The sequence below is a fragment of the Ochlerotatus camptorhynchus genome, unplaced genomic scaffold (assembly GCF_037179485.1).
Source record: "Ochlerotatus camptorhynchus isolate MF236.1 unplaced genomic scaffold, CSIRO-AGI_Acam_v1.1 ptg000333l, whole genome shotgun sequence".
Taxonomy (NCBI): domain Eukaryota; kingdom Metazoa; phylum Arthropoda; class Insecta; order Diptera; family Culicidae; genus Ochlerotatus; species Ochlerotatus camptorhynchus.
This window is the reverse complement of record NW_027040821.1, coordinates 41,192-168,479: the sequence shown is the minus strand read 5'-3', so window position 1 is coordinate 168,479 and position 127,288 is coordinate 41,192. Positions and strand designations below refer to the sequence as shown.

At 39.6% G+C, this 127,288-nt stretch overlaps 9 protein-coding genes across 13 annotated transcripts; 6 read left to right on the top strand and 3 right to left on the bottom strand.

The window, feature by feature from the left end:
* Window positions 1-12,356: 12,356 nt before the first annotated feature.
* Window positions 12,357-26,540, bottom strand: LOC135708717 (uncharacterized). 2 transcript variants are annotated; one of them, XM_065230825.1, is made up of 4 exons: window positions 25,219-26,540; window positions 25,066-25,126; window positions 14,011-14,055; window positions 12,357-13,934 (listed from the first exon to the last, which is right to left on the bottom strand). In XM_065230825.1, exons 1-4 carry the CDS (start codon window positions 26,392-26,394, stop codon window positions 12,817-12,819), a joined length of 2,400 nt encoding a protein of 799 aa, XP_065086897.1. In that variant the 5' UTR covers window positions 26,395-26,540; the 3' UTR covers window positions 12,357-12,816. The 2 variants fall into 2 exon arrangements, with proteins under 2 accessions (XP_065086897.1, XP_065086898.1); XM_065230826.1 differs by having other exon boundaries at window positions 25,066-25,123.
* A 6,844-nt stretch (window positions 26,541-33,384) lies between these two features.
* On the top strand, window positions 33,385-44,557 carry LOC135708713 (HEAT repeat-containing protein 5B). 4 transcript variants are annotated; one of them, XM_065230815.1, is made up of 8 exons: window positions 33,385-33,484; window positions 33,765-35,742; window positions 35,806-36,079; window positions 36,194-36,226; window positions 40,127-43,274; window positions 43,336-43,938; window positions 44,038-44,052; window positions 44,131-44,557. In XM_065230815.1, exons 2-8 carry the CDS (start codon window positions 33,782-33,784, stop codon window positions 44,472-44,474), a joined length of 6,378 nt encoding a protein of 2,125 aa, XP_065086887.1. In that variant the 5' UTR covers window positions 33,385-33,484; window positions 33,765-33,781; the 3' UTR covers window positions 44,475-44,557. The 4 variants fall into 4 exon arrangements, with proteins under 4 accessions (XP_065086887.1, XP_065086889.1, XP_065086888.1 ...); XM_065230817.1 differs by lacking the exon at window positions 36,194-36,226 and having other exon boundaries at window positions 44,131-44,556; XM_065230816.1 differs by lacking the exon at window positions 44,038-44,052 and having other exon boundaries at window positions 44,131-44,556.
* Window positions 44,558-65,439: 20,882 nt separating this feature from the next.
* Window positions 65,440-69,116, bottom strand: LOC135708730 (DNA ligase 1). Its single transcript, XM_065230840.1, has 4 exons — window positions 68,658-69,116; window positions 68,469-68,579; window positions 66,909-66,953; window positions 65,440-66,845 (listed from the first exon to the last, which is right to left on the bottom strand). The coding sequence occupies exons 1-4, from the start codon at window positions 69,013-69,015 to the stop codon at window positions 65,461-65,463; spliced, it is 1,899 nt and encodes a 632-aa protein (XP_065086912.1). The 5' UTR covers window positions 69,016-69,116; the 3' UTR covers window positions 65,440-65,460.
* LOC135708727 (uncharacterized) lies at window positions 66,979-68,437 on the top strand. The gene is made up of 2 exons (XM_065230837.1): window positions 66,979-67,481; window positions 67,558-68,437. Exons 1-2 carry the CDS (start codon window positions 66,979-66,981, stop codon window positions 68,435-68,437), a joined length of 1,383 nt encoding a protein of 460 aa, XP_065086909.1.
* A 13,363-nt stretch (window positions 69,117-82,479) lies between the features above and the next one.
* Ras85D (ras-like protein 1) lies at window positions 82,480-98,157 on the bottom strand. The gene is made up of 4 exons (XM_065230834.1): window positions 96,847-98,157; window positions 84,542-84,682; window positions 84,371-84,486; window positions 82,480-84,307 (listed from the first exon to the last, which is right to left on the bottom strand). Exons 1-4 carry the CDS (start codon window positions 96,983-96,985, stop codon window positions 84,131-84,133), a joined length of 573 nt encoding a protein of 190 aa, XP_065086906.1. The 5' UTR covers window positions 96,986-98,157; the 3' UTR covers window positions 82,480-84,130.
* A 2,477-nt stretch (window positions 98,158-100,634) lies between these two features.
* Window positions 100,635-103,415, top strand: LOC135708729 (uncharacterized protein DDB_G0283357). Its single transcript, XM_065230839.1, has 4 exons — window positions 100,635-100,711; window positions 100,809-102,470; window positions 102,544-102,701; window positions 102,767-103,415. Exons 2-4 carry the CDS (start codon window positions 100,970-100,972, stop codon window positions 102,890-102,892), a joined length of 1,785 nt encoding a protein of 594 aa, XP_065086911.1. The 5' UTR covers window positions 100,635-100,711; window positions 100,809-100,969; the 3' UTR covers window positions 102,893-103,415.
* A 4,161-nt stretch (window positions 103,416-107,576) lies between these two features.
* Window positions 107,577-113,174, top strand: LOC135708710 (uncharacterized). The gene is made up of 2 exons (XM_065230812.1): window positions 107,577-110,689; window positions 112,394-113,174. The coding sequence occupies exons 1-2, from the start codon at window positions 107,577-107,579 to the stop codon at window positions 113,172-113,174; spliced, it is 3,894 nt and encodes a 1,297-aa protein (XP_065086884.1).
* A 1,549-nt stretch (window positions 113,175-114,723) lies between these two features.
* On the top strand, window positions 114,724-115,503 carry LOC135708709 (uncharacterized). Its single transcript, XM_065230811.1, has one exon. It carries the CDS (start codon window positions 114,724-114,726, stop codon window positions 115,501-115,503), a length of 780 nt encoding a protein of 259 aa, XP_065086883.1.
* A 164-nt stretch (window positions 115,504-115,667) lies between these two features.
* On the top strand, window positions 115,668-116,702 carry LOC135708708 (uncharacterized protein K02A2.6-like). The gene is made up of 2 exons (XM_065230810.1): window positions 115,668-115,752; window positions 116,017-116,702. The coding sequence occupies exons 1-2, from the start codon at window positions 115,668-115,670 to the stop codon at window positions 116,700-116,702; spliced, it is 771 nt and encodes a 256-aa protein (XP_065086882.1).
* The last annotated feature ends 10,586 nt before the right edge of the window (window positions 116,703-127,288 follow it).

Genomic DNA, 127,288 nt, shown 5'->3' with positions numbered 1-127,288 from the left:
ACTTAACTAAAAAAAATACTTCCACGGATCAAGAACATATACTTTGAGAAAACACTTATAATTACAATGGCAACTGACAAACTGACAAGTGGGGCCTCATAGCCTAGTCAGTAAAGGCACGGTATTACCAAGACGGAGGCGACGGGTTCGATTCCCGGTCCAGTCGAGGGAATCTTTCGGGTTGGAAACTTTCTCGACTTCCCTGGGCACGCTCCACGGTCTTCAAACGGTTTCAAATCGGGTCCTGATTAGCCTCCAGTTTAAACTCATTTGATAAGAAACTGACTTGGCACAAACCATTTGAACTTTATATGGAAGTTACTATGGGAAAACAAAACCTTTTGTTCATTGTCTTTTAGCCTTTTTACATATTGCACTGTTAACAAATTCTATTTCTATTCTTATGGGAATTTTTATCAGCTAAAACTTTGCAGGAAATCGTTTTTCAGCCAAACGTCAAATTAAATAGTTATTAATTGTTTAAGAGATTGATAATCTTATGGCTAGATTAAGCAACTGTATTGTGGACAACACTGTATTCTGCAGTGTGACATAGTAGCCATGATTTTTGTCCTCTATTCTACGCGCCATAAACACTAATATTGCCTGCTGAACAGTTGATTGAGCATAATCATAAGTCATCAGTGACTTGAATCATTAATAACTTTTGTTCCTTACATTTGATCTAAAAATGGTCTTGAACAAAATTGTAGCTGAGAAAATTTTCAACAAGCTCAGCTATTATTTTCTAAAGTAGAGAAAACTGGTGAATTTTGAGATAGATATGAACCGAAATTATGGTTTCTTCATAGTAATTCCCATATAAACTTCAAATGGTTTGTGCCAAGTAAGTTTCTCACTAAATGAGTTCAAATTTTAGGAGGCTAATCGGGGCCCAATTTGGAACCGTTTGAGCACTGTGGAGCGAAAATTTCATATTATGCATCAGTCTACTGGGCATAGAGTATCATTGTACTTGCCACATAATATACAAATTCATGCAGTGGTATAGGCATCGAAAGCTCTCAATTGATAACTGTGGAAGTGCATTTAGAACACTAAGTTGAGAGCACGCAATAGGCTAATATGCATTAAGCAATAAGCTTGAAATGCGAAGAAGAAGAAGAACTGACAAACGTAGAGACATCGACAAAGACAATGACACTGATATCCGGAGACGAACCAGCCCAGAGCTGAAAGTCTCCTTAATAAAGATATAAAAAAGACACTGATTCTCAACAATTTTCAAGAAGTCAGTGTCATAATTTCAAATGGGCGTAATTGCTTTTGTAAACAATGGCTTTAACCGTCGATTTCTCGCGAATAAAAGCTCACACATGAAAATCAATTACTTCAACAGGTAGAAAAATATATCCTCTACTGGATTGCTGGAATTGTTGATTTGGAGGGGTGAGCTTTAATTTGCGAGAAATCGACGGCTAAAGCCATTGTTTACAAAAGCGATAACGCTTCTTTGAAATGTTGACACTGAAGTTATCATTAAGACCACCCGTACCGGTGCGTTGCTATTCAGTTTGACAACTTTAGCCGTTGCTATTTTAGTTAGAAACCAGGTTTCGCACCGGTCGTTGCTATCACGCAGCGTTGCCAGATATACCGATTTATTGGTATTTGTACCGATTTTTTTTTTAGATTCTATACCGATTTTTTTTTATAATTCAAAAATGTCAGAGAAGACTATTGGTGAGATACTTTTATCTTTTTGATATACAATTTAAAAAAACTTAATTCTCTTTAAAAATGTCCTAGGTATACTAGTATTTCCATTTAATCGCAGTTTTCGGCTACCCATGAATCGAGAAATAGCTGATGGCTCATTCATAGGAATCGGAAAATTCTTTTATCTTTTATGTGACCATAAATGTCCATCCGAATATTCATTTTTTAACCTTCTGAAGTTTGTTTATTCTTCCTTGGAAGTATCTTCCCCAGCAAGTTTTTTTTTTCCACCTTACCCACGTAAGTTATTTTCCGATTCCTCCTGGAAAGTTATTAAGACTTCCCCCGAAAGCTTCTTCTGAATTCGCTCAAAATGTTCTTCCGTATTTTCTCGTTCTACTTCCCCCGGAATATTTTACTACCTTTCCCTAGACGATTCTACCAATTTCCATCGGAATTTTCTTTCGACATCCCCCAGAAATCTCTTGTATCCGTACTCCCAACTTCCAATAGAAGCTTCTTTCGACTGTCCCGAAAACCCTCTGGCTTCCCCAGAAGAAGCTTTTAACTTCTTCTTAACTACCTAAGGATGTTTCTTCCGTCTTCTACAGGAATTTCCTGTAAACTTCTAACCGAAGTATCTATTGAATTCTCCCAGAAGTTTCTTTCGTCTTCGCCTGAAAGTTTCTCCATGAGTTTCCTTGTGAAGTTTTTTGTTACTTCTATTGGAAGGTTTTTCTGAGTTTCTTCTTGCTTCTCCTGGAAATGGCTACCCCTGGAATTTCCTTCTGATTTTCGAAACCTTTTCGGTTTCCTCTGGATGTGTCATCTGATTTTTCTGGAAGTTTTTTTTTTATTTTGAAAGAAGTGATCTTCTTTAAACTTCCTCCAGAAGAGCCTTTTTCTTCTTTTTTCGGCTTCCTTCAGAAGCTAATTAAAACCGAGATTAAAACATCCCTTGAAAATATCTCTTGACTTTCCTGGAAAGGCCGTTCTTAGTCCAAAAGTTTAAATTGAGCGCCTTGAGCAATGCCACGCCAAATGAGACACAATTATGCTATGTTTTTCGGAAAAGGTCGATTCAAAAATGCATGTTTTTATCGCTTTTATGCCTAGAACTGCTCCTTCCACAATTGAAAAAAATTGAAAATTTCTCGACCACTTTTTCAAAGGGGCGTATCAGCTTCTGTAAACAAAGCATTTGATCATCGATTTGGCGCAAATACCTGGCAGCACGCCCACGCATGCTAACAATACCATCAGATAGGGGACATTTTCTCCTATCTGATAGTGGTGTTAGTAGGCGTGAGCGAGCTATCAATTATTCACGCCAAATTGACGATTAATTGCATTGATTACAAAAGCTGATACGTCGTTCCGAAAAAGTAATCGAGATTTATTAAAATAGTAAATACCGATAAATACCGTTTTTTTTAAAGCTTTGATACTGATAAGCATAAATACTATCTGGCAGCGTTGATCACGATTATTATTTTATGTTTTTAACTTTCACATAGGTAGTTGCTAAATCTATCGTCAAACTTCGAGCTAAAACTGATCGCAGAGCTTCGTGATTATAAGATCCAGAACATCCGTAACAGTGGTCAATTCTTAAAGATTATCCTGGACCTGCGCGATTTGTTTAATCACTTGTTGTGGGGCTGTATGGATGAGTTTGGGTTTGAGCCCGGCAGGTGCCCTCTGCTCTGCCGCGAAACCGTCATCCGGAAGATCTGGAATATCCTTAAAAGTGGTCAATTTGTTGAGAATATTATAGAGCTCCACTGTTTTTATGATGCATTCGTTGTGATGCTGCATGGATTAGTTTGGATCTAGAACTAGTATGCGCACTTTACTGGCCTCCGGAATATTAAGAATATCCGTAAAACTGGTAAATTCGTAACAAAAGATGGCAGAGCTCCGCGAATTTTTGGTAATTTTTTATGGTGATGCTACATGAATTAATTTGATTTGATTTGATATTTTTTTTCAATCCCATTTTCCATCTCGATTGTTAAATCAAGATTTAAAGCTAAATAATCATTTCACTGTTTGACACAAAACTAACAAATTGACAACTCGCTCCAATACAAAGCTAAGGCACTAAGACCACCTTTACTGATGTTCAGGAGGACCTCCCGTACATCTTGGTCTCGGATAACGTCGCAATAAGTTGTTTTGGAGAATCGCGGAGCTCTGAATTATTTTTTTGCGAATTGACTACTTTTACCGCTTCGCTGTCCCTGGTTCCAGATTCAAACTCATTCTTATATCATCATTGCAAGTGATTTTTAAATGAAAAACAAAAATGAAATTTCACAAATAGCAACGGTTGGTCGCTATTGAGAAATCCAACTTAAACTCCTGCGCGCCTGGTGGCAGGAATAAGCACTAACCGACGGTGATAAGTCTGTGACAGCCCTTGAAAATTTCATTGATTGTTTGCAAAATTATTTAATTTCAATGTAATTTCATGAAAATTTCTTGTCAGCATGGATGAATCTTGTACAAAATGCATAAAACTATTTTGTCATGCATTGTTCTTAAATAAAAAGCTACTTCAAGACTTATAAATTACTGAAAACATGTTAAGGTTTGAAATCATCTGCCGATTAAACAACAGACAGAGTTGGCCGACTAAATCAATCGACGAAAAACTATTAAATATGCCGATTGCTCGGTGTAGCACCAGACGAAAAACGATTTAATCTGCTGATTAATACACCGACTGAAATTAATTTTTAAGTGGCAATAGATTTAGTCGGTGGACGAATCGGGTGATCTGGATGATGTTTGTTTATTTGGAAGATATTTTCGAAACAAAGCACGATAAAATTCCGAATTATATACCATTATTACGAGTACTACTTTTTTGCTCGGATCATGTTTTGACTCCCACAGAAACTCGCTAGAATAAATACAAAATAATAGTTTTTTGGTTGAAATTTCAAAAATGTATTCAGTTTGACACATTTTTTCGGACTTATCACCGCTGCGATTGCAGCGCCATGGTGGCCGATAGAAACTTGGATTTGTCAATTGCGTTACCAAATTTGATAACACGCTGTTCACCGAGAGGCAGATTGTTATTTCCCGCACTTGAATAGCAAACCCCGGTGCGGTTGCTGCGTTATGGTGGAAGTTGCTGAAGTAGCTTTAGCAACGCATTGGTGCGGGTGGTCTAAGAAGGTATTGCAAAACATGGTATTGATTAGTTCACGAAGATTTGCCGCACTCTTCTCTCACCCGTAAGTTTTGACAGTTTTGGGTGGTTTGTTTTGGCTCCCATTCGTTGCTATCTCTTTTACTCAGAAGCAAAATGATAGGGAGCAAAAAGTGAGGTTAGGGACCGTGCACTGATCTATTCTGTACGTTTAATTTCCAACTTTTACTATTACTACTGTTCCCTCCCCTTGGCTAGTGTTTAACCTGGTCGTTGGTGGGCGGGCCTAATCGTATGCTTCATAATGGAGCGTTGGAGACGGTTGGTTTAGGTCCGGCATCGTTGGTTCATGCCGTAGCAGAATAGCGTCATAGGCATGCGAGGAGGATTACTGAGCTTCCCCTCTCTGATGAACCACTGCATGAGAAAACCAAAGATCTAGTCTAGCAGTGATAGTATCACACTTGTTACTCACTCCTTTGTTTGAGAGCCGCGTTGTTGTATTTTTTTTTCTATGGTCATTCATGTCGGTTTGTCGGTGCATATACCCTATACACTGGAGTCGCTTTTTACGCGGGTGATACGTCCCGCGTAAAAAAAAACCGCGTAAATTCCGGAATCCGCGTAAAAAAAAACCGCGTAAATTCCGAAATCCGCGTAAAAAAAAACCGAGTAAAAAAAGACCGTGTAAGAAAAAAACGCGTAAAAAGCGATATACCGCGTAAATCCAGAAATCCGCGTAAAAAAAAACCAAAATCCGCGTAAAAAAAAACCGCGTAAATTCCGGAATCCGCGTAAAAAAAAACCGCGTAAATTCCGAAATCCGCGTAAAAAAAAACCGTGTAAAAAAAAACCGCGTAAAAAGCGACTCCAGTGTATAATTTAAAAATCAGCTAGGTAACTTTTGAAGTTAGTTTAGTCACTTGAAGGATTTTAGTCACTTGAAGGCGTCACCTGGGATGAACTAATTTATAATAAATATAGGTCAAAGTCAAAAACAACTTGAAACACGTTAAATTTTAGATTACATGCACAGGTTAGGTTAGATTAGAGATTTCAATTATTTATTAAATTAGGCTAATGAGATATCATAATCATCAAACAAACTTAAATAAGGAAATTTAGACAGCCTAATAACATTAAGTAGATTAACAAAAGAGTTTGGATGCGGGGGGTCCGCTTAAGGAGGCAACTAGCCTTTAAAACAACTGGCAACTAGTCTTTTCATATATTGTCTGTTAATTTTGATGGTTGCTTTAAAATATCAATTTGGTATAATATGTGTGAAAGGATGAATCAGTGGAAGATGGATTTTCGGTTTCTTCACATTTTGCAGCACAAATCTAGTACTATGTGTTATTTCCTCAAAACCCCCCAATCAACAATCCCTTCCTTTTCCCATGGCGTTCAAGTGATCCGCATAGACTATTCAGCCATTACCCTTCCTTTATACCTCGGCTTTAGATTGACTTGCGTTCCTATTGCCCCAGCAAACGCTGCAAAATGAAAATGAAAAGCTTTTACTATTACTACTGTTACTCCAACTATCCCCTACTTGAAACACTATTCCTCCCTTTCCGGCTCCTTAAGCAGAATTCTCTTAATCCCTGTGATTATTATTCTGTGGTGCCAAATCTTTATATCTACCCTCGTGCTGTATGGACAGTGATGTTTCACTGGAGACCTGGCCCTATGACTCTCTTCTGTACTTGAAAATGAAAACGTGCGATCAGTCTCAATCGGTTTTGTTCTGCTTACGGCATGATCATTCAATACCTGCTAGAGATGAACTAGCCTAAGGCTAAAAATCTCTTTAATAAAGAATTAAAAAAAAAATTCAATACCAGTTTCACTAGCGTATATTAATTTCAAGATAGTGTACCATTCGGTGTATCGGTGTTCGGGATAATATCATAGAGTCCTTAGAGAGAGTCGTCTCCCTTGGATAATGGAATGTTGAATTTGTTTTAACATGACATGTTAAACCTTTAATGCTTTAATATTTAACTCAAAGTAGGCCAACAGAACCATTAAAACCAAATAAACAAATTGGAAAAGAAATACACTCAGATCTTTTTTTACACGGGGTATACGTACCGTGTAAAAAAAAACCTACGAGGTTTTGATTTTTCACATGTTTAAATGTTTTTAAAAAATCGGATTTTGATGCCATTTGTAATTATAGCATGCTATGGTCCATATAGTTATATTTTAAAAATTTCTGTATTTACACCAAAAATTGAGTGTTTTTTTTAAATTATGCAATTCAATTACCTAAATATAGCTTTAAACGGATAATGTGATTGGAATCAAGTCGGTAGGTTGTATCGTTGTCGAGAAATCGTTAAAAACGTACCGTGTAAATCGCGAAAAACCGTGTAAAAATAACCGTGTAAAAAAAGACTTCAGTGTATTGAACATATCTCGAGTAACATTTGAAATGGGCCTATGTCCAAAACGTAAACAAATCGGGTTTTGATACCATTCTTTAGCACCGCTTAATAGCTACTAATCGTGTAGGAAAGTTCCGCATAATCGAGAAAAATCATTAAAAATAACTCGATTTTCGAAACGGCCGATCAACGACATTTTACAATTCATTACTAGGCCCGCACGCTAAAACGGCCAATCATTCATTTATTTCATTTCATTGATAGGCCTAGTGACGTAGAAGGTCCGATGATTGAAAATGTTCAAACCAAAGCTAGGCCCTACTGCTTGAGGCAGGGCCGATGATTTGTTTTGAATTTATTTAACGTTGCGAAAAGTCTTAGCAAAGGGCGTACCATTTCTGATGACAAGCACAACGGCTTATCAAAAAGGGCCATTGAAAGATTCACAAAAAGGCTTATTAATTTATGAAATTAAATTGTTATCGATTTTCATGGTGGGCGTTGGCCAGATTTGGATTTTTCAGAATAGGACCTAGATTATTTAATACTCTAGTAACCTCAAGTCCGTGCTCTGTCACAATGTTTCATTGTGATTAATCAACACTCAAAGGGGTAAAATATCAAATTTGGGGTGAATTTGAAAGAAAGGGAACTTGGAGTGTAGAGCGCACTGCCCACTGGACGATTCTGAAGCCTGGCCAAGTGAGTGGGGTATGGGTTTATTTGATTGAACGTCATTTCCAATGTATATATTGATACATTCAAACCATTGGCATTTGAGATAAGACAGAGATAGGATGCGGAGGGCCCGCTTAGGGGAAGCGTAACCCATGTTATGGTTTCCATTTATTAAATAGTTCAGATAGGCTGGAAATGACAGATTCATAGTGAGAAAATGTACCATATGGGGCCCGTTCACTGATCAAAATCAGATTCACATCGTCAGACCCTGCCCAAGAATAAGGGGATTGACGATGTCTTGTCAAGTTTTATTTTGAATTTGCGTTTTGCATTTAATACTCTAGTAAATCTCGCGTCCGTGCTTATTCACAACAGTGTGATGTGTCAATACTCGCTGGGTTATATGTCTTAGACCAGTTCCAGATTAGTTTGCTATTAATATCTTCTGCATCGCAGTTCGCGATGGATGACTAAATATGGGTTCTCTTTTCCGACTATAATAGTGTGAGGGAAGGGGGTGAGTTAAACGTTGCGATATGAGAGCGAATAGAGGCAAATAAATAGGGAAGACAACACCATGACCCAAATAAGTAACCAATGCATGCGGCTCACACTTAACTTGTTCTATTTCTTTCTTTCTTCCTATCATGTACTAATATTAACTGCCTGAGGACAAATGGGAACACGACCAGAAGATCAATAGGAGAAAAAGAAAATTCGAACAAGAAAAGAAGAATTAAACTTGCACCGGCAAGAGGAAGCAGACAGAAAGGATCATGCCGGTTGGAGACAGCCAATGTAACTGGACGAAGCTTGTATCTAGGAAAAGTCGTATGTGCAGGAAACCGTAAGTAGGATAAGAATCGTATAAGGTGTGTGCTTGCTTGATAAGATCCTAACTTTACTTTAAATACACGGTAGGAATCGAATATCCATTTATGATTAAGGTTTTGCCCATTTTTCAGTGGGAGTGGCAATACTCATTGATGAGTGATTTATCGTACCCATTTATTAGTAACTGTTAGCAGCTAATGATTAATTGATTTACCTATTTTAGAATTACCTATACTTCACATCAGAACCTCATTTCCTTCAATTACTACTCCGTCGCAGCACACACCTTATATGGATCGCTAACCTTTATTTAGTTTCAGCATTTTCGACATTATAATCAAAAGGTGAGTTTTAAAAGTATAATTACCATGCATATAGATAAGTTAATGTACCAGAACCTGGACGGACACGAGCCTACCCAGGGGAGGACCCGGATACGACCACCCATGTGTGTCTAGAGTATCGCACGAGCTGACGAGTGCAACGGGAAGGACAGTAGGTGTATAGATTAGGGGGTTGGTCCCTAGATAAGCCTTCTTAGCGGAAGGCACAGCCTATGCACTGAACAATTACAATTACAATTACAATTAAATTGTTATCGATTTTCATATATTTTTGAAAGGTTTTCACATATTTTGGATGCTGTAGGTAAATTGGTAAATTCCTAAAATACTTCAATTTTCTTAAATATGAAATATATTGTATAGTGGTGGAAAAATTTAAAATTCATTATCTGGTTTGTTTACGTTTTGGACATAGGCCCATTTCAAAGGTTACTCTAGATATCATTGGAAAATCTAAATAATATAAATACTTACTTCTTGAATCATACCATTGCGTAGGTCATCCCTAAAATTAGTCATACATATGTATTCATGGCCTATAGTTGCAGCTGTTTCCTCAATTCGTCATCATCAGGCAACTCGCAACACTCTGTTGAAATAATTAGGTTCGTTATATAAAAAGACAGAACATCATAAGCGGGGCTCATTCAACTAAGTACTAATTCCATGCTAACGCCTACGGCTAAAAATCCCCTAAAAAACATGCTAAATCTTGTTTTAATAGCATAGATGTTCCACATTTTATTGTAAACCCCATACAATCTATAGCAGGATTGATTTCGCATCTAAAAAAAATAAGTTTAATATAGGTATGTTACATTCTTCTTTCTGGCATTTTTTAGTCCCAGCTGGAATTCAGCTTAATCGTTGCGCCTTAGATGACTTAGGGATATGCTTCATTAAGTTCTACATACATTTTTCGGGTTATTTATTGCTGGATTTCTATAAGAACGTTTATAATATGTCAAATAAATTCGATGAAAACTTAAAAAAAAAACATAAGCTATAGTTCTTTCACTTTCAGTACCGACAAAATAATGTTTAATCTTCTGTTAAAAAATAAGCTTGAAAAAGTTTGACATGCTAACTAACCGACCTTTCAGGTTTACAAGAATAGTCAATTCGCCATGTTTTGAATTTAGATGTTTTCCTCCCTATTTGTGCTGTTCCTTCAGATATCGATACATAAGTTCTTCATTTTCATATCTCGATCTAACTTTTATGTTGATAGCTCCCAAAAAGCTCTTGCGAACCAATTACCCTCCATACCCTAATACACAAATACCATTAACGAACGGTAACCTGAATGGTAGAACCACCCAAAATGGTTTGGATGATACCACGAACACGAATCTACAATTGAAGCAAATGAGTTTTGTTTTGGATGCGGAAAAACTAATCAACTTACTGAAATGCTTCTAAAATGGTACCAGCAGCGTAGTAAAACACTACTCTAAATGTCAGTCCCTTCTATATCGTGATATGGACAGATGACAGTTACAGTTTTATGTACCTATGCCATTTGAGTTGACATTTGCTGAATTTGGTTTTCTGAAAATTAGTATCGCTTGTTTATGAGAAGTTTGTACAAATTGATATAATTATCAGCCAGCATATAACAAACATTTGTATTCATTTTTTGCTTGATTTATTTGACTCCGAAAAGTATTAATGATGATTTTTATTCACTGAAATGGAAATGATATCGACAAACAGTGTGTGCATGCAGTCGCTATTTTTAATATAGCGACTATATGTGCTCATCTGCTTGCTTTCTTTGGGCCCTGATCAAACTGCTGTAAACTTGGTTTTCTTGTTGAGGCTCCACCGTCATGAGCTCCTAGCCAGAGGTGGCAACAGTACATTTTTTGAAAAACCATCGTCCAGAGCGAAACAAAACAGTCAGCACACAGGCGACCGTGTATAACTACATTCCAAGCGAACAGCGGAGATAGAGAATAAATAAAATCTCACAGCCTGATTTTTCCAAACAGTTTATTGTAATGAAATTTTAGCTGCAGGCTTGCGTGTGACAGTAAATTACCAACTCCCTTATTTACGCATAATTTTAACATCAATGCTTATGAGTGGTTAGTCTTCATTCTTATCTTTTAATTCCATGCAATAAACATCAAATAAATGCAGTAATTAGCCAGAAATCAGCAAAATTCTACACGACATAAATTTATGTCACGCGCGCCACCGGTCTTGTCTGCTTCTTTGTGCGAAAATGTTCTGTCGCTGGCAGAAAACAGTTTAGAAATGTCATGACATTTTTGCCGCTTGCCAGTTTGTTTTTGTGTGTCGTTACAATGGTTATCGCAAAACGTATCAAATGTTATGGAAAAAATGTTAAACTCCAGGACTCGTGCCACCACTGCTCCTAGCTCTCCCTCTGCAGCGGTGTCCGTTGTCAGATTCAACGCTTGCTTGTAGATTTCGCCTCCGCCCCTTCGCATTGTATCGTCAACTAAAATTCTTTTACGTTCTCGAATTAGTTTTTATATCTAATCTAGTATGATCTCCAAATATTTATTTGCTCGCAAAGGCAGCCTTGGCCTAGTTGATTCGTTCACCAATGTCGCTGTTGATCCCGTCGTCGAACGCTATCTGGCTGCCGAGATCTAAGAGACTTCCTACTTTCTCCACTGCTTGCTCAGCTACCGTTAAATTAGAAGGGGTGTCCGGTCCGTGCTCACATCCAACAGTTTGGTATTGTTAATAATGATGATAAGAACCGCCTCAGAGAAGCGTTCGGCTAGGTCGTCGGTTTACTCTGCATATCAATATGTCCATCTTTTTAGATGTTAAACCTCTCTTACTTAGGTATACACTCTATAATTAACTATTATACACCATACAAAATGTTCTAATTACAGAAGATCCAGCATTGGAGAAGATGCTGCAAGCACCTGGTATGTACAAAAAAAAATCTTTCTAAAATATAAAAATCAAAGATTTTAAATGCCTTCACGTGAAAATATGTGATTGACCATCATTACAAAAAAAAAAACCAATGCTGAAAATAATATTTAATATTGATAAATGAAGTCCTTATCCTTGTCCTTATCCTGTTGTTACTAACAGGTGTTATGAACTAACAATATTACAATGAGTAATCATTGTTGTTATCCGAACCGACTTACTTTATCCGTAAGCAGGAATTGTATAATCCTATATTAAATATTAACAGCACTGCAGCAATAGAGTTTACACAATTTATTTCTTTTTTGTTTTGTAATCAGCTACCTCAGAAGTGATAGGTAATTTTTTATACAAAAAAAAAACATATTTCGCATCGAAGTTCTTAAGTGACGGAATTACATAAGTATTGTAAATATTCTGTTTTTATTCTGTTTCTTTAATAATGTACCTATTTGTATTCATGGCATTACACATTATTTTTTAGGTACATCGGCATCAGAATTTCCTTGGATGAGGCTTCCAGTTTTTTTTTCCTTCCTGCCGATTCCTTGAAGTCCGTTTAATCATGTTGATTTATCCACAGATTTGTTTTTGAATCTTTACCACAGCATTGCTCGAAGGACTACTGACATGCTAAGAATAAACAATAAAAACCCGAGGAACGCAATTGCACGTAGGTTAAGTTTATTCAATACATTTCCGATTGGAATTCATTACATTTGTTGTAGGGTAATGTACTTAGTTCACCTTATTAGCAAATTACCCAATAGCATAATGACAATGTGACACTTAGTGATTAATTTCTTCTGTTAAAGGGAACTGCATGAGCACCCTTATTAGTTCCGCGTCCACCACCACGTTTATGATGTGGGTTAAACTGGCCTCGACTTGGTCCTCCAAAATTGCATTCAGGGTTCGCAAATGAGCTCTTGTTGCCGATCTTCTTCACGAAACTGTTTCGGTTGTCCATGGTCCGCTGGAAACTAGACGGTTGGCTTTGCAGCAACGGATTAGAGTACACCTCTGTTTCTCCATCTTCCTCGTCCTCGTCCGGGCAGAAAGCTCGATGAAATTCGTCATATTCGTCAACATTTTCATCTTCGATTAAAGTATCTGGTTCATTGTAGTCGTCTGGCTGATCAAACGACTCGCTCTCATCTTTTTTAGTTTTATGAGTCCCATGATTCTGGTGTTCAACCATTGCGTCAAAGTAATGATAGGCCGTCCGAAGATCACCGTTCAGATTGTAAACTTGATCTTCTTTCAGGGAATCACGCATTTCTTGTAGATTGCCACTAGTTACGGTCAACTTTATGTACTTTATCATTTCACTAACCGCACGAACCTGATTCGGTGTAAGTTCAGTTATTGAACCAAATTCCGAAACAGTCTGGACTGGCATCGGATTAGTCTGTGCACCGGAATCGACAGTACGAACAACGGCTGTTTGAGTTTCTTCATTATATCTGACCTTTATTTTGCGTAGCAAGCAATCAGTGCATACAGTTGGATCGGTCTGAGTAGTCTTCTGTAGAGCCGTCTTAAACATCGGTGTATTCTGCAGGCGTCTGGTGCGTTCCTCAGCTTCCAATTTCCCTCGTTCAATGTTTGCGGCTTGTTGCTTAATCTGATGACGGTGGTAAATCTTCTGAGAAATTAGTCCCTCGTCCATACGAAGCACATCAACGACAGCTTTCAGTTTAGGAGGAACGTTTCCAAATGGATCACTGGTTGCTCCAGAACGACTACTAAACGCAAAAAGTGGATTGCTGGCGCTTTGCACAATGGGCGACCGAGTTTCGTTAACATCGTTTCCGTAGAACGTAGGAGCCCGAAACATGAACTTGCCAGTTTTGGTAATCGAACGATCAGCATCGTCCAACAGTTGAAGCGCCTGTTTGATCCGAATTTTAACTAGAAAATAAAATATCAAAACGTTTGCTTTACAAACGAAAGAAAACATTGCTGGTACAGGTTTGTTTTTAATTACCTTCCTGTTTAGTCCAGATTTCTGACGTTCTGGAAGGTTGGGTTCCTAGTAATATAGAAAATATGATTAGCCACACATCATATTTGTAGACTATTTTCTTCTTTGCATAGATTCAATTATTACTCTAAGGGCCGACTTCTTCACCAGCGCTGATTTAAACAGAGGTGAAGAAATCGGTCCCAAGGGTCTTAAGCTCGTAACCACAAGTCTTAGGAATCTGGAACAAGTCCCATTTGCTTCAAAATATTGATAAAAAAAACTATGTATATTACAGGTAATCAATTTGGCTGCTTGTTGTAGGGTAATACATTTTTCTAACAATTGTTTACGATTCTTGCGGGTTCAATCCTAAAATGACACATTACGTTTGATTGCCCGTCGGTCTCGGCATAGTCAAAACTCCCTTGCAATTGAAGTACCTTGGTGTTATCCCTAGGATTCCTTCTAAATGCTCCAAATTCCTCTCGTCACACACAATAGTTGGGTAAAGAAGAATTGCATTATAACACACCATCGACTGGAAATGCTCTCGCAAACGTGGGGCTTTAGGTAGTGATGAAACGTCGATAGAACTATTCCACAGCCGCAGTCAGTAATGAGCAAAAGGAGGACGCACATCTTTTGCCTGTAGACTTGAAGACATACCTCAAGTCTCCGCGTACATCGTACGGGTTAGGCAAAAGATGTGCATTTGACTTTAAAAACTGTCGCATTGTTGGCCCTTCGTTCATTTTCAACTTCTATTCAATTTTCATACTGCCGTACTCTAACGGAACTATCCACCTACCCTATTCTAAAGATCATTCTCTAGCTAATAAATGATCACACTAAAGCTTCACGTTAGCATTTCCAACCAACTCTAGAATTATTCAATTTTATCACAATTTTCCTAACAAATAAAAGGTTATGGCTCTCAAAACATCTCCCCATACAAAAAAAAATAACAACCGATTTAGAGATGTTAGAAGCCAAATTAACATTTGGTGAAGAAAAATCGGATGTACATTGAAGTTGATTAATCCGTCATTTCGGACACAGCGTACATCTACATCAATATTAACCATAATATTAGAAAAATATTCGAAGAATTGTTTGATACGCATACAATGTATGTGTTTTGATGTGCCGCATAACCATTCTTATGATGGCGTGAGGCCATTCGAGACCAGTGACCTAAATCAATGTAACAGAAGAATAATGCCCCGTGCAGACTATGGCTTATATCATGTAATATAGGCTGTCTTGCAATGAGCACTCATACATAGGATTTCCAGTGAAAACAGTCTTAAATCAGAATAATAAGTCTTAAGTTACGAAATACAAGCTAATAAACGAATAACTAAATCATTCAAAGCTTTGTCCCACCCAGGTATTTTTGTGCGTCATGTCCCACCCACTCCTCGCGCATCGATATTCCACAATGTAGATGCATGAAGGTTCCATTTCCTAAAAGATTTACGATATTTTATGACTGACCAACATACCGGTGCTGTTTCCAAACCTGACTTCATTCGACAGCGATTCCTTGTGATTTTTGGGCCATTTTCTTCACCTTAGCTTAAATCTTAAACCAGGTTTACCCATCCTGGTTTCAGGATTAAGCGCAGGTGAATAAATCGGCCCTTAATCTATAATAACAAATACAGTTTGACAAGTATTACGAGTTTATCCGTTTTAATTTGTACTGTTGTACGATTAAACTCAAACATTTTGCGATCTGGACTAAAACCGAATTTTTTTTTGATTCAGTTATAACCTGGATCGGATATAAAGATTGGGTTTCCTGTTTTATGATAACCGTTCTGATCGTTTATTTTTAAAACCTACTTCAGATCAAGGTTCGCACTGACAAAATGGAGAGTAATTAAACACGCTATACATCTGTACTATATTACGATTCTATATGTGCATTGTTATACGACTTCTGGTTGCATTGGTAAACAAAGGTGTGTTTAAAACACGAAATATGAATAAATAAAGACACCCGCGATAATTTCAAAATCTGCGTAAAAAAACGTAAACAATAATAAATACTTACATTAGACAATCTTTAAATCAATTTCATGATATTTTAAATGGGGTTAGAATATTTTCCGATGTTTTTGAACTTTTATCATAAACTTATCTTACTGTAACCACCGAGGTAACCACAGATAATCAGACATAACTCATTGAATATTTTTCACTATAAAACATCGTTAAATGCGTGTTCGATGAACAACTTGCGAGTGTTATGTCTATTTGTCTGTGCTGTAACTGTGATTTATGCAGAGCCATCATCACCGACAAACCGACATGAAACATGAACTTAACTCTTGATCGAGAATCCATAACGGCGGATTCAAATGTGCAGCGACCATAGAAATTTGTTATCTAGATAAAAATAATTTGCCCGGAATAGATTAGACACGAACCAACTCATACATTGTGTATGCGTGTTCGTGGCTAGGATATACATTTTTCGCGAACACGGCGGCAAATGTCAGTTTTGTGCTTTGATCAGAAATTTGATGGCACTAAAGGGTGGCAATTTCATCGTGGACACCCTTTATTCATCGATATAAGCAGTATTTTCCCGAATTTATGCCAAACGACCATTATGCCAAATGGGTGTTATACTTGCTTCTCTGTATCTTCTATCTAGATTTAAATGGTACATGATGAGCACCCTAAGCAAGGTACATTTTTTCTGTAACTATGAAGCGTCTCGTCAGCATGTTCAACCTGTTGATAGAACAGGTATTTTTTTTCTAATCGTTTGTAATGTACAGTTTTTTTTTATTATTTTACTAAAGCGTTACATTTTGTGAAAGATAAGAAATCATCATCTTCAGCCAGCACCAATCAAACAGCTACAACGGTTCGCCTTAACGAATGAATCAACAAGGCGAAACGCTAAATAACCGTTGCATAATTTTCCAATATTTTAATTCGCCTAAAGGTAGCCTATAAGTATGAACCAGATCAAGCGGCACGCACTACTACCGAAGACAACATCTTAAGAAGACTGGCAACTTTGCCAGAATCCAAGCGACAGATACAGTAGCGCTGCACTTGAGCGAAGGTGGAAAGCAAATACACAAACATTTACCCATGAGCGGCAGATGACGCAATTGTACCTGCCTCATAGCGGTCGTACGAGAAAATGGAAGAGTTTCCAGTCTTCTTGATATGATGTCTACGATACTACGCAACCTGCTAACCAAATATTTTAAATCTTGCGATTACAGCATTCTTTACTTTAAATACACTCTTAATTTAATTATACATATACTGTAATTTCTGACAAAATGTGATATTGATTTTAATTATTTTTAATGCATTTAAGTTATTTGTCTTTACATTTAAATTATTTTTTATTACTTCGTTTTATTTTTACTATCGTTAATTATGTGTTGATTACTTTCAATACCGCTAAAAGCTTTTAAATTACATTTATTGCTGTCGTCAAAGTATTTAAATTATAACGAATTATTTTAAATATCACGCATTTCATACCTGGAAGTGCGCGCCCCTCGAACCAGACGGAACTCTTAAATTTCTGATACCGTGGACCCCAGCTAATCTAAACGTCACTTCATTCATATTAACGGGCTCATTTTTAATGTGAATTCTAGTAACCCTATGAGCATAAACAAATCGTCCAAGCAACACATATGTTCTTTTTCCGTTTATATAACCGTTATATGACTGATTTTGGTTGTATAGCAGTTTACGCAACATATATCTATGCATTTGTGTTACTTGGGCGTGTTTCTATTTGTCTTATTGGCTGTTTTGAATCTCCGATGCGTTTCACAATGTTCCATTTTTGCTTTACGCCGTTCCATGAGCTTTGAACCATTTTAGTTTGCACGGCGTGCAAACTAGCGGGGTTCAAATTAAAAGTGTTCAGATTAAAACGGTCAAATTACCGGGGGTCCACGGTATTACAATTCGCTTAAGGTATACTCATTCATCATCGAATTACTCTGCAACCAAAATCTCAACCAAGCAGAAAGCAGAGACCGTTTTCTTATAGCTAATTCGTTTATTATTCAGTTCCAACCTGGATGGGGTATCAAGATTGGGTCTGCTTGTTTTTAAAACCTACCTCAGATTGAGGTTCATAAAAGATCGGTTTCGCAGCGGGCTGTAATAAAGAGACTGAATTTATAAAGAGACGATATGCCAAAAAAAAAAGTTATCCCAATCGAGCAGAAGACCTGTCAAATGGATAAGATGTCGCCTCTTTATCCAATTCAGCCTCTTTAGCCTTTAACTGGTTCCAACCCCGATCAAAAAACACAAACACGCTATTATTTACTTTCGCTTGGTAACAGATGGGCAGCGTTGCCAGAAGTTTCCATTTTCATTCAGCCTTATAAAAAAAAAAAAAACGCTTCTCTCACTCTCTCGATTAGTGCTGTAAATTCCCAAAATCAATTGAATATATTTGATGAGAATAAGAAAAGCAGCTATCCGCTATTAAAGAGACCTCCTTCGAATAGGTTATATCAGTTTGCTAAGTCATTTGACGAAGGCATGGATCATTCCCATTTGAGAAACGCTTGATATCATTCAATTGAGTGTAACCTACACACAAACGGAGCCCGGGTCGAAATTCCGGCGAAAAAGCTAAGCCAACCCGACACCAACCAGACTTCTATCAGACCCCAACGCGATGTGTATCGATCAATAAGATACTTACATTTTAGATAATTTCTTTATCGGTCCCATAATTTATAAAGGTGCCAAACTAAATTTCGTTCAATTTCGATATGTCAAAAGGACTTAAGTTTTCTTTATAAATATTCATCTAAAAATATCAGTATTCAAGATACCGTCGTTACGTTGAACTTTGGCAAAGCAGAATAAAGATTGAGAACGATGCACATTTAAAATCTCCTTGTTATCGATTTACATCACTGAGTAAAGATAGTTCGATACACACCAGATAACAATAGGGGTATTCACAAAGCGCATCGTAAGTGTGTACACCCTCGTAAATCCGTAAACTTCCATTACACTCCAATGCACCCTGGTATTTTTACGATAGTGTATATGTTTACAATGCGCATAGTGAATACCCCTAATGTTTATATTAATTATCGACAAATATGGTACTTGATCGGGAAAAGCATGATCTGCTGGAAAAATGAACGGGAAGACAGAAAGGCCGCTACGAAGCAAATGTTTGCCATTGTAGTTCTTCAAGTTTATGTCCATATGCCGCGATAGCAAGCGTGGTAGGATGCTCGGAATTTGTGTGTTACCTTTACAATTCCGTGGGAGAATTTTGTATAAGCGCCGTCACATAAAATGTATTGTGCATTTAAATTGTATCCTCATCATGCAGCGGCGGAACAATACGATTATTTTGCATGGTGTAATACATTTTTAGTATGTTGCAGTACGCCTAGAAAATATTTAGGAAATCAATTAATTTCATAACTTTACAAATTATTCGGGAAAATTAAATTTCCTTGCTTAGGCCCGAAAAACAAATCTCAAGTTTTTCTCTTTCTCTTTTTAAAGTTGTCAAAGCTTTCCTGAAGTGATCCAACATATCCCGAACCTAAACTTTAAAGAATTGGGTTCGCATTTTCTGGAGTTACGCCACATTAGCTGATTTAAACTCTCTCCTAAATGAATCCAAGGTTTCCTGCATTGATTCAACTTTTTCCGAACTGAATCCAAACTTTGACCAAACGGGTTTGACATTTTCCTAAGTGAGCTCCAAATTTGTGTTAACTGTTGTGGTATTTGGCAAGGACAAAATCTTGTTTAGGTCATCTAGCTTTCCTACAAGTGTAGAAAGTTTTCCGAAGTGAACCGACACTTTTCTGAGCATTAATTTTCCAAACGGAGTTCAACTTTTTTCAGAAGTGGTTCAATAAGGTTAGGGAGTCCAAACTTTTCTGTTGAGCGATTGAATTATATTTAATGTTAGAGCTTTCCTGAAGTGATTTAACTAACTTTTAACAAAGATTCCACTCCCCTAGACCCCTTCCTCGCTCTTGTGAAACTCATATCCTTTGAAAATTAGGCTGAGATTTTTCATGGAAGGACCTTCGTGTGTTCATACCTGATGGTAGATTATTTTTAAGCAAGCACAATTGTTGAGAAAACTGGGTTTACATCCACAAAAGTACGTATTTTTTTTATAGAAATTTGGGTTTCTTGATCAGCCAAGTTGGATTTTGGCTCCGTCCTTTGAGAAACAGGCTTGGATTTTATTGAATAGACCTTTGTGAGTTCATACGTGAAGGTAGATTTTTTGAAGCCAGGTTGGATTTCGGTTCTATCGTTTGAAATTTGTGCTTTGATTTTATAGAATGGAACTTGCTGAATCCGTACGTGAAGGACCAACCTGCTTAATTTTCACAAAAGTAGGTATTTTCATAGAAATTTGATTTTTCTGTTTTGCCGAACTGAAATAGGCTTGTATTTTATAGAATAGAACTTGTTAAATCCATACGTGAGGGATGAATTTCTCAATTTTTGAGAAAACCGAGTTTAAATTTACAAAATTACTTATTTTCATAGAAACTGTAGACTTTGATTTTAAAGAAAGAACCTTGCTGAATCCATACGCCAGGTTTAATTTTTTGATTTTTTGTGAAAACCGAGTTTAAATTTACAAAAATACGTATTTTGATGGAAGTTCGGGTTTCCTATTCAGCCAAGTTGGATTTTAGCTCCGTCCTTTGAAAAATAGGCTTAGATTTTATAGGCTGGACCTTGCTGAATCCACACGTGATGGTACATTTTTTGAAGCATGCACAATTTTTTTTTGAAAACTGGGTTTAAATTCTCAAAACTACTATGAAAATAAACAGAAATTTGTGTTTCCTGTTTAGCCAAGTTCAATTTCGGCGCCTTCCTTTGAAAATAGTCGTGGATTTTATAGAATTGCTGAATGCATACGTATTTTCATAGAAATTTGGTTTTTCGGTTCTGCCAAATTGCATTTCGGCTCATATATTTTATTGAATGGACCTTGCTGAATCCATACGTGAAGGTTGAACCAGGTTTATAATTCGAAAAGTATATTTTTAGAAATTTGGGTTTTCTTTTCTGCTAACTTGGATTTTGATACCGTCCTTTGAAAGTTATGGCCCTTGCAGAATTCATACGTGATGTTTATTTTTTTAAGCACACACAAAGCCGGGTTAAAATTGACAAAAGTACGTATTTTGATTAAAATTTTGTTTTTATGTTCAGCCAAGATGGATTTTGGCTCCTTCCTCTGAATATTAGGCTTAGATTTTGTTGAATAGACCTACCTGAATCCATACGTCTAGTTATATTTTTTGAAGCACGCGCAATTGTTGAGAAAACTGAATTTAAATTCACAAAGTAGGTATTTTCATATCAATTTGGGTTTTTTGTTCTGCCATGTTATATTTGAATAAGGAGGAACTATCGCAATTAGAACGTTTTTATCATAAGAACTATTACGTTTGTGGTATTCCGCTTGATGGTTTACCCGGAATTTATCAAAACCCAAAAATCACACTGTTCGCGCCCGTCGCGGGAAATCTTTCGGACACATGAAAAACTCGCGGTTTACATACAAACACCTTTTATTACGCGAACACAAAAATACATTTATTACAGGACGAAATTACTAAGGAGATGTTTCCTCCGCGACGCTTTATTATAACTCATATTTTGCTATCTACGTACCTATGTGCCACACAGCTGACCCGATCGTTAGCGATCGATCGTCAGCTGTATGTACATAGGGATCAAGAGCGGACCGGCGGGAGAGATTCGCTCTCATACTTAGTTTTCTAGGGATGCACATGTGAAACTGTGTCATCGATACTTATATCTTCTCGCTCTAACACACACTTATGCGCGAAATGTATTGTTGATAACCCGAGTGTTGCACATAATAAAGTCAACATTTGTGGCTTCTGTTATACATTATTGTCGAAAATCACGGTCAAAGGAGTATAAGACTATAAGCAAAGGCTAAGAAACGCTTGAAATAAACGGTTTAGATGTGATGTAAAACAAATTTTGTATGTTTTTTTTTTTGTTTATTTTTTATTCCCCATCCCCCCTCTGGTGGGAGCATCGAGTGAAAAAAGAAAACCTTGTGATTTGTTCTGGCCTTATGTCCTACGATTAAAAAAAATCACCTAATTGACATGATTGCACGCATTTTTTTCAAACATGGAACATGTCGAACAGGTGGAACTTTTAGTCACGAGACGCCTCTGGACTAAAGGGGACAAGAGAGAAGTCTATAAAACGACAGAAGTTTGGCGAGATTGGGCAGGCCTACTCTAAAGTAATAATAAAAAAAATCACACCTTTGTGCAGTTAAGCGGTTTCGAGACATACAAATACAAAATAACATTTAATATTTTACATAAATTACATGTTATTCGTGAATATTTCGCAGAATATTCAGCTTACTGAGTCGCATATTCGGTGTTCGACCAAAGGCAATAATACTATTAGGTGCAGCTTTAATTTAAGTCTCTCGGTGGTCAGTGCGTTCAGCTACCCTAAGCTACATTGCAATTTTATCTAGGTTTTAAAGCGTTCTACAAGTCTAAATCATGGTCTACAAAACTGGCATAAAACGCAAAAAACCATCATTGTTGCTTGGAATGTGTTCTGCCGTACCAAGACGAGAGCTCAAGGCAATGACATTACTTTAGGTTTCTTTATTAAAGATACTTTCAGCCATGCAATTAAATTGAATATCCTTCTTTTGATACAATTCCATGAAGATTATCATGGTTACTACCTATATCACTAGCCTAATTGTCATAAACTCTGAACTATTTAGGTAAAGCAAATATATCATATTAACAATATGATCCATTCATGCCTTTTCCAAATGTTGCAATGGCGACGCGCAAAATATTACTTCACGCACCATCTAGCGTTGAAAAAGGTCAGCAACAATCATTCAATTACAATCGAGGGGTGCGAATATAGCACTTATTACAAAAGTAATAGTCAATTTATTTTCATTAATTACATTGTGGATATTGCTTTAACATTTATCTGATATGTCACTGTTGTCATCAAATAAAATAAAATTCTAAAATACATTCATTTGAAATATTAAACAAATTTTCATTTGGTTTACCCCTCGTGACGATAAACAAATACATTAATAGCCTTTTTGGCAACAGAGGTGCTTTCATCGCTAAAAATTCGGTTCGCCAGCTAAGCGAAAGAGTGGATCATATTGGTAATATAATATATTTGGGTAAAGTCTAATCTTGCAGGTTAGTGCATCAAGTTCCACGGTATTGTTTCTTCAAAATTGAGCGCAAAAGGACTTTATTAATCCCGACGTTAGGTGATAGGTAAGCTGCTGGTGGACGCATATCGCATACCATGTTATAAAACACAATAACTCCAAAAATGTCAAGTCGTTTTGTTCCACTTGTATATTGGACGCATACTTGTCCCACTGGAACAATACAAAATCTATATATTAAATTAAATTGTTTTTTTTTTATAAATCTAGCTTTCAAAATCATAAGGCCCTAACTGCGATGGTCGTTCTCTTTATACATTTTCTTTTCTGAATTGTTCCTGTGGTACACTGCGTACTGCCTTTTTACACACCGCCAGAGCATTCAATGTTACACTCCGTACCAGTGCTCGATAGCAAACACCGACCGTAGCGAACAAGACAGCGGTGGCGGTGCCCGTGTATAATGTTTTGCACCTGGTACTGCGGACTCACTCAATGTGCTTGTCATTTGGGAGCCAGTCAGAACTGTCAAACGGGAGCCAAACATTCAGAAGCAACAAACTCAGTTACTGTTCTTACCTCTCGTCAAGCACTGCAATCTCATAAAAATGATTAAAACTTTTTCATAACGCATTCTTAATTGTAAGCTCAAAGACAAAAACCAACCGGCTCAATGATGAAAGTATAAAAACCAGCATAGTTTTTATGACTCAGCTGAGTTTTAAATTGCAGTAAAACATACTTTGGCGAAACACGTATGTAAACAAACTTTGATAGAGTCATGGGGGCTCGAGCATTTCTGGTTCAGAGCTTTTGGCGGGAATCAACTGAGAAAAAACAAAACAATTTTAAACTTGAACAAATTTTCAAGCAGTTTTCCATTGGCTTGCAAAATGAAATCGATTTACTCCGCAGTACTCAGTTTTGCACCGGTGTATGATGTTTTGGGTATACACCAAAACCGAGTGTTTCCGACATTCGGCAAACACTGGAGTCGAGTGTTTTCGATTTCGGAAAAAACGCTCGCTGATCGTAGGTATTTTCTTTGGGCGTCTGATGAAAGATTATCGTTTTACACGAGGTAGCTCTTATGTCTTTAGCATCTTCCACTTTATAAGCGCTGATAGACGAGTGGTAAAAGCATTAGTCTCAAAATGCCACCGTCCATGGTTCGATACTAGTCTGTGCAAACACACCCCCCCCCCACCCTTTTTATAATCATAACCGATTTTTTTGGCTAAAAAACATAACGCAACCTAATGAATCTTATGAGCTATAGGGATCATCTACCAGGATCATTAAAAAAATACACAGATCACCCACTTCCGAAGAGCGTGTTGATGTCCACACACTTGTATTTATTGTCTTTATATCAACGAATTGAGCTGATTGTTTTAATGCGATTAGAGGCAATCTAATAATAATAATTTATTGCCAGCAACAAAAAACAGCTCAACTGATTGTATCATAGTCGAGATATATGGGATGTTTATATAAATGCTGGTTCACTAGCTCAACCAGCACAATTAACTAGTACGATTTTCAGTTGCTCCTGAAATCTCTTCCTCACCATCACATATGTAAACACCGCAAAACGGTGGGTGAACAGAACTACTCTCCATTCATGTAAGGTGCAGCAAGCATGTTTTCCAAAAATTTCGATTTAATCGAAAACACTCGGTTTCGGTGTTTGCCGAAGCATCATACACCGGTACAAACAAATTATACACGGGCACCGCCACCAGTTTATGTTTAGAATGTTTATGTAATATTCCAACTTTTGCTGTAATCATCAGTACGTACATGTTAACTTTGCTAATAATAAATGCTCTGAAACTTACCTACGTTTTGTTTTTGATTCGTCGATTTCGCCACGCTGGTGTTTTCATTTTTAAACGGCTGCTAGGATGTATTTAAAATGGTTATTATTCAACAGATGGATATTACAAAGGGTAAATTCCAATAAAAATTACGATGTTGGCTTAAATGCTTACCGACTTGGTGGATACCTGGGGACTATCCAAAGACATACCCGGAGAGTTCAACATAGGTTGAGCGCTCTGAATTGGATAGGAAATCAGAGATGGCGTTTCGGGATACATTGGATAGGCATTGTAGGGATCCGTCAATACTATCGGATTGCCCATGGGAACGTTCATTTGGGACATCATGTTTATGTCCATAAACGCATCTTGAGCAGACATGTTACTACAGACATGCTCTACTGCGTTCCTGGAGAACTGATTGGTATGCGGATAAGAAACAAATTGACTGTTTATCTCACACCGATACTGCTCCAACTCGGGGAACTCCTTTCCTTCCTGAGCAAACTTTACCGCGAGATCGTCCAGAAAGCTCTTCTTTGCAATCAATGCTTTGGGATCTCTCCGTTCCGAAGACCGACTGCGACCGCGATGTGACCGGGTAGGTGATCTTATCCTATCACGGGGACTCCTGGATCGTCTTCTGGGGCTTCGTCGCCATGAATCGCGTCTTCTGGAGGGAGAAGGGCTACGTCGACGGACAGGAGATCGAGATCTTCTGCGTGATGGAGATCGAGACCTTCGCCTTATCGGTGACCGACCTCCTCTGAAGGAAGTACGCTCCTCGAATGTATCCTTGTAATTATAATTCCTAACAAATAGTATAGGACTCTTGGATTTCTCTCGACTGGTTCGAGTTTTGCTGGTTGTCCGTGATTTCTCGATTTCCCTTTGTTTCCCATCCGATCTAACAATGGCATCTTTTGGCTTCGTCTTACTTATGCTATCCTCTGACTTGATTTTTAAATTCGCAGCAGTTTTCTTGTGTTCAGAAGCTGAATCTTTGCCATTTAAAGTTTTATCAGATTCCTTGTCGACCTTGCTGGTACCCGGTTTTTTATTGTTCTCTCGGTCCTTCCCTCCTCCGCTATTACCATCTTTCTTATCACTACCACCCTTCGAATTCTGCTTCTTACTCGAGCTCGAATCCGACTTCTTATCTTCATCCTTCGGCTTTTCCTTCACTTTTGCATCCTTATTTTTATCGTCGCCTTTATCTGTTTTATTATTTCTTGATCCAAAATTCGATGGTTTCTTTTTATCACTACACTTTGCTTCTTCTTTTTTGTCACTTCGCTTTCTGGCATCAGCCAACTTTTGTTCAATAGCTTTCTCCATATCACTCATGCTAATTATACCTATCGCTTTGCTCTTCTCGGCTATCGGTAGCACAATAATTGTGAGATAATGATTATCTAGTGTTTATGCCTGATTTTAAGGCGGATTTTTGATGAAAATTCTATCGCGATTTGCACTTATTTACCTCATGATTGCCAGTCAACATTAATGGCGGCGCGGTACACGTAATGGGCGATCTCGATTCGATTTTCGTTGAACCGATTTTTCCACATCGATTAATCGATTTTTAAGAATAGAAATTCGACAGTGAGCATGCATAAGGGCCTATACGCGATGATCGATTCTCTTCGTCGATTTTCTCTTTCGTTAATAACTCGCTAGATTGAATGTTTATCGGTGCGTTTGCTGTTGCTGTTGATAGCCAATACACCCTGTTACTACTCTGCATTGAACAAATTCTAGAAAATTGTTTCGCTTAGCTGTAGAAATGCAAAGAGAAAATCGATGAAGAGAATCGATCATCGCGTATTCGCCCTTATGCATGCTCACTGTCGAAATACTATTTTGCAGAAAACCTACACTCAAAAATATTACAAAACGAATATAGGTTAAATTTTATGCATTTTATGGTTTTTCAAAATTTATACATTGGTTCGATTAAAATTTTCGTCAAAATTATACTAAGTCCGAATAACGGAGTGGAATTCGATCAGTGTTTACTAAAATGACAGGAATAAGAACATCTGGATTCCCTTCGGAGCTTCGTGCTGGTGAAGGGCTTTGTCCCAGCGGATTTCTACTGCACCTGTAATCTGCTGGGCAGCATCGAAATTGTAAGTATTTTTTAAATATTATTAATAAAAAATAAACTAATGAAAAAAGCTTCCTGAGAAAAATTTTATTTTCATTTGAAAACAATAATATTTACCATAAACGAAATAAAGAAGCGAAAAATACATTCTCTTGAATAAACCGTATCTACACACAAAAAATAATCGTTACTAGTCTTTGAAGCCACCCCTAATAAAAATAACCATAAAAGAGAGCTTACCGACGTGTTCGGGGTATCATCCAAACCATTTGTGGTATAGTTTACCCATCCGGGATACAGTTCGTTTATGGTATTTATTTATTAGGGACGTGAAGTAAAACTTTTATGGGGCACTGAAACATTTTGAATCTTGTTGGTGGGTTTGCAATCTGGCAAAATCTTCACAATGGAATGCCTACCATGTACATCATCAAGACGTTAAATTATGGTACAACTCCATGTTTACTTGAAAAGCCAATAATTATCATCGTCAACGAATAACAAGCATACACAAATTTTGCATGCTGCGACACAGGTTTTGTGGATGGCAATTCGGTATTTAATGTTGTTGAATGATGGACGTAGATTTTTCTCGTCAAACGTCTTTGCTTGACAATCGTGGAACGCACACAAAACAAACAGGTTGCTATGTCACCGTGCATTGAATATTGAGCAACTCGAGTTACTCAGAGTTACTCAAAATTTACTCCAGTATGACTCATTATCAAAAGCTGTCTTACCCCTAGCAGAAAACACTTATTTTCAGTATAACTACGCTTAATACCGTTAAATTTACCATGATTTCATATAGTTTACTATAAATATATTCAAATTTACATAATTCTGTCAAAACTACTATGGTTACTCAAACGGTATAGTAGTTGTACGGTTGAAGACGGGTTTTCCAACTCCCGAGAGCAAACGCTGTTTTTGTTGTGCTGTTAGCTTCAAGCTAGAAAAGGATATTTATTTTAGTCTAACCTACAAACTGCTCCCACTTCAACTTACAATTTTGGTAAACCGACAATAGTTCAAGTAGTGAGTCGTCGGATTCGTACGTTGTAGTTTTTAAGCTGAATCTAGGTTAAGATATTATTAGTTCACTAATTTTAAGCTATATTTTAAGCAAACAAACTTACTTTTAGTGTTGTAGGATAATATAGGTATCGCATTTAAATGCACTCGTTTAAAGTCAAATACTACAACGGCACCGGTGGTGTAGTGGTAAGCGTGATTACCTCTCACCCCAGCAGGCCTGGGTTCAATCCCAGTCGGCGCCGCCGGGATGTTCTGAGGCATAACATCTCTGATCACGCCTTCCTTCGGATGGGAAGTAAAGCCGTTGGTCCCCGGTTCATAAGTTGATGGGTCGATAGGTAGGGTCCAGGTGTGGGAGCTGCCTTCCTGGCACGTCGGTAGCATTGGTGCTCAGCACGGAAAACAAGATCGACGGAAAAAACAAACCAAAGGAAAAAAAAAAAAAAAAAAAAAGTCAAATACTTTTAAGTACAAATAATAAATTATTTTAGAATTACTGTTGTTCTCGTTGTAAATCGTTCTCTCTACCGATTGTTTTTTTTTTTTTTTTCCCATACTCTACAGCGATGACAATCGTAGACGTGCGCTGTCATCGAGATATGTGAAGTGAAGTGCGATGGTTCATTCAGCGTTCTGTGCGCACGGCGCCGCTGCGACGGGGGGTCCGTCGTTACAGTAGTTTTGATAGAAAAATTAGTAAAATTAAATGAATTTCGTTTCTGCACAAATCTATTGGTGGGAGTTTTTAATTTAAACCATCAATATAGTATTTTTGCCAATGGATTTTGTTTCTGTGTATAAAGGTAACCAGCGTAAACACATTAATGTGTAAAATTTCACACATTTCGTGAAAAAAGGGGCCTACTCATAAAATGTGTAAACAATAGAAGTGTATTTTTCAAGAACGGTTTTACAGCAAAATGTGTAAAAAGTAATCATTTCTTATTGTTATTGTTGACAAAGTTTTTTTTTGACTAAGTTTTATTGAAACAATTTTGTAACAAAGATTGTCACGTTAAGTTTTATCCCTAATAAAAATTTTATGGTTATTTTGCTTAACGACGTGTTCAAGGTATCACTGGAAACTAACGATTTTAAATTGGCTCACTACTTGACTAGCCTATTGGTCCCAAGCAAATCGATTAACGTACCCCATTCTAGTTGAAATTCTAGCACAACACTATGTTTGTTTTGATTCGCTATGAAAGTTTGACAGATAAAATGAGAGGTTTATGGATTTTTCTATGTTTCGAGGGGTGCATCGATTAGCTTGGGACCGAAGAGAGTACCAGAGCTGAGCCAAAAAGTTGAGTACGTTTCTTCGGGACCTTCTAGTCTTATGGCGGTAAGCTCCAATCGGTATTATCCTCGGATTAAATCCCGATCAAGAATGTCCGGCTGCTTTGATGTCGACATCAGAGTTATTCAACACGATGCTATGCAAATACTTCGAAGATCATCCAAACAGGGACGGTATTAAAAGTTAATCCTAGTTGGAGCCTACCGCCATTAGAGTTACCTCTATGGTATCACCACCGACAACCCGACATAAATGACCATACAAACTACATCATCAAATTTCTGATCAAAGCACAAAACTGGCATCTGCCACCGTGTTTGTGAAAAATGTGTAAACTAGCCACGAACACTCATACAAAATGTTTGAGTTGGTTCGTGTCTAATTTATTCCGGGCAAATTATTTTTATCTAGATAACAAATTTATATATGGTTGTGACAGATGGGATCACTGCACATTTGAATGCGCTTTTATGGATTCTCTATCATGAGTTAAGTTTATGTTTCATGTCGGTTTGTCGGTGGTATCACCCAAAACCATTTGAACTGTTCTATTATTTGGGTTATCGTTAGTTTATTGTTATTTTTATTAGGGATTGCATATTTATGATATTTTTTATCCTCGAGCTCGAGCTCAAACAAACTTGCGTAAATGAAATAAACGGAGTTTCCAGTTATCAACATTTGGCTTGACAGATAATTGCAGATTCATTTTATGAACGACAATGGAACCTGATGGAACATTCCAATTGACGTTGTCGCGTTGGACGATGAGTGGCAACCCGCATAAATGCGAACCATTTGTAAACAATGGCTTTAGCGGTCGATTTCTCGTGAATAAAACCCGCATAAACACAAACCAAATTTTGACATTACCAAAACTGGTTAAAAATGGTTTGTAATCCCTGCTTAACTTAAACTGAAATTGTTAAAGGACTTTACATGAACAATTGTGTGATAAAGTTTTAACCGTATGCATCATATTGATGGTTTAAATTAACTACTCCCACCAATAGTTTTTTTTTTGCAGAAACGAAATTCATTTATTTTACTATTTTTTTCTATCAAAACTACTATGCCGCGTTGCGTATCTAAAACAAAAATGCCAACAAAGAATCAATTTTCTTCGTACAATTACCGGAACTTGGTGGGGAGCACACCCGGAAGATCTTATCAGGTTGTATCGAACAACCATCTTGTCGGTTCTAGAGTACGGTAGCTTCTGCTTTCAATCCGCGGCGAAAACACATATCTTGAAGCTGCAACGAGTTCAATACCGTTGCCTCCGAATCGCGCTTGGCTGTATGCACTCGACGCATACGATGAGCCTCGAAGTACTCGCGGGTGTTCTCCCACTGACAGATCGTTTCGCTGAGCTGTCTTTCCGGTTCCTCATCCGTTGTGAAGTATTGAATCCTTTGGTAATAGAACACTTTGAGAAGCTGCTCGACCAAAATCCTCAAACAAGATTCATGAGTTTGTACTATGAGTACATGACGCTGGAGGTTGGTCCTTCTTCATTAATCTCCAATCGTGATTGCTTCCAAGCCTTCTATAGTTCCTCTGTAAATTTTGATCTGACCATGATGCAAGAAATCCATGGAATACCAGATCACCATCGGTCGATGGTTGTTCCCTCAATTTTTGCAATCAAGTACCACCATGTAAGTAACGATAAAAGATTTTTCACAGATGGGTCAACCATAAATGCTTCCACTGGATTTGGTGTATTTAATCAATTTCATAGCGCCTCCTATAAACTGCAGAAACCATGCTCCGTATACGTTGCGGAACTCGCAGCTATATTTTACGCAGTAGAGCGAATTGCCTCACTACCTTCTGACCATTATTTCATTTTTACGGATAGTCTTAGCTCATTGGAGGCTATTCGTTCAATGAGGCCGATGAAGCACTCCTCGTATTTCCTGCCTGAAATACGATCTAAACTGAGTGCTTTATCTAACTGCTCCTATACTATCACCTTAGCTTGGGTCCCATCTCATTGCTCAATTCCGGGTAATGAGAAAGCGGACTCATTGGCTAAGGTGGGCGCTATGGAAGGCGATATTTTTCAGCGACAAATCGCCTTCAACGAATTTTTCTCCATTGCTCGCCAGCAAGTCCTCATCAGTTGGCAACAAAAATGGAATGATGGTGAATTGGGAAGATGGTTACATTCTATTCTCCCACAGGTGTCGAACAAACCATGGTTCAAAGGGTTGGACATGAGCCGCGACTTTATACGCGTTATTTCAAGGCTTATGTCCAATCACTGCTCGTTAGACTCGCACTTCTATCGAATTGGGCTCTCAGGCAGCAATTTATGTGCGTGTGGCAGTGGTTATCACGATATCGAGCATGTTGTTTGGTCGTGTACCTTACACCGTGTTGCCAGATCTGAGTTATCCACATCCCTCAGGGCCCGAGGAAAACAACCCGCGATACCCGTTAGAGATGTCTTGGCGAGCCGAGACCTTGACTATTTGAATTTAATTTATGTGTTTTTAAAACGGATAGATTTGAGGATTTAGAAGTTAGTGTCATCTTGTGTTCTCCCAAGTTGTTAGCTACCCATCGGTGTACCCCCATGTTTGTCTTTTTCATCAGAGTGTCGCCTAGTTCGAGATCAAGAGCACATTGCTCTCCAAACCTTGTGTTCACAATCCCTACCCTGCCATCCATTTGTTACAATTTGTTACCCCTAACCTCGAGATAGCCGCGAGTAATCGGCCCCCGCTTTACTAACGTTAGTTTTAAGTAATTTTGTTATCTAAACAATGAATATCGGCTCCGCAAAGCTACAGCAAATGAGCCTGGAAAAATAAACGAATTATTAAAAAAAAAAAAAAAAATACTATGCCGTTTGAGTAAGCATAAAAGTTTTGACAGAATAGTAGTAAATTTGATTATTTTATAGTCAACTATACTGAAATCATGGTTTTAGAAGATTTAACGGTAGTTATACTGAAAATAAGTGTTTTCTGCAAAATAGTATTCCTAACTATGGTCTTTATTTCAGTGTAGTTTCTAAATGCAATTACACTCCTTTGACATGTTGGCACTGAATTTATGAATGCTTAAAAGTTGCCAAGTCCATCAGTTATAGTTATATTGGGAATGATTAAATGTCAAGAACGCTCTCTCTGATATAAAGAGCCTGAATTTAAATTTAAATAAATTCAGGCTCTTTATCTGATCAAAGACTATAAGGTCCGGGTCAACAGGCAGCTATGCTGGTGTTAGAAGCAAAAATATTGTAAACATTGCTGAGCACTCAAGTGACGACGTCACTCTACCATAGCATTCCATAGACCTTTTTGACGTTTAATCATCTTTCTCTATCTAGCACACATGGATGAATCGACGGTTTGTTTTCCCACTAATCTGTTTCCCTCTTGCTCGCACTCGTTCGATTTAAAAGGTACAGTATGTGTGCGCCGATTAAACGTCAAAAAGCTCTATACTGCGAACAGTGATATTTACGTCACTGCCAACAGCTGTTCCGTGTAAAAAGATAAACATTGCAATGAAATACGAACACCACATTAAATGTGCAAATGTTTAGTGGTTTCGTATTTTATTGCAATGTTTATCTTTTTACACGGAACAGTGAAATTTTCACATATAGGTGTTTATAAGCCTGTTGGCACGGACCTTATATAAATGACATTGCTCTCTGACATCACTTCCCAATAATAATGTAAACAGGTGAGGCCCAGAGAATTTGTCATCTCTTTTGTTCCACCGCTGTTTAAACGGTTGACGTCAAACTCCGTCAGCCTTTAAACATTGGTAGAACGAAAGAGACGACAATTTCTCTGGGCCTTACCTGTTTACACTCATTTCTTCCATCCCATCATCAGCAGTCTATTTGATTGACGTATGAACGAAACATAAAATTTGACTGGCTGGAATTTTCGCTGCTATACTATTTTGCAAACAATCTGGAAAAACTACCTTTGGTGAAAAATATCATGCAAATTCAGTAGCAGGTATGTTGTTATATTCTACTATCTCTGGTATGGCTGTGCAAAAAGAATCTAAAGCCTTGAAAATTAGAAACCAAAGAAACTGACCCATTTTCGATGATATCACAATATTAGCCAAGCCAGCTAGCCAGTCGTGTTCGTCCATGCATTATTGATTCATTTCCCAAATACGGCTATAAATCAAAGTTGGCGAAAACGAAAACCCTAAATAACTTGTTGGTCCTCCCCAGTGTTGTTGGTTATTCGAAGATTGCATTGACAAATTCATTTCGGCTCCTTTCAGATCCAGCCAGGTTTATCATGGAATTGTCACACAGTCTCACGCTGAACGAGGATGCACTCAACCAGATACCGGAACCAAAACGTCCGGTGTTCATCTTTGAGTGGTTACGTTTTCTGGACAAAGTACTAGTGGCAGCGCAAAAATCGGACATCAAAGGTTGCCAAAAGAAGCTGGTCGAACAATTGACGCAGCACATCCAAGGATCGCCCGGTCCTCCGACGAGAAAATTGATAGCTCGTTGTTTAGCGACCCTGTTCTCGGTTGGAGATACATTTTTGCTATTCGAAACAGTGAATAAGTGCAACGATATCCTGAAAAACAAGGATGATTCTCCAAGCTACTTATCAACTCGATTGGCAGCGATTTGCGTCGTGGGATGTATGTATGAGAAGCTGGGTCGCATGATGGGTAGATCCTATGAGGAGACGGTACAGATTTTAATCAAATCATTGAAGAATGCTGAATCACAAGTGCGGATTGAAATAATGCTTACATTGGAGAAAGTTTGCGCCGGCATGGGATCGGCAATTTCCAATGTACACAAAGATATCTACAAGGCTGTGCGCTACTGTCTGACTGATCGCGTTATGGCGGTTCGCGTGGCTGCATCCAATTGCTTACTTGAAATGACCAAACATGCACCATTCCTGTATACAACCGAGCTAGAAAGTCTGGCTTCGCTATGTTTCCGTGCATTCGATAGCTGTAACTACGAAGTAAGATGTGCAGTTGCAAAGTTATTGGGAACGCTGATCGCGTGTACGCAGAATGGTAGTTTGAGAAATTTTAACAGCATGACATCGTCGGCTTCAAGTACCAAGTCGGCGCGCTCGATATCGCTAGATGAGGCCCTTGGAGTTCTAATGGCCGGATTCCTCAGAGGAGGAGTTTCATTTTTGAAAGGTACCGGAGAGATTATCAAGGGAAGCTCCGGAGTTAATCGTGAGGTTCGCGTGGGAGTGACTCATGCCTATGTTGTGTTCGTTCAAACAATGGGTGGTTTGTGGTTGGAGAGGAATATGCAAACGTTTCTCGTACATGTGTTGGATTTAGTCGCCAATCCAAAGGCTGCTTCATCCCACGTAGATGCAGTATATTCTAGGAAATGTATCAACTTTATCCTACGATCGGTGATCGGTAAAATGCTTGGAGAAAAAGCTCAAACATCAGCTTGCAAAGAACTGATACACATCATTGCCAAACAAATGAATTCAATCGACTTCAACCCGGAGAACGCGAAGGATTCCAATCAGGAAACTTTGTTTAGTCAACACTTGCTGGTTTGTGCATTGCAAGAGCTGGGTAGTTTAGTTCTACTTTTGGGAACAACAGCACAAAATTTGCTCACCGATCAATCGCTGAACTTCATTGATGCAACATGCGCTGTCCTTATTCACCCTTGCATGGCAGCTCGGCTTGCAGCTGCATGGTGTTTACGCTGCGTATGTGTAGCGGTTCCCAGTCAGATAACTCCGCTCATAGATCGATTCATAGAAGCGATCGAGAAAATGAGAACATCTCCCGATGCCATTTCCGGGTACAGTGGAGCACTGGCTGCTGTTCTAGGGGGAGTTCGTTATTCACCGCTTGGCATTCCACATACAAGAGGAAAAATCATTTTCAATACTGCTGAAGAGCTCCTCCGAACTGCTAGTCAAAATAGCCGATTATCGTTGAATAGAACACAAGCTGGCTGGTTGCTCATTGGGGCAATCATGACATTGGGTGTACCTGTAGTGAAAGGATTGCTTCCACGAATGTTGCTTCTTTGGCGTAACGCTTTCCCGCGTTCTACGAAAGAACTAGACTCGGAAAAAGCCCGTGGAGATGCCTTCACTTGGCAGGTTACGCTGGAGGGACGAGCCGGAGCTCTGTCAGTCATGCACAGCTTCCTAGTACATTGTCCAGAACTAGTCACCGACGACATCACTAGACGATTGTTGACCCCCATCGAAAGTGCATTGGCGATGTTGATCAAGTAAGAATTGAATTATCTGTACCTAGGTGAACAAGATATCTAAACTTTTTGCAATTTTTGCAGCATTCAATCCGTTTTGAAAAGCTACGGTCAGCATCTCAAGGCTCCCACAGCAATGGTCCGTTTGCGCTTGTACGAAACGCTAGCCCTGTTGCCGGCGAATGCACTAGAATCATCGTACACGCATCTTCTGCGGATGCTAGTTTCCGAATTTACATTGACTGAAAATCCTGCCAATACGACAACGTCGCTTTTACGACAGATGTGCCATGCAGATGATTCTATAATTCTCGGAACATGGCTCCAGGAAACCGATCATCGCACAATTGAAGATCAGGTAACTGGTTGTTTAAACTTTCCTTTTTCTCGACAGGTAATCAGAATCGTAATTTTTACGCTTATTTCTTCGTTTCTTCTTCGATTGAATTAAACATATTTTTTTAAATACAAGATGGAACCGAATCGTAAAGCTGACGGTGAATATGTAAGTTGTGAATTTGCTAATCTTGATGCTCGTCGTAATGGTTTTTGTTGAAAGTTGTTTCAAGTCGCGTCCTGTGACATGTCGAGCTTTTCACCATATTTTCGGCTTGCCCAGCATTTGCTAAATCCGTTAAGCTACACAAACAAATGCTGATGCGTACACGATCCTCATGGCTTATAGCTGCTATTTGTTCACATATGCAAATAATACCATAAAAGTACTCACATCATAGAAAACCTCTTAGCTGTATTCTACTTCGTTTATTTGATAGTCGACGGTCTTCCGGAGCCAAACAAGACAAATGCAAGCACCCCACTTTATCCTCTACAACATGATGTTAAACATGAGCCCGAATAACAAAAACCAGAATTACAGTAACCCGAACATTATACGCTATAGCCCCTCCCCCCCCCTAGGATTAATGTAGCCCCCTCTAGAATTGTTACTACAATTACTTATTTTTCGGTGGTTCGATGATTGAGTAATTGACAAGTTCGAAAAATAAATCACCCCCTAGGATTGTTTCTTAGTTACGCCAATGGAAGTACCTATTTCATTAATCTTGTAAATGAATGATATTATGTCAAATGCTGTAGCTATGTCAATGTCTGAAGCAATAAAACTATTGCTCTTGACACTAGTGTTCAAGTACAACCGTTTTTCGTACCTACCTTAATGTAAAGGCCCGCTGTCACAGTATAACATGTTGCCTACGCTGGTTGTAAAGCATATTATTCATGGATCATTATTCAACTGTTGTGCCTACTAGCTAAAATGTTGTTATTTCTTTATATAGACGCTGGGATTTTCTGAGGCTTAAAATCTCTGATCACGCCTTCCTTCGGGGGATGTAAAACCGTTGGTCCCCGGTCCATGAGTTGATGGATTGATATGTAGGGTCCAGGTGCGGGAGCTGAATCCCTGGCGTCGGTAGCATTTACCGGAAGGGACGAAAAACGAGATCTTCTTACCTTACCAATCAGACTAAGGCCTTGTTGCCCTCTGCTGTCCGAAAAAGTCGTCTCCACTCTACTCGATCCATGGCCACACTTCGCCAGCCTCGTAGTCTGCGAAGGGTCCGCAGGTCGCCTTCTACTTGGTCGATCCACCTTGCCCGCTGCGCCCCTTTTTTGTTCCTGTTGGGTCGCTTTCTAGAACCATTTTCACTGGGTCGTCGTGCGGCATTATTACGACTCGCCCAGCCCACCGCCCAGCTGGTGCAATTCGTGGTTCATTCGCCGTCATCCATCTGCACTCGACCGTAGATGGTACGCAACACCTTCCGTTCGAAAATACCAAGGGCGCGTTGGTCCTCCACGAGCATAGTCCAGGTCTCGTGGCCGTAGAGGACCACCGGTCTAATCAGCGTCTTGTAGACAGTCAACTTCGTACGGCGTTGAATTTTATTCGACCAGAGCGTCCTCCGGAGTCGAAAGTAGGCACGATTCCCTGCCATAATGCGTCTTTGAATTTCTCTGCTGGTATTATTTTCGGCGGTCACCAGTGAGCCCAAATACACGAACTCATCGACCACCTCGATTTCGTCACCGTCAATCCGAACTCGGGTGGGAGGCTAACATTGTCTTCCCTAGAACCTCTTCCTTTCATGTATTTTGTCTTTGATGCGTTGATGGCAAGTCCAATCCGCCTAGCTTCAGCCTTCAGTCTGATGTCCGTTTCCGCCATCGTCTCAAAGTTCCGTGCCATGATGTCAATGTCATCGGCGAAGCCAAGAAGCTGGATGGACTTCCTGTAGATCGTGCCACTCGTGTCTATCCCAGCTCTTCTGATCACACCTTCTAACGCGATGTTGAACAGCAGACACGAAAGTCCATCACCTTGCCGTAACCCCATTCGAGATTCAAAGGGACTCGAGAGTGTCCCCGATACTCGAACAACGCACATCACTCGATCCATCTTCACCTTGACCAATCGCGTCAGTTTATCCGGAAATCCGTACTCGTGCATAATCTGGCATAGCTGATCTCGATCGATTGTGTCGTATGCGGATTTGAAATCGATGAACAAATGATGTGTGGGCACGTTGTATTCGCGTGGTAGCGCGGGCACCCATGAATCCCGCCTGGTATTGCCCCACGAACTCTCTTGCAAATGGTGACAGGCGGTGGCATAGACTTAAGGAGAGTACCTTGTAGGCGGTGCTCAGCAGTGTGATCGCGCGGTAGTTGCAGCAATCCAACTTGTCGCCCTTTTTGTAGATTGGGCATACGACACCTTCCATTCACTCCTCCTCCCAAATCTTGGCAATTACCCAGTGCAGTGCTCTAGCCAGTGCTTCACCACCGTATTTTAATAGCTCACTTGTTAGTTGATCTACACCAGTTGCTTTGTTGTTCTTCAGCCGATCGATTTCCTCCTCAACTTCTTGAAGATCAGGGGCCGGTAGCATGTCGTCTTCTGCGCGTGCTCCAAGGTCTGTTGCCGTGCCACCTTCGTTTTCTGCTGCTTCACCGTTGAAGTGCTCGTCATAGTACTGCTTCTACCTTTCAATCACCTCACACTCGTTCGTGAGAAGGTTACCGTCCAAGTCCTTGCACATATCGGCTTGCGGCACGTAGCCTTTGCGCGAACTATTTAGCTTCTCGTAGAACTTCCGTGTGTCGTTTACGCGGTACAGATTTTCCATCGCCTCTCGAGCTCGGTCTTCCTGCTGACGTTTCTTCCTTCGGAAAACGGAGATCGAAGAAAAAAAAATAATTCATTTGACGACCCCTGTGGTTATTATTCTGTGATGCCAAATCCAGGTATTCCGCGAGATGGGGTATTCCGCGAAATGGGACATTTCAGCAAATGGTATTTCGTGAGATAGACTTCTGCGAAGTATACTTTCGTGAAAGGAGTGGACGGGACACATTGCAAGAATGCCGGAAAGCAATCCCACAAACAAAAAATGAGTTTGCAATCCGGCCGAAACACAGTAGAGTGCAGCGAGCTTGGTGGTTAGACCAAGTGGGGCAAGATCTAAGAAGTGTGCGATGCTCAAGAAACTTGAGACAAGCAGCCACGAACTGCAACGTTGTGGACGTGGACGAAGGACGTGTAGCCAACCAATGTAAGAGGGGGACGTTCGATCAACTGTAGACAAACAGCCACGAACCGATGTAGTTGGCGTAACATTACGTAACAGGTCAAGTCTATGGGGGCCGGCCTCCCTTAGCTCCGTCAGAAAGCGAGCCATAAAGCAAGACTATTCTGGAGGCGACATGGTTCGATTCCCGGTCCGGCCTAGGAATTTTTCGGGTTGAACAATTTCTCGACTTACCTGAGCTTAGAGTTTTGTAGTATTTACCACAAAATTACTAATGCAAAAATGGCAATGGTTTAGAAAGATCTCAATTAATAACTGTAGAAGAGCTCAAAATTGAGGGCCGGCGTAGGGACTTAATAAAACCAAAAAGAAGAAAAAGTCAAATCTTGAAAGATGTAGGACTAGGAAAGTTAAGATAAATAACATTTAGACTAATAAAATTTGCGCTAGTGTAATTCGGGATAGCGTCATTCGGGCTTATGGGCCCATATTAATATTTGTAAATTTATTTGACTATTCAATCGACTCTGTAGTGTTTTGGGAAAGATATTTTAGCATAATCAAATAAACTAACTAGAGAAAAATAAAGGTATGAACCAAGAAACAGGTTTGCACCTTAGACCACACTGCTATTCAGTCTATTCAGAATTGAACTGTGTTTCCACAAAAAACCAACAACTTTCATATCTTTCAATCCTTGAACCATTGAATTAGAACCACAAAAACGCAGATTTATCTATGACATTTGTCCATTACACCTATTTATCAGATGCTTTTTGGTTTGCAAACGCAGTACAGGCACATTTTTTCCATTGTATTCAATCCAGCTGACATTTGTTCAATTTTTGCAGCTTCAACCGAACAGTGCTTCCGGCTCGGGAGCTCTTGAGCACGACCCTTGCTGTTTGTACCGTGCAGTATCCAACGGAGAGCAATGTCCTGGGCCACTTCCGTTGGGAGTGGCAGTTATCGATATGTCCGTTGCCCTATTTGGGCTCATCTTTCCGAAGGTAGCAAATAAACATCGCTTGCAGATGCTCGAACATTTTGGTGAATGTATAAAGCATGCAAAGAGTTCCCGCCAGGAGGCAGTGCAGATGAACATCTTTACCGCGCTACTTAGCGGGCTTAAGGGATTGACCGAAACAAAGTCCAGTATTGGACAGGAAGAAGTTAGGAAAAGTGCGACCAATCTGATCATCAACGCTTTGATCTGTGCGAATCCCATACTACGATGTGCGGCAGGGGAGGCACTTGGAAGGATTGCACAAGTTGTGGGTGATTCCCGAATTACGGCGGAACTGGCTCAAACCAGTTTCGATCGACTGAAATCGGCTAGAGATGTTGTTACAAGAACTGGTCATTCCCTAGCTTTGGGTTGCTTGCACCGGTACGTTGGTGGTATGGGTTCGTCCCAGCATCTGAATACAAGCGTATCCATATTGTTAGCACTGGCCCAGGATGGAAGTTCGCCGGTCGTACAAGTTTGGTCATTGTACGCTTTGTCGTTGATTGCAGACTCAGGCGGACCAATGTTTAGAGGTTACGTAGAACCAACGCTTTCTTTGGCGTTGAAATTGCTTCTGTCTGTGCCGCAGTCACACGTAGATGTTCATCAATGCATTGGGCGAGTATTGAGTGCACTAATCACCACCATAGGTCCCGAGTTGCAAGGAAATGGCCAATCGATATGCACTGCCAGATCATCATTCCTATGCGCAGCTGCAATTATGCAATCCCATTCCGATCCACTGGTCCAAGCGGAGGCAACCGGATGTCTACAGCAATTGCATCTCTTTGCGCCTCGCCATGTCAATTTATCCACTTTGGTTCCTAATCTGTGTCAAAATCTTAGCAGTAACTATCTTATGCTGCGAAAGGCGGCCGTTTCATGTCTTCGTCAATTAACTACCCGAGAAGCTAAGGAAGTTTGTGAACACGCTATGAATCTGGTCAGCGAAGATGATGGATTTGAGTTGTCTGATTACGGTCTGCCAGGCGTGTTGTTTGGTATGCTCGACACCGAAAGTGACAACATTATGATAAAGAACATTCACGACACTATAACATCGATGCTCCAGATATTGGCTGCTGATAACCTTTCGCAGTGGTTAAGTATGTGTAAAAATGTCCTGACCGTTGCATCGGAAGCTGCATTGACCTCTGGACCGGCAGAAACTGTCACGATAAAAGAAGACGCTGATGATGCCGAAGACGCAGAAGCAGATGATGATAACGTAGAATTTCATGCCGAAGATAATCAAGCAACTCATCCGGCAGTTCAACCACGTTGGCCAACTCGCGTGTTTGCGGCAGAATGTGTAAGAAAGATTATATCTACCTGTGAAAATGCCACTGCAGCACACTTTGACTTGCTGTTGGCAAAAGAGATGCAAATAACCAAATCCCGTGGAGACTATCTAGTATTACATTTGTCAGATCTCATTCGTATGGCATTTATGGCTGCAACCAGTGACTCAGATCAGCTGAGACTGGAAGGTTTGAAAACTCTACAGGAAATCATTGACAAATTTGCGAGAGTTCCTGAACCGGAATTTCCCGGCCATCTTTTGTTGGAACAATTTCAAGCACAAGTTGGAGCTGCATTGAGACCGGCTTTTTCGCAAGATACGCCGTCACATGTTACTGCAGCCGCGTGTGAAGTTTGCTCGGCATGGATTGGTTCCGGAGTAGCAAGAGACTTGAATGATCTGCGCCGTGTTCACCAACTGTTAGTATCGAACTTGAGTAAACTAAACGACAAAACTAACAGCACGCAGTTGTACAATGAAAGTATGGCCACATTGGAGAAGCTTAGCATTCTAAAAGCATGGGGTCAAGTTTACATAATGGCAATGATGGACAATGGAACGGCTCCGGCTAGCATGATGCTGAAGGCTCTAACTTCGACAGCAACGGCGATCGCTGCACCTTCGAACGACGTAAATCGTCTGGCTCTAGATGATGATTTTGGAGATTTTGAGAGTCGTGGTGAGAGCTTACTGTCACTGGTACAACCTGAGCTGAGTAATCTGTCCATGCACTGGTTATCGGCGTTGAAAGATTATGCATTGCTGTCGTTGCCAGCTGAATACGCCAGTCAATTGCCACACGATGGCGGAGCTTTCTATACCAACGATACAATGAATCTGGCTAAACCGCATTATCTTACATCTTGGCCGCCTATTCTCTATGCTTCTGCTCTATGGCTGAATTCAGAAGGTTTTGACAAAAATGAATCTGATATCACTACCATCAACGAGGATGACAAAGCTAATGCTAATGATGTAGCGAGTATTAAAGCCATAGACAAAATGAACCAGAACACCACCACAATCAGTGGTAGTACCAGCGGTACCTTATCATATGGCAGTGTAAGTGCCGACCGGTTCCATCTGGTTTTTGGAATTTGCATGGAAGTCCTGTGCAGCACGCGAACCAATGAAAAATTGGAAAGTGTTATTGCGTGCTTACAGTCGCTCTATACGATGTTCGATTCCAAATGGTCGCGACAGATGCTATCTAAGAACAAGTCACTACCAGTGGAGCTGTGCAATGTCCTGCATCGTCTGATACTAACCAGAGATAGTATGGAAGTGCAATACTTGTGCATTTTGATCCTAAGGCAAACCATTATGGCAGCCAATGAATGTTTGAATTTGGAAAAGCTAGAAAAACTTGCACAAGTCGAAAATAAAGCAGAGAACGGTAACAATGAAAATCCTGGTATTGACAACCTCGGAGAGGGTGGCGAGGAAGGTGAAATATTGCCGGGTAAATCACATGTCTATGCTGTTTTGGAAGTAGTGCTTTGTCTGTTGGCACGACAAATTCCTGCAATGAGTCCTTCGCAATCTGCTCGCGTAGCAAACGAACAACTGCAGCGTCAAATGGCACAGACCAAGAACGGTCAATTCAAACTTTCCGAAGACAACAGTTTACTAGTTGCAACTGCCATCAATTGTATGGCCGATCTAACGAGACTATGTTCACCTACGGGTAAGTCACATGGGTTGTATAATTCACAGCACAATTCTTAAGATAGTGTATTCTTCTACAGGTGCCATATCAGTTCTTCCCACAATGCTCTATTTAACAACGGGAGTAATTAAAGAAGTAGCAACGAAATCTGTCAATGATGAAACTATAATAGCCAACTCAAATATTATTCAAGCCGCTTTGCAACTGTTGAAAACGTTAGCTACGGATCGGTACAGTAAGCACGATCTATCAGCTGAAGACTGGCGGAAGCTGCTTCAAAGTTCCCTCGGGAAGATAATTGATCTCACCAAAACAGGATGTGATGAGACCAAGCTGGATGAGGTCACAATGATGTTGACCATTGCAGTTTTCCTACTGCACACACCATCTTCGCTGGTGTCGGTTCCAAATTTACAGTATCCTTGTATAAACCACTTCAGGCAATGCTTTTTGAGCGGATCACCAATGGTTCGATTGAAATGCGTTCAAACTATGCGGTCAATTTTTGTCAATGCGGACCTGAAAGTGTCAACGCCATACATTCATGCGCTAGCTCCTAGACTAATTGAAACCCTGTTTGCTGAATCAAATCGTAGTCCATCGAACGATATGGAACTCGCCATAATACTGGAAGGTATCACAACTTTGGAAGCGTTGATAGCGCTAGCTGAACCTCAAAATCGTAAGTATCGACCATTAACCTGCCAGTGCCTTGTAGACGTTTAACACACCAAATTAAATTTATATTCTCCCATTAACTATGCTAACATTCCTTAAACAGATGAACTAATACAAGGTAAATTATCAACGTGTTGTAATGAATGAACTGCACTGTAACTTTTTCCAGAACTAACAATCTCTCAATCTTTTTCAGGCATCCAAATGTTGACCCTGCTGGTACCGATACTGATCAACTATCTGCTCGAACCGGAACAGCACCGTGTGAAGCCGAAACATTGTGTCCAATTGCACGAACACTCGCTTCATTGGCTAATGAAGATCGGACCAAAGTATCCGCAGGACTTCAAAGCGTTCATGTTGCAGGCCCCGGAGTTGCGTGTCAAGTTGGAAGCGGCCATCAAGCGAAACCAGATGAGTGCAATTCAAGCGAAGAATAAGAGTGAAGCTGCTAATGCGGCAGCCCGCGCCAGTGCAACGCAACAACAGAAACCTACGATTCAATTGAAAACCGATTTTAGCAACTTCAGTGCGACCTAGATTTCGCCCGTAAACGCTTCATCATATTGAAAACGAACTAACAATCTAAATGCATGTAGGGGTAAGAGGGGCATAGTGAACAGGTGGGGCATAGTGAGCATCCCGTGCACCATCTTGTACTTCCGGCCGTTCGGAACAAATTGGTTGGTAGTATGATCAATATCATAATGATATTGAACCTACTACCAGTTGATTTGTTTCATGCAGCTGGAGATCCAGAGCCAAACTGCGGGATGCTCACTATGTCCCACCTGTTCACTATGCCCCTCCTCCCCCTAATGTAATATTTAAATAGTACCTAGGTGTAGGAGGGGCATATTTAACTGGTGGGGCATAATGGGCAACCTATACTTTAGCCATAAATCAATTTGTTTTGAACAATTAGAAATTCAAGTCTATCACGCAGAAAAATGGATTTTTGATTCAGGGCCTAATGTATTTTGTTCTTGATTCAAACATATTGTATCACTATTTCAACAATACAAATTTTTGAATCAACAAAATAGTTTTTAGAATCAACCTTCAGATTATTAACTCTACAACCGGTTTGTTGATTCAAAAATATTTTTCTTTGAATTAACCGAATAATATATTTGAATCTATGCCAAAAATATATTAGGCCCTGAGCCAAAAATATATCCATTTGAATTTAAGAATCATTTCTCTGCGTGTAATGTACAGGATGCTTATTATGCCCCACCTGTTCACTATGCCACTCCTTCCCCTCTCTCACTCAAATTAAGCATCCTAACTAGTGGAATATTACTATTGGCTGTTTAATTTTATCCAGGTCATTAATATGTCCTAATTACTAATAAAGTGAACAATGTAGAAACTTATTTACATTCTAATATAATGGAGAAGAAACAAATAACTGTTAATATCTGTAAGTATGATTTACTGAATAATAAAGTATTACTATTATACTCACTCCAAAATATGCTATAATATTGCTCATCTTTTTTTGTATGTCACATAATAATATGTCCTTTATATCTCACTACCCAACTCAGTAAACCGTCCTACGTGGGAGGAAGTATGTAGCTACAAAAAAATCAAGTCGATTAATCAATTAGAAATATGACTTTCGTTTCCGCCCGACTTGAAAAACATGGTTTCGAGAAAAACGCGATTAAATTTAAATTTAATGCCGGGAGCGCGATTAAAGATAAATTTAACACCGGGAGGTAGTCAAACTATGTCTATCAACTCATGAACCGGGGACCAACGGCTTTACTTCCCTTCCGAAGGAAGTCGTGATCAGATATGTTATGCCTCAGAACATCCCGGCGGCGCCGACTGGGATTGAACCCAGGCCTGCTGGGGTGGGAGGTAATCACGCTTGCCACTTATTTTGGTATTACACAAATATCGAGGTTACAGCGTTTGCAGAATATTTTGATGTGAAGATGTAATATCCACACACTCAATTATTGTGTATTTGACTATGGTGTTCATTTATAAAGTAGTTAACGGTTAACTGCCTCGATATTTGTGAGATCGAATTGAAAGAGGAAATGATTTTTCATAGATATAACACTAGAAACGCGGATGAAGTTAGAACACCACACCTTTTGAATGATACTTCACAAAATTCATTATTTTTCAAAGGTATAAATGTTTTCCATTCGATGCCTAGACACATACACTTACAGAATTTAAGAGACACTGCATTTCACATGTAAAAGCTGTTAATTGAGCAGTTATATTTTTATTTTTTTGACTAGTATGTTTATTTGGAAGGCTCAATCGCGTTAGCTTTACGGAGCCGATAGTTCATTGATCTTTGTTTGTAACAAAATTCACTTAATTCTATGTCTAGTAGGAGTTGGGCCGAATACTCGCGGCTTACTCGAGGTTAGAGAGGTACATTGTCGAAGGATAGGATCAGGGGGGGAACTTGGGGGTAAGGTTTCGTTGTCTCGTCAGAGCGTTGTCACCAGTATGAATGGTAGTGCGGTTCTAGTTTCGTCTGGAGTTCGACCGGCTATGGTGGTTGACCAGTGGGCGACGATGAGACTAATCGAGACGGGGGGGACAAGACAAAAAAAAACTAATAAAGAGAGACAAAAGACAAAGGAATTAAATTCTTATACTAGACATTTGAAGAAGCACATAAACCGACTGCATATAGCAGATATCGCGAGTTCCCAACACGTCTCTGATAGGAACATAGGGTTGTCTTCCTTGGGCCTCAAGGGTATTCAAAAGTCGCTTTCTGGCGGCGTAATTATCCGTACATTGCCAAACTGCGTGATCGATGTCATCGTAACCGTTTCCACACCGACAGATGTTGCTGTCCACGAGGTTTATTCTATTGAGATGAGCATCTAGCGAGTAGTGGTTGGACATAAGTCTACTCATCACGCGAATGAAGTCACGACTTAAGTCCAAGCCTTTAAACCACGCTCTCGAAGAAACATTAGGAATAATTGAATGTAACCACCGTCCAAGATTTCCATTGTCCCAATCGGTTTGCCAACTCGAAATGGTACTCTGACGCACTAAATGGTAAAATTCATCGTGTGAAATTTGCCTGTCATAACATTCGCCTTCCTGCGCGCCCACCTTTGCGAGAGAGTCCGCCTTCCCATTAACTGGGATTGAGCAATGTGAGGGGACCCATACAAAGGTTATCATATATGATCTTTCGACCAGCACACACATCTGCTAAGATGTGTGCCTACCTTGTTTCATCGACCGAATAGCCTCGATCGAACTGAGATTATCCGAGAAGATGAAGTAATGGTCTGCGGGCATGTTGGAAATCATCCCAATGCGAAGTTGATTGCTGCCAGCTCAGCAACAAAAACGGAACAAGGTTCCTGGAGTTTGCGGAAGGCGCTAGAGTTTTCATTGAAGACACCGAAGCCAGTGGATCCACTGAGACGAGACCCGTCTGTAAAATGTCTGTTCACGCAATTGACGTGTTGGTACTTTTCAGTAAAAATACGCGGGATAATAATAGGTCGAAGTTGATCGGGAATCCCATGAGTTGCCTGTTTCATGGTCAGATCATATTCAATTGAGGAACTGCGATTGGTGAAGTGAGCACGGTCTGGAGTGTAACAAGGAAGACACATATCTGACGATATGTAGTGGTGGTAGATTCTCATAAATCGAGATTGTGTGTTCAGCCCAAGAATTTCTTCAAAATTTTCAATTATAAGTGTGTTCGTCACTCCGCATTTGATTAGTATTTTGAGAGAAAGCTCCCAGAAACGGTTCTGGAGGGGTGGTACTCCTGCCAGAACCTCGAGACTCATGTTATGCGTTGAGCGCATACAGCCGAGAGCAATACGCAGACAACGATATTGAATTCGTTCCAATTTTATTAGGTGACATTTTCTTGCCGAGAGAAAGCAGAAAGAGCCGTACTCTAGAACAGAGAGAATAGTTGTTTTATAAAGCGTTATGAGGTCTCCCGGATGAGCACCCCACCATGTGCCGCAAATTGAACGGAGAAAGTTGATCCTCTGTTGACATTTTTGCTTCAAATACGTAATATGGGTATTCCAAGTGCACTTTGAATCAAACCAGACCCCAAGGTACTTGAAAGACAATGATTGAGTAATGTTTCTGCCCAAAAGATTAAGCTGCATTTGGACTGGGTACCGCTTTCGAGTAAACACTACCAGTTCAGTTTTCTGCGGCGAGAATTCGATCCCTAGATTTCTAGCCCAAGAAGACAAGTTATCTAAGGAACTTTGCAATGGTCCTTGCAAGTCCACGGCATGTGGACCTCTTACGGAAACCACACCGTCATCTGCAAGTTGTCTTAGCATGCATTGTTCTGCCAAACAGTTGTCGATATCTTTGACATAAAAGTTATAAAGAAGAGGACTGAGACATGAGCCTTGGGGCAGGCCCATGTAGCTAATTCTGGAAGTTGTCAGTTGTCCAAGGGAAAAGTTCATTTGCTTTTCTGACAACAAATTGTACAAGAAATTATTTAAAATTCCAGAAAGTCCACATCTGTGCAGATTGTCTGACAGAATTTCAATGGAAACTGAATCAAAAGCCCCCTTAATGTCCAAGAATACTGATTGGGTATTAGCGAACTATACTTTTGCGGATTTAAAGCTTGGACTGCCTTTCGGAAATCGAAAATATACTTATTTTTTTTACTACGGTTTCAAAACACGTTTATTATTCTGGACGAATGAAACAAAACTCCCTTCATTTGACATTTCAAATTGATTTTTTCGGAAATAGAAAATTTGTTCAATCCGAAGGTAAAAATACGGCGCTCGCAAAGTCGGGGGGTGCTTCGATACTGGAACATCCTCCCCGCCTTGAAGCCACAAGTGGCTTCAATCAGACGGCAGCACACATAACTTATAGATCGGTCGTTGGTACACAGTTGAGCCACGCCGCAAGGTCACCACCCGAACCACTCCTGATGCGTCTGGATGAATCATTTCCACTCTGGCTAATTCCCACTGTGCTGGTGGTGCGTTATCGTTTTTGACTAGCACTAATTCACCCACGTTGATATTTGGTTGAGAAGTACGCAAAAGCTGGAACAATTAACGATTAGCTGCTTTTCAACCTCATAGTTGATTATTTTCGTCGTCAGTGTACACAACGATTTGATCGGTTTGACCTCCAACGAATCTTCGTCGACAACCTGTGGTGCTGGGCTTCGCTTCCAACCCGATTCATCTTCTTTCAGCCACGGTGCTCCTTGAAACCATAGCTGATTGTTGACAAGTTCATCTGGTGATAGTCCACGCGATGCAACGTCTGCAGGGTTATCCTTGCTAGAAACGTGATTCCAGCAGCTTCGTGGCAGGTAATCCAAAATTGCAGATGTCCGGTTTCCTACAAATGTCTTCCACCTTCGGGGATGCGAAGACAGCCATTGCAGAACGATGCTGGAATCTGTCCATGCCCAGTGTTCGATCTGCTGGTGTGGCAAGGCTTCAGTAATCCGACGCATCAACTCCGTGAGTAGCAGCTTTCCGTTCAACTCTAGACGAGGTAGTGACACTTGCTTGATTGGTGCCACCCGAGATTTAGCCGCAATGAGTACCACCGAAACGTTGCCTTGATCATCGACTGTTCTCGCGTACACCACCGCAGCGTATGCCTGTTCGGAGGCGTCCGAAAAACCATGAAACTGCACACGGTCCCGGCTTGGAAAAATACACCGTGGAATTCGGATGGACTCGAGTAGATGAAGATTTTGCTTCACTGCTTGCCATTCTTGCTCGACGGCTGACGGCAACGGGTCGTCCCAGGCGATGTCGAAAAGCCAGAGGTGTTGATAGAGAATTTTGATTTTGACTATTACAGGAGCCAACCATCCGAACGGGTCGAATAATCTGGACGAATCTGATATCATCTGGCGCTTAGTGTTGACACTGTGCGGGGAAAAACTAACCTTGAATCCATATTCATCTCGAGACGGATACCACAGGATGCCCAGTGCCTTCACTGCCTCGTTGTAATCCGAAAGCTTCATATGTACGGGTTGTGCTTCGTCCGAAGAGTGGTTGGATAAAAGATTCTCACAATTAGACGACCACTTCCTTAGTTCAAACCCAGCTGAAGATAAGATTTCGACCACCTGCTGCTTCAGGCGGATTGCTTGTTCCTCGTCGTCTGCTCCGGACAGGAAGTCGTCGACGTAAAAGTCAAGCTTGATCCGCTCCACTGCTTCCGGATAAACGGCTTCGTACGGCTTAGCTGATTCTCTCATGGCCTCGATTGCCAAATACGGGGCTGTTTTCGTTCCGTACGTCACTGTACAAAGGCGATAGCGCTTCAACGGCTGATCGGGTTCTTCACGGAAGACGATACGAAGATAGTCACGGTCCGCTGGATGTACCAGTACTTGACGGTAAAATTTGGCAACATCCGCACGGAAAGCCACACGATGTGAACGGAACCGCAACGAAACTGTGAAGATATCAGCGTTATTGTTTGGTCCGGCCAACAATCTGTCATTGAGCGAAACTCCAGATGATGACACACAAGACGCGTCAAAAACAACGCGCAGTTTTGTTGTTGAGCTGTCTTCCTTGATTACGGCGTGCGGCGGCAAATAGTAGCACTTACCGCTAACCTTCTGAACTTCGGCTACCGGAACCTCCTCCATATGTCCGAGCTCCAAATATTCACGCATGAAGTTAGTGTATTGATTCTTGAACTCCGCATCCAGATGAAATCGTCTTTCGATACATGTGAGTCGTTTTGTGGCCACAGCGAGAGAATCGCCAAGCGCTGGCTTCGAATTATCAAAGGGTAGTTTGACAATGAAGCGTCCAGTATCATCTCGTGTCAGGGTTGAACTGAAATAATCAGTAACCAGTTGCTCAGAAGGAGTAAGCGATGGTGGCTTGAACATTTCCTCCTGTTCCCAAAATTGCTGCAAGGTACGGTTCAAATCCATTTCGACGTGCAGGCTGAGAATTGCGTGGTTGCATTGAATGACAGCTGCAGCGTCGTACCGGCCTGCTACGATCCATCCGAAAATCGTCCGTTGGGCCACTGTTTGGCCGCTCTCGTTTTTGACTTGATCTCCCTCCAAGAGTGCAAGAAAAACGTCTGCTCCCAGAATGATGTCTATCACACCTGGTTGATTGAATTCCGGATCCGCCAACCCGTCCAGTTGATTTAGAAGCTTCACATCGAACGGCTGAGACGGTATTGTGGTAGTCAGTTTGCCAAGAACGTAGGCCTCAATGCTCAAGACTAGGGTGTCCTTGAACCGAGATGCAAGGCACAATGTCACCACACCGCGTGTCGTTCCGACCTCTTGTTGACCCAGACCGTTGACTACTAGCTTGCCGTTCCATCGTGGTAGTTGCAATTTCCGGACACAGGATTCTGTCACCAACGACGCTTGAGAACCGGAATCGATGAGAACTCTCGCTGTCATAAAATCGCCATCCACCTTTTGCACCTTGACAACAGCCGTTGGCAGCAACGGGATAGATTTTTGCTTGTTCTCCGGAACTTCCGCCGCCAGTGAGACAACGGCACTTTCTTCCTTTGCAGGGGCCACCGCCGAATCTTCTTGTTGTTCTGCTTCCGGTTGTTCAGCCTTCTTCACCACAGGACACAGCAGCGTATGGTGCCGTTGCTTGCAGTCGGAGTTGTGGCACACAGACTTCGACGTACACGACTTTACCGAATGGAATGGCCGTAAGCAATTGAAACACAGTTTGGCCTTTTGCCCTAGTTCACGTCTGTCCTTCACACTCATATTTTTGAATTCTTCACACTGATACGTATTGTGCTCACTGGAGCACTTCGCGCACTTTTTGTCCGTTGTTGACGTATACAGCGTCTTCAGCTTCGTCGAGATTGGCACCGATCTTTGTACTTCCTTCTTCGGTTCATTCACTGGTTTCTTCACGAACGCAGAACAAGTTTCGATCACCGCACAGCGCTTTTTGAGAAACGCCAGCAGTTCCTCGAATGTTGGGTTCTCAATCTCCACTACTTCTTGAGACCAACTGGCTCGTGTGTCCTTGTCCAGCTCCTCCAGGATGAGATGGATTAGCCACGGATCTCGGCTTTTGAACTCCTGCCCCAAAGCATCCAGCTGTTGCACAATCTCGTCCGATGTTGTAACTGAGCAGACTAGTTACAACACGACTGCGGCGATGCTGGAGTTACGGCCGGTTGGGCCATGAATTCGTGAACCAACGAGAACACTGTGAAACGCTTTTTATCGTAGTGGTTGACCAGTGTCTCCCACGCTTTATCGTAATTCACACCCGAGATAGGGAACTTGTTGACTAAGCGTTTGGCGTCTCCATCCAGATAGGAAAAGAGGTATTGCATTTTCAGCGCATCTGTAATGCCAGCCCGATTGTGGATTGTTGACACGTAGAGGTCCTTAAACGTCATCCACTGTTTACGTTCACCATTGAATGGCTGAATCTGGATGGCAGGCAACCGAACATTCAACTGGGGTGCACCATTCGACACCTGTTCTCCGTCGGGAAGTTTGATTGCAGCAATCGGAAACTTCGACAGATTTTCGACGGTTTTTGCTGTCATCGCCTGATCCAACAAGTGCCTCCTTCCAATCGGCCGTATTGGCAACAGTTTGCTGACTCACGGAAGATCCAACCTCATCCAGATGACTTTCGAAAATATCCTTCATTCTGTAGAACATTCCGAAAAACTCCTCCCTGACCGAATGCACCGATGCGGCCACTGGGTCCTCCTGTTTCTCCTCGATGGAGCTCTGCGTTTCCCGAAAACTAGCAGCAAGCTCGTTTAGCTGATTCAGTCGGTCCCTAACCTCACTTTGGGACGGATTCCGCTCTTTGATGTTGTCCGCGACTGAAAGCTCTACATTGATTTGAGCCATGAGGGCGTTCCTCCGGCTAATCAGCTTTTGCAGGTCCGACATTATCCGGTTAGAAGGACCAATGATTGGGTATTAGCGAACTGTACTTTTGCGGATTTAAAGCTTGGACTGCCTTTCGGAAATCGAAAATATACTTATTTTTTTTACTACGGTTTCAAAACACGTTTATTATTCTGGACGAATGGAACAAAACTCCCTTCATTTGACATTTCAAATTGTTTTTTTTTTCGGAAATAGAAAATTTGTTCAACCCGAAGGTAAAAATACGGCGCTCGCAAAGTCGGGGGGTGCTTCGATACTGGAACAAATACTGAAGCCAATTGCTCCTTGTGTGCAAAGGCCAGTTGAATATCTGTGGAAAGCAGCGCTAGACAATCGTTTGTTCCTTTGCTCTTGCGGAACCCAAACTGTGTATTTGATAGCAAGTTATTTGCTTCGACCCACTGATCGAGTCTCCGAAGGATCATTTTCTCCAACAATTTCCTAATGCACGAAAGCATAGCAATCGGACGGTATGAGTTATGGTCAGACGCTGGTTTGCCAGGTTTTTGAATGACTATTACTTTGACCTGTCTCCATTCAGGCGGTATAATGTTATTTTCTAGTAAGGAATTGAGTAAGTCTAGCAAGCGTCTTTTAGCGATGTCTGGGAGTTTTTTCAGAAGGTTGAATTTAATCATATCGCTTCCCGGTGAGGAGTTGTTTGATGAAAGAAGAGCTATAGAGAATTCCAGCATTGTGAATGGTCTATCCAGAGAGCTGCCGCTCGGAGACGCTTCTCGAAGAAAGTGTTGTGCTGGAACTGAGTCCGGACAGACCTTTTTAGCGAAATCGAATATCCATCGGTTGGAGTATTCTTCACTCTCATTAGAAGATGAGCGGTTACGCATGATGCGAGCCACCCTCCACAAGGTGTTCATTGTGGTTTCTCGTGAGAGTCCCTCGACGAAATTGTGCCAATAACCGCGTTTCTTTTCTTTGACTAATTGTTTCAGCTTTGTCTCAAGCTTTGAATATTCCTCGAAATATGTGGAAGTTTTGTGTCTACGAAAAGCTTTGAAAGCATCAGATTTTTCAATATACAATTTTGTGCATTCTTCGTCCCATCCAGGTGTGGCTGGTCTCCTTTTGAAGGGCGCACTTGGAACTTTTCTTTTCTGTGCTTCCAGTGAGCTTTTGTAGGGGAATTTACGTATTCTCGTCAATCTAAGCAGCGTCCGAACTTCTATTAGCGATTTCTCAGCGTCACACACATACATGACAGATTTGTTTGTTGACATTTATCTGCTGCTTGCTGTTCTACCAATTTCAATCGACAGAATTGATCAAAACGGGTTGAACATGTTTTTACAACGCTCCAAACTTCTCATGTGAGTGTGACTATTGTCGGCAGTCTCTTTTTCTTCGGCACCCTTTCCATTTGAACTGCGTGTTAACCAGCTGTTCTATTATCGGCAACTCGAAATCAGCCGTATTTTGTAGTGTGTATATTTCATTTAAAGAAAAATATGGCAGAACAGGATTGCACAGTCGTAAAAATGTAATCAGATTGAAGCTGAAAAGTTAAGGAATCGGCTTAATATATTCAGCGAAGAGTTTTGATGGGAAAATACAGTGAACTTAACGTTTCAATTTCGGTTGCCGAAAATAGTCAATGGGTGCCGAAGCCATAATTTACCCTATATCAAATCGGCGAGGAATCGATATTCTTCCAATGGTGGGAGCGTATCTATTGATTCGATACCGATTGTCACCGCCGTTGCATATTTCTGCCAGTCGATGTTCCTTGTAAGATCAAATGGAACTCGAGATGGTTCTGCAGATTGAGGGCCACACTTAATTGAAATGATGATTGGCAAATGATCGCTACCATGGGGATCATTGATAACCTTCCACAGACCATCCAATGATATTGATCTTGAACACAAAGATATGTCGAGTCGGCTTTCTCGAGCCGGAGGTTTAGCAATACGTGTCACTTCACCAGTGTTCAAAATAGTCAAGTTGAAATCGTCATATAAATCGTAAAAAATTGCCGCTCTATTGTCATTGTATAGATCGCTTCAACCAGTACCATGGGAGTTCATATCACCCAGAATTAATACTGGGGATGGAAGAATCGAAACTAGATTCCAGAGTTGACTACGACTAATGGAGGTTCTTGGTGGAACATAAACTGAAGCTATGCAAAGGTCTTTGTTCTTCACATTTATTTGGCAAGCGACGATTTCGACGCCTGATAGAGCAAGAAGGGAAATTTTGTAGAAATGGTAGCACTTTTTGATCCCTAAAAGTACTCCATCATAAGAATCGTCTCTATCCAGGCGTATAATGTTAAAATCGTGAAAGTTGCGTTCTTTATCGGAAGAAAGCCATGTTTCACAGAGAGCAAATATATCACAATCAGAATTGTGAAGTAAAATTTTGAACGAATCTTGTTTAGGCACTAGACTACGGCAGTTCCACTGTAGCACAAAGAATCATATCTTCAACCTCGTTCGACGAATTATCCATCGAAAGATATGATTGATGCAAGGAGGGGTCATGAAACAGTCAATTGCTTAAGATATGATTCTAATGTTGGAAGCAAGGCAGAAACTAAGCTTCTAAGAGGGTCTTGTATGTTGAACATATTTAATATGAATTCCACAATGTCCGAAAAAGCTAGCAAACCTCGTTCGGACTTGGATTTCTTTTGAGAAGTTTGAGGAGCAGCTTTATTATTTTTATTATCTTTTTTGGGCAATGGTGGAAAATTCCTGCTGCATCCAGGGATTGGTTCAGCAGGAGCCTTCGGTTTCGTTTTTTCATCCCCATTACCCCTGGGAATTTGCCAATCTTCTGGAGGTGACTTTAGTTTTCTTACGGCGCACTTTCGGGGAGGGGCATTTCCTTTTTGTGGATCCGTCCATTTTTGAAGGTGCGTGTACCACCATAGAATCACCTTCATCGGATGAGTCAGGGTTCGATTCTTCAGCTGAAAAAATCGAAAATTGGTTTGCCTCTTGGATGGCTGATGCAGCCTTCACCATTTGAGCATATGTCTGCTTGGAGCGTCCTGAGATTGAACGCTGCACTTTATCGGAGTGCTGCTTGTACATCGGGCACTCCTGCAAAGGGTGAGGATTCTCGCCACAGTAAGCGCATTTTACTGATTCTTTGTGGCAAGAATCCTGAAACAACCGCACCGGAAAAAAGCACCATCAACTTTGACAAAGTTTGGGAAAACTGAACCAGCGAAAGTCATTCGAAACGAGTCTGAATGCTGATAAACTTTCTTGCCATCTTGTAAAGACACTGAATGCAGTTGCCTAACATCCAGTATCTTTACAAGCTCGCCTGTGACTTTTCTGTTGTTAAAACAACCCGAGGCACGTTTCAAGTCCTCGACAGACAGACTCGCGTCGGAGACCACGCCTTCTATCTCCACATCTCGAGAAGGCTAAACCACTAAACAACTCGTGATCAGCAATTTTATTTGCTACATCATAATTCGGTGCTTCTACACGCAGTTTGTTGAATCTCTCCTTATGTACCAAGATTCCCGGATACTTACGCAGCAAGTCTCTTGAAATGTCGAGAATTTTCAAAGGTATATTTTTAGGCCGAAAAAAGACAACCCATGGTCCTTTCGAAAGTGGTTGGTAATACCTGGTTCGCGCAACGTTGGCATCGGAAGATGCCATAAGTGTTGCGCAAAAGCGATGCGCAAAAGCGGTGCGCAACCGCTTAAGAAGGAAAAATAAATAAAAACCTTCTCCAATTGATTAATTTGAATTACTATTAATTAAATTTTTTGCACGGCGTACAAGCAAATTAAAGAGAAAAAAAAATCGAGAAAAAAAACTTATATCTAGTTGCAACAAGTTGTCTCACTATGAACCATACTCCCTTACCAGGGGTGAGAGAAAAAGCCACGCGCCACGAGGCAAAACAAAACTACCATAGGGAGGCAATGGACTTGCAAAATGTATTGTACTATATACTTATGCCGGTTGTGTAAACAACCTATCAGCCGGTGCAGCTAGGTATTCCGTTTGCTGCTGCTACTATTGCAGCTATTGACGGAGATGGTGCGATGATGATGGTAATGATTTTATGATGATCGATCACTGGGTTAAAGATGGACAGTCTATACGTAAAGGCCGGCGCACAATAGATACGTTTTCGGGTTTTTTGACAGATGGGCTAACTGTCAAAAAACCTGAAAATGTATCTATTGGCGTTGACGGCACCGTCGAAAAATTTGCTCTTTCAGCAAATATAGACAGTTTCTTATGGGAATTTTCGGTGGAGTGAAAGGATAGTACAAAGTCCGCCATGTTTCACGCACAGTCTGACGTTTACTTATGGATTTTCTCATAGGAGTAAAGAGCTACAGAGTCACCGTCAACGCCAATTGTGCGCCGGCCTTAAGACTCAGCTTACGATAGCTGCTTCCGAAAACCGTGAGCGATTCACCTGAACACTTTTTTTTTTAACACGAGAGCGATGGAAACGCGGTAAAAAACGAGTGTCGTATGAAGAGACCAGGACGCTGTTAACTGGCTCAGCGCTCGATACGAAATGAGTTATATTTTTCTGAATTAATAAATAATATATCTTGACGAAGTTATCTCTAACGGATTATTTTGTATCGACACTGTCATAAAGATATTTTAGTAATTTGTGTAGCATATACAAAAAACTACATTGTTCGCAACGATGGTGATGATGGATTTTGAGTAATAGTAAAAATAACTTTGAATATGCTACAATTGTTTGAGCCTCGCGCGTGGAATACAGGTATAAAAGGCTGGAAGTCGTTTCCCTGGATATAGTCCTGGAAGCTTATACGTGCTTAAGGTCACGTGTAAATGGAAGTATTGTCGAGGATTATACTTGGACTCGACTCTTGATAACTGGTTACACCTGTGAATGTTTTTGGTTGATGCCTATAGCATATTTAACAGGGAATTTATATCTGTAATTGTAACCAGCTCGATTTTGTTTGCAAACCAATGTTTATATTTAATTAACGTAAAGATACATCGAAATTCAACAGTAAAAATTATTGTAATTTCGTAGTTTTATTATACTTTTTTTCGGGAGAGCTTATTAGAAACTTCTCACCAATAAATTAGTAATCTTCAAGTAACAATTTTACATGACAATCTATTAAAATTTTATTTAATTTTTACATATTATTTTTGTGACATACAATACAAGAGATGCAATATTCGTTTTCGCGTAAAATAATATTTTTTATTCTTTTCATTTATTAGCTTTCAGTTGATTTTGAAACGTTTCAATTTTTGGTCAGAAGTTTCGAAACTAACGCCTAATAACAAAATAGGTAGAAAAAGTGTATCCTGAAGAATAGCTGCGTTAAATACTTTTGTGAGAATATCTTGTTGAGACCATGATTAAGACTTGAAGAATGCTTAAAAACCTCCATAAAACTTACAATTTTGTTTGGGTGTAGTCACGTTTTGTCTGTAGTCGTAAATAATAGTTATTCAATAATATATAATTCAGTCATATATAGGAGTAAATTCCATTTTTCGGGTGAGACCCTTCTTTTTTGTTTGTTTACATTTTATTGGAATTAAAATTGAGGAGCTTGGCTAGCTTGACGGCTACCGCTTTTGTTCAAAAATGTGAAAATGTAAGAGATTTAGGTGTTATTCTAGATTCTAAATTGACATTTGTGGACCATTATAACACAATAATACATAGAGCAGGCAATATGCTTAATTTTATAAAACGTTTCGGTCTCCACTTTAAAGATCCTTATACAATTAAATCACTTTACGTTGCTTATGTGAGGTCAATTTTAGAATATTGTAGCGTTGTTTGGTCACCCTATATGAAAAAGCATGAAGAACGAATAGAGTCAATCCAAAAGCAATTTTTATTATATGCATTACGTAAGTTAGGTTGGACGGCTTTTCCTCTCCCGTCATATGAAGCACGTTGCTTGCTGATCAGCATTCAAACATTGAAAGAACGTCGGGATTACGCAAAGATTTCTTTATTAAACAATATCATTTCGCAACGCATTGACTCAGCTGATCTATTGTCAAGGTTAAATTTGTATGCACCTTCCCGACAATTACGCAATCGACAGTTGTTCGCAGTAGATCGCCATCGGACCAATTACGCTAAATTTGGACCGGTAAATCAGATGATGACTGTTTATAATCATCATTGTGAAATGATTGACCTAAATATGCCCTCAACAGAATTAAAAATATATTTCAGAACCCTGCAAAGTCATAGAACATAAGTCTTAATGTTAATATGTAGTCTACGATTTGATTGATTGACGAATAAATAAATAAATAAATAAATTTTGCTTGCTGATTAGAAGATCGTGGCTTCATTCCCAAGCTCCTACAAAACAAAAACAATTGCTATGGTCACATCGCCTGCTTAAGCGAATTCAGACCCATTTCCTTCCCAACTATTCAACTCCGTAGCATCTATGGGGGCGTCACACAGAGGAGTAACTGGAACAAAAACCTGGCCAAAATTATATTCACTGATTTTGAGCAATTTTCTGCTAATATATATTAAAATATTTAATAATAATAGGTTCTTAGACTTCTGTTAACTTTAACTTTTAAAATCCATCTACTTAGCAGTGCATATCTGGCCTTTCATCATCCATACGAATAAAAAAATAATGGGGATACTGGTCATGGGTATCAAACCGGGAGTAGTTTACTGAAGTGTAATTTTAATCTAGTACCACAATTGATGTAATAGATTAAAGAAGGACAGAAGTAGTACTCGGTAAGTTTGTCATAGGTATCTGCAGAAAACCGTTGTGTTACGGAAGTTTTCTGGAAGTATGGCCTTATAAAGGGATAACATTTTGCCACGAAATGATGCAAAACATGCCATTTTCAAATGGCTCGCAATCGCCAATCCGGACGACTCCGGACGAGATTCCAATGCCAATGTGTTCATAATAACGTAAACTTTCATTCGTCCATAGATTATATGATCTGATCGGGCAAGATTCTACAACTTTTTCAAGTCTGAAACAGCACAAAAAAACATAAAAAATAATTTTTTTTTCATATTATTGAAAAATAAGACATTATTTAAATTTAAAGGTTTTTATCTCATAACTTGTTAGAAAAGAGCCCAAATTACCCATTTTATTATAACACTTGTCTCTTGATCAAATTGTTTATATCTGGTAGGCATAATTATTACATGGTTACTTTTTGGAAAACAAGAAGCTTCGAATTTCTTCAGTTTTTGAACACGTCTCAAAATTTGTAAACAAAATGTAACGTTTTTATTCCGTTGCCACTTTATGCTGCATATATTGAAATATATAAAAAATATATAGAAGCATGAAAAATCAAGAAAATCTTGTTTTCTTATTTTGGCCAGGTTTTTGTTCCAGTTACTCCTCTGTGCGGCGACTTGAGAAAAAAGTGTGCCCTTTGCTTGAAATTCTCGTCCTTCTTTACCCAAATTTTCTGTAGGAGCGCTACATCTATGTTGTTCGAGGTCATGCATGTGTAGAGTTCTTCTCTTGTTTCCGTTTGTCTGATACTTTGTATATTATGTTGCATTATTTTTAGGTTTTTATAATCCATGGTTTGTTCCTGTTAGTCTATTCTACTGCTCCGTGTTGTCTACTGTGGCGTCCTCTATAATTTTATCCAAGTCCATGCTGACCTCCGTCTCGATCTCGATTCTCTCCAGGCTTATGCGGGATCCCAATTTCCTTCTGAGCTCGATTATAGGGGCCAACCAGTTCCTCTCATAACAGAACCGCACGAGATCCTTCCTTATCTGATCGATGAGCTTTTCCAGTTCCGTAGCTTTATGGAAGTTGAAGCCTCTGCCACGTTCTTCCGACCCCCTTGCCCTCTCGCTGAGACAAGTCCACCCTGGTTTCTTATTTCCTGCCTGTTTTCATGCCATCATCCTTCGTCAAGACTCCCCTCTTCGATCCTGTTTTCATCCTGTCTCATTTTCCAAAATTCTCCGGATCTTCCACTTCTTCTGCCCTTGACTGAGCCCTTTGGAATGGCTCCGGTGTTGATCCGCCGGGATGTGCCCGGCCCATCCAAATCTGGGAATTCAGACTCATCCTCCAAAAACGCGAAGCGGTTCTGTAGTATCGGGAACGCCTTTTCCGCTTCTGCATACGGCACTCGGTCTGTCAGCATCTTCTTCAGGATCCTACTTCTTCGTCCGCGTTCAGGACAGTTCCTATCATTTGCTGGGTGGTCTTGTTGGCAATTTGTGCAGCGAAGAGGGCTGTCGCATTCTTTGTCCAGCTCATGTGCTTTCCCACACTTCCTGCATTGTGCTCGTCCTGTGCATCTGGTCTTCGTGTTTACACTGCTTTACAGAGAAGATATAAAGTTCTGCACGAAAGTTGACTCCATACAGCTTGATCGAGTCAGGTGCCTCCCTCGCGTGCACAATCACCTTAACGTTCCTCGTGTCCACTAGCTTGCCTTCTCTGTCCTTTTTCCTGATCCGCTCGACCTTCTTAACTGGAACACTGGCGATGATAGACGCACTCATCTCCTCCTCCGTGAATTCTCGCGGCACATTGGAGATGAAGATCGACGTTTATTTGTGGCCCTGCGGAATGAATATCTTCAGGTTCTTCGACTCCAGATTGATTCCTTCCAGCTGAGTGAAGTCCGCTACTGATTCCAGCTCCAGCTTGAACCGAAATTTGCCGATCTTCGTAATTTCGCTACACCGCGCAAACCCGGCGTCGATCAGGATTTTTTCGACTGCTGCTGGATGACTTGGGATGCTGGATGACGTCATACTTGATCGATTCAAGATAAACTACCTTCGATGGCGTGATTTTTGTGTTGTTTGGTGCATCCATGGTTGCGTTGATTACCGCTTTTCCTGCTGCTGTACGTAAGCCTGACGGTTCCCGCCTTGCTCCTCCTGCTGCCGATGACCCAGTTTTTCTACTCTGCGACCGGGTTGTGACCGGTTGGCTTGTTTGCGGCATCTTTTCTTTCCGATTTTTTCACCGTAGATTTTTGGTTATTTACTTAAAATTAACTTCTATTAGCTCTTTATTTAAAACCAACTGATGCTTTTTCCTTTCTTAAAACTATTTTTTTTCACTTAGAGGCTAATTTAAGATTTCCTTCTTTGGTTTTCTCCACTGAATACCACCCTTATTACATCCATCCTATCTTCTATACTAATTGAACCGCCATGGCCATGTTGGCTCTTCCACGAGAGAAAGTTTTCACTTATTCAGCTTTGTATGTTCGTAGCCGGAATTCAACAAAATTTCCACTTTATATAGCGCACGGCGGTGCGGGAAACCAAATATCATTGGTTTTGCACGAAATCACTCGATGTTTTACGGTATTTTTACGATTTTTTATGAGCTCATAGAAATGCAAACACTTTTCCGAGCGGTGCACGTTTTCTTTCTGAAAAAAAATGTTCCCTGAGTAATATCTCAATGAAAACAACAGTGAAAGCTAGTCACGCAAATAGAAGGAGCACTGTTGGGCACTTTCTGAATTATTTCAATAGTATAATTACATTGCAAACCCAAATAAATCTACCTACGTAAAAATAAATAAAATAAGAGTGATTTGCGGCGCACCCAACGTCAGTGCCTATTCGTAGGCGTACTACGACGCGGCTATCAAACAAAGGAGTAACTGTAACATTGTTGCCAAAATAAAAAAAAATGCTCATTGATCGACATCAGTGTTGCAAGCTTCACTCTGCGTAACTCTTCTATTATCAACTCTGGTGCTGGTGCAAGACATCGACAACGAGGTACTAAGTCAGTGACTATGCACTGCTGTCCCATTTTCAGCAATCTTCACAAATTGTTCCACATCCATAATTCGCTTTCTGTATGTCATCTGTGTAGAAAATCAGCACATTTGCTCAACACAGGACGCGGCCGAAAATACTTTTGTGAAAAATTGCTTTTTGGCTAATTTTTCACTTTGATCGCTCAGAAGGCGCTCAATATACAGAAAATATACAATATCACAGCGGCGTCGGTGGTGTAGTGGTAAGCGTGATTGCCTCTCACTCCAAAGGGCCTAGGTTCAATCTCAGTCGCCGCTATCGGAATTTTCTGAGGCATAAAATCTCTAAACACGCCTTTCCAAGCCTTTGAGATTTTCCTTATTAGAGATTTGAATAGATTTTTCTCCTTTAGTTTACTTAAATCTTTAGTTTTTATTAGTTAGGTAGGTTCCGATTCAACACATTGTAGTTTCATTTTTATACCTGTGACTTTTTTACCAATGGGATTAGTACGTAAGGGGGTTAGCTTTTGATAAGTTCTTTACTGCCGCTCTTCGCATGTCGGTCCCATAGTCGTTTTTGTCAAAACTGAGTTTTTCAATGCAAATGATAGCTAATTACCCATATTTTAATAATGCTGGATGAACTCATCAACTTTGTTCTGAAAAAGTTTGGAAAGACAGTCACATTGGTTGTCCCATCACATAAGAAGCAATGGTAAGAAGCAAACTTAAAACGCGATTTTCTCGGCTTACCGATTTTCGCTATGGGACGGACATGTGAAGAGCGGCAGTTTAGTGGGAATGACACTGATGAAGACTGCACATTGTAGTCGAAATACGTATCTGTCATGGATACCAAAATTAATTAAGTGGAATTATATGGAAGATAACCTTTTTTTGCTGTTTTATTTAAGCATTCCGCTAACAACCCAATTTCATTACATCATCTAATCGCGCCTTTCTTCGGAAGGGAAGTGAAGCCGTTGGTCCGTCCATGAAATCTGATGGGTCGATAGGTAGGTTCCAGATATGGGATCTGCCTCCCTGGCGTCGGTAGCATTGATACTCAGTACGGAAAACAAGATCAATGGAAAACAAATCGATGGAAAAAGAAAATTTTTGTATGGAAAACACGGTTTGAACAAAAACGAGAATATGGGTGTATATCATCATTTGCATGCACTAATTAGCATGAAATTATCTATTTTTTTTTTCATTTTTTTCGAATGTAACCCGCAATCACATTTTCGTCCAGAGGAAACTTACTGTTTCACATAACAGAAAAACAACACGAAATAAAAATCTGATCCACAGAGTTTCCTACTTTCATCCCATAACAAAATATAGACTGTGGATTTTTTGAAAGTATGATAAAAATAAACACCATTCATGAAATTAACTCAAAGTCAGTACATCAAAGTACCCAATAAATACTTATTTTAGGTAAGAATTCTCGATTATTTTGTCGAAAAGATGTATCAGGTTTTGTAAATAATTCAATTGACGTAACTGGTAGCTCGCCCACGCATACTAATGTCGTTTTCGTTTTTGCGGTGTAGCACCGGTGTAGTGTAAGCAGGAATAAGCGCGAGTCTTTAACAGCTCAACATAATTTGTTTGTAAACAAAGGTGCATCCTATATCTACACCCTAAATTATTTCGGTGTACGGCAGTGTAGCACCGGTGTAGCTACACCGCAAAAACGAAAACGACATAACACTACCATCACATGGAGAAAATTTAGCGCGAATCTAAGTTCACATAAGAAAACTAAGCAAGCTATGAACACTATCGGTAAGGGGAGAGTTTCCCCATAAAAGCCTGGTACGCAGATGAAAAGTAGTGACGTTTTTACGTGCTACGGGATAGGACACGGAATGCTAAAGAAATTTCTTTTCCTTAGCATTTCTTGACCCAGTACGCAGTTCAAAAGAAATCGGTAAAGGAAAGATCGATTACATTAGTATCGTGATCGATATGAAGGTGGCGCATTCGGAATGCAATTTCATTTTCCTTGCGGAATAATGGTCTGACCAATTATTCCGTTAGGTAATTTTAACTTTTGTTGTAAAAATGATGTTTTGGATGCATTTTAACAACATAAAAATTTATAATTGTTGATTTTAAAATTAGACGACACCTACCTATGAACTCAAAATTTAGCAAAAGACACCTTCCTATAGCTGTCAAATTTACTTTTGGGAATATTCCTCAAAATTACTTTTCCGTTTTCTTTTCAGCTGCGTACCAGGCTAAAAGCCTGGTACGCAACTGAAAAGTAATGACGTTTTTACGTGCTACGGGATAGGACACGGAATGCTAAAGAAATTTCTTTTCCTTAGCATTTCTTGACCCAGTACGCAGTTCAAAAGAAATCGGTAAAGGAAAGATCGATTACATTAGTATCGTGATCGATATGAAGGTGGCGCATTCTGAATGCAATTTCATTTTCCTTGCGGAATAATAGTCTGACCAATTATTCCGTTAGGTAATTTTAACGTTTGTTGTAAAAATGATGTTTTGGATGCATTTTAACAACATAAAAATTGATAATTGTTGATTTTAAAATTAGACGACACCTACCTATGAACTCAAAATTTAGCAAAAGACACCTCCCTATAGCTGTCAAATTTACTTTTGGGAATATTCCTCAAAAATTACTTTTCCGTTTTCTTTTCAGCTGCGTACCAGGCTTAACGGATGGTTTTGTTGATTTGCATAGGCGAAAAGGGCATTACAGGATTTATTTACAAAAGCTGATAAGCCCTCTTCAAATGTAACGCAAGCATTATGGCTTTCTTTTAAGTTCCTGAACAGGCAACCGGAACATAGTGGACAAGATCAAATAGTAGATGAACGTAGGTAGGTACTTACATTATATTTCTTACTTTTTATCCTGTGTCCTGTCGACTTTCTCTGTAACTTCAGCATCCACCTTGTCTGTTGATGTAGATTCTCCGGCTTTTGCAACCAGTTCCTTGTAATGCTCGACAGAACCAACCTCCACATTGGATGGCACTTCCGGTTCTACCGGTGGTTCCGGTGATTCAACTTTCCTTGCTTCTTCCTCCTCTTGCTCTTGCTGTTGCTTTTGCTTTTTCTTCTCCTTGAGTTTATCACGAACTTTGTTGCCTAAACGAGATGCAGCCATTACCTTTGCCACTCGCTTACTTTGAAGCCAGCGCGAACCCCACGATTTTTCCGGTTCATCGTCTGTCATTTTCTGCTCCAGTAGTGTTTCATCGCTTGAATCGTGTATTTCTACAACGTCTGGATCATGATCGTCATCATCATGTTCATCACTGGACGATTTATCCTTATCATCATCGTTGCTGGTTGCACTTTCCGGTTCACTTTCGCTGTTATCGACCGAAGCAGCTTTTTCGGCTTCATCTTTATCGGTTTTAGCAGAATCGTTACGCTGAGTAGTTGTTTCCGGTTCGGAGTCTGAAATTTCTTTCACTTCGTAATCGAGCTCTTCGTCTTGTTCCAAGTTTGCTACAGGATGTTCTTCGTTATTGGGGCTTTCCGCTTCTGTGTGTTCGCTTTTTCCAGTGTTTGATTTGACGGATTCTTTCCTATTGCGTTTTGGTGACTTGTCCTCTTCGGTAAGTTCACCTTCTTCCGGTTCATCTTTGTGATCTTGTTTGGGTGCAGACGTTTGTACTTGCTTTTCTTTCAGTTGTTTTTCCAACTCTTCGATGTTGTCAACGAATATCGATGATTTAGCTTTTTTTACTTTTTCGTCTTCCGAATCGGACGATATGCATAGAGTTTCCGGACTCGGTATAACAGGAATCACTTCCGGTGAACTATCTCTACTTTTCGGATCTTGTACTTCTTCTTCTGGTTTTGCTTGATGAGCATCACTTAATGTCTTCGGTGATTCCACTACTTTTTCCTTGGACTTGCTTCTCGATTTTCGAACAGGTGGTTGTTCCGGGACTGATGATTGAGATGTTTCCTCATGGGGATCTTCCTCACCTACCTGACGAATACGGAAGTTCCTTTTCAATCGCACTCGCTTGGGTTGTTCTGTAGCCGGTGAGTCACCAGACAGTTTAGCACTGCTGGTACTATCCGGTTTAGATTTTTCGTTAGTTTTCTCTGCAGCCTTGGATGGCTCTCGGCCAGTATCAGAAGCATTTTCGGCATCTTGATCAGAGTCTAGTTCAATTTTCGTTACCGGTTCAAGAGCAAGCTGAGAACGGATTGCCCTAGCACGTGCTTGCAGTTCAAGTAGTTCTAGAACGGTCATTTCTTTTTCACCTGATATGAAAGAAAAACATCAAACTTAGTAAGCTGAGGCTAATTTAGATTGTTTCAACTTACCTTTCTTGTCACCATTCTTGTTGGGTTTCTCGTTCGATTTAGGTTCTGCAACAAAAAAATATAGTATACAATGACTTTCGTTGCTGAAAATACGTTCTTGTGGCAAAAATTGGCGATTGAAATAAACCACACTATGACGGTTGATAACGTAGCAAAATTGCTTCGCATGGGAGTTAAAATCCTATTCCTTCGATTTGGGTTGTACACGAAGATTGAAAATGAAAAAATACTGGATGTGTCCAATCAAGCCATCAACGTGTATTCTACGGAAACAGTTCCTTGGAAACCCGTGATCGGGATTGCGTGCGAACTGAGTGGCAAAAGTTGTCGATTGAAGTTCGACAGGAATCGAGGTCCGATTGAAATTGTTCCAGGACAAAGAATCTTTTTAACGTCCGATACAAAGTATGAGAATAAAAAGATTGACACTGTTATATATGTTACAAATTTGAAGAAACAACTGACAAGATTGAAACCGAACGATGTTGTAAAAATAGAGCAAATTGAACTGAAAGTATGCAAAATCAATGGAAAATTCATGCAATGTTGCGTAAGGAATAACGATGACATCAGGTAATTGAATTTCTTAAAAGCAAAACTATCTTAATACCGACGTTTGCAGCATAAACAATGTTGGTATCTTTTACAGTCCTCCGCTGAGACTGCATCCTTATGATCGCTTAATAATTAAGGCTTTGAACAGCAAGTGGAGATTTGACGAGAACGATAAACAAGAATGTGTAATGGCTCTTAATAACAATTGCCATTACATTGTGATACCTGACATGGAAAGCCATATGGTAATTCATGATTTGGATGAATTAATTCAGTTTCACCAAATCGAAAACCGAACAATTCGAACCATAGCTAAACTTGCCCCGTCTGTAGTAGACCCCTGCATCAAACATAATATTCAACACGTGGCTGGAGTTATTACCCAGGATGCCGGTGTTATCAGGCAATGTAAAGAATATTGCAAATCAGTACTGTTCGAACTATCTAATTTGAATCAATTACGCAATGAAGATATTGTGCATCAGGTTGACGTTTTCATCACAAATCCTGATCTACTAGAGCCACTCAAATTCAGTCTCAAAGAGCTCAATCAAACCACAATCCATAAAATTGGTGCGGTGCCGATACAACTGCAGCAGAAGCAACACATCTTAAGTCAGTGTATTGAATATGCCAGCAACAATTGCAAAGCTAATGCCATCATCCTTTGTACATCAAAAACTTCATGTGAATCTGAAAAACTGTCCAGAAGAAAATTACCCTGTCCGGTCCTCATCACAACCAGCTATGACGATGTCATGTACTATCTGTTGCTTCGGAAATATTGCTTTCCAATCTCGATACCACGGAACATAAAATCAAACCGACAACTCATCAAATACGCAACCGTTTACGGGAGGAAATTTGGATTTCTGAAACCAGGTAATCTAACCGTTACTGGTTTCGGCGAGAGCTTGATTCAAGGTGTGGAATTACGGTACGTGCCAGACGATTTAATTCTTCGACTTCAATAAAATTCAGCTATAGCTCGAAATCTTCACTAACCTGCTGCCTTGGTTTTCTTCAACTTAATATCTTTTGACTTGATCTTCTTCGCTGCTGGTTTGGCAATTTCTACCTCAGAATCTGACGAAATTTCATCCAACGATATATGTTCTACAACAAATTTCATAGTCATTTTTACATAAAATTACTCCTCCAATAGGTAACATTAAAATTTTAAAAACTACTTACCAATAAATTTCTCATCCTCGTCCGAAGATGATTCGGTATCCGTTGGACACTTGGTATTGTTGATGATCGCTAATAGCCGCTTCGTAGATATTCCAAGCATCTCATCCAAGCATTGTTCCTGGATGGATTCGATGGATTTGCCCTGCAGAAAATCCGGAACAAGGCATTTGACTTCCTTCGGTTTCAAGCACGTGAAAGCTTGCCGGATCAATTCGACGCGATCATCAACGTAAGCACCGAGCGGCTTTATGTCCAATGGTTCGGGTTTGATTTGAATCGGTGTGGAGGCAGCTGCTGTTACTGTCTCAGATTTTACCTTTATTAACTTACTTTTTTGTGAAGGCATTTCTAACAACATAAACCGTTAACTATAGTTACTATACTTTTACTAGTAAGTAATTTCGTTTAACGCAAAACCAAAATTTTTGTCACAAATGAAACGATGCACCAAACAACGAAAAACAACAAACCATGATATAGTTTGACAATCGCAGTAATGGTCAGGCTCTTTTTTTTTCTTTGCTGTGTGTCCTGAATGTTGGACGGCCCTCTTAGGCTTAGACTAAAGCCCTCATTAAAAGTATGGACGACTGTCACCACAAAACTGAAAAAAAGCATGGTGGGTATATAAATGGTGATACAGCTTTGTCACTATATAGGCGAGGAGGTCGCGGGGGGGAAATGTGCGGTTTTAGAACAAATTGTAAACAAACTCGGTCGCTGTCCCATACAAAAATCCAACATGGCTGAATCGTGAATTTGACACATTAGAGCACCTATTTGTAGTCACCTTGAATAAAAGCTGTTCCAATCGAGCAAAGCGGTGCATTTTGACGGTTCGATTGGAACAACTTTTGACAGACGTCCATACTTTTACTGTAGGGCTTTATCACGGTCCATCTCGCCACTCTGGTTGTCTTGTTTGTAGATTATATGGTTTCTTCGGTTGATAATTAACCGAAGAAACCATATCTAGACAAACATTTCAAAAGGTCCTATCTGTCATTGAAGCTGATTGGAGAAAAATTGATTTGAACTTTTGTAATATATTTTTAAATGCCATTTTCAATTACGACATAAAAGATAATCTTTTGTATTCTCAAATGCATAGGATACACATAGAATTCGACTGAAGTGTATGATTCTTCGTTTTATTCATAATTTTCAGGTTTAATTCGTGGTTTTGTTACATAGGACCTTTGGCTTTTTTCAGTATCAGTTAGGACCTGTCAAATTGGTCTGATTGCAAAGTTAATGTTACTTAGGACCTTGGTAAGAATACGGTTTAGAGGTCAGATAATTACAACTCTAGATAAACATTTCAAAAGGTCCTATCTGACATTTGTAAACAAATCGAGTTTAATGCTTCTCTATACTGCAGAGCTCACCATCTCTAAGTATTGTTCTAGAAATTTTAATTATCAATATTCAGAAAATTATAAAAATATGTGAAAAAAACGTCCAATTTGAAAGTTTTTATAATATCGCACAGCTCTCTGATTGGACCTTAAACATGTTTACAGTCCAATCTGTCATTCAACCAAAAAAAAAATACAAATGCTATTAGGACCTTTGTTTCATCTCGTGTTTCACGTGGAATAGAAAAACTAAAACTCATAATAGTTAGTTGGAAATGCTATACTAATATGAACATGAAGTTTTAGAAATTCCTATGGATCCAAGATCTAACTGGGAAGTGGGATATGAGAAAGTTTAATTTACGATGCCTGTAATCAATCGCTCTGCTTCTGGTATGGAGTTGACGAATTAATTGCGATTCCAGGAGTACACCAAGGCAAAAGCTTATTCAAAATTCTGTCAAATCCGACATGCGATATTACAAGCGTGAATTTGGACGAGGATTTCGATCCAATTGCGGATCAACCACTTGAATTGCCAAGTGCTAAATTGGACGATTTACGCAAACTGATGCCATATGTCAAGCAAAAAGATTATTTTGCAACATTGCAACAGAAAAAAACAGGAAGAAGAACAATAATACGGTTGTAGACCACTTTGATGTGGATCTCAATCCACTGGAGGACAACGATGTAGATTTGATCGAATAACATGAATGAATGTAAATTATTGATGAACAGCTTGAGCTAATAAATGTAAAACGAATGATGCAGAATGAAAAAAAAAGAGTTTGTTTATAAAAATATACCAAATATTAAAAAATATGCAAATTTTCCATACACTTACATTTTTCCTGCATACATCAGAAAAAAAATAATGGACAAGTTCTTATTATAAACGTTGTTTACTTAATAAATTGGCAGAATAGTAGTTTCAAGCCCATCAACAATTACAAATAATGATGTAGTTGTAATTATCTGACCTCTAAACCGTATTCTTACCAAGGTCCTAAGTAACATTAACTTTGCAATCAGACCAATTTGACAGGTTCTAACTGATACAGAAAAAAGCCCAAGGTCCTATGTAACAAAACCACGAATTAAACCTGAAAATTATGAATAAAACGAAGAAACATACACTTCAGTCGAATTCTATGTGTTTCCTAAGCATTTGATAATACAAAAGATTATCGTTTTATGTCGTAATTAAAAAAGGCATTTAAAAATATATTGCAAAAGTTCAAATCAATTTTTCTCCAATCAGCTTCAATGACAGATAGGACCTTTTGAAATGTTTGTCTAGAACTACATCATTATTTGTAATTGTTGATGGGATTAAAACTACTATTCTGCCAATTTATTAAGTAAACAACGTTTATAATAAGAACTTGTCCATTTTTTTTTCTGATGTATGCAGGAAAAATGTAAGTGTATGGAAAATTTGCATATTTTTTAATATTCGGTATATTTTTATAAACAAACTCTTTTTTTTTTCATTCTACATCATTCGTTTTACATTTATTAGCTCAAGCTGTTCATCAATAATTTACATTCATTCATGTTATTCGATCAAATCTACATCGCTGTCCTCCAGTGAATCGAGATCCCGAGCGAGCTCCACATCAAAGTGGTCTACAACCGTGTTATTGTTCTTCTTCCTGTTTTTTTCTGTTGCAATGTTGCAAAATAATCTTTTTGCTTGACATATGGCATCAGTTTGCGTAAATCGTCCAATTTAGCACTTGGCAATTCAAGTGGTTGATCCGCAATTGGATCGAAATCCTCGTCCAAATTCACGCTTGTAACACAGACAAACAGACATAACACTCGCAAGATGTTCATCGAACAAGCATTTATCGGTCAATTTAAAAGTATCTTAGTTGGTAATACCGCCACCTGTGGCGCGCATAGTCAATTCCCTTGCGTTTGACGTTTTCACACTACCGCCATCTGTTCAGCGTACTACCTACCACAGTGTACTCAACAGATGGCGGATATTTTTTAACGACGATTTTTACAGTGAGAAATATTCAATGTGTTATGTCTGTTTGTCTGTGCTTGTAATATCGCATGTCGGATTTGACAGAATTTTGAATAAGCTTTTGCCTTGGTGTACTCCTGGAATCGCAATTAATTCGTCAACTCCATACCAGAAGCAGAGCGATTGATTACAGTCATCGTAAATGAAACTTTCTCATATCCCACTTCCCAGTTAGATGTTGGATCCATAGGAATTTCTAAAGCTTCATGTTCATATTAGTATAGCATTTCCAACTCACTATTATGAGTTTTAGTTTTTCTATTCCACGTGAAACACGAGATGAAACAAAGGTCCTAATAGCATTATTATAATGTGATTCATAAACGTACACTGAAACAAAGATAATAGTTAGGAATACTATTTTGCAGAAAACACTTATTTTCAGTATAACCATAGAGGTAACTCTAAGACTAGAAGGTCCCGAAATAACGTGCTCAACTTTTTGGCTCAGCTCTGGTACTCTCTTCGGTCCCAAGCTAATCGATTCACCCTTCGAAACATAGGAAAAACCAATAACCCCTCATTTTATCTGTCAAACTTTCATAGCGAATCAAAACAAACATTGCGTAGTACTAGAATTTCGACTAGAATAGGGTACGTTAATCGTTTGCTTGGGACCAATAGGCTACTAAAGTGGTGAGCCAATTTGAAATTGTTAGTTTCGTATTGATTGTTGGTATAACCACAAACGAAGTGACAGACGGAGCGGCTCGAAAACTTTGGTGACTAACCTGCTATTGCAATTTTTCAGTGTACCACATGGCAACACCACTACTTCTGGATTGTACCACATGGCAACACTACTACTAGATTGAACTAGCATTTTCACCAAATGTACTAGAATGTTTTGGTTCTATCTCTTTCACTCTACTCAAAACTGAAATGCATAAAAAAATGACAAAATGAAAAGGAATCTTTGCACACTGTCAAAGAATCATTGTACACAAAATCAACTTTGTTCAAATCAAAACAAAAAAACTAACCCATCTGGTGGATGATGGCACAAGCTTCCAAGAAAATTCTACTACAGTGAACCACATTATTTAAATGGATTTCTTCGCCAGTTAGTCGTCTGTCACTTCGTTTGTGGTATAACCATAGAGGTAACTCTAAGACCACTGGGTCCCGAAGAAAATCATTATTATTTTTGGCTCACTCAGTACCAGAACAACGGTCCCAAGCAGTCCCAAGCTATTTCACTCACCCCTGCATGTTCTGCATGAATCCACACACCCCTGATGTTATCTGTCAAACTTTCATAGCGAATCAAAACAAACATAGTGTAGTAATAGGGTACGTTAATCGTTTGCTTGGGACCAATAGGCTACTAAAGTGGTGAGCCAATTTAAAATCGTTAGTTTCGTATTGATTGTTGGTATAACCATAGAGGTAACTCTAAGACTAGAAGGTCCCGAAATAACGTGCTCAACTTTTTGGCTCAGCTCTGATGGTACTCTCTTCGGTCCCAAGCTAATCGATTCACCCCTCGAAACATAGGAAAAACCAATAACCCCTCATTTTATCTGTCAAACTTTCATAGCGAATCAAAACAAACATTGCGTAGAACTAGAATTTCGACTAGAATGGGGTACGTTAACCGTTTGCTTGGGACCAATAGGCTAGTCAAGTAGTGAGCCAATTTAAAATCGTTAGTTTCGTATTGATTGTTGGTATAACTACATTTAAAACCGTTAAATCTACCATGATTTCGGTATACACAGTCAATCTGGAATACTCATTTTATAAGTATATATTTTACGTATTTTTCAGTATACAACGTATACGTCAAAAGATGAGTAATTTTAAGTTCACAATAGGGAGTAATAAATATGCATTTTCATAAATTCATCAACAAATCAAAAATGCGTTAAAAGTAGTAACTATTCAGAAAGGACAATTTTCAGGTTTCTCTGCTTTCTCCATTTTGCATTTGCTTGAAAGTTCTTTGCTGGCGGTTTGTTTTAAGCATCGTTGCGTTTTTGTTTCGTGAAACTCGTAGAAAATGGACCAATTATCGAAAATTCTGGACAAAGAAACTTTTGAGAAGCTTGCTGGTAAGTTTTTTTTTTAATTAATATCAGTTTGTGCTGTTTAACATTGTTAAAAACTCATAAAAGGTCTCCATTGCCCCGTGACCGGATGCACTTCGTTCATACCAGGTTATGTCGAAGAGTTGAAAACACACATCAAGCAAATTCATAAACTTAATACGAGCTTGAGGAATTCAGTGCCTTTACGATGTGCTAACTGCGGCACCATTTTTACGTGCTTCAAGCGAATTAAGGACCACATATTAAGAGCAACCGTAACGGTCGTTGTCATTTGCGCGACTATTTTAACAGCGCACAGCGCTCTCATTTTAGTTTAATCACTCTTCTCCACACCGGTCGCTGCTATCGCGGTTATCAATTTACTCGCCGTAGTCCGTACCGGTAGTGAGCATTTTGACATTTCTACGAATAGCAACCTTTCTCCCGCGCTGCTATCGCGCTGCTAAATTTGGTAACGCGCTTCTCACCGAGAAGCCGACTGCTATTTTAGTTACTCGTATGGCAACCCCCGATACGGTAGCTGCGCTATGATGAGGGCTGCTAAAATGTGTTTAGCAGCGTACCGTTACGGTTGCTCTAAGGCATCACAAGCCCCACACAAAGCCAAGATCGGAGTGTGAAAATCCTTCTGATCCGCAGGAACCAATGGAAGTCGAGAACGAAATTGGTTTCATGAATGACGAAGGAATCACGAATCCTAATTATTTTACGGGTTCGGTCTCACGCGAAGAGTTACATGGGATCGCTTCGTCTTTTATTACAACGATGCGTTGTGATGTTTCTTTAACAGAAACCAAAATCAAAATGTTCATGGAACATTCTAACAACATCTTGGATAACTATCAACGGTTCGTTTTGGGTCTTGTGAAAAACTTGCTAACTTCAAAAAATCTGGATACCACTGACAACGATGTGATCAAGCTGATCAACGAAATGTCGATATCTGATGTGTACACCGACGTTAGGAATCCGAACAGTAATATCATAGAGGTAACTCTAAGACTAGAAGGTCCCGAAATAACGTGCTCAACTTTTTGGCTCAGCTCTGGTACTCTCTTCGGTCCCAAGCTAATCGATTCACCCCTCGAAACATAGGAAAAACCAATAACCCCTCATTTTATCTGTCAAACTTTCATAGCGAATCAAAACAAACATTGCGTAGTACTAGAATTTCGACTAGAATGGGGTACGTTAATCGTTTGCTTGGGACCAATAGGCTACTAAAGTGGTGAGAAAATTTAAAATCGTTAGTTTCGTATTGATTGTTGCTACTACTGGATTGAACTAGCATTTTCCCCAAATGTACTAGAATGTTTTGGTTCTATCTCTTTCACTCTACTCAAAACTGGAATGCATATAAAAATGACAAAATGATATACACTCTTTGCACACTGTCAAAGAATCATTGTACACAAATCAACTTTGTGCAAAACCAAAACAAAAATACTATCCCATCTGGTGGATGATGGCACAAGCTTCTAAGAAAATTCTATTACAGCGAACCACATTATTTTAATTGATTTCTTCGCCAGTTAGTCGTCTGTCACTTCGTTTGTGTTACGAACTATTCGTTATCAACGAGAAAGCAGTAGAAAGATCAGGAAGGTGATTCGAGTTATTAAGAAAAACAACACGGTTAAGGATACCATGCACTACATTCCTATTAATGATACTCTTTCCTTGATTATGAAAAATTCTTGCGCAAGAGAAATTAGGAGCGACGAGCAAGGGCATCGTAATGTGCTAAATAGTTTTAAGGACGGTGCTCTATTCAGAACTAACGAGTTTCTTCAAAAATACCCATTCGCTCTACGAATCTCCCTTCATGTAGATGACGTAGAAACTTGCAATCCTCTCGGTTCACGAAAAGCCAAACAAAAATTGACAATTTTTTCATTCAAGTTGCAAAATATCGCAGATAAAATCAATTCAACAGTCGACCGTGTTTATGTTTGCCTAGTGGTGAAATGTAAAACGGTTAAAAAATACGGAATCAAACAAATCGTTGAACCTTTAATCAAAGATTTAATCACGCTACAGTCTGATCAGGGGAGCACTATACAAATGAATGGTAAGAGTTTTACAGTTCGAGCTACTTTGGTTCACATTCTTGGTGACACCGCTGCCATTCATGAGCTTTTGGAATTAATGCCTCCGCAATCAAACATTTTCTGTAGAGCATGTTACATCATACATTCGATCCCATGCATGATGTGTTAGAGGGGATAATCCCTCTAGCTATCAAGAAAATCCTTAATGATTTTGTCAACATTTCCAAATCTCTTACTGAAATTGAGTTAAACTCGAGAATCTCCAATTTCGATTACGGTACAGCGGAGAGTAAAGATAAGCCAAGTGCCAATTTTTCAGCCTAGAGCTTGAAAACTACTGGTCATGCACTAAGTCAATCTGCCTCACAGATGTGGCTCTTTCTTCGAGCGACTCCTTTCCTTTTACTGATTTGTTATCGTAAAATGTACATTTCATGAACATCATACGTGATATTCTGAAAATAACGTTCTATTCCTTCTCGAACACGCTAACAACTGATATGATCGAAGATTTTAAAAACACCATAAACAATTTTCAAACAAACTTTAAAATTTGCTTTCCTTTAACCAAGCCTACAAACACAGTACATCACGTCACACACTATCCTAAAATCATTGAGGATAATGGACCGATTACGAAAATGAGCTGCCTTCAGTTTGAAGCCAATTTTAAGAATTGCAAATCACAGACAAAAACTTGTGGTAACTTCAAAAATATTACACTAAGCTTGACAAACAGAACTAATCTTAAGCAAATCAATGCAATCCTTCAACACAGATATGAAATCGACAAGATTACAATTGTGTCTTCAGTGGTCGTTAAAAAAGCTTATTTTGATTTTCATTTAATTTTGTTCGATCTTCCTGAATACATCAGATGCATAAAGCATGCAAAAATTAATGGAACTTCGTTGCGACCTGACTTAGTAGTCAAATACAAGTCATGTGGCTCTGAATCATATGGAGTCTTGAAGGCAATTATCGAAAATAACAATGACTATACATGCATAATTTATGTTCTAGAGATAATAAGATTCTGTGAATTTTATAACAGTTATGAAGTAAAGATGACTGAAAAAGTAGTAAGAGTTCCAGTCAGTATTGTATGTACTAGAAAAACGTATAGTTTTTGGAAATGCCACAACATGGATTCGCTTTTCATAAGCTTGAAATATGAAGATTAGAGTAAGGAGATTGTTGATCTCAATAAATTATTTTTTTTTCAAACTAACGCAAAATATGTTTTCTTTGATACATAATATCACAGTACAGTTCTTACGATTCTTACACTAGAAAAGTAAGAACCTCATTGCAATTAATCAAAAAAAAAATTAAACTTTCTCCTCTACTTTGAGTATCGTTATAGATCCGTTGCTAATTAAAAATATCTTCTTCCTAGCCCAAAAATTCACAGACCAATATCTGATGTTTCTTGATGAGAAAGATCTGATATCCATTGGAATCACTCAAATGCAACCCGGGGGCAACTTGACAAGTCCAGTACATTTCCAGTGTACTCCGAAAATTTGGTGCTGGTGGTTCTGTCAAACTCACAAATTTCAGAAGTGTTATCTGAATAGGGCGAATGCAGATATGTAAATAAAGTAAATAAAATACTGAACATAAAAACAGATAGCCTCATCTGTTTCTTGAAACTTCAAGTTGGTGGGGAACAATGTTAATTAAACGGACGGGTGTAACAAAAGACAATCACTGAAATTTATTCGTTTTAGAAGCTCATTATGAATATCTTTTGTTGAGAGACGCTTATTTTAATTTATTTTATTTATTTCTTCATGTTTGAATGGATATACGAAATGTTAGTGTTCACACAGCAAACCTGCTACTCACCGCGAATAAGAATCAATTTTGTGTTTTTTTTCATCCCTCAATAGAAAGATGGGGAAGTAAACTGTTTTTAATTATACGGCTTTTTATTGAAAGTCTTCACCGCACAAGTATGCTCAGAAACATTATTCTCAAGACTGATAATATTCAAGAGCAAAATATAATAGAATTAACCAATGTGTTTTTATTTCTATTTGATTATATAAGAAAAACTTCCATCAATCTGTTCCAATTTGTTTGGATTTATTTCATTTCACCACGAAAATCATAAATCGCTCTTTTCACATGGCATTCTTGCTTGTTGCTTGACATCCACACATGGTGAAACAAAAAGTTGCCTTCCCATAGAGAAATGCCATTGCGGCGGTGAAGGGCAGTCCCTTTGTTTACGTTGTGTGGCGACATCTACTATTTGCAAGTGGGTACGTGAAACTAAGATTATCTGTCACCTTGCCGGGGAGTTGCTCAAATGGGACCTCGGTTCATAATCCTATCAATTGTTAATAGATTGAAGCTTAGATAATTAAAACATAGATTTGCCACTTCGGAAAAGAAACTTGCAACAACAATGTGGCGCCTGGCTGAGAATAGCGGTCAACGGGTGAACTATTTTTTTCTCCCTGCGCATTCATAACTTTGCACGCTAAGATCAATTTACTAAGATTCTACAAAGAAATAATCTTGATTGGCGCAAAGCGAACAAACCCAAATGGTGTTCATATGTGATTTATTTTTATGCAAAATTGACATGAATTTTCCCGTGTTTTAGTTCGTCCAGTTTACGCCCAATTTGAGTAAAATAATCTATATATGGCTTATTTAATCATAGCGTGCAGAGTTATTTGTGATTAACATGCATATCTGCATTTGCGTGAACGAACACTTTGAGTACCGATTTCTGTCTGAAACAGCAGTGATTCATATCAGAAACCGAAATGGGGTTTCGACGGTGCGAGTTTCAAAATTGTATGAGTGCTGCTTCCGGTCCAAGTTCAAAAACGTTTCACAAGGTTCTAGTGAAAAACAGGTATTTCTCTAGCTGTTGTTTTTTGATGAACTATTGAGTGATATTTTCTTGGGTTCCAGCTCAAGAGACTTGGAGAAATGGATTAACGTCTGCGGTGTCACGAAATTTTCGAAGGAATCAGTTATTGGCAGCGATCACTTCCAGGATGACGACTTCATTAATCCGCTTTGCAAAACTCAGGGGTTAGCGATAATTGATGTCTATTAATTCTAAATAATATATTATAAGCTTTTCTTATCTGCAGACTGCTACCGACAGCTGTTCCGTCTCCAAATCGGAACGTTGCGAACCAACTTTCACGTTTAGATGGCATTAGTTCGATGGACGTTGGCTTTCAATTTAGCGAGTCGGATGGAACCAGTGAAGCAGTTGTTAGTTGTCCTAGAGCATTCGATGGATGTGGTGGGTGAGGTAGTTATCGACGATTCCTCTGATTCGACTCCACAAATTCCTCTAACGACACACAGACTCCGTGAAAATCCTAGCAAAGTTTCTGAGCATATTGATCACGATTATTGTTTCGATCCAATAAGATACCGAGGGGGACGACTCTATCTACGCTGCAGGAAAGATTGTGTTGTGCTGTGGCTAGCTGCTCGCACGCTGAGTAGATAGAAAGAAGATTGATGACGATTCTGAAGATTTCCTGCAAAAAGATGATGCACGATGCATGTAGATGCGAGAAATGCAAGAAGATTTTTCGAAAATTGATTCGCTAGTGTGATATTTTTTGAGCATCTAAAATTGAGATTTAGATGTGTCGCCCCCCTCGTAAGATACGTGTTCATGGCAGATCGATTAGTTGAACTGGAGACGGAAAACTTAAAACTAAAACGAGAACTTCGAAAGAACAAACAATCTACGTGCAAGAAGAATGCCGTCATCCACAAACTACGGTTGGAATTGAAGAAAGTTAAGGATAAATTAACCGCATTTCTTACCAACCCACTTCAGGATTCTATTCTTGTTGAGTTGCAAAAGAATAGGAATAGAAAGTGCCGTGGAGCTCGATATTCTGATGCCATGAAGAACATGGCACTCGTACTTCAGTACTGCTCAACGAAGGCGTACCGGCAAATACGACAGTTTATGGCATTGCCCGGTTTGAGTACCGTGCGCAAATGGTTGGGGCGTATAAACATCCGAGAAGGCTTCTCGACAGCGGTATTCCAGTTGGTAAAGATGAAAGCATCCACAATGAAGGACGATGAGAAGCTTGTTACTCTTTTCCTGGATGAAATGGCGATATCCGAAAGAGTAACGTACTTTTATCAAGCAAAACCGGACTATTTCAGTGGATTTCCAACAAAATTACCTGGACAGGACACGACGAATACAAAGGTCAGAGCAAAATCTGCTCTGACACTTATGATAAAAACCATCCGGTCTGGATTCAAACAGGCAATTGGCTATTTTTTCTGCACTGGCCTCACTGCAGTCCAGCAGAAATCTATTGTAGACAATGCGTTGGATCTGATCGTTGATGCCGGATTCATTCCAAAGGTCATAACATGCGACCAAAACAGTGTCAATCGGAACATGTTTTCAAAGGAATACGGAGCTACAATGGAGGCCCCTTATTTTGATATGCGAGTCAGAGAAGGAACGAACCGTATATACTGCATGTTTGACGCTCCACATCTAATTAAGTCGTGCAGAAATAACCTGCTTAAAAACAACGCGGTTTGGGATGGCCAACTCTGTAGCTTCAATGATATTGTCGATCTTTACTGGGAAGACGTGAAACACGTGCCACAAGTCGTTCCTAGATTATCGTATGAACACATACGTCTATCACAGTTCAGTGAAATGAATGTTGGCTTGGCTGTACAAGCCCTCAGTCACTCGGTCGTAGTTGGCCTTAAAGATTATGTAAGAACGAGAAAACTATCAGAGCGAGCTTTGAACACCGCTAAATTTTGTGAAGACTACGATATGTTGTTCGATATCGCGAACAGCTCGAGCCTTAAAGAGAAAAAAGTAAATGTTCAATTACTATAGATAAAACCAATTACTTAATTTTTTACTAAACAGGAATTCAAGCGACCTCTGAAATCGGGCTCTCCACACTGGGCGTTTTTGGATACAGTATCCGAAAAACTGCGTAAGCTATACTTCGTAGAGAAAGCCTGCTTGGATCTTGCAATGGTACAATATGTTTACTTAAATTTAAAAATATTATATAAAATATTAAAATCTATCTCCTATTTCCAGGAAAACAAATTCACGCCGTTAACAAAGAATTCGAAAACCCCGTTCTTCATTGGTGGATGGCTTTCTTACATTTTAGCAATTAAACTATTGTGGGAGGAACTGGAAACACAACATGATTTCAGATTCCTACGTACTCGTAATTTGTCACAAGACTGCCTTGAGCATTTTTTTTCGGTTATACGCTGGAAAAACGGAAATAATACACACCCCGATTCTTCTCAGTTTTCATCCGCGTACAAAGCTGTCGTAATTAACCAACTACTTGTACCTAAAAAGGTTGGCAACGTGCAAGCTGACATAAGCAAACATATCATTGCAAATGACGAATTACGACAGCTTAACGTAGTACAGAAGCAACATTCACGTAATGATTGTGATAAACACGTGGAAACTCTACAAGATCTTGAGGATGAATCATTCGACGGAACCGACTTTCAAGCATACACTGGACTACAGGTTGGGCATGTAGTAAGCTGAATCATGCTGAATGCATCGGTAGAATTACCTCTGGAAGTGGAAATATCCCAGAAGAACAAACATTTCTGGCTGGTTATAAGAAATACAATGATAGAGTTAAAATTCAAACACCCGGTGACAAGATATTCACATACTGTATGTAAGGTGTATGTGATTAAGGTGGATGCTATGATGGATGATGTTTTGTAACATCGATCAACTTTATGTGGAATATATCGCGAATTGGTTGCCTGTAATTTACTGATTACCAATTCACGATATATTCCACGTAAAGTTGAGCGATAATACAAAACCATTAATGGACCTTACTGACTACCATAACCATTACCATTAATGTTCTCAAATCATAAGTAAAAACGTTCTTATATAGTTCTCTTTCTGAAAATGTATGGAGAAAACAAGAATTTGGAATGGTAATGGTTCTTAACAACCCATTATTTGTAAGGTCCATTTCCAAAAAACCATAATACATAAGGTTGAAACTTTATCATTAAACGTTCATGTAAAGTTCCATAACCATTTCAGTTAAAGTTTAGCAGGGATTATAAACAATTTTTAACCATTTTAGGTAAGGTCAATTTATGGTTCGCGTTTATGCGGGATGCGCATAGTTTCTTTTTTCAGCGAACAATCTCGAGTTTCTCGAACTGCTTTCGGAAACAATATAACGACGCGCTTTGTTCCTCGTGACCTTTTTTTAATGTACATCTGCAGTGCCGTCATCATGCAATAATATATGTATAAGAAAAGCGACATTGTTAGATTGAATACGTCTCATCAATTTTATTTGTTCAATATTTTTACTACATTCGCCTTACAACAGTGAATATCTTATCCATCAGTAGACTATCGTCATTAAGCGCACTGGAAATTTGTTTGAGCGCACACATCCGTTTTTACTGCTAAAAGTAGAATTCGACGCATTTGTTGCTCTTGATAGACCACTAACGCGTAAGCAAACACTGTACCCTTCCTTTATTACGCTATTTTCTTTACTTGTGTAGTATTTTTTACTAAACAAGTTCATTGGAACTTTGTTCTTGATTTACTCTTTACTAATAAAATATGCTTGCTTCACATTAGTGAAAAATTTGGAATTTTTACATTATATGCCAATTATATTTCTGCGCAGATTTGCTGATCAACCATTTCTTTACACTAGTTGCTTCATATTTGTTTTCAATGCGTTTATGAAGGTATGCAGTATAATTGTCTGCTCAGTTCTTATTTGATGAGATATTGAGTAAACTTTCAGCAAGTGCAATTAATTTTCCAACGTATTAATATCGATTTGTGAAGTTCGGTGTTTACTTGTGGGACTGATTAAAATTAGGAAGGGTAAACACGAGTCATACTATTGTACATTATAACCATTGTCCATTTGTCTGAATACGTTATAGATTGACAAATAATTGTTTCCTGCTAGTGATTTAGATACTGTGTATGAGTAGTTTCATGTTGTCCTCCTTACGCTTATGACAGCATATGTCATACTGCGCATGCAACGTTCAATAATTACTGTTATGCTGAAAATGGTTACACGGAAAATTGATTAACATTAGAACAGTGAGAAAACTGGAAACCAATTTGAAACCTGCCTACCATCATGTAATAAAACAATCCAAGCTCAAATGGTATATCACGCTTCACATGTTTTCTGCAACTAAAAATAATTGAACATACCTCGGACCGCTTTTTTCCCTAGTTGATTGATTACATTCGATTACAAAATGGATTATTGTTTACTTTTTTTTAGAAATTTTCCAGACACATGCACTTTGTTATAAGTAGACGAAGAATTCATTCTTTTGTATTGTGTTCGTGAAAAAGGTTCTTTTCCGCCAAGGCGTTGTCAACGTTAGTTAAATGCTACTTACTCAAATTCAGACATTGCATTCTGGATAAGAACAAATTCCAGCTACTAGTTACCTTATTATGGTTATTGTTTTATTACAAGCATAATAGATAGCACTGAGATAAAAGAGTAGAATTTAAAAAAAAATACATTGCATGATAAAACAAAAAAAAAATAAAAAAATTTAAAAGATTTTCGTAATTTTCTCCTAAAGCTAATTGGTTGCCATTTTAGTTGAATCGTTTCTTATTTTGTTTCCTCGCTGTGGTCGTTTACTGATTTCCTGTATTCCAATCCGCATTTAAAGCGCTTCAACAAGACTACGGATAGTTCTGGTACAACAATAGTAAAAAATTTCATATTGCGGATAAATGTAGATTTTGTATCTTCTTTGTGGTGATTTTTGCAGATTGGTAAAGGGAACGATCATCAACACATATTGAGTGTTGCTTAGTTGTGCGGTTGTAGAAAGGTTCACATACTTTCCCATGCATAGACAGTGTAATTGTAAAAGTAAAATAGCGGGCAGCGTTCGATTCTCTTAAACGAAATTACAGCAGTCGACATTTGAACCGACGACTTGAACCAAATTTTTTGTTGTTTCGGTTCTTTTTCCCTCTTTCCTTGTCCTTGCGGATCTCTCGAACGAGCGTGTAGAAGGCATCATCGACCCCCATTCTGGTCTTGGCGGACGTTTCAACAAATGGAACACCGTACTGTTTGGCCACCTGAAAACCGAAAAAAAACATGAATTAAGCCTCGGATTAACTTATACTCATTCCGAAACTCACATCTCTCGCTTGATTCATATCTACGGCCCACGCCTGCAGATCACACTTGTTACCGACAAGCACCATGGGGACTTCTTCAGCATCTTTGACGCGTTTGATTTGCTCTCGGTAGGTTCCTGTTTTTGGGACATATTTAAGTTGTGTGCACATGATAAACTTATTATTTCCTACCTATATCTTCGAAACTTTTGGCACTATTCACCGCAAATACAAGCAAGAAGCCTTCACCGGTTCTCATATACTGATCACGCATAGCCGAGTATTCTTCTTGACCTGCTGTATCCAGAATATCTAACAAGCATGTTTCGCCATCTGTAAAAAATAGATTAGATGAGTCTTGATTGCAAATACATTCCGTAGAGGAGACAGAAATACCGATTGTATGACATTCCCCAGAATGCACCATTTCCCAGAGAAAAAATCCCCAGAATGAACCATTCCCCAGAATGTACAATTTCCCAGAAATAGAAGAATCAGTCAGAAAGCAATAATAACACTCGAAAGAACAGCTCATGTTTGAAAAAAGGGAAAATCTCTATTAAAAGTACGCCAGTGAGCTGGGAGCGCCAGTGGGGCAGAAATGCCATTGTATCTATTCATCATATGTTGTAGAAGAAGTACATAGTATTAATTTTGTTATTTTTGTAAAATAAAAATATAGGATGTATATGTTTTTTTGGATGAATATATGATATATTTGAATAAATAAAAAAAAAAAACATAAAATAAATGATGATTTTTACTTCTTTTATTATGAGCTGTTCTTCCGTATTTTATTGAAAGAAACCAACATTTTCAAATATTACTCCTTTAGACCTTTTATCATGATCTATTTTAAAAAAATATGAAAGAACAGTTTGTGATCAAAAGAAGGGAAAATAATCATTGCGGCCTTAGGGGAAGTACAACTTGATCTGAAGTAATATTTGGTGTAAAAATTGCTCAAATTGGTAATTATTATAATTTTTAGTATGAATATTAATGATATTAGCTGTCGAGCGGAAAGCCAAAAGTAAAAAATTAACAATGTAACTGCAGCTTTTTGTTTGCCATCATTTTTGCCAAGATTTCGTTTTCGATCGCTCTGATCGATTTTGACTTCGGCTTTTCATGATAAAAACGGTACTGGACGTTCCCCCAGCAGCAAATCTCTCTAAGCTGTAGGCTCATGGCAAATCGAGCGTAATACGACCACGGAACCATCATTCTGGGACTCCGCTTACAGGGGTGGCGTAGTCGGTCGATTCCCGTTCCATCGGAGGACAGCACATTGGTTCGCAGACGATGAAGAATTCGTGGAAATTAATGACTATTTCCTGGGAACGGAAGTGCACTGCGATCAGCTGCCAAATAATGCCGAATTTATTATAAAAGGAGCGGTTTTTGGTGGTGGTGGCCAGCATCATGAAATGACTTGCCTCTCGTGTGAAATCCATTTTTGATTAAAAGAATGTCAAATGTACACTTAAAATCAAAAATAGCCAAAAACAAAAAAAAACAACTGTCAGACTAAGTATAAGATTCGCAAATATCACACATATTAGAATATTTAATATTTCCACCATCGGTATTGATGCTGATACTTGGAGCTGTCCTTCCCCTAGTTGCGGCCATTGTATTACATCCACGGGCCTGGCATGTCGTATCCGTAGTGTAAGTTTCAAAGTATTCAAATTTAACATAACATGGCTGATTTCCATGATAACACATGCGCATGCATGCGTTGTCAGGCTGGACCCACAGTCTGAGCCCTCGCTTATATTGACTACTATAGTCGCTATATTCATAGTCTGGCGGATAGAATTTCGGGAACCAATTGAACTGCCAAATAACGGAACCAATCGAGCATATCACGACCAACAACAGATAAGAGCACATCAGGTTTTGCGACCTAAATTCCGGAAACACTTTTCTTGCGATTTAAAGCTTGTCTAGGCAAAACAACATAATAATTCACTTGGGGAACGTTTTCCCTATTCCCCGATGCTTTTGATTTGCGTTCGGTTTGCAAGGAATGAACCATCTTAGTAGTTTTGATTATAAAACTTGAGCCCCTTTTCATTTGTTGGTCTTCAAGATCTTGAATTGGTTCTCTTTTTTGCTACATGGAATTTCTCTCCGCTAGACTATGAATATAGCGACTATATTGACTACTACCAGTTGTTGCTTGTAGAGATAGGGATGTCAGTCCCGCACAGATAAAAATTCTGAATTTTAATAGTGATGTAAACATTAATTCACACAAACGAGCAACTTATAAACAATGTTATTTACAACAATGGGCTTTTGTATACAATATTTGCTACATTGCATGAAATGTCTTAGAACTTTACATGATATATAATGTAAACTTATATGATATGTTACGCTCCATTTATGTACATCATACTTTTTTTTTTTGGGTATCAAGCTGGAGCTGCGTGACAGCTTAATTTTCAAGACTTGACCCATTTGAATATATTTTGCTTCTATCTTTGACAATACAGCAGAAGGACTAGCCTATGTTAGCCGCTTGAACACTGGATTCCGTATGTATTGTTTCAAGATAGTTATAGAAAAAATGCTGTGACGTGTGCGCGTAGATACATCCGCGTAGTAAACCGATTGAATAAGTAAATCCGTTTCGAACGAAATATCTAAATTATGTAAGTTACGAAAACCGCGCGAATTCCGAAAGCCGTGCGAGACAACCGAAGCGAGAAAAAAGGCTTATTATCATTTAAAGAGTGCCACCAAAATAAATGTGATAGCCTATGTTGGCAAGTGGATTAATTTTGGTTTCCTCCCTAAATATTCTACTTATTTTACTGTTGAGCTTTGCTTCAATTTAGTTATTTTACCGCACGTATCAATCATTTCAAGATTTCGCGACCATACTGAACAAATTCTATACTACAGAAGCTCAAAAAAAAAAAACTTTTGGTGAACTCTACCGCATTGTGAATCACTTCTGCGTAAGCGCGTAGACGTAGGCGCGTTGATTCCGACAGCCGCGAAAAGTTAAACATGCATCAATACCACATAAGGAAAGATCGATTTTACGTAGGGTTTAGCTCATTGACTGCTGTTTACAAATGTAAGTACTTGAACACTAAGAAATAAGTTAACTCAAATGCTTTAACCGCATATATAAGAGATTTCGCGTATTGAGAGAATTATATAGTAATCGAGTACAACAAACTCAGGGGAATACAATGCCTCCAAAAGTTTAAAAGGTATTAATTGTCACATACCTCTACTTTTACTTATTTCCTAAACTATTCCTCTCCTTGTTAATCTGCTAAATGCTATTGGTCTGCCTGCGTTTTCTTTTTAAAGTTCAAGACTAAATGAGAAGATTTATTCTACAACTTTAAAGGTTAGTTGCCTCCCTAAGCGGCCCCCGCATCCTAATTCTTTTGTTAATCTACTTAATGTCATTAGACTTTCTGAAGTTTCTTATTTAAGTTCATTTGATGATTATGATATCTCATTAGTCTAATTTAATAAATTATTAAAAGCTCTAATTCACCTAATCAAGCATAACCCATGCTTTATTAAGTACCTGCACTTGTGCTTGTAATCTAAAATTAAACGTGTTTCAAGAACTTTTGATTTTGACCTATACCTATTTATTATATCTTAGTTCGACCCAGGTGACACCTTCATGTGACTAAAATGCTTCATTTTGAAGTTAGTTTCCTAGCTGATTTTTAAATTATTTAGGGTATATGCTCCAATTACGCTCTCACGTTTCCACTATGTCGCACCACAAAAATACATATGGGTATGTCACAATAGAAGCACACCACAGTGGAAAACACTTATCCCAAATCAAAATGAAGCACATATAAGATTAGTTACAATACCATGTAAAAAAATGATGTTTAACATTGTTTCCTGAGTAATACTTCAATGAAAACAACAATGAAAGCTTGTCACGCAAATAGAAGGAGCACCGTTGGGCACTTTCTGAAATATTTCAATAGTATAATTCCCTTGCAAACCCAAATAAATCTATCTGCGTAAAAATAAATAAAATAAGAGTGATTTGCGGCAAAACCCGCCAGTATCACACCCAACGTCAGTGCCTATACGTAAGCGTACTACGACGCGGCTCTCAATTAAAGGAGTAACAAGTGTGATCTTTGGTTCTCTCATGCAGTGGTTTATCAGAGAGGGAAAGCCTAGTAATTCCCATTGCCTGCCGATGACGCCATTCTATCGCGGCATGAGCCAGCAACGCCGGCCATAAACCTACCGTCTCCAACACTCCACTATAAAGCATGAAATTAAGTCCGCCCACCAACAGCAAGGTGCAAAAACTAGCCAAGGGGAGGGAACAAAAGAATTGTCAATTCTTGAAATTTAATTTGTTGCATGATAGGATTTGGTGCATGAAGTATTTTCCATTTGCCCCAGTTTGCCCGGAAGAATACCAGATGTACTTGTTCAATATTATCACAAATTATTGAATGTCATGAGCTTTGATCTACCCACAGATGCATACGCTTCGATTCCTTCTCCACTCTAGCAATAACGGCGGTCCACTATGGCAGCGGCCTTGCGCTTCTTGATCCGTTCGCATGATTCCTCGGTACAGTACCACGTACCTTCGTTCTTCGTATCAGTAATCCCTACGCAACGGATATGTTTCAGTTGAAATTCCTTCACACTACGCACAAGGCGTCTCCGTGAAGACCAGAAGGGGTGCAGTAGGATTGGCCATAGCGGTTTGAGGTTATCGGATTCTCGTACACTTGGTCCAGTCATTTATCTCTCGATTTATCTCTACTTATACATATTTCGATCTCTCCTTATAATGTTGAGCACAATAAAGCAGAGATGAATAATTTGTAGAGCACTGTTTTTGAAAAAAATGGGGCTAAAATCTTGAATGTACTTTTTTTTTTAAATTAAAATTTAATATCTACCTTCCCTAAATCGAAGACAACATATCAAGAAGACTGGCAACTTTGCCTGAATCCGAGCGACAGACACAGTAGCGCTGTGCTTGAGCGAAGGTGGAAGCAACGCATAGAAAAATGAGCAAATGCACAAATCTTTCTTCTGAGGATGGAACCTTTGCTATCCAATTCGTTCGGAGCATTCACCTTTAAGCGGCAGATGACGCGATTGTGACTGTCTCATGTCGATCGTTTGAGAAAATGGAAGAGTTGCCAGTCTTCTTTATATGTTGTCTTCACTTAAATTGAATATTCTTAATTCGATGAATTTTGGACCAGTATCCAAGCTTAGTTTTCTAGAGGCGTAGCATAAATCTGGCTCAGAAAGGAAGTGTAATGAAAATTTCCATGAAAACACGTACATTTATGAATTACAATCACTCAACTGCTCTCCGGGACGCATTCTTGCCGTTTGCCCTGAGGAAGCCCCTATTCCGTCCCGTCTCGAATGAACTAAATTCTCCTCTTGTAAGGGAACAGTTTAAAGAGACGTTAATAGACGTATCCACGTATCCCCTATTACGCTTATCGCATTCGCGCCCCTCCTGCCAGCGACCAGCAGGTGTCCCGGTCCTGCGTTTGAGATGGGAGAAGTGGTCTTCCACATTCCTGTTATTGGCAAGTATGATCAACCGACCAATATATTATCGCCTGAAAGTATCTTGGTTTCCAGCGGCCCTACTCGAACATCCTTCCTCCGTCAAGTGACATCTACCAACTCCCAAATGCAACTACACGCTGAACCCTTATTAAGGAGATTTTCAGCCGCAGGCTGGCTCATCTCCGAGCACAGTCATTACTTTCTCACGCAAGAAACAACCGATTATTTTCAACTACAAACTACTAGGCACGACTATCGAACGGGTGCATTGCGTGAAAGACTTAGGCGTTTTTCTAGACTCAAAGCTGACATACTCACACCATATACCGTATGTCGTCGACAAAGCGTCCAGAATTCTTGGCTTTGTCTTCAAGATTACTAAGAACTTCACAGACATTTACTGCTTGAAATCGCTCTATTGCTCTCTCGTACGATCTACGTTGGAATACTGCTCTGCAGTCTGGAGCCCGAACTACAATAATGGGTCCGAGCGAATTGAATCTGTGCAACGACGTTTTCTTCGCTTCGCGCTCCGTAAAACGCTGTCCAGACTGGAGAGTTATAACATGTTATAACGGTTGTCAAATAATTGCAACACTGAAACCACCATCAAGATAGCGCTATAACATATTATAACTCTGTAGTCTGAACGTACTATAATAGTACGTTCAGACTACAGAGTTATAACATGTTATAGAGCTATCTTGATGGTGGTTTCTGTGTTGCAATTATTTGACAACCGTTATAACATATTATAACTCTCCAGTCTGAACAAGGCATAAGCTTCATCTTCCAACCTACGAGAATCGCTGCCAATTGATCAATGTCGAGCCCTTACGTATCCGAAGAGATGTTTTCAGAGCCTTAACCGTCGCCGATACTCTGCAAGGAAGAATCGACTGCGAAGCAATTCTGCAACAAGTGAACATTAATGTTCAACCTCGATCACTACGCAACAGTCTATGCTGAGACTTCCACTTCTTCGAACTAATTATAGCTTAGGGAGCGCTATTTACGGCTTGCAGCGAGTGTTCAACCGAGTAGCGTCGATGTTCGATTTTCACTTGACATGGAATATGCTTCGCCGAAGATTCTCTGCCTTGTTTGCTGACCGAAGGCGCTTGACGCCCAACAGCTAAGTGTAAAATTTAAGTTTTTTAGTAACTTGACAATGCTTTCCTAGTTATTTTCGTTTGTAGCTGTAGTATATGTAGGCTGTTTAATCTGTACTTTTTTTACAACACATCATTTGGACTATTTCTAGTCTGTTGATGCAAACATAACAAATAAACAAATAAACTTTTCTTAATTTTTCGATCTATTATAAATTAGAGATCATATCTTGGTTAAGATAGGCCTATTTCATAAAATTCAAGTGTAATTTTCAAAGACAGAACATAAATTCATACTGGATAAAGTAGAAGAATTTGAAAGTATTATTGTGAATTTTGTTTTTCACAATAACTGAGTACGTGTAACATAAATCTGAGTTTATAGGGGAATTTACGTATTCTCGGCAACCTAAGCAGCGACCTTCTTTCTATAGCCTTTTTCTCTATGGAACGCACACATATGCAGTATTGGTTTGTTTACAATCTTTTGCTGCCAGCTGCTCTAACAATTTCAGTCGAAAGAATTGTCAAAAACTGTTTTGAAACGCTTTTACAAAGCTCCAATCTTCTCTAGTGAGAGCGAGTATTGTCGGCAACCAGTTTTTCTTCGGCAACCGTTCCATTTGAACTGCATGTAAATCTGCTGTTCTATTATCGGCAACTCGAAATCAGCTATAATTTGTAGTGCGTGAGTTTCATTTCAAGAAAACCTTGCTAGGTTGCTTTTTCTCAGTGGTAAAAATATAGTCAAATTGAAGCTGAAAGCATAAGGAATCGTTTGCATGCATTCAGCGAAGTGTTTTCGTAAGAAAATCCAGTGAAAATAGTGTTTCATTTTGGGTTGCCGAAAATAGTCTGGCATGTCGAAGCCGTCATTTCCCCTATTTGGATTCAACGAGGCAGAATTTATGTATAAAATTCATTGCCAAACAAGCTTCTATTCGGTCTATAACTGGAGGGGAGGGGATTGTGATTGCGTGACGTATTTCTCAAGGGGCGATTTAATTTAGGGGGTTTTAATTTTTCCTATTGATAAAATCACCAGTAAGTGCGAGCAACTTCGAGCTAGTTGGAGCGGTGTCATCCCTAATAAAAATAACAATAAAAGAGAGCTTAACGACGTGTTCAGGGTATCATCCAAACCATTTGTGGGATAGTTTACTCATCCGGAATACAGTTCGTTTATGGTATTTGTTTATTAGAGATTGAACACGTTTTTTTCTAGAAGCTCGAGAAAGTAGGGTCTTATTAATTTGTAATTTGTATATTATTTATTCCTGACGATAACCTATCAATTGACAAACTTTTCTTAAGGTCAAGGAAGCAGTTTTTGGAGGAATACATAACTAAATAAACTGCACAAATTAAGAAGAAAAAATAATTAGAAGCAGAAGTTACTGGAAACTACAGTGAATTATGGATTTACGCTTAGCTTGAAAAATCCGGAATTTATTGATTAGTGTTCTTAAAATCGCTGGTCTTTCCAAATGGAAATTATGTAATTTATGAAAAGCTTGAATAATCAGAATTTATTGATTAATTGAGTGCCAACATTTCAAAGGGGCGTAATTGCTTTTGTAAACAATGGCTTTAGCTATCGATTTCTCGCAAATAAAAGTCCATCCCTTCAAATTAACAACGTTAGCAGGCAAAGGAAACATTCCTCTACCTGGTGGTGTAATTAATCTTCATGAGTAAGTTTTAATTTCACGAGAAATCGACTGCTAAAGTCATTGTTTACAAATACAATTACGCCCCTTTGAAATGTTGACACTGGTTACTGGTCTACTACTCGACAAGGTAAATAGGGATGTAACAATGAAGTGCAACAGTATTCGTGAAGTAATAAATACTTTGAACATGGATCTTACTTCTTTTTTTTTTTTTGTAGTGATCCAGTGGCAGCACTTGCTTAAACTCTACACTGGACCCCTTTTATTGATCAATTTTGCTTCTATGAGCCTCTATTTTAAATCAACACACAGACGTTCCTAGGCTATGGTGCCCGTTTGGTCACTGTTGTTTTTGTGCTGATCCAAATAGTTTTGATAATATAATTGCGCATTCCTTTTTTTTTAAGGTTGAATTTTGTCGCAGTCTTGTCTTCTGTCGTCACTTATTTTGTCATTTTGTCTTGTGTATTAACCCCCACTTGTCTTGTTTATTGTGTCAACTTGTGTCTATTGTCCTTCCCCATCTGTTACTCTGTCATGACTAATTTCATTGATATATAAAAATAGTAATATCAATTACAGGATAATATGGTTATTTCTCGATTACTTTTTCAAAGGGAAGCACCAGCTCCTGCAAACAATGCATCCGATCGTCGATCCGGCGCAAACGGCAGCTCGCACACGCTCATCAACACCACCAGCAGGTAGAGGAAAATTTCCCCTATCTGATGATAGTGCCAGCCCGCGTGGGCGAGCCACCAGTTAAGCCAAATCGACGACCAAACGCACCGCCTACAAAAGCCGATACGCTCCCTTGAAAAAGTTATCGAGATTTCTACTAATTAATGAATTATTGACAATTACCTCTCATGATCCTTGGCTCTGATTTTAACTTACCACTTTTTGATTATTTATCAAATACCTCTCCCAGAATATATAACTCCCCGATGCCTCATTTGGTCTCATTTGGATTGGTCCTGAATTTGTTTGACATCCTGTTCGAAGTAATTCTTTGAGTTCCAGCTTGTACGTGTCTCACGTCATATGATTCGCCATTCATAAAGATAATGGGTTAAAAGGGAGTAAAACATACATAAAGGTAGATTAGTATTAGTTGTACTTGATCCAAACAATAGAAAGAAGCATAGATGACTTAGTAGAAAAATAAAACTAATATATAACTAAAAGTGCAATGGATAAGTGTTAGTTCCGGGATCATTTTAGTGTTAGTAGTTATGTTAGATGTATGACTTGTCAATTTTCGCAACGCAATGTCTTTCAATAAATCACTCAATCAATTTGATGTTTGAAAATTTGCTCAAAAGGGCTTTGTTGACACATCATACCTTACCGAAAACTAAAGCACAACAATCCTAATTCTTATTTCAAACCTATCAACATATTTAACACATCTTTCCTAAAACTTCACTTGTTCGTAAGCGCCTGGTTGAAGATATGACTTTCGCTATTGACATTGTCTGTAATTAACAAATACACTAAATAGGAAGATTTATTATACAACTTCATAGGCTAGACGCCTCCCTAAGCGGACCCCCCGCGTCCTATCTCTTATGTTAATTAACTTTCTGAATTCTATAATTGAAGTTTATTTAATAAATAACTGAAATCTCTAATCTACCTACACAATCATAACCCATGCTTTTAAACTACAATTTAACGTGTTTCAAGTACTTCTGGCTTTTACATATATTAATTATATCTTTGTTCTTCCCAGATGACACCTTCAAGTGACTCAAATGCTTCACTTTGAAGTTAGTTTCCAAGCTAATTTTAAATTGTATATTGTATAGGGTAAATGTTCCAACTACGCTCTCACGCTTCCACTATGTCGCACCACAAAAATACATATGGGTATGTCACAATAGAAGCACACCACAGTGGAAATCCCGAGCCATAGTTCAAACACTTATCCCAAATCAAAATGAAGCACATATAAGATTAGTTACAATACCATGTACAAAAATGATGTTTAACATTGTTTCCTGAGTAATAATTCAATGAAAACAACAATGAAAGCTTGTCACGCAAATAGAAGGAGCACTGTTGGGCACTTTCTGAAATATTTCAATAGGATAATTCCCTTGCAAACCCAAATGAATCTATCTGCGTAAAAATAAATAAAATAAGAGTGATTTGCGGCAAAACCCGCCAGTATCACACCCAACGTCAGTGCCTATACGTAAGCGTACTACAACGCGGCTTTCAATTAAAAGAGTAACAAGTGTGATACTATCACTGCTAGACTAGATCTTTGGTTCTCTCATGGAGTGGTTTATCAGAGAGGGGAAGCTCAGTAATCTCCATTGCCTGCCCATGACGCCATTCTATCGCGGCATGAGCCAGCAACGCCGACCATAAACCCACCGTCTCCAACACTCCACTAGCATGAAATTAAGCCCGCCCACCAACAGCAAGGTGCAAAAACTAGCCAAGGGGAGGGACTTTGAACATGGATCTTACTTCTTTTACAAGTAGGGGAGAATGGTATACAACGCACCCCCTGGGCAGAACGCACCAGCTGACTTTCATTTGTGTTTTTCATGGCTTTTACGTAACTTTTTTGTTGTCTTATCAAGCAGCACTTCTAGCATAGCATCTGAACTCAAAATCCTGCACGATAAATCCTAGAATTGGATTAAAAATTCCAAGAAAAACTCAAAATAAAATGAAAAAGTGCGTCTTACCCCGGGGGTGCGTTATGTACTGTTCTCCCCTAATAATTAATCGTGCGCTAAGACTTTTTCGCGGTTCTATAACATTCCCCCGAAAAGTATGACATGTATTAGATTTACTATTTTTGTTTATTATAGTCACTCCTGGAATCTTTTTTCGTGTATATAAAAAGAAGAAAACAAAACTTCTTAATGGGTCAAGGGGTTTTAGGAGACCTTAATGGATGAATAGGTTTTCCCTTCTTTGAAAATATAACAAAAGGAAATAATTAATTCTTTGGATATACGATAAAGAAGGGAATACTCCCTTCTTTGAATATATAAAAGAAAACCTAAATATATGATAAAGGATGGAATATTCCCTTCTTTGAAAATATAAGAAAAGGAAATAATTAATTCTTTGGATATAGATGAATATTCCCTTCTTTTAATATATAAGGAAAATATACAATCAATAGCTTTTCGCAAGGGATTCGGGGTTATGACCATTTGGGATAATAACGAGTGGAATAATGTTATAAATTTGTAATCGGTAGTTCAACGTTCCATGCACCGATTTTTTAATCCATCAACTCAGGTCGAACAATTCTTCGATAAGGTTTAACCACAGACAAACAGACATAACACATTGAATATTTCTCACTGTAAAACATCGTCGTTAAAAAATATCCGCCATCTGTTGAGTACACTGTGGTGGGTAGTACGCTGAACAGATGGCGGTAGTGTGTAAACGTCAAACGCAAGGAAATTGACTATGCGCGCCACAGGTGGCGATACTACCAACTACGATACTTTTAAATTGACCGTTAAATGCTTGTTCGATGAACATCTTGCGAGTGTTATGTCTGTTTGTCTGTGGTTTAACAGTATCCGACTGTTTGAATTGGATTGCATAATAGACCCTTTTACTTTTTAAATGATGAACGAAGTGCTCGAAAACTTAAGGGTTGTCATTTTATAAAGAGCTAAAAAATGGTTTGGAATTGATAAATACATAGTTCCATAAAAGTAAACATAGTGTATTATCAATAGTAAAAAAAAAAGAAAAGTGAAAATTACTAATTTCATCATCTTTTCTGGGGAATACTTTTCTGTGGAATGTTTTTCTGGGGAATGTTGCATTCTGGGGAATGTTATAGAATCCTTTTTCGCGTATCTGTTTAGGATAAGCAAATAAGGTAGTGGAATTAAAAGGAAATTACTAATCCTTCTCACTCTCTCTTTATACAGGTATTCCCGAGGTAATCGACTAAGACGTCTACAATTCATGAGGATTGAACCCATCGTAGCTAATCAAATGAAAAAGTCGAAAGGTATTTCTTTCAGTGATAGCCGACTAAATTTTATTTCCCCGTATGAAAAACAAAACAATTATTATTTACCCTACAACTCTGGCAGCCAACATATGTAATAGTTTCAATTACCCAGATAAGATGACTAATTTCACTTACCAATCACCACCTGCTTCCTATAAGAATCTTCGATGGTTGGATCGTATTCGTCCACAAAATGATTTTGGATGAGCTGTATCGTGAGTGCAGATTTGCCAACGCCTCCAGCGCCGACCACTACCAGTTTGTATTCCGTCATTGTTATTGTTGTTACTAGCTACTGCTGTTGTTGAAGGAATCGAACGTTCCCCCTGTGCCAAGAAACAGCAAAGCTTGTTGCTGCTATTCAATGTACAACATACACTTCAGATGTTGATCGAAGCTTTGATCGTAGCAGCGGAATAAAGAACCTTTCTCCACACTCGCGGCCGTCGTCGTCGTTTTAGTCGTTGCTGTTGTTATTGTTGGAATAACTACTCTTGTTCTCTTTTGATGATGTTGATTATGTGCACGCCCGTCTTTTCGTACTCTTGGTTTCTCTTTTTGTGTGTTTGATTAATCCCGGACGCTCCTCGTCGAATACTGCACGCACTCACACAGACTTGAGAACACAATCCTATCCGGACAGCCAATGTATCTCTGTCTGTCATACGAGGTCGCGAGTAGGAAGGAGTAGTTAATTACTTAACAGTTTGCCAAAATAATCAAATAGAAAAAAAAAAAAATGCAATGTGACACCGTCTTAGCTGAGGGGAGAATTAAAAACTGAAAACCTTTCTTTTTCACCAAAAATAAAACAGAATTTTTCGGCCTTCACACAACTACTGCCTCAAAATGTCTACTTTGTTTTCCACTCATTTACGTTGTCACTGGCTGGAGTTTATGATTGCTCAAATCCGTCGAGTAGCCACCGCTAGGGAACACTTTTTTTTTCTTTGCGACTGTCTTTACAGACGGCGAAGACCAGTTTGGTCCATCTCGCCAGGGAACACTTTTTCGATTACAACCTTCTTTTCTCGGAATGACTCATCCCAAATCTGGACCACAAACAACCATATTAGCTAGTAATGACTAATTTGCGAAAGAGGCTTAGAGATCTACCAGAATTACGAATACTAGAACCGATTGGTAGACGGCTAAGAATAAAAAACATTCAAATTCACTTGTTCACTTTATGTGCTTCCTTCGCGACGGCGATGCCCGAGCCCGACAGAAAATTTTCCGGCCAGCGCGTAGCCTCCACACAGGCACTGTATTTGCTGCACTTCTAGTTTGCACACGACGCACTTTTTCCGTGAAAATTGAATTTCACTACTAAGCGGAACATGAATTTGTACTCCGAGAAGTTTCGATGAAAAATTAGAAGTGAATTTTCACTTTCTGGCAATCGTTATCTGATCGAAAAGTTTCACTGATTCTTCGTTCTACCATCACCTCAGGCCGCGGAGGAGAGACAATCCCAAATTCCTCTTCTTGTTCTTCACACTTTTTTTTTCATTTGTACTGCTGGCATCACTGCTGGTATGGTTTTGAAATGGGTTGAAATAAGTTCAGCTGCGGTGTCACTTGTTAATGGATACTTTTCTGGAGTTAAAAATCACAATAGGTCGTGTAAACAGCAAAAAAATGTATTATCGATCAATGTAATTCAAGCTGATGTATATGAAATAATGATGTAATAGCAAAAAGCAGATACAATATTACATCAATGGATGTAATTTTGTTCGCAAAATCGATGTACATCGTACAACGTTATATTACACAACCGATGGATTGACCTGGTTGCAGCAGTTTGGATGTAATATTCAACAACTTTTTTTGTGTGTAGTGTGCTTTATGCCAGACTATAGAGATTGCTGACGTTTATCGTACGCACACTACGTCAGATATACGTATACGCAAAATGTTTTCATCGGGAAAAAAAACTTCATAGCGGAAAATTTTCCCGATGAATACAAATCACTGACACAATCATACTTTAGCAATCTCTATACCTGCTCCGGTTACTCTAACGAAAGGAAAATTTGGGCCTGTTGCTTCATTTTTAAAAAGTGTAAATTTTAATTTTTTTGAAAATAATAATTTCTGACAGATTAGAAAAAAAACGAGTACAAGCTATTCTTTTAATGGGAACTTTCAAGTAAGCATGAAGGAAATCGGGTGGATTTTTTTATGTACAGAAAATTAAAAACAACTCAAAATGAAGTTTATTTCGACTAGAATGAGGTCGCTTATAGATGTACTTGGGCCAATTTAAAATCACTAGTTTCCACCGGTTGGTTTAATCATGGTTGATTAAATTGAAAGTTATCTTGTTTGAATACATTTGAATCATTTTTGATTTAATTTGAATCTTTTTTGATTGATTTTTAATCATTTTTGATTATATATTAATATTCTAAAAGAATAAAACTTAATTCTGAAAAAATAATTTTTTATCACAAGTGATTAATTAGAATTTAATCATGCATGACTACAGCCGGACTCAATAATGTGAAGCGGTAATTTGCATTTTTTAAGCTTATTTTTAATGTAATTTATTATTGAGTGTATACCCTTATAAAAATACCCATAAAAAGAGAGCTAAACGACGTATTCGGGGTGGAATCCAAACCATTTGTGGGATAGTTTACCCATCCGGGAGACAGTTCGTTTATGGTATTTTTTTATTAGGGTATAGTGCATTCTATGCACACGGGTATTGATGGTCTGAAAGTGAGGATAACAATAACAAACCAATATTTTTGCCTGGAGCGAAAGTGAGGATAGCAAATTTAGCGCTTGAAAATAGGATTACGCAAGTGTTTGTGTTACACGGATAGAAATCTCCTTATACCTTTTTGCAAATTTTTATTGCTGATTATTCATAAAATGTATAAGTCAACTAATAAGCAGACGCCATGCAAAAAATTAATGAAGATCATGTTTCAAATGAAATGTATAAGCGGTCACACATACCTTATATGCATTCTTATAGGACCTATGTAGTTTGTCTTATGGAATGTATAAGCACAGACAAACAGACATAACACTCGCAAGTTGTTCATAGAACAAGCATTTAACAGTCAATTTAAAAGTATCGTAGTTGGTAGTACCGCCACCTGTGGCGCGCATAGTCAATTCCCTTGCGTTTGACGTTTACACACTACCGCCATCTGTTCAGCGTACTACCCACCACAGTGTATTCAACAGATGGCGGTAATGTTTTTGCGACGATATTTTACAGTGAGAAATATTCAATGTGTTATGTCTGTTTTTCTGTGGTATAAAGCTGATATTTTGGCAAAAATGTATAAGTGAAACACATGAATAAAATAGTTGATTTTCGTTTCGTGTATAAACGTCAGAAAGGTCAATAGTTCAGCCCATTAGGTTACTTTTAAATAAATGGCATATTCTCAAATTTACGAGAGTTAAACTTAATTTTGGGTAGAATTAAAGAGCGTGAATTTACATCTTATCCATTTGACAGGTCTTCTGCTCGATTGGAATGACTTTTCCTATGACTTTGACAGACAATCGATTGTTCCAATTTTGACATGTCGTCTCTTTATAAATTCAGGCTCTTTAGGTAGAATATACTTAAGAGTAAGTAATTTTTTTGTTGTTGGTGTGAATGGAAACTAGTATGTTAATTACTCAAATTTGGGTTATTGGGCTGAACCCGGGACTTGAGGGAAAAGTGATTAATTTTGGGTAGTATTTCATCTCCGTGAGGGGAAATAAACGGAGAGAGGTCGCTAAACTCAAATTCGGGTTTAAAAAACCTAAATTTTGGGTAGTTTTATTTGTGTATGGATATTTTGTAAGTGTAGCCACAGCTGAAATAATCTTAACCGAGCGGTTTATCCCTCGTTCGAAATTGTGACATTATTTGACGTTTATTTTGCATCAAGAAGACGGAAAATATTTTGCATTTCGTTTTGGTTACTCTATAGCATTACCAGAGATTGTAAATTTCTGTTAGTTAACTCTATGATTCAAGGTAATATTAATCAAATATTTTACTATAGTACTCATGCAAGAATCATATTAATTCGTTATTGATATTTTTCTGTACCGATTTGGATGTACGCTTGCAGGGATTGACGATGTCTGAACGCTATCACAAAGGAACATATTAATCCAATTTATGCACAGTCTGCTGCGGTAAAGATAGTAGAAAGGAAAAAAAAACCTTGATGAAATCATCGTCTCTACGGTTGCGTTTGCTAATGCCGAAAACGAAGGCTATCAATATAGAATGTCCCAGAGTCCACCTAATTACATGGATGGAGTCCCGGTGAAGATATCGGAGCGCTTTAAACCTCCTCCAAAGATTACACTTCCGCAGAGTGTTATAAATCGATTGGCACAGGTCGAAAATGGTGTTGCCTTGCGAGCAGTGATCGGCTATGCATTTGAGCTGGAGGAAACAGTACTTAAACGGATTACTGAGTGGCGGGCGGTTAAGGAAAAGGAACGTGATGAACGCGATGAACGAGTGAGACTCAAGGAACAGGAACGGGCGAGATTGGTAGATGAAGAGCAAAAGCGTAAGTTGAACCAGATTTCCTACCCTAACACCGATGACCTTTCCAGTGCCAGTGAAGGCGAAGATGAGCCATCAGAGGAAAATGATGAATCTTCGCCATCGGGATCGTCTGAGGAGCAAGTTCTCAAAAATCAGACACCTTTAGTAGTTAGTTCTGGAACAGTGCAGTATAGTCATATGAATAAGTTTGATACAATTCTTATGCCGACGGTACTCCCCGAGGTAGCGGCGGCGATGATAGGCGCCACTGGTAAAGTGATCGATTCTGGTACACCACTAAACTTCAGCATTCCAAAGAATACTAACCTGTTGAATAATAACAACAATAACATCTACAACAAGATAAACTATTCAGATTTTGAAAATGACACTTCCAGTCCTTTTGATAACATGGAGTTGAAAACTATAAACGATTTGGACATTTTGGCTCAGGTTTATAATTTAAATATTTCTAATTCTGGTTCAGTGCGAAGTCCTGAAGATTCTAATGAAAAGAATGCCAAACCGCTTGAAAAGCGACAAGATTTGAATGTCAAACATCAATCTAACGAGACTTCTCCTGAACAGAGTACGAATGTGACCACAACTCAGCAGCCGCCCGACTATCAGCAACAGTCACAATATCCACAAGCAGTGTATCTACCGAACCCTCAACAGCAAGTCCCAACAAGTGATTATTATAAATCTTACAACAGTTACCAGTATAACTATGGACAGTACGCTGCCTCTTCGACAGCTAGCTACGCTTCAGCAGATAACCGCTTCCTTAGTCAATACAATTCCGCTGCTGGTACTTCCTATCAACCATCGGTTCAATCTCAGTACCAACCTTTTAGCCAGGGTCTAGGATCTAGCACTTACAATTACTATCCGTATACAAGTTCCTCCAACAATTCAACAACGCAGTCCACGTATGCAAATGCATATTTTTACTCCAACGCTTACGGTCATCAATCTCAGTTAATGCCTGGTTACAACTATTCAGCTCAAGGTAGTACGACCGTTGCTGAGACCCCGTCTACCGGCTATGGTAGCGTGGTCGCTACTGATGGCTCGATGAGTGACTCTGTCGAGGTGTCCTCTATGAGATCTAAATCTAAAAGTGTACCGGACATTGTCCGCCAGCTGGACGAAGAAGTGAAAGACTCCGCACAGCGAAGAACACGAAACAATAGTCAATCTGTTGCAGAAAAGAATCACCAAGAAGAGGGTAAGTTCAGCTACGAGCTCACAGCATCAAGTGTGAACATACATACAACATTTTTATTTATTTTTTGTCACAGATAAGTCCATTGCAAAATCTGCAACCGCGCAGGACTTGACTCTATATAATCGATTATCACCAAGCGATCAGAATCTAGTGAAACGTATCGAGTCGATGGGATTCCCATTAGAGCGCGTAGCGGCGGTGCTAAAACGAATAGGACATGATGATAAGAAGGTAAATGACCTACAATTATTCAGCTAACTATTTCGATTCAATGTTTTATCCTATTTTTTGGACAGATCGTGGAACATCTGATACCGCTTAGTGAGTTATTGGATCTGGGTTTTGAGGAAGAGAAAATATCTGATGCGTTAGTCAAATTCGACAACAACAAACACAAAGCATTGGATTATTTAATATCGTAGTATCGTATACCGGATATAGGTAGTGTACTATTTATTTTTGGTATATGGTTGTCGCTCGACGCAGACAACGACGCGATTGTGATTGCTACGCGCAGGAAATTAAAAACATATTTGTTCGAAATTGATGTATAACGTGTAAACCAAATCGATTGTAGTAGCTATTTTACACTAATACTGATGGAAACATTCAATTTATAATAGGCTTTGCTTGACCGATGCCTTTATTAGCCGACGTTATAGAAAATATGTTGTACTAGCACTCGAAATGCATATAGTGGATAGGATAAGAGCTGTGAGTGCAAATGCCACTCTTTTGCGGTATGATATTGAGGTTTACTTATAATTGACATTGGAAAGTATCTGCAGTATAGGTAACTTTGTTTGGTTCCAACTCGTGTGAGATTAAAATTTTGCTTACAGTCGTTTGTATATGGTCTATAAAAAAGAATGCTATTTTTATACATATTAATTCGTTTTTTTTCTTGCGGAATAATCTTTAAACGATAGAAGGAAGAACAATATAAACAAGCTATTAAATTAATATACCAAGTATATTTATTTGTCCGAAATTCCTGTTTTATTTAAAGCAGGTCTGTCGAACGTACGGCCCACGGCCTTGTTTTGTCCGGCCCACTATGTGTTCGAAAAAAGTATTTATACTGCGGTTTAAGGGGTACACACTAAAATTATTTCACAGATTTCTATGAAAAATTGTTATTGTTATTGCTATTGCTCAGTTCACACCCTGGCCGGCTGCTACCTACCGATCTGCACTTAAGCCAGGCATGAACCTACGGAAATTTAGTCGTGGCCTATGCTAGACCGTATAGCATAACGACTTTCCTCTCACTAGCAGGCTTGTTGGTCCCACTAGCTTCCGATTAGGTAAGAGATTAAAAGAATAAAGAGAGAGATAGAGGATTTTGTTGTTTTGCTGAAAAGAAAAAAAAAAGAACTAAAAAAACACGCCAGCTTGTTGTGCAACATCAGGTTTGTTCGCTTTCATTTCCGTTCCAAGGGGGCTACGTCAATCGCTGTTGTACTCAAATACCTGATGGGAACCTTCAGAGGTGCACAGGGCAAACGTGAAAGACTTCCTTTCTGGGCAGCTGCTTGACCTGGGCCCTGGTCGAATTCCTACACGAAACGAAAATCAATTATTTAATTCATGTGTTTCACTTATACATTTTTGCCAAAGCATCAGCCTTATACATTCCATAAGACAAACCACATAAGTCCTATTAGAATGCATAAAAGCTATGTATGACCGCTTATACATTTCATTTGACACATGATCTTTATTTACTTTTTGCAAAGCGTCTGCATATTAGTTGACTTATACATTTTATGAATAATCAGCAATGGAAATTTGCCAAAAGGTATAAGGAGATTTCTATCCGTGTATTGGCTTGCTTGATTTACTTATTGACGCCTAAGTGTTTGCCTTTGCTGCGATGTTCTGGCGGATTTAATTCATAATCATAATCAACAAAATTCGTTTATACTTCTTCACTAGTTAATTGTAATTGGTTATTAGTAGTAATCAGTTGCGTGACTGAAAGGAGACAAAAACAAAAACAAACACCGACAGAAACAGGAATAGAAAATTTTTGGTATCTCCTTTCAGCTGCAACTAGTTAATGGTTTCTCTTCAAAACTTGGTTGGGATTAGTTTATCGTTAGTCGTTTATCATAACGTCCATCTTCGCGTTCCTTTATTGTGTTCCTCTCCTATTGTAGCTTCCGTCTTAAATCCCTCCCCATGGGCGACTTTATGTAAATGTTCCCAGATCCCCTTCCCAATCCATATCTTCACAATTATTGGTTATTAAATCTCGCTAATCTTAAATATGTTATTGATTTAGGTTTCTATTCCCATAGTCGATCCCGTTAATTAGTTAGTGCATCATGTTACGTTATCTTATTATTCTTTTTTTATTATTTCATTCAATCAATTACAATTATATGCAAATTGCAAAATAAAACTTGATAAATCACGACAAATCATCGTCAATCCTCTTATTCTTGGGCAGGGCCTGATAATGTGAATCTGATTTTGTTCAGTGAACGGGCACCATATGGTACATTCTCTCACTATGAACGTGTCATTTCTAGCCTATCTGAACTATTTAATAAATTGAAACCATAACATGGTGTTGGGACCAGGCTTGCTTCCACTCACTTGCTATAAAAACACGATTTTCTGAATTTTGAAATCAGATGTTATAATAATATTTTGTACTTGTGAGATACAAGAAGAGGTTGATATGCAAGTGTTTGACACATGAAACCTGTCAAATTTGCTTTCAGATAGTCACAATCAGCAATTTTACGACTCGCGAGCGCTCACTCTGAGTGAATGCTCACGAATCATAAAATCGCTTATTGTAACACTATGGTAGCGAAATTGACAGGTTTTATGAGTCAAACACTTGCCTTTCATCCTCTTTTTGTATCTAACAACTTGCAAGTACAAAATATCATTAAAACATCGTGTTGACACCACTGGGCTTCAGCTGTACTCGCGACCGGCCTGCCGTGAAGTGAGATGTGAGAAGCGAGATGTATGCGTCACCGGTCTACAGCGGTAGGACCGTCGTTGATTGTTTACATCGATTCGTGGAGAAGTAGAACGGAGGATACAAACAAAAACAAACCCAAGAGATAGTGGAGGAGCTCAGTTTTGTTTAATAAAGTTGTAAAATCACAAACAAATCTAAAGTTTAAATCAGTTTTCTGTGGAGGTGGTATTTTCTTAGTTTAGTGCTAAATAATCCGTAAGTAAACAAAATGAAATGCACTATACTTACTAGATGTGACATAAACTATTTCAATATTAGGGTTGACTTTCTAAATCGGATGATTACCTGCCAGAAGCTGAAGATACTATCAGAATAGTTCCGTAAACAAGTTGAATTAATTGATTGATTGTGAGTACCTATAAATAATAAGATTAGAAGCAAAACAATTAGAAACTAAACTTACCTATTTAGGACTAGTGTTGGAACTGAAAACAGCAGCATAACCAGTGTCGTAGCACGAGGGATTAGAGGGGACTATTTCTTGTAAGTAATTTAGTAATTAATTCAAGGTGAAATAGTTCTTTATTAAAAAATATATTACAGTTGAGCTGCTTGAAAAGTTGCTGCAAAAATTTAGTCATATTCTATAATTGATCCGAACAAACTCAAAAGAAATATTGAGAAAAGGATCTAACCTCAAACATGATGCCGGGAGATGCGAATTTCACCAAGACCGCCTGTGGAGGCTGCGGATCGGTGTCCGATGAGGATGAAGGCATGGTATGTTGTGACAAGTGCAACGTTTGGTACCATTACCGGTGCGTGGGAGTCACGGAGGAAGTCGAAAGTGACGCAAAGTGGTATTGTCCTGAGGAAGACTGCCAAAGCCAGAAGAAACTGGACGCAGAATCTTCCAAAACGGGTGCCAAAAAGAAGAAGAAAACGACCGACGACAACTCGGATAAGTCCAGCGTGAAATCCGACGGAAGGTCTGGCTCGTCGATGGAACGTCAGCTCAAAGCTCTTGAAAAGGAACGGAAAAAGAAAGAGCAAGAGCTGAAGAACGAACGCGTTCTGATGGAAAAGCGGATGGAAATCGACCGAATCCTTCAAGAACAGCGGATCGAAATGGAGAACGAGTTTCGGGCTAAGGAATTACAGCAGCAAAAACAGTTGTTGGAGAAGGCGCTGAAGGACAAGCAAGATCATTTGGACCGGATGAAGAAGATGCGGGAGTCGTTCAATGCAACACGCAGAAAAAATTACCGTCGAAACAAAAATATTTGAGGTAAATTTAAACGTAAATTCAGTTTGTTCTGGCCACAAACATAAACTAGGTTGATTTCAAACGTATTCTACGTTTGAATCCATTGATAATAATGTTTAAAACAAAAATAATGTTACGTTTATTTTAAAAATATTCGTGTTGAAAATAAACGTGAATATTTTTGATTTATTTGAAAACTATATGCAATCAAAAATTAATATGTTTATTTTAAACATGCTTTTCATGTTTAAAATAAACAAACATATTTTGAAATTATTTTAGCATTTGAATGCTGAATAAATCAAAATAAAATGGATAGCAAATTAATGGAAATTCCTGCGATTATGGAAAGTCTGTGGATGTTTGGATCCGGGGGCCGTCGGGGTGGGTGTCCGATCCGATCCAGTTCAGTAAAACTGGTGAAACTTTGTGATATTAGCGTCATTTTGTCGTTTATGACGCTGGTCCTCATACCGGCCTCTTTCTACGTTTAGTGTTCGGGGATGATCTGTTTTTCTTTCGACGTCGGGTGGGGGGTGAGGATGATATGGGGATCGGTATCAGAAACGACGGATTGCCGTTAATATTGTGATGTTCCACCGGTTTTGTCGAGCTTGGAACATTGCGTGGGTTTCCGGACCCTCTACTTCGGTTTCGCCGCTTGCAGGCCGTTTTCGGTTAAGTTTGCCGAATGTAAACAAGAAGGAAAAAAGGACACGCTAAAAATTGATTACCCAGGTTATGTATTGTTGAAATAAACATGCTTTTGAATTTATTCTAAACATACATATTTTTGTTGAGAACATGTTTGTAATTTACTTTGAACTATTCATATTTTTATTTAATAAACATATATATTTTTAACTTAAATGAACAAAATTTGGTTCCGTGAAGGATGGATCAAGTCCAGCAAGAGTTGTCCAAGCTAAACGCTGGTGAAGATGACAGAAAGGAATCGGTGAACAAAGTTTCTGATGCCGTGAAACAGTCGACCGCGGGAACACCGTTGAAGAATCCGGAAATACGTAGCCAAAAGCGATCGGAGAAAACCAAGAAGGTCGAATCGGATGAAGAAGAGGAGGAAGAGGAAGATGAAGAGTCTGATGAATCTAGCAGTGACGATGAAAGTGAGGAGCAGTCTGAAAGCGACTCGGATGAGGCCACCGAAGAAGAAGACGAAGAAGAAGAACCCAAGAAGACGAGCAAAGAGAAAAATAAGTCAGGAAAAGTTAGATCTCACGGGCTGGGACAGTCTAATGCGGCACCTTCTAAAGCGCAAATGGTGGCCCGGAGTGGAATCAGCAAGAGACTTCCACTATTTACTGGAAAGCCTGAAGAATGGCCGCTGTTCATTGGAAGCTATCAAGCCTCCAACGATGCTTGTGGGTTTTCCGACGTTGAGAATCTTGTTCGGCTGCAGGAGAGCTTAAAGGGTCAGGCGTTGGAAAACGTTCGAGGACAGCTACTGTTTCCAAAATCGGTGCCGAAAGTCATAAGCAAACTTCGTCAGCTGTATGGACGCCCGGAACAGTTGCTAAAGTGTCACCTTGAGAAAGTGCGGCGATTGGATCCTCCGAAGTCAGACAAATTGGCGTCATACATTCCATTCGGTAATGCTGTGGAGCAATTATGCGAGCATCTAGAGGCAGCGGGTTTAGAGCAGCACCTGGTTAATCCTCTTCTTATCCAGGATCTTGTCGATAAGCTTCCGGCCCATGATAAGCGTGAATGGGTTCGCTACAAAAATCGGAAAAGGAAGGTGAACCTGCGTACTTTCACCGATTTTGTGTCGAAGATTGTTGCAGAAGCTTGCGAGGCCAACGTGAAGATGGATTTCAGAGCAGAATCGAAGCCAGTTTGCAACGAGCACGCCGGAAAGAGCAAAGCGAAGGAAAAGGGAGCTCATTTATACAATCACAGTGCAGTGGAGAGGGCCAACCCCGGCGTCGGCGAGAATCATCCGAGACCGTGCAAAGCGTGCAAGTGGACCGATCATCGTCTGCGATTCTGCCAGGATTTCAAGGCTTGGACACTTCGGGACCGTTTGAAGTTGGTCGAAAAGTGGAAACTCTGCGTTGTCTGCCTCAATGATCACGGTAACGCTCCGTGCAAATTCAAGATCCGGTGCAACATCGACGAATGTCGGGAACGTCACAATCCTCTATTGCATTCCGCCACCGGATCCGTGGTAATCAACGCACACTTTCGAACCACCAGTACCATCATGTTCCGTATGATACCAGTGACATTGTATTTCGGTAAGCGGTCGGTTAATACGTTAGCGTTTCTGGACGAGGGCGCATCAGTGACTCTGATAGAAAGTTCCCTGGCGGATCAGCTAGGTGTTCAAGGAACGAAGGAACAGTTGACCATCAAATGGACAGCCGATATCACGCGCGTGGAGAAGGGATCCCGACGAATGGACTTGTTCATTTCCGGACGAGATGGGAAGGAGAAACATCAACTCGGCACGGTTCGAACTGTTGACGAGCTGCTACTACCGAAGCAATCCCTAAGTGCGTCGGTGCTCTGTCAGCGGATGAAGAAACTGCAAGGGTTACCGATTGCTTCGTACGAAAACCAACGCCCGGGGTTATTGATCGGTCTGAACAATCTCCACTTGCTTGCACCGACTGAAGCAAAGGTTGGTAAGCCTGGTGAGCCAATAGCGGTGCGGTCCAAGCTAGGATGGGCAGTGTACGGTCCAAATGAGGTGCAGCTATCAAATGCGGAAGTGTATCTGGGACATCACGATGAAGTAAGCAATCAGGAGCTGCATGATCTGCTGAAAAGTCAGTACGCTTTAGAGGACTCCGTAGTGGTGAAGCTGACAGAATCGGAAGATGATAGAAGAGCTCGTGAAATCTTGGAGCAGACCACCAGAAGAGTGGGCGATCGATTCGAGACCGGCCTACTGTGGAAGGAAGGAGAGCCAGAACTTCCAGATAGTTATCCGATGGCCACGCGCAGGATGAAATGTTTGGAGCAACGACTGCTGAAGTCACCAGCGCTGTTCGAAAACGTTTGCAAGCAGATCAAGGAGTATCAGCAGAAGGGCTATGCGCATCTGGCAAGTGCCGAAGAATTAGAAGAAGCCGAACCGGGAAAAGTTTGGTATCTTCCACTCAACGTCGTCCTTAACCCAAAGAAACCGGGAAAAGTACGACTCGTGTGGGATGCAGCAGCAAGTGTGAAAGGAATATCCCTCAATTCCTTACTTCTCACAGGACCTGATTTGCTGGTATGTATACTCACCGTATTTTGCCAATTTCGTGAACGACCGATCGCTTTCGGTGGAGACATCCGCGAAATGTACCACCAGATGCAGATTCGTCCAGCCGACAGACGAGTACAGCGATTCGTCTTCCGATCGAATCCCAGAGAAGCACCTAGTATTTACGTTATGGACGTAGCTACTTTCGGATCGAAAAGTTCTCCATGTTCCGCCCAGTTCGTAAAGAACAAGAACGCGATGGAGTTTGCAGTACAGTATCCGGAAGCCGCCGCAGCAATCGTGAAGAAACACTACGTCGACGACTACTTCGACAGCGTTGATACCATCGAAGAAGCGATACAGCGGGCAAAGCAGGTGAGATTTATACATTCGAAAGGGGGATTCGAGATAAGAAAATGGGTATCCAATTCGGAGGAAGTCCTAGTCAGTCTTGGGGAACCGAAACCCGTCCAGACGATTCATTTCAACCAGGACAAAGAGACTGGAAATGAACGCATACTCGGTATAATTTGGAATCCAGGTCAAGACGTTTTCTCCTTCTCGACTGAACACCGCGAAGATCTACAAGAGTACCTGCAGGGTCATAAGACACCAACGAAGCGCATTGTACTGAGTTGTGTCATGGGGTTCTTCGATCCGTTGGGACTACTCTCATGCTTCACCGTACATGGAAAGATCTTGGTTCAGGACTTATGGCGAACGGGCTGCGAGTGGGATGAAGAAGTCGACGATGCATGCTTGGTCAAGTGGAAGCAATGGACGGATCTCTTGCCGTTAGTGGAGAGGGTTCGCATTCCGCGCTCATATTTTGGACAGACGCGGTCATCCGAAATTAACAGGCTTGAGCTGCACATCTTCACGGACGCTAGTATACAGGCATATGGCTGCGTGGCCTACTTTCGTGCAATGGTAGACGGTGAAATTAAATGCCTGTTGGTGATGTCTCGATCAAAAGTAGCCCCTCTTAAGTTACAATCCATTCCGCGGTTGGAACTGATGGGAGCTGTCCTCGGTGCAAGAATGTTACAAACGATCAAATCCAACCATTCGCTTTCCATAAACCGTTGTTTTCTTTGGACAGATTCGCAAACAGTTATGAGTTGGTTGCGTTCGGATCAACGAAAATACAAGCAGTTCGTTGCATTCAGGGTTGGAGAAATTTTGGAGACAACCAGCTCAACGGATTGGCGATGGATTAGATCTCGGATGAACCTGGCTGATGCACTAACGAAGTGGGGACAAGGTCCTCCATTGGATTCAGAAGGAGAGTGGTTTAATGGTCCAAATTTCCTGCACCAACCAGAAGATTGCTGGCCGACCGAGGGGTTGCCGGATGCAAACACTGAGCAGGAAATGAAAGCATACTTGCTGCACCATGAAATGAAGGAGTTTCCAGAACCCGTGATCGATGCAGAAGTGACATGGCGCTGGCGTAAGTTGTTGCGAATCACAGCTTGCGTAATCAGATTCATTACAAATCTTCGACGCAAGGTAAAGGGCTTTCCGTTACGAACGATGGTGGCGAACGAGAGGCAACAACAGCTACTTAAGGCGGAATACAATGTTGTACAGCGACCACTGCAGCAGGACGAATTTTCGAGAGCGGAAGTGATTTTGTGGAGGCAGGCGCAGTTGGAGGCGTTCCCAGATGAAGTAATGGTACTCCTGGGAAATGGATCACTCAAAGCGAATCAGAAGCCAGAGCAGATCGGGAAGAGGAGCCCATTATACAAACTCACCCCGATCGTAGACGAGTGTGGCGTGATTCGAATGAATGGTAGGATGGCGAAGTCAGACGAAATCCCGTTCGATACGAGGGGGGCGACACATCTAAATCTCAAGTTTAGATGGTCAACAAATCTCACACTAGCGAATCAATCTTCGAACAATCTTCTTTCATTTGTCGCATCTACTTGCATCGCTCATCAATTTTTTGCAGGAAATCTTCAGAATCGTCATCAATCTTCTTTCTATCTACTAAGCGTGCGTGCAGCTAGCCACAGCAAAACACAATCTTTTTTGCATCGTAGATAGAGTCGTCCCCCTCGGTTCGATATGAAGTTCCCGATTATCCTGCCGAAAGGACACGCAGTGACGAAACGATTGGTACAATATTACCATGAAAAGTTTGGACATGCAAATCGGGAAACGGTCTTCAACGAGCTTCGACAGAAGTTTTATATTCCGAAGTTGCGAACGGAAATCCAGCAAGTGATGAGAAAGTGTGTCTGGTGTAGAGTGAATCGCTGTTATGCTGAGGTCCCGATGATGGCTCCACTTCCGGTTCAGCGAATCACCCGACAGCTTCGACCTTTCAGTGCTGTTGGAGTCGATTATCTAGGACCTGTGGAAGTGACGGTTGGTAGAAGAAAGGAGAAGCGGTGGATCGCCCTGTTCACGTGCCTTGCTGTACGTGCGGTGCACTTGGAAGTAGTGCATGGATTGACAACGCAAGCATGTCTCATGGCCATTCACAGATTCATCTGCAAACGAGGAGTTCCAGACGAAATCTTCTCCGACAACGGGACAAATTTCAAGGGAGCCAGCAAGGAGTTGATTGCTTGGGTGAAGCGAATTGACAGTGAATGTGCGGATTCAGTGACGAGTAGCACAACGAAGTGGAACTTCAATCCTCCTGGTACGCCACACATGGGTGGTATTTGGGAGAGGATGGTTCGATCTGTAAAGGAGGCGATGAAGGCACTCGACGATGGCAGACGTCTGACGGACGAAATTCTATTAACTACCCTGGCTGAAGCGGAAGATATGGTAAATAGTCGTCCGCTAACGTACGTACCCCAGGAATCAGCAGATTCCGAAGCGCTAACACCGAACCATTTTCTTCGAGGTACGGTCAAGTCCGTCGATGTTCACGTAGATGGTTCGGTGGACTTAGCAGAAGCGTTGCGCGACATTTACAAGCGATCGCAGTACTTGGCGGACCAGATGTGGCAGCGTTGGTACAAGGAGTACTTGCCAACGATCAACAAGCGTACCAAGTGGTTTGCTGAGAGGAAGTCATTGAAGAAGGGAGATCTCGTGTTTGTAGTAGATGGACAGAACCGGAAAAGCTGGGTTAGAGGTATTGTCGAGGAAGTCTTCGTAGGATCAGACGGCAGAGTTAGACAGGCGGACGTACGGACAGGCAAAGGCGTATTCCGGCGTGGAGTAGCCAACCTTGCAGTGCTGGAAGTTCTTGATGGTAAATCCGGAACCACTGATGAACGGGTACCGGAGTTACGGGCTGGGGTGTGTTGACACCACTGGGCTTCAGCTGTACTCGCGACCGGCCTGCCGTGAAGTGAGATGTGAGAAGCGAGATGTATGCGTCACCGGTCTACAGCGGTAGGACCGTCGTTGATTGTTTACATCGATTCGTGGAGAAGTAGAACGGAGGATACAAACAAAAACAAACCCAAGAGATAGTGGAGGAGCTCAGTTTTGTTTAATAAAGTTGTAAAATCACAAACAAATCTAAAGTTTAAATCAGTTTTCTGTGGAGGTGGTATTTTCTTAGTTTAGTGCTAAATAATCCGTAAGTAAACAAAATGAAATGCACTATACTTACTAGATGTGACATAAACTATTTCAATATTAGGGTTGACTTTCTAAATCGGATGATTACCTGCCAGAAGCTGAAGATACTATCAGAATAGTTCCGTAAACAAGTTGAATTAATTGATTGATTGTGAGTACCTATAAATAATAAGATTAGAAGCAAAACAATTAGAAACTAAACTTACCTATTTAGGACTAGTGTTGGAACTGAAAACAGCAGCATAACCAGTGTCGTAGCACGAGGGATTAGAGGGGACTATTTCTTGTAAGTAATTTAGTAATTAATTCAAGGTGAAATAGTTCTTTATTAAAAAATATATTACAGTTGAGCTGCTTGAAAAGTTGCTGCAAAAATTTAGTCATATTCTATAATTGATCCGAACACATCGAATGATTTCAAAATTCAGAAAATCATTTTTTTATAGCGACCCTATATATGAGTGGAAGCAACCCTGGTTGGGCCCATGGACATCCCTAGCAATGACATTTATATAAGGTCTGGACCAACAGGCAGCTTGCTGGTGTTAGAAGCAAAAATGTTGTAAACATTGCTGAACATCTGCGAACAGATAGATATACGTCACTGCCAACATACTGAGAACAGATAGATATACGTCACTGCCAACAGCTGTTTCGTGTAAAAAGATAAACATTGCAATATAATACGAACACCACTAATCATTTGAACATTTCACTAACACCAATAAGCCCTTTGGCCCAGACCTTATATAAATGTCATTGCATCCCTAGTACACGAAACAGAATCCATCGACCAGTTGAGCTCACTGTTGGCAGACCACCCTGTCTCCAGTCGATCGTCTCTTTATAAATTCAGGCTCTTTAGGTATACCGAACAGCGAGAAACGTCATCGGAGTTTTTAGAAGAGAAGTGAAACAGCGTGTTTTAGACACGAAGCATATTTTACAAAATAAAGTTTATTTTAATTGTATTTATCTCTCGCGCATTACATACATCCAATGTCACGGTCACCTATGTCGCGCGAGTCGTAAAAGTGGCGACGAGAAATTCGGTTTTTCGTGGAAAAAGTGCGAGTGAAAAAATACTCCACCCACGAGGAAGAGGCGTCGAATCGCGAGCATGAGTTCGCCGCCCGGAGAAAATTTTGGTCAATCTGTGGCAAACGGCGCACATCCCCCGGCACCAGGAGCACCTCTACCACCGCCGGGATGAAACAATCAACATCATTCGCCGCCCAACCCAGGAAATCCGCTTTTTCGTCCTCCAGTGATGCACCAGGGAAACCAACCTCAAATGCAGCAGCAACAAATGTCCATTCAAGCCGACCCGATGATGCTGCAGATCCTGCACCAATTGCAGCAGCAGCAAGTATCAATCAACCAGTTGCTTGTACAGCAGCAGGAAACGGCACAGCGGCAGCAGCAGGCATTTTTAAAGCAGCACGAGCAGGTAATCCGGTCAACAATGTCAGCTTTCGGTCAGCCACCAACGCATCCGGAACAGATTGTCGACTCGCTCGCCAACAACATCGTCGAGTTTCGATACGAACCGGATAGTGGCGTCACGTTCGCCGCCTGGTATACGCGGTACGATAACCTGTTTTCGAAGGATGCCGTTCGCCTGGATGATGAGGTGAAGGTCCGCCTACTACTTCGGAAACTGGAACCGTCGGAACATGAACGATACGTAAGCTACATTCTGCCGAAAACTACGAAGGAGGTGAATTTTACGGATACATTGGCGAAACTGAAAAGCTTGTTTGGTACGGTGGAATCGCTCATCAGCCGGCGTTATCGTTGCCTCCAAGTCGTCAAGCAGCCTGGTGAGGATTACAAGACGTACGCTTGCCGGTTGAATCGACTTTGCGTCGAGTTCGAGTTAGCGAAAATGAGCGAGGAGCAGTTTAAATGCTTGCTTTTCGTATGCGGTCTGAAATCGGAAGGAGATGGCGAGATCCGGACACGATTGTTGACCCGCATCGAAGAAAACGCAGCAGTCACTGGAACAAATCTCCGACGAATGTCAACGACTGCTCACGATCAAGCATGATACATCCATGATCGAATCGTCAGCAACCATCAAGGCACTCCGGCGTAAGCAGCCCTTCCGAAAGCAGCAGTTCAAGCAAGAGATGGGGCACTCAGCGTCGAAACCAGGTAAGCCAGATGGAACTGGTCCAGCTACACCATGTTGGAACTGCGGTTCCATGCACTATGCACGGGATTGCACCTACGGCAAGCACAGGTGCAACGAATGCGGCCAGTTTGGCCATCGGGAAGGCTACTGTTCCAGCGCCAGGTAAACCAGCAGCTCTTTGAAGCGGAAGAAATTCAAGCCGGTGGCAACCAAGACCGTTTTGGTGAGCAGCGTGAAGAAGCAGCGGAAGTTCGTGACAGTGCAGTTAGGAGGGAAAGCGGTAGCTCGATACGGCATCCGACATTAGCGTAGTTTCGGAAACGACGTGGAAAGAAATCGGTCAGCCACCGTTGAAGCCAGCAACGATAAATTCGTCTACAGCATCCGGTCTTATCGACACATTCAATCTGTGGTCGGTCCCAATAGAGCATTTCTGCAACCAGGTCAGCAGTTCTCCGTCAAACATCGACGCCCTCAAGCAAGTTTTTCCCTCGACATTCTCCAACGCACCGGGGTTGTGCACGAAAGCGAAGGTCCGGTTCAGCCTGAAGGAAGGGCAGACTCCTGTGTTCCGCCCAAAACGGCCAGTCGCCTACGCAATGTACGACACGGTGAATCAAGAGCTGGATCGACTGGAACAAGCAAACATCATCACACCAGTTGAGTACTCCGAGTGGGCTGCACCGATAGTTGTGGTCCGGAAGGCGAGTGGTGCCATACGAATCTGCGGTGACTATTCCACCGGGCTGAACGACGCTCTCCAACCGCATCAATATCCGCTTCCTTTCCCACAGGACATCTTTGCAAAGCTGGCCAATTTCAAAATTTTCAGCCTAATAGACCTGTCAGACACCTACCTGCAAGAAATGGATAAAGCCTCAAGAGATCTGCTAACAGTAAACACGCATCGGGGCTTGTACCGCTACAACCGATTGCCGCCAGGAGTGAAAGCCGAGGTGAAAGCAGCACCTGGAGCGTTTCAACAACTGGGGGACACCATACTGATCGGACTCAAGCATACCTCAGGTTACATCGATGACGTGATTGTAGGAGGAGTGGATGAAGCGGATCACCTACGAAACCTGCAAGCAGTTCTTCAGCGCATTCAATAATATGGCTTCACCATCAAGACGGAGAAGTGTTCTTTTGGGCAGCGACAAATAAAGTACCATCGACGGACGAGGATTGCGACCGGATCCAGCTAAAATCCAAGCCATCAGGGAATTGCCAGCTCCTACGGATGTGTCCGGCGTTCGCTCGTTCCTTGGGGCAATTAACTATTACGGTAAATTCGGAATGCGGAATTTGCGATATCCTCTCGATGAATTGTTGAAGGCCGGCAAGAAGTTTGAGTGGTCGTCAAAATGCCAAAAATCCTTCGACAAATTCAAGCAGCTTTTGTCATCTGATCTCTTGTTGACGCACTACAAACCAGAGCTGCCGATCAGTGGGAGTTGGAGCTACGTTGAGCCACAAGATGCCTGATGGATCCGTCAAAGTCGTGCAGCACGCTTCTCGTGCACTAACACCGGCAGAGCAAGGGTACGGTCAACCAGATCGTGAAGGCCTTGCGATCGTGTATGCGGTTACCAAGTTCCACAGGATGTTGTACGGTCGCAGCTTTCTCCTTCAAACGCTCATCACGCTCCTCTTCTCCGTATCTTTGGGTCAAAAACGGGAATCCCCGTCTACATGGCAAATCGTCTGCAGCGGTGGGCATTGCAGCTACTGCTCTACGACTTCAAGATCGAGTACGTCAACACAGAGAAGTTCGGGAACGCGGACGTTCTTTTCCGACTCATCGCCCGCCATGCAAGACGAATGATGATGAACGCGGGAACGTGGACGTTCTTTTCCGACTCATCGCCCGCCATGCAAGACGAATGATGAAGATTTCGTCGTAGCCAGTGTCATCCTCGAGGAGGACTTGAGGTCAGTAGCATCCAACTCTATCAAGTTCGTTCCTCTCAGTTTTAGGACAGTACAGCAAGCCACCCAGACTGATCCAGTACTTAGCAAGGTCTACCGGCCATCGGCCATCGCCAATCAAGAAGTCCAGAAGTTCTACGACCGTCAAGACTCGTTGTCGGTTTTCCAAGGGTGTGTGATCAACCGGTGAACACTCGTGTTTATTTCAGTTACCATGGAGATGTAATTTGTGACTAGCTCCGGTCCCTTTCAAATTGTATGATTATTTATGAACGGCCTTACCCACACGAATTGCCGGCGAAAAAGTGACGTCATTTGACATTGAGCGACTTGAAGACTGATCGTTCGCCCTTTGTCCGGGATGCGGACGAAGGGCGACTCGCCCCGCTAGAGTTATTTCATCCGCCGGGCGACCAAATGGCGCTCCGGGATCCGGACGAAAGGCGACTCGCCTCGCTAGAGTAATTTCATGCGCCGGGCTACCAAATGGCGGATGGAACTTAGCCATTTTTTTGTGATTTTTTTTTCGCGGCGGCTGTCAGTCATCTTTTTATATCGTGCGGGTGGAGAAGTGTTTTTTTATCCGCGCCACGAAAATGGCCTCCGATGGCCATGTTGGGAGAGTAGCTAATGGAATATGGAAGGTAAATATGGTAAATATTCTACATGCAAATTGTGCATGATAATTGATGTTGACATTTTTTTTCAGCCAGATCCAGTACAATTTCGGATTATCGGAGGTAGAGCTGGCGACAAGAAGTAGAATAGGGTAAGTATTAAACTGTTTGTGTTATTAATTGACATAATTTTTGAAAATTGATCCGCTGGCGGAATCCGGCTAAGTTAAGCATTCTTACTGATGCAACGCATAAATAAGGGGCTGTTCATAAACTACGTAGACAGTTTAGGGGGGGGGGGGGGTAGACCATTATTTATGGCCCATACAAATTTTAAATTTTTTGTATGGACAATTGTCTACGCAGGGGGAGGGGGGCAAGAATCCCAAAAAACTGTCTACGTAGTTTATGAACAGCCCCTAAGGATGTTTAATTCATCCGGATTCATCCGGCGGATCAATTTTGATGTAATTGTTTTTCAAAATTGATCCGCTGGAGGAATCCGGCTGAGTTGAGCATCCTTATTGATGCGTTGCATCAGTTAGGATGCATAACTCAACCGGATTCCTCCAACGGATCAATTTTGGAAAGTAATTACAAATTCTAACAGACAGATGAAAAATTTGATGATTTTTTAAAATACTTTTTTTCAGCCGACTGCTTCCAGGAATCCGGCTGAGTTAAGCACCTTTACTGATGCAACACATGCCGATGCCGGATCCCGATGTTTATGTTTAAGGTAAAGTTAAGTTAAATTTTTATTAAAATTAAGTAAAAGTTAAAGTTATTTCAATGTTAAGTTAAATTAAGTATGTAACAACTAAATTAAAGTTAAAATTATGTTGAAGTTAAGTTAAAGTTCGGCTAATTAAGTTAGAGTTATGTTAATTTCATGCTACAATTATGTTAAAGTAAAGTTAAAGTTAAGTTAATGTTATGTTAAAGTTAAAGTTATGTTAATAGTAAGATAAAAATTTGTTAAAACAAAAGTTAAATTTTAGTTAATGTTACGTTAAAGTTAAGCTAGAGTTAAGTTAAGGTTATGTTTAAGTTAAGTTAAAGGTAAGTTACAGTTATGTTTATGTTAAGATAAAGTTAAGTTAATTTATGTTTAAGATAAAGTTAAGTTAAAGGTAAGTTAAAGTTATGTTGAAGTTAAGTTAACGTTAAGTTAAAGTTAAGTAAAATTTAAGTTAACGTTAAGTTAATGGTAAGTTAAAATTATGTTAAGGTGAAGTTTATTCAAATTTATGTATAAGTTATGTTAAAGTTAACTTTAAATTAAATTTATGTTAAAGTTAAAGTTACGTTAAAGTTATGGTAATGTTAAGTTATAATTAATTTAAATTTAAAGTTATGTTAAAGTTAAAGATATGCTAAAAATAAATTAAATTAATGTTGAATTTGTTTCAATTTAAGGTGAAGTTTTGCTAAAATTATGTTCAAGTAAAGTTAAGTTAAAGTTATGCCACAGACAAACAGACATAACACTCGCAAGTTGTTCATCGAACAAGCATTTAACGGTCAATTCAAAAGTATCGTAGTTGGTAGTACCGCCACCTGTGGCGCGCATAGTCAATTCCCTTGCGTTTGACGTTTACACACTACCGCCATCTGTTCAGCGTACTACCCACCACAGTGTACTCAACAGATGACGGTAATGTTTTAGCAACGATGTTTTACATTGAGAAATATTCAATGTGTTATGTCTGTTTATCTGTGGTTATGCTATAGGTAAGTTAAAGTTAAGTTAAGTTAAATTTAAGTTAAGTTTAGTTAACGTTATGTTAAAGTTAAAGTTGATGCTTAAGTTAAGTTAAAGTTCAGTAAATTTTAGGATAAAGTTATGTTAAATTTAAGTTAAAATTACGTTTAGTTAAAGTTAAGTTAAATTTATGTTAAGTTAATGTTCGGTTTGAGTTAAAGTTATGTTAATGTTAAAGTTATGTTAAATTTAAGTTAAAATTTAAGGTTAAGTTAATGTTAGGTTAAAGTTATGTTAAAATTTAAGTTATGTTAAATATAAGTCAAAATAAAGTTAAGGTTATGTTAAAGTTTATTTAAAGTTAAGTTAAAGTTTAGTTAAAGTTAAGTACAGTTTAAGTTAAGTTTAAGTTAAATTTAAGTTAAGTTTAAGTTAAGTTTAAGTTAAGTTTAAGTTAAGTTTAAGTTAAGTTTAAGTTAAGTTTAAGTTAAGTTAAAGTTAAGTTTAAGTTAAGTTTAAGTTAAGTTTAAGTTAAGTTTAGGTTAACGTTAATTAACGTTATGTTAAAGTTAAAGTTAATGCTTAAGTTAATGTTAGGATAAAGTTATGTTAAATGTATGTTAAAATTACGTTAAGGTTTTGTTTAAGTTAAAGATATGTTAAGTTAATGTTCGGTTAAAGATAAAGTTATGTTAATGTTAAAGTTATGTTAAATTTAAGTTAAAATTTAAAGTTAATTTTAGTTTAAAGTTATGTTAAAAATTAAGTAATGTTAAAATTTAAGTTAAAGTTAAGTTAAAGTTAAGTTAAAGTTAAGTTGAAATTAAGTTAAAGTTAAGTTAAAGTTAAGTTAAAGTTAAGTTAAAGTTAAGTTAAAGTTAAGTTAAAGTTAAGTTAAAGTTAAGTTAAAGTTAAGTTAAAGTTAAGTTAAAGTTAAGTTAAAGTTAAGTTAAAGTTAAGTTAAAGTTAAGTTAAAGTTAAGTTAAAGTTAAGTTAAAGTTAAGTTAAAGTTAAGGGTCGGAACCAGATGAAGAAACTGGACCACTGATTGCCGAAAGTTACACACAAAATCTACCGGAAACCATAGGGGAATTGAAGCAGTGGGACGACTGGGCTGAGTGAAAGCTGGCGATCAGCGATGAAATGAAGTCGCTGGAGAAAAACAACACTTGGGACCTGGTTGACCATCCTGATGACTGTCGAGCAGTGCCATGTAAGTGGATTTCCAAAATAAAATACATCAGTTATTACAATTCGGTAGCCAGATATAAGGGGCCACTAGTAGCGAAAGACTGCTCTCAACAATTCGAACTAGACCACCTAGAAACGTATGCTTCAGTGGTTCGAATGAGTACCGTCCGCACACTACTGTACGTGACTGTACAACGCAAATGATTCCTGCATTAAATGGACCTTCGGACCGCCTTTCTGAACGGAATACTGTCGGGAGACGGGCTACATGCGGCAACGACCAGGATTTGAACGAGGGAAGTAGGGACATAGACGCTGGAACGTGTAGTTCTTCAACTATATGGTGAAGATGGATTTTCACCTATCGCAGTATGGCAGCTGTCTTTACACCACTACTGAAGGAAAGGTGCAGATCTACGTTGTCCTGTACGCAGATCATATAATTCTGCAGGCGTCAAACACGTTCAAGAAGTCGGAGCAAACCAAGAAGCAGCTGGCTGGAGAGTTCGACATGATTGACCTTCATGAGTTGAACAATTTCTTGGGATTGTGTGCCGGTAGGCCGGTCTCCACACCATTATTGGAACCAAACAACAAGTTCGAAAAAACTAACAAATTATCTACATGTCCGCATCTTGCCGTGCGGTTCTATTTGCTTTATGCTGCTATAACAAGTTTAAACAGCCCTTCTTAATGCTAATCTTACCTTCACATTTTCTACCTTTTTCGATTCATATTCCTTGATTTCCATGCTCTTTGCACGGAACTTTTTAACTTCGTTAAATTGAAGTTTTCACTTCAAATTGGCCGTCTGGGTGAATGTCGTGTATCGGCTGAAACCTTGGACGGATTCAAACGTCTTCTCATGTATTGTACTGAGAAGCAATTAAAAAAAAAATATTATGGTGATTTTTAGCCGTAGAAGCAACACATTGCGACACCGAAAATGTCATGCCAATTTTCTTATAATGTTTAGAATCAAACCAAAATTTTAAGGTAGTTTTATACATATATTTACTTCAAAAATCAAAAGAAAAGTTAATCGATGGAGCCTTGAGTGTAAAATTGAACGCATTTTCGCTTGATGCCCTCCATCAAAGTCTTTACAGTGTCATCCGGTACCAGTTTCTCAGTTTTTTTTTCCATTTTCTTAACATGTCCTTCTCGTCTTTGACTGTCTTCTTGCTCTTCCGAAGTTCCCGCTTCATTATTGCCCAGTACTGCTCCACCGGGCGCAGCTCCGGACAGTTTGGCGGATTCATGTCCTTTGGAACAAAATGGACAGAATTGGCCTCATACCACTCCAGGACACTTTTAGAATAGTGGCATGATGCCAAATCTGGCCAAAATAGCGGAGCTTCGTCGTGCTGCTGCAAGAAAGGCAAAAGGCGCTACTCGAGGCACTCAGATTTGTAGATCTCGCCATTTACTGTGCCCTTTGTCACGAAAGGCTCACTCCTCAGTCCGCGAAAGCAGATGGCCTGCCAAATGAGATATTTGGAGGCGAACTTCGACATTTTCTTCTTCTTAAATTTGTCGTCCACATCGAACTTGCTCTTGCCGGTGAAAAACTCCAACCCCGGAATTTGCTTAAAATCGGCTTTTATATACGTTTCGTCGTCCATCACACAGCAGCCATATTTTGTCAGCATCTTCTCCTAGAGCTTCCGTGCCCAAGTTTTAGCCGTCGATTGTTGCCGCTCATCGCGGTTTGGGAAGTTCTGTACCTTGTATGTATGTAGTCCAGCTCTCTTCTTTGCATTCTGGACGTAGCTCTGCGACATGCCGATCTTTTTAGCCAAATCACGGCTTGAGACGTTGGGATTTGCTTTAATCATCCGCTTCACCTTTCCCTCCGTCTTTTTGTTCTCTGGTCCCGGTTTTCTTCCAGCTCCTTTGCCGTGGTCCAACGTCAACCGCTCCTGGAACCGCTTCAACGCTCTGGAGACGGTTGAATGGTGAATGTTCAACATTTTTCCCAACTGCCGGTGCGACAGGTCAGGAAATTCCAGGTGTTTGGAAAGAATTTGTTCTCTCAACTCGCGTTGGTTCACCTCCATTTTCGTTGAATCGAAAAACACGACTTCGAGTTTGACAGCATGTACACAATACACATCAATGAGAAAGTGTGCAAAATTTGGTTGATTTTTACCCAATGGTAAAAAAGTTATGCCCTGTTGAATGTGTCGCAATAATTTCGTGTTCGCCCTTTATAATACAGTTTTGGCGCCAGCGTTATTAAATGGAACTAAGGTAGCGGTATTAACAAAGAAAAACAAGGTGGTACTAGCAAACTACGAAAAAAATATTCTATGGAACATTTTTAATAGCTGTAAAAAACCAAGTAATATGAAATTTGATGCAAGAAAAATTTTATCAAGGAAAACAATAAATAGATGAGTTAGGGTAGGCAGAATAAGTTATTTTGGACATATCAGAAGAAGAGAGATGAAGCATCCACTGCAATTAGCGTATAGATTCAAATTCAACAAGAAAAAAGAGGGTAGACCAAGGAGGAAATCATTAAATCAGGACTTTGATATAAATGAAGAACTTGATATAGAAGAATGGAAAGAAATAGCTAAGGACAAAGAAAAATTAAAAAAGAAAGTGGAAGAAATTTATGAGAATGAGGATAGCGAAATTTCAGATGGTGTATCGACAGAGGAAGAAGATCAAGGAAAAGGAAGTTATAAACACTGGAAGAAAAAAGGATAAGACAGAGAATGTGTAACAAGGACCATTGCAAAAAAAAACAAAAAATATAAAAAATACAAAAAAAAACAAATTAAACTAATCCTGGTTGTAAATCTTTTCCATTTGTATGCATTCCGAGTGACGAGCGAACATGTTGAAGAAAATGGCTTTATCACAGAGCCCCGTCTCGGAACGAGTGTATTGTTGAACGACATGGTCTACGATTCAAGATTGGTTTCTGTAATGAAAAGTATCACGATCTTCATCGAAATGTAAGTATTATTGACAATAATCATAACAATCAACTCGTATATATAAAGGCGCCGGTGGTATAGTGGTAAACGTGATTACCTCTCACCCCAGCAGGCCTGGGTTCAATCCCAGTCGGCGCCGCCGGGATGTTCTGAGGCATAACATCTCTGATCACGCCTTCCTTCGGATGGGAAGTAAAGCCGTTGGTCCCCGGTTCATGAGTTGATGGGTCGATAGGTAGGGTCCAGGTGTGGGAGCTGCCTTCCTGGCACGTCGGTAGCATTGGTGCTCAACACGGAAAACAAGATCGACGGAAAAAACAAACCAAAGGAAAAAAAAAAGAAAACTCGTATATATATTGAAATACATAAATAAAAGGGAAGGGAAGGTCCAACAGAGCACCCGATTGAAGCGATTTGGACGGGGAGAGTGGGAATGCCAACTCCCTGTTGATAACATTTTGTGGATAAAGGGCGGGCTCTTCTCCCCACTCATTGGGGCATCTTCCTGTTTGGGGGCTTGTCTTTTTGGCCAATTGGCTGATCAAGTTGCTGGAAGGAGATTCTTTATTGTTCCGTAGATGCGTATAGGCGACTTTGCCTATCGATCTACCCAATCCGTTTTTGGCCCTTCATACAGCGACATGTTGAGGACAATCAGAGGTTATTAGCTTGATCAAGACAAACAGAGAAGAGAGCCCACTGCTGTCGGACTTAGTTTCCGTGCTACAATGGGTGGTAAACCACTATCATGCATCATGCAACAGCTTTTGTAAACAATGATTTCTCTCGATGATTTCTCGAAAGTCATGGCTGTCCCCGCCAAATCGACATAACCAGCGAGTAAGAGAAGACTTCCCCTACCCAATGGATGTGTTGGTTTGTGTAGGCCTGCTTTGAATTACTAGAAATTAACGAGAGAAGTCATTGTTTACAAAGGCTGTTACGCCCTAATTCCAGCTCTATCTAGAATTGTGGTAATTCCTCTCTTCTCAAAGAGAACGACTGTTCTATGAAGGAACATCCTAAGATATTTATATGTTCAAATTGTGGTGAAAACCACAAATCCAATTTTTGGGAATGTAAGACTCGCAAATCGATCATAATACCACAGACAAACAGACGTAACACTTTGAAAAACTTGTTCTTGAAAACATAGTATCTCAAAACATATAACCTCAGTAACGACATCTCTCTGGCTTCTCGCGGAAAACAAGCTTGCTCGCTAACTCGTAAACAATATTGCATAAAAGTTCTATAGAATGTATAGAAACGTCAAAGTAATCTGATGCCAGCGCCGCGGCGAGTAGTTCGCGGAACTGATAATATTCAAATCAACCGTTAAATGCATGAACGAAGATACATAATGAAGAGTTACGTCTGTTTGTCTGTGATAATACAGTCTTGTTCTAAGCGATAGGTAGGAAACGCTTAACGTTCCTGACCAGATACTAATTTCTCTGCTAACATTGGTCAGCGTGGAACAAATTATACATTCGTACCCGTAAGTCCAAACAGCTCACAAGCTTCAAATTCTTCATCTATACCTGTTGCCAACAATGTTCAGCAAATAAATGGAGCTACCTATGCTGCTATTGCAACTGGTAGAAATCGAGATCAAAATTCTAGCCAACATAATTCTAACGGAAATTTTGATGATATTGACTATGGTAGCATTACTGCCCCTAAAATGAAATTTTTACAGAAATCATTAATTGACACGATTACTGATATGCTGAAAACTAACTCCATGTTTGATGCTATTCAAACTGGAGTAAAATTTACTAATAACATAGTCATGACTTTGAAATGCAGTAATGGATTTTAAATCATTAAATATTTTCAATTGGAATGCTCGATCTCTTAAAGATCGCTCCTTAAACCTGACCATAAGGTTAAAAGGACGCACATTATTTCATTTAAACTCATTAGAATCATTCCAAGTGACGTGCCCGTGATTACTCTTTTTGTTTAAAAGTTATTATAAACTTCCTAATATGGCAATGTTATGTGATCCAATAGAAAGTTGGTATGATTTACTTTGTTTTCCAACCCATAGTTATGAATATAGTCACTTGTAAATGTTACTAGAAGTAAAACTTGTGACGTGACAACGGTAAATACAAATGTTTCGACATTTCTTAGGTAATTTTAAACATGTTTTTCAAGCTTAATCTAAAGTTAACCTCAGTTTTAAGATAGCTTAATTAAATGGATCATTGATTTCTAATGGATTCCACTAAATATTATTGGAATAGTACTTAGGTGCAATGGAATCAAAATATTAATTGTTCTCCGTCATTTTTTGATTAATGTAAAGTTTCAAGTATGCAAATTTACTTTATTTTAGTAGAGCTACCGATGACAAATAAATTTATCTCAATTTCTGGCATAACCCCTCTACCACAACTATAGGGACACCATTATTGTTCGAACACCTACCCTACATACTTGGAAATTATTACCGTATTCGGTATTTTTTTTACTGAACATTCAACAGCTGCTCTGTAAACGCAATGACTACCGAATGATCGGTAAACAGATTTTTTGATTATCTGTCAAAATTACCGAACAATGCGGTGATTTTCTACAGAACAATTTGGTAGTTATTACCGAACTTCCGTGAAACGAGAACTTAAACTGTTTTCAATTCTACTACTTTTTTCAATAAATTTGTATTGAATTCTATTTTTTCAATAATAGGTATTTGATACTTTTTATTGAGAAAATTTTGCCAGAAGGTTCTGGTGCGATATTTAAAACGGAAAATGGCTGCATGAAAATATCGAGCATATGGGATAATTGTTTGAGCCCTCCATGAATGGTCATTTGTATTAGGATGTTAAAAATGTTTTTGGTCTATATAATAATAATTGTTATGTGAATTATTTGTTGCAAAATACTTCTGTTTATAATACTTTACCTTGTTCCATTCACCAGCACTTACATTTGGTGGTTATCCTCGTATCAAGGTTCACATATAAACAAAGTTTCTTCACGATTTGACAGTTTTTACGTAGAGAAGTTCGGTAATCCGGTTATGTTTTATGGTTGGTTCGATATTTTTTTTAACCGAATTCAGCGATTATCTCATTTTACAGTATAGAGTTCGTCATTTAAAAATCAGATCACCAGGTACTTCGGTAAAACTTTACCGAAAATTGGTATTTTTTATGTTTTACCGAAAAATCTGTAATAATTTTCGTTTATCGATTATTTCCGATAAAAAAATACCGAACATGCCAAACGTATCTGAGTGTGTAGCGAAAATAAAATTGAAACGACAATGGAGCACGATACTAATCATT

What these genes read in the sequence shown, in the direction of transcription:
- LOC135708717 (XM_065230825.1), bottom strand. Translation starts at nt 26,394, where the DNA reads ATGAGTGATATGGAGAAAGCTATTGAACAAAAGTTGGCTGATGCCAGA. An exon ending in CCCAGGTATCCACCAAGTCG is followed by an intron (nt 25,127 to 25,218) that starts GTAAGCATTTAA and finishes AATACATCCTAG; the next exon opens with CAGCCGTTTAAAAATGAAAA. An exon ending in AATCTGGACTAAACAGGAAG is followed by an intron (nt 13,935 to 14,010) that starts GTAATTAAAAAC and finishes TTTATTTTCTAG; the next exon opens with TTAAAATTCGGATCAAACAG.
- LOC135708713 (XM_065230815.1), top strand. Translation starts at nt 33,782, where the DNA reads ATGGAATTGTCACACAGTCTCACGCTGAACGAGGATGCACTCAACCAG. An exon ending in GTAAAGCTGACGGTGAATAT is followed by an intron (nt 36,227 to 40,126) that starts GTAAGTTGTGAA and finishes CAATTTTTGCAG; the next exon opens with CTTCAACCGAACAGTGCTTC. An exon ending in GAGACTATGTTCACCTACGG is followed by an intron (nt 43,275 to 43,335) that starts GTAAGTCACATG and finishes ATTCTTCTACAG; the next exon opens with GTGCCATATCAGTTCTTCCC.
- LOC135708727 (XM_065230837.1), top strand. Translation starts at nt 66,979, where the DNA reads ATGACTTTCGTTGCTGAAAATACGTTCTTGTGGCAAAAATTGGCGATT. An exon ending in AGGAATAACGATGACATCAG is followed by an intron (nt 67,482 to 67,557) that starts GTAATTGAATTT and finishes TATCTTTTACAG; the next exon opens with TCCTCCGCTGAGACTGCATC.
- LOC135708730 (XM_065230840.1), bottom strand. Translation starts at nt 69,015, where the DNA reads ATGTTGTTAGAAATGCCTTCACAAAAAAGTAAGTTAATAAAGGTAAAA. An exon ending in GAAGAAAACCAAGGCAGCAG is followed by an intron (nt 66,954 to 68,468) that starts GTTAGTGAAGAT and finishes TTTTTGTTGCAG; the next exon opens with AACCTAAATCGAACGAGAAA. An exon ending in CAAGAATGGTGACAAGAAAG is followed by an intron (nt 66,846 to 66,908) that starts GTAAGTTGAAAC and finishes CTTTCATATCAG; the next exon opens with GTGAAAAAGAAATGACCGTT.
- Ras85D (XM_065230834.1), bottom strand. Translation starts at nt 96,985, where the DNA reads ATGACGGAATACAAACTGGTAGTGGTCGGCGCTGGAGGCGTTGGCAAA. An exon ending in TAGGAAGCAGGTGGTGATTG is followed by an intron (nt 84,683 to 96,846) that starts GTAAGTGAAATT and finishes TATTTTTTACAG; the next exon opens with ATGGCGAAACATGCTTGTTA. An exon ending in CAAAAGTTTCGAAGATATAG is followed by an intron (nt 84,487 to 84,541) that starts GTAGGAAATAAT and finishes TCCCAAAAACAG; the next exon opens with GAACCTACCGAGAGCAAATC.
- LOC135708729 (XM_065230839.1), top strand. Translation starts at nt 100,970, where the DNA reads ATGTCCCAGAGTCCACCTAATTACATGGATGGAGTCCCGGTGAAGATA. An exon ending in AAAGAATCACCAAGAAGAGG is followed by an intron (nt 102,471 to 102,543) that starts GTAAGTTCAGCT and finishes TTTTTGTCACAG; the next exon opens with ATAAGTCCATTGCAAAATCT. An exon ending in TAGGACATGATGATAAGAAG is followed by an intron (nt 102,702 to 102,766) that starts GTAAATGACCTA and finishes TTTTTTGGACAG; the next exon opens with ATCGTGGAACATCTGATACC.
- LOC135708710 (XM_065230812.1), top strand. Translation starts at nt 107,577, where the DNA reads ATGGATCAAGTCCAGCAAGAGTTGTCCAAGCTAAACGCTGGTGAAGAT. An exon ending in CAATGGACGGATCTCTTGCC is followed by an intron (nt 110,690 to 112,393) that starts GTTAGTGGAGAG and finishes GGCCATTCACAG; the next exon opens with ATTCATCTGCAAACGAGGAG.
- LOC135708709 (XM_065230811.1), top strand. Translation starts at nt 114,724, where the DNA reads ATGCACCAGGGAAACCAACCTCAAATGCAGCAGCAACAAATGTCCATT.
- LOC135708708 (XM_065230810.1), top strand. Translation starts at nt 115,668, where the DNA reads ATGCACGGGATTGCACCTACGGCAAGCACAGGTGCAACGAATGCGGCC. An exon ending in GGCTACTGTTCCAGCGCCAG is followed by an intron (nt 115,753 to 116,016) that starts GTAAACCAGCAG and finishes CGGTCCCAATAG; the next exon opens with AGCATTTCTGCAACCAGGTC.